General features: G+C 32.9%; 1 protein-coding gene across 1 annotated transcript; it reads left to right on the top strand.

The window, feature by feature from the left end:
• Positions 1–15,518: 15,518 nt before the first annotated feature.
• On the top strand, positions 15,519–99,408 carry LOC124362372 (cell division cycle and apoptosis regulator protein 1-like). The gene is given in 24 exon segments (XM_046816810.1): positions 15,519–15,762; positions 29,528–29,584; positions 30,935–31,071; positions 34,451–34,555; positions 37,327–37,535; positions 40,677–40,873; positions 45,117–45,255; positions 49,528–49,686; positions 50,082–50,307; positions 53,953–54,245; positions 54,825–54,915; positions 54,917–55,036; positions 55,346–55,417; positions 58,774–58,980; positions 64,160–64,243; positions 64,246–64,338; positions 65,215–65,343; positions 65,980–66,156; positions 67,124–67,312; positions 91,275–91,410; positions 92,206–92,307; positions 92,627–92,746; positions 95,089–95,204; positions 98,465–99,408. Coding segments are annotated over 23 exon segments (3,927 nt in total). The 5' UTR covers positions 15,519–15,762; positions 29,528–29,532; the 3' UTR covers positions 99,239–99,408.
• The last annotated feature ends 7,264 nt before the right edge of the window (positions 99,409–106,672 follow it).

Below are 106,672 nucleotides of genomic sequence, written 5' to 3' on the forward strand. Positions count from 1 at the left end.
TCCTCTCTAATGGTCCAGTTTACGCAAACACATGAGGCAAACTTACTGCTGAAAGAGTATTGTAATCCGTGACCATAGAATGACATAGATAGGGCGAGTGCGCCAATGATTGAAGCCGCCGTATGCGGCAGACCGAACAAAGATGGCGGCGGCAGAACGTGACTAATGTCAGTCCCTCACGCCGCACCCGGTGGCTTACACCCAGTGTTGCGAGGTAATTAATCCATTTTGGGTAAAATCAGGCAGAATGAAATATAAGATATCAACTCTTCTACATCAGGATGTAGAATATTAAACCAAGAAGAGCTAGCAATTTTAATAGCTAATAAAGATGACGAAGAAGCAGACTTTTTTATATTTTAGGGTAAACATCTAATATTAACTGTGATGTAATTTAGTACGTAACAGGTTACATAGAACTCTGAAATTCTGTATGAACAGATAGGATAACACTGCAAAATAGCGTCAACAATAATATGTAATAGTTAATTACATTAGGAGAGTGAAAATGACCTAATTGATTTAAATATAAAAACAAAGTCGGACTAATTAAAAAGGACTAAAGTTTCAGTTAATGCTCAAATAAACTAAAGCTTAAACATATGGCCTCATCTGAGCTTAAACTAGTTTTATCATAGCACTCAACAAAGTCCCTGATACTGTGATACCGGTGCACCACACAGGTAGGCCGCTGTATCAAATGCCGTGTGACCTACCTCTCAAAGAAAGGACTTGTTTTTATTTTCATAGGGTCTGGGAGAGCATTGTAGAGTTTAATGCGGCTAAGTAATAAATGTCTTTATAAAAGAAATTGTTCTATGGGTAGAAATGGTAATTATATTGGAGTGGCGTAAATGTAGGCGATGTTGGGGATTATGTGATTTGAAAAGTTTGAAATCTCTGTGAACATATGTGACGCTGTTTAAAATATAAATCGATGGTAATGTGTCTTTAGCCTCTCTAAAAAGCAGTCTACATGAAGTTCTATGAGGTTTCCCGAAAACCGCTCTCTTTTCTGAAGTTGAAAACGAATTTTGTGCGTACACTTTCACATCCCCAAACAATTACCTCTTTGGATGGCAGTTTGAATCCAACGTATTTTTGCTAGTGCTAATAATTAAGCTGATTTTCTTAGTTTCATTGGTGTTCAAGTGCTCTAATGTTGGAATCTATCTCTTCATTTTAATCGAGTGAGTGCAACAATATTATAATTTTTTAAATATGCTTTGCTAAATATTTCACTATTGATTAAATTAAAACAACCTATCTCACTAACATTGAATGTGCAGGATAGCAGACGATTACAAATTGTTTGCTTAAATTGTCTTCTTCTTTTATAGTCATAGACTGTGAAATATAGAGTGTATATTAGCCCAGCACGCCTTTTATGCATGATTGCCTACAGTTTGCAATTCGTATGAACTGTGCATGTAAGCTATTTAATCACCGTGTTGCCTGCATGTTGTCTTACATACTTTCTAGATTGTCAGGTGCGTGTGATCATTTGTAGATTAACTAAATATCAGCGTCTGCACGTGTCTGGCGGTGGATTGAGTAGCTGTCATTACACGTGTGGTCTGCTCTAGTGCAACCTGTATTTCTCAAATTTTTCTTCTGCATTGTTGTATACATTATCATACAATCTCTCATAATGGCTGCTTCGTGTCCAATCTGTGTGAGGGCCGTTCTTTGATGCTGAGGAGGGTATCGGCTGCAATGCTGATTGCCAGCGGTGGTTTCATAGGGATTGCGTAAGGATGACTAAACAGGAATATCAACGCATAAGCGGTAATTCTAATATAAAATGGTTTTTGCACAAGGACGGACTGTAAGGACCCACAAGACAGTTCGGCCACTCTTAACGGTAGCCTTCTGAATTCACTTGTCACTCAACTGACCACTCTTACCAAAAGTGTAACGGAGCTATCATTGAAAATTGATAAACTTATTGATGTTCCACAAAAGATAGATGGAGTTGAACTCTAAAATCACTCTGTTTGAAGACCAAGTTTTCGTGCCTAGAAAGCGGGTGTCAGCTATTGAGCAGTCACCTGCTACTAACATAACATCACCGGAGATGATAATCTCTGAGATGAATGACCGGACTCAACGTGCTCGCAATCTTTATGATTTTCAAGCTTCCTGAATCTAAGAGTCATGATACGGGTACCAAAAAGGACCATGATAAGAAACTTGTATCTCTTCTCTTTAATCACCTGTGTCCAGGGGCTTATCACATATAATTTTACTTACTTCAGAGTTGGCAAAGTGGTTTCCTGGGAAGAGTAGACCTATTAAGGTTATCCTTAATAATGTATCTGAAGTCAGTCAAATTACGGGGAGCTTCTCTACCGTTGACAGATCTGGCCTTGATGATGCACTTGCTGGTATTTTCCATTGCTAGGGATCGTACTCCTGGGGAGGCTAAGTATTTGAATGACCTACGGGATGACCTGAAGAGGAGGGCTGATGCTGGGGCCAAGAACCTGACAATCAAGTACCGAAATGGCGTCCCAACTATTGTCCAAAAAAACTAGCCTGTATCAACGGTAAACCAACTCTTTAATGTATATTTCCAAAATGTCAATGGACTTAGATCTAAGTTCTCTCTTTTAAAACAAGCCACGGCTACGTGTGTTCATGATGTACTAATTTTGGTCGAGACCAAACCTTACAATTGGAATTCATGACTCAGAATTGGGACTCCACAACTTTTCCACATTCAGGTGTGATAGATCCATAAGTAATAGCGATAAGGACAGTGGTGGTGGTGTCCTCATTGCTGTTGGTTCTTCTCTTCTTTGCGCCCAACTAACTACTTCTGTGACTGATGTTGAGTGCGTCTTCGTGAAGGTTCTTACTAAGGCATTCCCTCTCATTCTGTGTGCAGCCTATATTCCCCCTAACATGCCTATTTCCAAATATGAACGCTTTTTGTGATGCCGTAATAGATGTGGCCTCATCCAATCCTGCAATCGATAACTTTGTTATTCTTGGTGATTTCAATCAACCTGACACAAACTGGAAAGATACGTCTTCCTGTTCGCTCAGCAGCGCCTCTCAAAGTCTTGTTGGCTTGGCAGAACTGCTTCAGCTTTATCAGCACAACAGGATTGTAAATCTCCGAGGTGTTATTCTTGACCTAATTTTTACTCCTTTTACTGACACGATAGTAAGCCCAGCTGATGATGTGATAATCCCCGAGGAATTAAATCAACCCACCATTAAATTTTTCAATCAACCTCAATTGTGCGAAGACCAATTCGAACCCTTGCTCTCAAGTCACAACTTCAGACGATGCAACTTGGATGCCGTCTTTGCCTGGATCCAGGGATTGTCTTACCCAACGGTTGATTCCACTAAAGCTGAAGAAACACTTCACTATATTCTGTAGGAACCTTGCCGATGTTATCAAGCTTAACTCTCCCATTAGGAACTCCAAAAGATCAACCTTTCCCAAGTGGTTTACTGCTGAGCTCAGGCGCCTGGTGATCGAGAAGAAAACTGTCCATAGGCGTTTCAAAGAGACTGGTGATCTCTCCTTATGCGATTATTTTAGAAAACTAGAAATCGGTGCAGGCAGTTGGCTGGTGAGTGCTATCGTGACTATACAAACTATGTGTGGAGTCCGCCATTCCTAATAACATTAAGGTTTTTTGGGCACATATCAACAATCTGAAGAAAGCAAACAATCACATCGAACCTGGTGTATATTGATGTTGAAAGTGGATGAACCCTAGCGGCCAATGCGAGCTATTTGCTGATTACTTTTCGTCAGTCTATACCAACATGTCACTCCTCCCATCATCTGACTTTGACTTTAGAACTTCTGTCAACCTACATAGCCTCGTTTTAACTGCTCAACAAGTGGAATCAAAACTTAAAGCCCTTGATCCCTATAAGGGAATGGGTCCGGACTCTCTACCTCCTGCGGTGATCAAGTACTGCAGTCCAGTTTTGGCCCCACATCTCTCAATTTTTTTCAATACACTGCTCGCCAGTGGCACCTTCCCTGCAAATCTGAAGATTAGTTTCATCACCCCTATTTTCAAATCTGGTGAGCGATCCAATGTAACCAATTAATAGGCCGATAGCCATTCAGTCGGTGCTTGCAAAGGTTTTTGAGAGCCTTGTGGTGGATAAACTTGCATTTGATCTCAAGCATGTAATCGCCGAGGAACAGCATGGCTTTAGAAGTGGTCGATCGACCTCTACCAATCTCCTGGTGCTACATAACTATGTCACATCTGCATTTTCCAGGCGGAGGCAGGTCGATTGCATACTGCTCGACTTCTCAAAGGCGTTTGATAGAGTCAACCACAATCTTCTCATTTCTAAACTGAGAGGCTATGGTATAACGGGATTCTCTACTGGAGTGGCTGTCAAGTTACCTGACTATTCGGGAATGATTGTGAAGTTTGCCGGCTCTTACTCTGAAATGTTCCCAGCCCCGTCTGGTGTTCCGCAGGGCTCGCATTTGGCTCCTCTCCTTTTCAGTCTTTTCATTAATGATATTTGCGAAGTTATCTCTACGGGTTGTCTCATGTTCGCTGATGACATCAAGATATTTGTCGAAGTGAACTCTCCTGAGGACTGTCAGCGACTACAGGATACTTTAGATCATAATCGTAGCCTGGTGTCAGCGGAATGGGATGGACCTGAATGCTGATAAAAGTGCTGTACTCACGTACTCCCGGCTGGACTCACCCACTGTATTCAACTACACTCTCTTCGGCTCCTCACTAAATAAAAGTCTGCAGTTTTAAGGACCTTGGGGGTCGTTTATGTCTCATGATCTCAGTCCGTGGAATCATATCTCATGCATATGCAGCAAGGCCAATTCACTAATGGGATTCCTATGCAGAACATCGAAAGACTTTCAATCCCCAACTACATTGACAAACACTGTTTCAAAACCTTAGTGCGTCCGATCCTAGAATTTTCATCTGTTGTTTTGGTGTCCCTACCTGACAGGGCACATTGATACTCTTTGAGCGGGTGCAGATTCAGATTCTTGAGGCTCATCGGACTGCGTCTTGGCTATCAGTTCCTGGAGACGCCTGTTGACTGTTTGAGGATCTCCCTTGGCCTTCCACATTTGGCGACTAGAGAAGGATGGCGGACATCTTGATTCTTCATAAGATTGTTAACGGTGCTCTAGACTGCCCTCGTCTTCTCTCTCTTCTCGAGTTTCGAATTCCGACATCCACTCGTTCCGGGGACATCTTTTTCAAGAGGCACTTCCTTCTCTTTAACAGCTACCACAGCTGTATTCCCAGACTTATGAGAGAAGGTAATGAGGTTTCAGGTGGTGTGGAATTTTTTGGATCCTCTTATCAGTCATTTCGATCGTGCTTGGGGAAGCTACTATGACGGGGCAAACTAGTTCTTAATTTGTTGTTGTTTAGCTGTTTACTGTTATTATTATTGTGTTCATATTATATACGTGTTATTATTGTTGTCCAGATTTCCTATATATATGTATATATATATATATATATATATATATATATATATATATATTGACCCTAAAGTAACCCACCATTATTATTTTTATTATATAATTTTTGTTGTTTAGCTGTTTCTGTTGTTATTATTATTGGTGTGTCAGATTTATACATGTTATTACTGTTTGTTCAGATTATATAAATATCATCTCACTATAGACCATAATGTAACTCGCCATTATATTATATAACTTTTGTTGTTAGCTGTTTCCGTTGTTATTATTATTGTGTTCAGATTCTATACGTGTATTATTGTTATATAATTTTTGTTATTTAGCTGCTACTTTTATTATTATCTCGCCCAGACTCTTTACGTATATTATATTATTATTGTTGTTAACTTGCCAATAATTATTGTTGTTCAGATTCCATGGATATCATTACACCTCATCATAAACCTTATTTAAATCACCATAATCCTTTATGTTATTATTGTTTATTTTTCTCTGATTGGTGTTTTTGATTTTGTTGTTTTGATTAATGTTAAGTAAAAATGCTTGGTTATGGATAGCTGCCAACTTTGTTATAAGTTATGTTGTACAAAATGGTTTACCGTTGAAATAAATAAATAAATAAATTACCGCATATTTGAGAAAGGGGTAGATCAGCCCATAGTACGCAGCCAAGGTCACTCTGGTATCAGCAAACTTTGATGGGTTTCTTATAACGAAAATCCCCGAGCTTAGTTTCTTACAGTCAAGATCAATATAATCGTGGAAGCTTAAATTATTGTCAATCTGAATGTGAGAATGAAAGAAACTTTAGCGAGTTACCAGACGAAATCTCTTCGTTCCACAAACGGATGTAATATGCTCCAAATCATGAGATCTCCCAATAGAAAAATTGATCATTTGAGTTTTCTCATTATTTATTACAAGCTGGTTATGCTGAAACCACTGAGATATTTTGTGTGTTTTTCAGAAGTTAAAGTCATGAGATCCAAGCGATTTGGGGCTTTCGTTTTTGTAATGGACGTGTCGTCTACAAAAAGACAAACTCTGACATTGGCACAAGTAATTCAGTTTGGAAGGTCATTTACAAACAAGAGATACAGGATTGGTTCTAGTACAGAACCCTGCGGGACTCCTCTTATTACCTCACTTGATTTTGATAAGGCTGATCTTTGACAGCCAAGGTTGTCCAAAAACAGTAGCTAAACTAATTGCGTCTTCTCACGCAGGTAAGAAGAAATCCAACAGTACTTACACCTTTAATGCCATGAAGATATAATTTTTTAACAAAATATTGTAGAGTCAAGCCAGAGTTAACACGTTCGACTTCTTAAAGGATTCCTTTTAAGACTCTCTGTGTTTCAATTGTGCGATTATTTGAATTCCTTGTTTTTTTAAGTTTAAATGCTCTCATAAATTGATTGTTTACACAAGCTCCCCACAACACTAACCCGTATGTGAGGTGGGGGTAAACCAAGCCATAATGTACTGTCATCAGAACCAGAATAGGGCAGTATTTAGTTAAAGATCGCAAAATACATACGCCTGAGCACGGTTTGGAGCAAACAGATCATTTGGTCATTCCAGTTTAATCCTCAATCAATGTATATTCCCAGGAACTCCGAACAGTATATTTCTTATAGTATGGTATCTTCTACCATCACATTTGGACCGTTATTCCTGTTTACTGATCTCAAAGCAAAATTCAAAAATTGGATTTAGAATAATTTGTTTTAAGGTTGAGGCAGTTAAAATGCTGGATGCAGTTGTTGGCCTCAATAAAAGTCTGATGTTCCGTAATTGATTTCGGTTTGTTAGCGAAACAGAGGGTCGTGTCAGTGCTGCATATGCCTTCTGTTTTGAAGTGATGGTCCTATGTCATTTACATGTACAAGAAAAAGAACTGGACTTAGGATATCACCTCGGGTCTCCTTAGCTCAACTGAATTGGTTCACAGCATTTGTTTTAAGAACTTGTGTTCTGTGGTTTCGAAATGTTTTGAGCCACTGGGGAGGCACGCCTTGGATGCCACGGTATTCCAGTTTATCAAGCATTTCTGTTTTATCCCCAGGAAATACTCTGAAATTTACAATTTCAATATCATTCTCCCGAATAAGTGCATTAAACGTTTGATAATGTTGTGTATTTTCAAGTGTCTCAATGCAGATATAATTTGTTTTTATACATCCAAATAAGGTCAGTTTTCTTTGAATTACTTGGACATTGGATTTTCTTTGATAATGTGTCAGCCTCGATGCTTTCTCAATTAATATGTTTGGTGACTATAATAGTGTTTGAATAATGAGTTCTAGCCGTAATTCTCGACCCGCTTAGTGCAGCGTGTAAAACCTGACGTTATCACAGATTTGACTCATGGCATCTGGTGTCAACGTCCGCCTGAAAAGGTCCAAATAGTCGGTGACGAGGAACGTTTCGATATGAAAGACACCTAGAATACAACATCAAGTGTAATCTAAATGGATATTTATTCTCATCTCATCTCACAATTGAGCGCATTACGATTTTAGACACGATCCCAAATGACGGTGGAGTAACCGAGTTTTCTACATTTAGCCTCGTAGCTATGATGTGTAGGGTTGATTCAATGCAAATGATGATTTCAGCTCCAATTTACCTTCCGTCAATTTTATGTTTCCAAAGAGGTTTAAAATTAAGATTTGCTACAATGAAGTTTAGTATAAGTCAATAACTGGTACATCATTAACTACGTCGCAATCAAACAAATCCAATACAGTATACTCGATGGGACGAGATTTAAGGAAATTAATAAATTCCGGAACTGCTCCAAGGCTGTCACGAACTCGTACCTATAACCGTGCCTATAACGGTTTAGTACACTTCCAACCTATTCTCTTGAATAATTCAAGGAAAATTCCATTCCTACTCCCAGTTTAGTTAACTCGTTTGTTTAGTAGGCATGGATATGACTAAACTGGGTATATATTATTTATAATTATGTTTGGTTAGAGTAAGCTTTAATTTCATTATTTAGAATAGTTTGTTTTGGCATTTATACTTTCGGTGCACGATAACTCTGGTCTGATTAACTTTAATTCATGACATCCGATGAGGAGATCGTTCTCCTAATTGTTCGGTTGATATAGAGTAATATATGTTCGTCTCATATGGCCTAGCTTAAGAGGTCTCATTTTCTCTTCAATCAAGGTAAGGGTTATCTCATAACTCCCTTGCCCACTTGACTAACCTAATGACGTAACTCGTAAACAGTGTCGCATTAGTACTCCTCTCGGTATGAACTAGAGCATGTGCAGTCACTCATCAGAGTAAGGGCATTATTTCGATCACCCCTTTGTCCCCCTTAGTAGTGTGCGTAGACATTGTAATTCGTTAGTGTGTGATATACAGATGGAATCCCTTGAGCTCCGTGTCCAACCCCCGATGCCAGTGACTGTTTCAGTGGAGAGATAAAGGTGTTGCCAACGCGTGGGCATAGGTCGACCACCTGAAAGCCCTGAGGATGCAAGCTACATATGCCGCCTACTGTGCCTGGCACATCACCGAGAACAACTTCGGTTAGTTGATATCATTCCTTGTAAAAACCTTTTTATTGTTATTATTAAACCCATCTAATTGTTATTATTATGGGTAGAAACTCGTGTTTTAATTTGTTCTATATCAATTAACCATTCCTTATCCTACACCGGATGTAGATCTCTTTACTTTATTGTTAACTCGTTAATACCCCAATCATTCGCCGGGAATAAATCTTCAGTAATATTTGCAATAGATTCCGTTGAAGCTAGATAATGGTTACTAGAACTATTGGTGATGTGATAACCGACTAACCAGTCAGTTATTTCTGTCGTGAATCGGTTATTTTAGTCGAATTGATAACCGATTAATTTTTAAATTCAATCAAGTCATCAATTATTGTTTTGACATTTATTTCATGTACTTCTAACATTTTCAAACCATATCACAATAAATTCAGAGTACATTAGAAGAAAACAAAATGAGTAAGTTATAACTAAAATATTAATAAAATCTTAATATAATATACAAGTTTTAATATAATACAAATAAAATTAGTAATTCATAAATTAATATAAAACACTCATTATTTATATTAAATATACCAAAAGAGGTTGCCATAATTTTAGAAATAAAATTACTTTGAAATTCAAGGACAAACAATGGTTGAATTAGAAAATATATATGTATACGCACAAATTGACATTTAAATAATACTGGTATGTTCAAACACAGTTCAATAGGTTTTACTTCTTGTTACATTTTCTAAGGAACTTTAAAAACAAACACTTAACGAAGAAATAAAAAATGAACACACTATATTTACATTTAATTAAAACATATAAAACACACAAACATAATAAATTATACTACCGTGCATAAAGAATTTACAAATGGATTTAAATGCATGCTAAAAAATTTATAATTTGCGTTAAAATACCATTTTATCAGCTACTTTATCACCCACTTCAATGTCAATAACGCTATGAACAATAAGCTTAAATGCCATAATCACAATTTAGGTACCGTGTCCGTCCGCGTCCTGATAAATTGATATAGATGGAGAGTCAGTGGGATGGGTTGTAGAAAGGAACTTCCTGTTGTAAAAGGAACACAGCGCGGGCAATTTAGCGATTAGGAAATTCAAACTAACCCCGAACCGACTAAACCGATCAACTACAAATCACCAAAGTTAACCGAAATGTAATCGCTTGAGAACGAGACTGGCGTAACTAAAACAACTGGTTAGAATAAACGACTAATCTAAGTATAGACTACGTCTGCACAATTAGTTAACGTGTAGAAAAAATAGTCTTTAATATTTTAAATTTAACTGGTTACAGCAAAGATAGCCGTCTAATCCGTTAAATTAAAATAACCAAGCTAACCAGTTATTTTCATTCAGTTTATTTGGGGAAATTTAGAAAATTAGTTTTTTTATGGGAAATTAGCTATGTATAAGTTATTAGGCATCGTAGAGCAAATACAAAAATAGAATTCTCAGGTCTTTTGCAGCAATGTATACCTAAGACAGTAAGTGTACACAAGTAAATAAATTTTAGTCTTCAAAACTAAGAACCATTCACTGTAACACCCTGATGCTATTAGATGAAGGTGCATTGTACCTAGGAACAGTTTGTAGTTATTTTAAAGAACTTTATCATATATTTAAACTTAAATTGAATGTATATTCACAAAAGGATTCTTTACACACAATTTTACAAAATATAAAGTCTTCATCTTTGCAGGAAAGGGTGTAAAAATATAATTCAAAAGTTTTTTAATTGTGTCCCTTGGTACATCAGCCTGATGTATCTGGAGACAACTTTAGATGTACTTAGGGACAGTTTATAAATTGGTAAATAAACTACTTCTTAAGACAAAATGAATCTTTATTTCTACAAAATTTCAACTTAAATGTTAGACACAACTTTTAATTAATGTTGAACCCTAAAAAAAACACACCATTTTACTTGTTTCTGCAATCTTTCTGTGCCTTCATAAGAAAGAGGTTCTGGTTTAACTTTTATATCATTAACACTTAAATCAAATATTTCAGTGCTCTTTGCTCTAAACCTCTCACTGCCCATCCATTTTACAAGATATGACACGGAAAATGTTTCTTTAACTTGCCTTCTTGCCTATCAAGAATTTTGCAACAAAATGTTTTTTGATTTTTTTCTTGACATTGAACTAAAACAAAATCTTCAGTCTTCAACTCTTCAGGAATAAGATCTTTTTCCATATCCTTTGCCTCAGGATAACCATCATCAGTTATCTCATAAAAATCATCAGTCTGATCATTCATCAATTGTCAACTCTTCATTGTCACTTAAATACTAACCTTTCATGAACAAATGTTTGTAATTCAACCTTACTTTGTTCATTTTTCTCTTTTTATTCCCAAGGCAGTATTTTTTATCATGATTGGTTACCTTTCTCAGTTTTTCCTCCATCTATTTCTGCCTCGATGTCTCAATTTTATTTTTTTCTGGGGTATCAGTCATGATCTTTGATTTGCCTTTACGTTAGTTTTTCATGATTGTTGAGTTTGAAGGGCTCCTGCTTTAAGAAAATGACTTAACATATCTGGGGTAATAATAGTTGAAACTGGATTAATTTGGGGTGATGACTCAGGAGTTGGTGGATCAAGACAGATTCTGTAAACTTGGATGTCGATGGATTGTTAACTGGAGGCTGCGATGACAGTGATGGATGGAAATTCTGGGGTGTGGATGTATGTACATTTGGCTGCCAATGAGACGAGGTTATTGGTTGCTGCAACTCTGGCGGTACCTGACAGTCTTGATCCACAAGACAAGGATTACTGACGGGAGCAGAACGATTTGTGCATTAACAGGAAGAAATTCGTAATCCTTAAAAATGTTTTGATCAAGTGGGAGAATTCTTGCGATTCTGAATCCTTCAATTATGATAGCTGATGTAAACGCTTTGTTGTAGACCTTTCCTGCAATTTCAGCCACATCATAAATCGTGAGTGATTTTCCTTGATTGCCAGTTGATAACATCCTGTCAGACAGTCTTATGAAAGTAAGTGTTAAAAGTACCAAACACTGTGCGGTCTATAGAATGCATTTTGTGAGAGGTATGGGGGATAGAATGTGACCATATGCACGACCACTATTTTGGCAAAAGTAATTACTTTTACAGAAACGTGGCTCTCGTGGTTGTCCAGTAACAAAATAATTGGGCTCTCAATGGTAGGTTTTTTCCTGTTTCACAAAATGTTCAAAATATTAGTAAAAAATATCTTCATTTGACCAACCCGACAGTACCGATGCTCCTATTGAACCTTGTGGTTTAAACATATGATCCTTAAAATGAACAGGGAAAACTCAAAAGAGGGAGGAACAGTGTCCCCCATAGCATTTACTGCTACTATCATGATTACGTTTGCCCCCCGCTCAGCTGATGTCATGACTCGAATAGCTTTAACACCTTTAGGCGCAAATATTTTGGGTAGATTTTGAACTGTTGACAGTCCTGTTTCATCTAAATTAAATATTTTCTCTGGGCGAAATTCGCTGCGGCCAAGGACTTCAATATAATTTGAGAAAATAGACAAACTTTGTGTTTATTAAAAGATGTAGCCCTCGATAGACTAGTTGGCTCAGGTTTACGTAATGCTAGTTCGGATAAATGCTGTGTCCTCTTGCTAATTTATCATCTTCCAATTTTATAGGATATTTAACATGGTGTTCTTTCGCAAACTCATAAGAAGGTTTGCGTAGATCAAGTATACTGAGTCCGTAATGCATGTAAGCAACTTTTTCCATGTATTCCACACGTAGAACTTCATGAGCTTACCTTATTATTATTTCTAAATACCTTATTTGTATAATAATTTGGAGAGTTTTCATAGGACACTGCTCCTGATGCCTTGAATGAAGACACATGTCGAGCGAGCGCTGAATTGGAACTTTAGTAATTTTCAGCAGCCCTACAAATAGAATAATGGTTCTTCACATCTTTTACTGCAGAAGTGAAGGTTGCATTACTTGGCTGATCTATTTTCTTATTTTTTCACTCCGTGCCATATTTCAAGGTTTCTGAAAGAAAGAAAAAAATTGGATGTACGTGGGGACACCCCTTACACGTGTTCCTAGGTACAACATTTATTCTGTCCCTAGGTACATCAGGTCACATTTCTTTGTTTATGAAAAGGGACCTTTTTTAGTTAGGATTTAGTATGTAAAAGGTGCTTATAAAGTATATTATAAAGCGTGTATTTACTTTGATTGAATAACTGATGTAAATATTAGTATACTAAACCACAAACTAGTAACAAATATTTATTTTTGAGGTAGAAAAAGAAAGTTCAGGTATAATTTCACAACACAGTGTATTAGTCCAACCTGGAATGGACAATTAAGAGCAGAACTAAAAAGCCAGAGTGCCGCTGTAACACCGAAATGTACCTCTTATAAAAAAAATAGCTTCTTTCTCTAGGTACATCTGTCCTTACGTACAGCATCTACCCTATAAACTGACTGTCACCTGTCTGTGATGAATTTTAACATGAAATTCTTTAACAAGGATGTTAACTTTAAATGTTGACTTTGATCCTGCCTAAAATAACCCCAAATTAATTAGCTTTAAAGCGAACTTTAAAACAAAAAGGTAAGAACTAATTATTAATTTCTTTTATTCTTTACAGTTTAATACGTTAATATTAATATTTACAAGAAAATATTGGCTTAATAACTATATATTTGTTATATGCAAAGTTAATACTTTCGGACACAGCTAGCGGAAATTTGGTTTCGTGTCTGAGACAGCTAAGCCAATTTGTCTAATTATCACTACACATGCCGGAAGTGGGCGTTTAACTTAGCCTCGTAAAAAAGCGTTCTATTATGTTTCGTACTATCAATAATATCATAACTATTTCAAGTGCTAAAAATGTTTGTTTTGGATTTTTTTTTTTATATCTTGAAAAGTTTCAAGATATAATACATTTCGTAGGGCACTAATAAACCCCTATAAATAAATCCCGATATTCGTGTGTTTTTTATTTAAGAAATAATTTGGAACGCAATAATTGCCGTAATTTATACGCGAGTCAAATTAAATTTGGTAAAACATCGTAATTAAATAGTGGGAATAAATTTGTCAGACAATTTCAACTAGTAAAGAAATTTCAAAATGGCGCCTGTCAGCATTTGAGCAAATTGTAAATTTGTTTCAAAAACAAAAGGTACACTTTTTTTAGAAAGTTAAAGAAATATCAAGCAACTTTTATACAAACTTTATTTTTCATTATCTCAAGGTTTCAAGAAGGCTACCATTCCAAGTTGAGAAAAGCAATGGTTATATATAAGTTACTATGTAGAGCATTTCACAAATTTTAACGATTCAAGAAAATGGCCGTAAAATTGCATGTCGTTATATACAGATGCTTACATACATACTTTCTGATTGATTGCAGCTGAACCTAGTCCACGTGTTTAGAAATACATATATTTGCTTACAACGATTTCGTTTTGAAAGGTTTCCCTTTATCCGCAACTATAAAGCAGCTCTGTTTATTAGTATAAATCACCAACTCAGGAATGCACTATGTGAATTTGAGTAAAAGTTATTTTTATAATAGTTTCTTTAACAACTAAACAATTCTGTAACACCTTTCCAAATTGTTATACTAGGTTTATGGCATAATATAATCTTGGCCACGTAAATTAGTCGCAACCCCCACAGTGCGTCGCACAGTTTGCTCAGTTGCAGGAATCATCTACAAAGAATGGTTGCGTTTTGAAACTGATTTGCAAAAGGTTTAAGTAAAACTGAGAGTACTGTGTACCTCTGAGGTTTCATAATCAAGGGTAGTTAAGGGTAGCAACGTTTGTTAAATCCGGTTAAAGTAGTGGGTAAATTAGTTGCTAGTACCACTAAAACAAAGCCTAAATAATGACAGTACGGTACTAAATAAAAGTAAATAAATATTTTTTTGTTTTAGGTTCTGTAGTTAGGATTATTCTGCGAGTGTGTTCTCTAAAATATCCCAAATATTCAACTCATTGCTCAATAATACCTATGTCACTTGAACATCTTTTTTACATTAATTAGTATACATAATATTATATATATATATATATATGTAATATCATTGTTATCATGTTCTAAAATTGAAATTATGGGTTTATAATAACAGAAATAAGAAATATAAATTCTGGAATAAAATCTTGCTAACTATTTGTTGTACTTAATATGTTGTTCTTGTTCGAAATTGTTAAATTTAATTGATCTTTTATAAAGCCAATTAATGGTTTTGGTTTTCTTCAGCTGTTTATGTTCTTGGAGGTGACATGACCCTTAATATCAGTTCATATCATCTCGATAGGAATAGAGTTCGGGGTGATGGAGGTAGTCTTAAAATAGTCTAGCCATCGTTTTGTATAGTATAATCCAATAAATAGCGTATGAACCATTGAGCTTGCAACTGCAACTAACAATATCGGACAACGGTTGTGAGATCTGTCCAAAACAACAGTTCCGCGGCATTTCAACCATCCCTGTTTGGTGGTCGGTCTGTCCTGTCGAGTCGAGTTGTCTTTCGGCTTACGACGCCATCTTTTAATAATTTTCGGATGGTATAGTGGTCGTATTTATTGGGCGTGTTTCACATAGTTAAATTACTTTTCTGAAACTGATATTGAAAGTGTAATAATTAATGTAGGTGGAAGATTGACAAGGAAGAGGGAAGATTCTTACATCTTTTACCACTTGGGTATAATTTGTGCACTCATTCAGTAAGCCTACCTAGGCTACATGTAAGTAACCTTTTTTTTTTACATATTAAGTTTTTATAAGGTGGTAAAGTATAGTCTGAAATACCTGATTGTGTTTATTCAAATGAGGTTATTGGTAAAATCTAAACCAAATCTGAACATTATTATTTACTATTGTTTGCACAACAAACAAGGCTATTTCACACCATTACTTACATTATTAGGCTACATTCTGAGCAGTTCACAGTATCCTAATTCATTTAACAATGGTGAGACTTTAATAAGCGGCTTATACTTGTTATGTGATTGTCATTATTGAACGATTTTGTATATTACCTAACTTTGATAGCCTATTATATAATAATCATACAACAAGAATTATAGGTATTTATTTACAATACCGTGACCATGAAAAATGGACTTTTTTTCATGGGTTGGGCATTTATAGCCAAGTATTATTATCACAGGTGCATATAAACTGGGGGGAAAGTATATCATTGTATTATATTGATGCCTTTCGGCCATTATTGCATTAAGGATGGAAAATAACCGACAAAATTTTGTCGAACAACACTTGGAGGGTTAAGGATCAGGGGCATCACGTGATCTGGGATTCGACTTTTGCAAGCTCGAGTTAATTTTTTTTCTAAAAGAGCAAGCAGTGCGCAGCACTGCGCAGCGGGCAGGCATCGTTGACAGGATTAACGTCATCATTTCAGTAAAATTGCCAGAGGTACTGTCAAAAACAGAGTTTTCAGAGGATTTCAAAAAATCGTAACTCCTTTGATTTTCGTTGCCGACGAATTTTTTCTTCACTATTGTTTTCAGGAAAAATTGTAGTTTTCAGGAAAAAAAAATTAACATACCTTTCCATGGTCACGATTTTGTAAATTGATACCGAATTATACATTAAAAACATGAATAACACATTGTAACTAAAAAAATAACAACCAACTTTAATATGAACCACATATTAGAGATACTTACAGCTTACCGAATAGCTGTGAGCAACCGCTTTTTGTGAAATGGAGGAGAGGATTCTTACCCGACAGGCGCATTTTTCTGCGGTACAATTACAAAGATAGTTTGCTAGACAGTCTGCCGGTTACTGTGTAACCAGTAACAGCTGAGGCCATTTTGTGCAAACAATGAGTCTAGGAATTGAAATATTACACTTTTCAATGTTATTATGTGATATAAGTAGGTTTTTATTAGGTTATTGTATATGTTACTAGTACCGTAGCACTAAAGTAAACATAACCTTTACAAGTGCTCATGTAATCTGAACTTGAATATTGGTACTCATATCACATACAAATACAAAAGTAGACAACAAAAGGCAGGATTATTATATACATAGGCTAGTAAGAACAAATTTAAAAATGATAGATATTTTAATTTAATAGCAATATTCAGCACCTACCATCTCGACTAGATCAATTACAAATCAATTTAGTGGAAATTAAACCTGACATATTGGCATTAATAGAACATAATATGACGAAAACAGACTTATTATATCTCAACATAAAATATTACACAGTGAGGTTGTTTTCCCCGTAAAGGTGCTCTTAGTGGTGGGGTTATAATTTTGGCTCAAAAAAATATTACTAGCAAGATTGTCTTGATCCCTGAGATGCAGGAAACAGTAACAGAAAAAGAATTTAAATGTAAGAGTAATAGAATTTAATTTTGGGAATTATTTTTTTTTCTGTATATTTTGGTCTCCTGACTAAATTGTTATCTAAACTCTTTTCTGAACAAATTGGAAACCCTCGTTGATTCTTTGCAATAAATACATGAATGTCATCATTACAAGATATCTAACATAAATGTGTTAAAAAAAATAATATTTACAAAAGTTCTATTCTAAAATAATTCTAATCAATATTCTAAAAATGTACAGTATGGATTATAATAATATATAATATTAAATAGATTTTCTCAAAGCTGAAGAGTTGTTGGAAGTTTATCAGGCCCCTGTTGAAAACAAATATAGTTATTAGTCCTCAGTAAAGAGCAAAAAACCCAAACTGGCATGAATTTCCATTAACAAAATTTGGAGCTCTAGGGGAGACCGGGGCACTATTGGACTGGGGCACTATTGGACAATGCCTTTTATAGCTAGAGGGAAATTTTTGTCTCCCTTCAATTTCCCATTTTGGTATGCCTGAGACGGTCACATTTTCACTGTGGAAAGTAGCAGTGTGAAACTGGCCATAGATTCCATCCATAAAAAGAACTAATCCGCTGACTTGAATCCTAACCTGGTTCATGAACTACTCCTGACCTAGTTCCTGAACTACAACTAACCTAGTTCCTGAACCAGTTCAATCACTTCAGGATTAAATTATATTATTAAAATTAAATTTTATAATTTAAAAAAAGAACAAATACAAAAATATCTATAGATTATACTTAATACATTACTTTGAATACATGGTCTACTGTATTATATTACTACCCTCATTTTAGACCTCTTCTATTTTTGGACAAATACCAATCTATGGACGGCCATATCTCAAAAACTTACGAGCCAATTTTGATAAAACTTTCTGTACACATTCACTACATGGTCTAGTATTACTGAAATACAAGCCTCATTCTTAGGCCACGCCTATTTCCGGAGCTACATCGATTTTACAGACAAAGTGCTGACAAAAACCAATCTATGGACAGCCATATCTCAAAAACGTACGAGCCAATTTTGATACAACTTTCTGTACACATTCACTACATAGTCTAGTATACTAAAATATAAGCCTCATTCTTAGGCCACGCCTATTTCGGAGCCACATCGATTTTACAGGCCAAGTGCTGACAAAAACCAATCTATGGACGGCCATATCTCAAAAATGTACGAGCCAATTTTGATAAAACTTTCTGTACACATTCACTACATGGTCTAGTATACTAAAAATATAAGCCTCATTCTTAGGCCACGCCTATTTCCGGAGCTACATCGATTTTACAGGCCAAGTGCTGACAAAAACCAATCTATGGACGGCCATATCTCAAAAATGTACGAGCCAATTTTGATAAAACTTTCTGTACACATTCACTACATGGTCTAGTATACTAAAATATAAGCCTCATTCTTAGGCCACGCCTATTTCCGGAGCCACATCGATTTTTACAGGCCAAGTGCTGACAAAAACCAATCTATGGACGGCCATATCTCAAAAATGTACGAGCCAAATTTGATAAAACTTTCTGTACACATTCACTACATGGTCTAGTATACTAAAATATAAGCCTCATTCTTAGGCCACGCCTATTTCCGGAGCTACATCGATTTTACAGGCCAAGTGCTGACAAAAACCAATCTATGGACGGCCATAATCTCAAAAATGTACGCGCCAATTTTTGATAAAACTTTCTGTACACATTCACTACATGGTCTAGTATACTAAAATATAAAGCCTCATTCTTAGGCCACGCCTATTTCCGGAGCCACATCGATTTTACAGGCCAAGTGCTGACAAAAACCAATCTATGGACGGCCATATCTCAAAAATGTACGAGCCAATTTTGATAAAACTTTCTGTACACATTCACTACATGGTCTAGTATACTAAAATATAAGCCTCATTCTTAGGCCACGCCTATTTCCGGAGCCACATCGCTTTTAACAGGCCAAGTGCTGACAAAAACCAATCTATGGACGGCCATATCTCAAAAATGTACGAGCCAAATTTGATAAAACTTTCTGTACACATTCACTACATGGTCTAGTATACTAAAATATAAGCCTCATTCTTAGGCCACGCCTATTTCCGGAGCCACATCGATTTTACGGGCCAAGTGCTGACAAAAACCAATCTATGGACAGCCATATCTCAAAAAACGTACGAGCCAATTTTGATACAACTTTCTGTACACATTCACTACATGGTCTAGTATACTAAATACAAGCCTCATTCTTAGGCCACGCCTATTTCCGGAGCCACAATAACTTTATAGGCCAAGTGCTGACAAAAACCAAATCTATGGACAGCCATATCTCAAAAATTGTACGAGCCAATTTTGATAAAACTTTCTGTACACATTCACTACATGGTCTAGTATACTAAAATACAAGCCTCATTCTTAGGCCACGCTATTTCCGAGCTACATCGATTTTACAGGCCAAGTGCTGACAAAAACCAATCTATGGACAGCCATATCTCAAAAATGTACGAGCCAATTTTGATAAAACTTTCTGTACACATTCACTACATGGTCTAGTATACTAAAATATAAGCCTCATTCTTAGGCCACGCCTATTTCCGGAAGCCACATCGATTTTACAGGCCAAGTGCTGACAAAAAACCAATCTATGGACGGCCATATCTCAAAAATGTACGAGCCAATTTTGATAAAACTTTCAGTATACATTCACTACATGGTCTAGTATACTAAAATATAAGCCTCATTCTTAGGCCACGCCTATTTCCGGAGCTACATCGATTTTTTACAGGCCAAGTGCTGACAAAAACCAATCTATGGACGGCCATATCTCAAAAATGTACGAGCCAATTTTTGATAAAACTTTCAGTATACATTCACTACATGGTCTAGTATACTAAAATATAAGCCTCATTCTTAGGCCACGCCTATTTCCGAGCTACATCGATTTTACAGGCCAAGTGCTGACAAAAACCAATCTATGGACGGCCATATCTCAAAAATGTACGAGCCAATTTTGATAAAACTTTCTGTACACATTCACTACATGGTCTAGTATACTAAAATATAAGCCTCATTCTTAGGCCACGCCTATTTCCGGAGCCACATCGATTTTACAGGCCAAGTGCTGACAAAAACCAATCTATGGACGGCCATATCTCAAAAATGTACGAGCCAATTTTGATAAAACTTTCTGTACACATTTACTACATGGTCTAGTATACTAAAATACAAGCCTCATTCTTAGGCCACGCCTATTTCCGGAGCCACAATAACTTTATAGGCCAAATGCTGACAAAAACCAATATATCTAGGTTATGTGCTAAAAAAATGTAATCTATTAAATCAACTCACCTGGAAAATCGTAGAGCATATTTAGGTTATCATCCTCGCATACATATTGTAGCCACTTTATACATCTTACATTCATACTTTACATTCATTTGAAGTAACTGTAAGATAAACTTACTTTTAGGTAAACACTTTTTAACACTACTTTAACACACTAACTTTTACTTTTACTTTAACACACTACTTTTACACTTTTTTTTAAACACTACACTAAACAACTAATAACAACTATTCCATACGGTTTCTTCTGCCAGTTTTTCATTATAATATATTGAATGTGCAGAATAAATTGCATTTAACCTACGCCAGGGACGGTTCACTGCTAAATGCCGGAGCTACCGAACCACTGTCCACTAACGGTGAGACGGTATTTCAGTAATCAGTACTTTGTAACGGTTACTTTTCTACAGTATCTGTAAACGTATACTGAGAACTAAAAATACAGACAACAGGTACTTTGTATCTAGTACTCTGTTACAAGGTACAAATATTTTCTCGTTCGGTTTACTTTACTAGTCCTGAAGTATAAAATAGAATTTATTTTTGAAAATATTACAATAACACATTATATGCATTGGTATACACAATGTACAAACCTAATGAGCAAACTTAAATAAAAATGTAACATTCTTGTAAAATAAAATTAAAACAAAAAACACTCGTAAATTAAAAGAAATATTTTTCAAAAATAACTAAGGCCTCTAGATGGCAAGTGCCTGTGGAGGAGAGGTTCCTTTTATTACAAAAATATTTTTAGCTCAAAGAAAATTTCAATAAAACTTTAATTTTTTATAAGCTCCTAAAAAAAATTGATTAAAAGTGTGCTGCTGCAGTTACAAAGCAAATGAAAATCCACTTAAATAAATTCAAACTAAAATTTACTGTTACTTTCTTTAATTAACTAGGAATCTATGCAGAGAAGAAAATCTAATTTATCAAAAACCCAATAACCACTTCTTTAATGTTTTTGAAAATAACTTTATATTCTCACAACTAATAATTGAAGAAATTATACTAAACATTTTTTAGGTCCCAAAAAACAATAAAAACTATTTGAAAAAAAAATGCTAAGTTAGGCTTTGGAACTGGTATTGGTTTCTTGCTTTCTTAATTTGTTTTTGTAATTATTTTTTAATTCTGGTAAATTGCCACTTATGACATAAAATATTTTTTAAACTTTATAAAACAAACATATATTTAAGGGGAATAATATTTAAATCAAACAAAAAGAGGAAAAGATTTTCTCCATTCTTCGTTTTCGTTTAATCAACCTTATGAATTTCTTTTGTTGAGTTAGAAGTGGCTTTAGATTTGTTTCATAGGCTCCACCCCAACAAAATATTCCCATTTATTCCCATATCATCCCAATTATTTTTCACATACGATAAAGCTGTATCGTCTGCAAAAGATGTAATATTTCCATTTAAATTTGAATCACAAAGATCATTTATGTAGATTATAAAAAGTACTGGGCCTAAAACTGACCCTTGAGGTACGCCACATTGTATAAACCCGAAGTCACTAAAAGAATTATTAATTTTGACACATTGTTTTCTCTTTGTTAAATAGCTAACAAACCAATAATAAATATTCCCCCGAATACCACATCCGTATAACTTTTGTAAAAGAATTGTGTGATCTACAGTATCAAACGCTTTTTTTAATATCTAAAAATAAACCACTAACTTTCTGCCCTGAATTTATTCCTGTATACACATTATCTATGAAGCTTTTTAATGCTGCTTCAGTATTTAAACCTTTCCTAAAACCAAATTGATTGTTGCTGAAAAAATTAGTTTTTTTCTAGAAAATTTAATTAGCTTTTTCTTCATTAACTTTTCAAACACTTTAGCAAAGGTAGAAAGTAAAGAGATTGGTCTGTAGTTATTACAGTCGGTAATTAGGCCACTCTTATGTAAAGGAATCACTACAGCTGTTTACAGAAGTACTATAAACTGTGTTTAATTAAATAAACAGTGTTTTATTAGGGAATATACTACTCAGTATTTTCAGCGTTAAAAATACTGATTTAAAGTCTTCTAGTATTTAAAACGTTACAAATATGAAATACTGATTTAGAGTTCTAGTATTTAAAACGTGAACAGTAAGGAAATAATGCTGGTTTCAAGTATCCAGTGTTTGTACTCAGTATCGCCGAGTAAACTTGATTTGTTATGTAATACATCAAATGATAAATTCAAGAATATTGTCATAGCCGGAGATGTTAACATCAATGTTTTGAACAAAGACAGTACATATAGGAATTGTTTTAAGTATTTTAAATTCTTATAACTTAGTTTTATAAAGTAAATTTTTCCTACTAGAGTTACCTCCGAGTCAGAAACCAGCATAGATAACTTCCTTACTAATATTACAACTGAGAAATTAAAAACATCTGGCCTTATAACATGTATATCATTATGGCATTTGGCCTATAAAGTTATTGTGGCTCCGGAAATAGGCGTGGCCTAAGAATGAGGCTTGTATTTTAGTATAGTAGACATGTAGTGAATGTGTACAGAAAGTTTTATCAAAATTGGCTCGTACGTTTTTGAGATATGGCTGTCCATAGATTGGTTTTTTGTCAGCACTTGGCCTGTAAAATCGACGTGGCTCCGGAAATAGGCGCGTGGCCTAAGAATGAGGCTTATATTTTAGTATACTAGACCATGTAGTGAATGTGTACAGAAAAGTTTTATCAAAATTGGCTCGTACGTTTTTGAGATATGGCCGTCCATAGATTGGTTTTTGTCAGCACTTGGCCTGTAAAATCGATGTGGCTCCGGAAAATAGGCGTGGCCTAAGAATGAGGCTTATATTTTAGTATACTATACCATGTAGTGAATGTGTACAGAAAGTTTTATCAAAATTGGCTCGTACATTTTTGAGATATGGCCGTCCATAGATTGGTTTTTGTCAGCACTTGGCCTGTAAAATCGATGTGGCTCCGGAAATAGGCGTGGCCTAAGAAATGAGGCTTGTATTTTAGTATACTAGACCATGTATTGAATGTGTACAGAAAGTTTTTATCAAAATTGGCTCGTACATTTTTGAGATATGGCCGTCCATAGATTGGTTTTTGTCAGCACTTGGCCTGTAAAATCGATGTGGCTCCGGAAATAGGCGTGGCCTAAGAATGAGGCTTGTATTTTTAGTATACTAGACCATGTAGTGAATGTGTACAGAAAGTTTTATCAAAATTGGCTCGTACATTTTTGAGATATGGCCGTCCATAGATTGGTTTTTGTCAGCACTTGGCCTGTAAAATCGATGTAGCTCCGGAAATAGGCGTGGCCTAAGAATGATGCTTGTTTTTTAGTATAGTAGACCATGTAGTAGTGAGTGTGTGTAGAAAGTTTTATCAAAATTGGTTTGTACGTTTTTAAGGTATGGGCCCTTTTATAGGGTTTCTCAAAAACTTGCCTTTTAATTGAGTATAGTCTTGAAAATTGCGGCTATAAAAGGGGATTATTATCATAAAAGTACTGTTTGTTCATTTAAAATCTTTATTTGTAGTACTTATTCATCACGTTATTAAATAAATTTATATTTTTGTATGGTTTGAGTGATGAACTAGGTGATGAACTAAGTTAGGATTCATTTAGGAACTAGTTTCCCGGTACTCGTTCTTTTTATGGATGGAATCTATGGCCAGTTTCACGTCGGTGTGGAAAGTTTGGTTATTGTGGCACATCTTCTCTAGAAATTGAGTTCATATTTTATGTTTTTTACCCAAAATGAAGTGATTTTGCATATTCACAAACTTATCTCTTTCACAGTAAGTATTATCCTGAAACAATTGTGTCTATTATTTTGAAATTGTTAGTTTTAACTGACTATGCAATGAATTCATTCATTTTGAGGTTATGTCACTTCCTTTCTGTAATCTTCAATTTTTATATCTTAACCTACCTCGGGCAGTTTTGGACAAAAGTATGGGGCAACAATTGGACAAAACATTATTTTATGTTTTGTCATTGCTACATACTGTTTTTTTGTTTTTTCCAGGTTAAAGATGGTTAGGAGTATATAAAGAAAACAGACAGGGCTAATATTTCTGAAGAATCTATAGTAGCGGCATTAAATGACTATAGAAATGGTAACTACCGATCCATTAGAGAAGCTGCCGAAGCCCATGGGCTTTAAAAAGTCGACCCTACATTTCAGACTCAACAAAGTAAAGCAAAAGGGAAGTCAACAATGAAGAATATAGCTAATGAGCCTACAATGGTAATGGAGTTGATGAGCTTCACATTAGGACAATGAGGATAATGTCAATGAGCCTGTGGGCAATGAAAATGTAACTTTATTTCAAGAGGTTGAAGATGAGCACCAGCCAGTAAAAGAGGTTACTATAGAAGATATGGCCCCTGTTTATAACACTAAATACTCTCAAAGACAAGTATTTACACCTGAACAAGAACAAAAAATTGCAGACTATTGCATTGAAAGGTCCAGAATGAACTATGGCCTAACTTACATGATGGCCAGGGAATTAGCCTTCAAATATGCCTTGGCTTTGAATCTCGATCAACGCATACCTGCTAAATGGCGTACTACAGGCTTATCAGGAGAAGAATGGCTAAACCATTTTATGAAGAGACATCAAGGACTTTCACTTCGCCAAGCAGAAAAGACTAGTCTGTCCAGGAACACTAGCTTTAATAAACACAACGTGGGAACGTATTTTGACAACCTAGAAGCTTTGTTCGCAAAAGTAGAAGTTTCCTCCGTCAAGAATTTTAAATTTAGACGAGAGTGGAATAAGTACTGACTGATGCTGGAGGCGCCAAAAGTGATTGCAGCAAGGGGAACAAAACAGGTGGGCCAAGTCGTATCAGGAGAGAGGGGGGGGGGGAGCAAATAACTTTCTTGCCGTCATATGCGCCGATGGGACTTACTTGCCACCAATTTACATTTTCCCCAGAAAACGCACCAAACTTTGCCTACATGATTGGGGCACCTGAAGGAAGCAAAGCTCTTTATTGAACATTTGGTTGGATGACATCAGCTCTCTTTTTAGAGACGCTTTAAACATATCCAAAAGGCCACAAAATGTTCTAAAGAAAAACCCCGTGGTTTTAACCCTGGATAATCATGAGTCCCACATTGGCTTGGATGTGTGATGTACAGCAGAGATCATGGCATACATATGATCACTAGCCATCCACACACAACGCACAAAAGTCAGCCGCTGGATGTAGCAGTTTTTAGTCCGTTTAAAAGGCGCTTACGTTCTGAATTCAATCTCTGGCTATCTCTCAACATCCTGGTCATACGATTACAATTCGAGAAATTGCTCAGCTTACTGCTAAACCAATTTTGTTGAATCTTTCACTGCATCTAACATCAAAAGTGGATTCTCGTAAAGCTGGAATCTATCCACTCAGCCGCAGTGTGTTCACTGACAATGATTTCAAGGGTTGCCAGTGTGACTGACCGGTTATGTCATCGCAAGTAGAAGAAAAACCAACAACCATAATCCAGTGCCTGGTACGTCATGTGACTTTCCGTTTGATGGAAAAATAGCCAAAGCTCTGACGACCCACAAGGCTCACAATCATCAAAACAAGCCAACTATTGACCCGAATGTACCTGGCCCATCAACGCCACAACCAGTAAATGTTAAAAAGACCTACTACATTGACGCTTACTCCAGAGGATGTCATGCCTTACCCCAAATACGTTCCTAAGGGAAAGGAAAGGCGAGGCCGAAAAAAAGGTCGTTCGCGAATTCTGACTGATACTCCAGAGAAAGATGCTCTTGTAGCAGAGTTAAAAGAAAAAGAACATAAGAAAATGTTGGTGGAAAAAAGAAAACAAGAGAGGGCAGTAAAAAAGGAAAGTTAGAAGAAGAAAAAACTGAGGGGGCCTGTAGAAAGCTGTATCAAGATGACTCATCTAGCAACGAAGATGAGATACAAAATAAAACTAGACGATGGAGGCCTTAGTCCTGAAGACTTTTCTGAGGATGAAGAAGAACTGTTTGATTACCTTTATGATAAAAACTATGCCACAAATGACTTCATTACTGACAAAGTTTGCTTCTTAAGAAGGCCTTCTACCACTTTATTGGCCAAATAGAGTAGAGAGCATGTACTGATGTGACTGATGGTTTCAGTGTGAAATTTCTCAAAAAGAACCAAAACTCTTACAAGTTTTACTTCCCAGAAAAATGTTTGAAGTCAGCTTTGTCGAAAACCAAAGACATCGAGTTCAAGCTGCGACAACCAGATATATAATTGGTGGGACATCCAGAGCAGCAAAAAACTGCTTTGTTTTCAAGGAAAATTTGACTACTTTTAATTTTAAATAGGTTTTTTAGTTCTCTGTTTTTTTTAGTGTAATGTTCTGTATTTTTTCAGTTATAAAGTTTGTATATAGAATGATGTTTGAAACCTATAAATGAGTTATATTTTTATGTCAATTAAACCAATTTTTAGCACTGTCCAATTGTGCCCCAATAAAATCATTTTGTCCAAAAACTGCCCCGACGGGGCAAAATTTGGACAAAATGTAGAGGTTTATAAAAAAAAAATAATCCACACATAAAAGGTGCTCAAATTATCTAGAAAATTTGTTGTGGGGTTCTAGAAGACCAACTAAACACAAGGCAAAAAACTAAAATTTTTTAACTAACAGTTTTTCATAATTAGAAAAATGCATAAAGTGAAACATGAAATTACGTCCAATAGTGCCCCGGTCTCCCCTACTGTTAAAACATAATTTATGGAGTCGGCAGTTAACGTGTTTATTCTTGAATTTGTATGTTGATTGGAATTCATCACTATGCCTGCAATAGAAATTCCTTAATTTTGTTGTTTTTTATTTTTAATAATATGATGTTAGGTCCCCAAATATTTTTGTTTTGTAAATATATATTATCAGATTCTGTTGTGTCACTGTCAATTTTGTATCACTGCAGCTGTTTTACTATGGCTTTTCTGAAGCATCTTTTTCACTACTTTAGCAAATGTTTGGGTGTACTTATAAGTCCCAATTGGAGATTCAATTTACAAGCTGGATAACAAGTAAGTTTTCCTTTTATTTACGTTCTCAAACGTAAATAAGTTCTTGCTTTCTTTAGAATTTTGTCTTTCAAATCTTTATTAATAGTCATTACATGTAACCTTTCATTTCTCTTTACATATTTACCTTTTCAGGTTGGTCTCTTTTTTTCTGTTATGCTCTTCAGTTTTTTTTCTCTGTTCCTCATTCTGTCTAAGTTTGCTCATTATCCATAAAACCATAAAAGAAAACAAGGATATATTCTTATTTTATTGTAAAAGTATTTTTAGGCTAGTTGAAGCCCTGGAGTTGTAGAACTCCTTCATCCAAACTAAAACAGAAAATATATGTAGGTACATAATCTAGATTTTACTGACCACACAAGTCACAAACTTAAATTTTATAAATTTATTATTACATTCTTTAAAAATTTACCCAAATAAACACTGAATGATTACATGACTGATTTCAGAAAAATAAAAAAAAGAAAGTGCTTTACAGTTTACAAAATAATGGAGCAGTGATAAGATTATTAACATTTAAAGATATGAAAACTATTAAATATTTTGAAACGGCTAAAAATTGTTAATAGGTTGGATGGAATTAGCTATAAATACATTCTACTTAACAGCTTACCTTTATAAACACTGAAAATTATTTTACAGACGTTATTAATCAAACATAACACATGTAAAAGTATCTGGTACACATATAACACTAATTTAAGACAAAAAAAAAAAAAACTATTTAAAGCTCTTTTAGTTATAGCTCTGTACAATTATGATATTAGCACATTTAAATCCTGGCTTTTACCAATGGGTTTGGTTATATAAAATTTGGTTAGGTTACAACAATAACTTTTAAATCTTTTTTGTTATTGAGTGTTACAAGCTGCATGTGTCCAGTAAAAATTACAAATGAAAACCAATTCAAAGTTAGTACTATGTGTGAATTATACAGAGTCTGTGAGAGAGCCATTCATTCTATGTATTTTCTTCCAAACTACAGAATGATTAGTTGTTTATAAACTAGTTAAAATATATATGTTGTTGGAAATGGGAAAGAATTCTCTTACTTTTCATTACAGAATAATTCTTTGAAAACATTAAGATTTCCTGATCAAATTTGGTTTAACCCAACAAAAAAAATGTACTTTTAATGTACAAGATTAATGTTGTAAAATAAATATTTTAAAATAATTATGCTAATGCCAATTTTGGATGGAATGGCCCCAAAGTAAAATTATGAGGTTCATCGAAAATTTCAGTACTTTTATGGAATAGTTTAGTTCTTTGTGAACACTTAGATTTGATTTTTGTCTGGGTTAAAGTCCCTGTGATAGTTAAATATGTCATAGAAGCGGAGATAACATAGCAACTCAACATGAGTCGCTTGCCTTTACAGAGTGAACCTAGAGCAACTCAAAATGAGTCCATCAGGATGGTGAAATTATACTTCAAATCTGTTAACGGTTAAAAAAAAATTTCAAATAAATTATTATATTTGATAATGGATATTCTTTCACAGCATTTAATTTACTACTAGGCAAATAAAAACTAGTTTATTTATCTGTATAAGCAATTGAACATTGAATTTCCAAACACGAACCTCCAATATTGGCTAATTTCATCTTGGCAATTTTATGTAGGCCGCGGCATGATGTGGCTGGTGCTGAAAGGGTTAACTTTTTCTTATTTGTTTGTCTCAAGTTACGATTGAAACACTGTTTTTTCCATGTTTCAAGCCTACTAAATTTTGGCTGTTTATTTTCTTTTTTCAGAATAAATGTCACAATTTGGAGGAGGAGGATCTAAAAACCCACCATGGGTTCGTCAAGGTGAGTGTTATTAGATTAGGATACTTAGCCTAGGTGTTGAGTATATTAATTAATTACAAGGCTCAGTCCAATTTATGTGGTATCCGTAAGTGGCCCATATCTATCTTGCCAAATAAAACTAAGATACTCTTTTACATAACTTTCAAGACACCAAATCTGAAATTTTACTTTTTTAAGGTAAATTCCAAAATAAAAGGATATTTTTTTGAAGTAACACAGCTGCTCTCCAATTCCCGCTTTTTCCCAAATATAAAGTAAAAACAACAGAAAATAATTTGTTATAATAACCAAGTTGGTATATAGATAGGAGGCTAAGTGTATAATATTACAGTATGTATTTTTAGCCACTAATTTCAAAATATGTAACTATTTTTCATTCTACAGATTGTGTTATCTAATCACCTCCTAAAAGCAAACTAAATTTAAATTTACCAGGCATGTTTGCTTTACCAAAGGGCCTTGGAAATAAAATGTTTAGAGTCTACATAACAATGTTAGCTAAGATTTTAAAAATTAAATAAAACTGATACTATTTAGTAAAATTATGATCAATTACAAAATAGAAAGATAAAATGTTTATGTAACTCTATTTGTTTATAACATTTTTGACATTAATCTATTGTACACCTATTGATTTCATTCTGAGTTACATATAACCTGCTCAGTGAGTAACATGTAACTTGCTGAGTAAAATAAAGTTTTACAGGCGATTCTTTAAAAATGTACTGTATAGTTGTTTATAGAGATTTAAATACAATATTTTGATTTTATCGGCATGTTGAGTAGTTAAAAAGTTAAGGATAATGAGACTAGATGATCAATTAGAAATACACAATTCTAAAAACAAAAATTAATTATAGATATTTAAAAGTTTATTATAAGTTGTTTTGTTTTGTATTTATGTTTAAAATGAATTTAAAGATATTAAAATTATTTTTGGTGGTATTATATATATATAGTGATGAACATATGCGTTTTATGTGTCACAAGCTGTCAGATAGGTTTATTCTTCAAAATAGTAGGAAGTAAGTAAGATTTATACTGTTTGGTTTGTTACATGTAATAAATACACATAGAGTTTTTAATCCATCATTAAATTATAACTTTTTTATTTATGAAAACATAGCTAACTATACTATAATTTGAAATGCCTTTGAACATTATATGGACTGTCAAAGCTATGACGTAATTCGGTTCGACATTTTGGTTGTTTATTATTTGGTAGTTTAGATAATCAGAAATATCGATGGTTTGATTGTCGTGGTAGTCGCATATTGTATTGTAGCGAACACTTATTTTTTGTGCTGCAAGTGTGTTTGTCCTTGTTTAACAACTAAACTGTATGTGCAGGTCAGTCAATGGGTATGCAGCAGAACCAGATGCAGCCACAGATGATGACACAGATTGGAAACACTGCGGCGGCAGCCATGCTGCAGTACCCGCAGGCTCAGATGTTCCAACAGACCCAGATGGGGCAGTTGCAGCAGGTAGACCTTGCCTTGAGTTTGGGGATACTTTAAAAACTTAAAACTCGTAACAAATACTGTAATCACTGTATCTTTTGGTAGAGTTAAATCCTACAATACAGTTTAGTACCAAGTGTTTTATACAAACACATAAAATAAAAAATTATTTTTCATATGCAGCTGTGAATAAATATTTTATCTTCTGTAACTTAAGATTGATTGTTGGTAGGTTTTTTGTTGCCAACATAATAAAATAAAATAATTTTCTATCACTACCATTCCTGAAGTGTGTTGGATGTCCAAAAAGTAAATTATGTTTTGATGTAGGTGATTGTAATGTAGTGACAGGAGCTGTTTTGGCACCACTGTAGGTTAGTCTTGTCTCGATCTGCAGTGATGGGGAGGGTTGTAAATTTCTTTTGTTTACAGTAAGCTAGCATGAAAATGAGAAGTACAATTAAAATCCCCTCAATGTGTATAAGTTTGTTCATTATCATGGTTATTACTGGAAAATATCTCAAACTGCTGATATACATCTGGAACTTTGTGATTTATTCAAATGTGATTACTGAATGTAACCACTTTCTGCTCTTGGAGAGCACAAAATCTTGCTTTTAGAGCTCGGTAAGACGTTTTTCTTACAGTCCAGACTTAGCACTAACTGATAGTCATCTGTTGTGTATGAAAAAGTAGTTTTTACTACTTTCATTTCATCAAAGACCTTAATACTGTTATCTCTGGTGGCAGAATTCGGTATCACAATAATTTATAAAATAATTCAGAGAGGTGGTAAATGTTAAATTCAGTCAGAGCATGTAAAATAATAGTAGGAAAATGTAGTTTAGAGATAGTAATATAACTTATATATTTTAGTAAATGTTGTATTCTTAGATAAAAAATATAAACTTAGATAAACTGGATTATTCCATGTTAACACGTTCGCTGCTAAAAATTAAGTAATGTATGGTTGCTAGACGCTAATTTTTTTTTATTAGTATTCACTTACCAATTTAGTTGTTGTGACACAGGTTGGTACAGAAAGGTCATCAAACACCAAAGAGCCGAATTTCGCCATTTTGAAAACGTGCAGTAGATCTACCGCACACGCTCCTGGGGCCAGTCTCCTCTTCGAAGCGCGCACCGTTTTCCTTATTGTTTTTGAAAAACAGACCACTAACGATTGTTTATAATAATACTGGGAACAAATCACTTAGTATAACTAAAAATATAATTGATAAAAAACACTAAAAAACTACTATTTACAACCCAACCATCCTCCCCAAGGTACGCTTCATTAGTCATGGAATTGGTCAAAACAATGTGGGACACACAACCCAGGCTGTCCATCACATTCTAAACACTGCCACATCACGTATTTCTTTCTGCCATTTGCATAGCAAACTCTGCACCTCTTTTGTTTACTTCTCTTTCCACGAGCCACTTTTTCTGTAATCCGTGAGGGTACATGGGGGACGCGGGCGGCGCTTCAGAGGTCGAGGAGGCTCGGGAACGTCCGGGAGTAGCTTTGTCAATAACCTCCAGACGGAAGTCGTACAATGGCATTTTGTTTTCTCCACTTGATGTGCGAACTTCGTTATAGAGATAGTGTGCATTCACTAACATCATCTGAATTACGTGGACAAAAAATCTTTTTATACCACCACAGTGTTTTCCTTTCGCAAGGATAATATGACATCATTTGGTCACTGCGGTCCACGCCTTTCATAAAATGGTTGTATTGAACAATTGGTAGTGGTTTTAGTCTCTCCAAACCACCTCGATTAATTGAATTCACCATGTCATTTTTCAAATTCAGTGGATATGTAAGAGACAACGCGTTTGTCTTTTCCATTTGGCGACAACAACACACTTTCGGCGTAGCGGGCGATGGTTTCAACCCTTTTTCAGGGTTGCCGATTTGACTTCAGGAGATACGTATTTTCTGTCCAGCCGAAGAGTTCCAGTGCAAATATGTATTCCTACGGAGCAGGCTTGAGGCAAGAGTAAAACTATTATAATAAATTATCCATAAATAAACTGTGGCCACAATTGAGTTTCCCTTGCATCAGCTTCAATACAACATTGGCTGCATGCCCCTTACCACCGTAATCATCTAAAACTCCGCAATACCATAAAAAAAACGAAGTATTAGGCCATGGGGGTCACACAAACTGTACAGTTTTGATGCCGTACTTATGGCGTTTCCCTTTTATATATTGCCTAAAGTACAACCGTCCCCTCCATAAAACCATTCCCTCGTCAATGCACAACTTTTTTTTGAGGATAATAAATTGAGTCCATTTTATTGTTGAAGTAGTCAATTAGAAACTGTACTTTAGAAGCTCTGTTGTTTGGGTTAGGGTACCTTTCAAAATTAATGCATCGCAAAATAAGCATGAATTTGTCCCTGGCCATGAATTTGGGAAGCACGTTGAAAACAGCTTACAAGTTTTCCAATAGTCTTGTATTCGGGGTAATTGTAATATTCCCATGTGCAGCAATAGGCCAATAAAAACATTTGAGATCCTCCACGGTAATGTCTTTCCATTTATGGATTCGTGAGCCTGGGGTTGTAGTAGGTCCACAGAATAACTCCAACGCGTATCTATTCGTAGTAGCCACAATGCCCTCCAAAAAAATCACATCCACCAGCAACAAGAAAAAATTGATTGGGGTAATCTCATTAGGCAAAGGGACTAAAAACTTTTCCTCTTTTGTAAACGGTACATCTTTCATTACCTATAGTTTGAGGACTCCATTGTGGTGGTCTTACGTCATAGTCCTGGGTCTTCGACCTCTGACTCATCAGTCTCGTATTGTTCATCGTCGAGGTCCCGGAGCATAACCAGGGACACCAGGGTCGTCTTCATAATCAGAATCACTATTAGCCACAAACTGACGTCTATTCTGGATTCCACTAGTTCCAGGAGGCAAATCCATGTCTATTGTATTATAAGAATAACACTAAACACACAACAAAAACGGTAAAATTTGAAGTAGTCTAAAAACTAACCACAAAACCTAACTGAGAACGGTGACCACAAAAACGCGGGAAAAGTATATCCCCACGAGCGGCAAAACGGACAAACATACACGACGAGTGCTGAGAGCACACTGACTGGGTTTCTAAACAATGGCGCTGTGCAGTAGATCTACGTCATGCGCGCCTGGCGCGAGGCAGCCGTGCAGTAGATCTACCGCAACCGCATTGAACGTGTTAATGATTTATAGTGTAACAGAGGTTACATTCTGGACTGATCTCATGCATTTGTATGTATTGATATGTTTAAGTAAGTGCTCTGTGTTCTTTAACCTTTGCAAAGTTTTATGTAAAATATAAAAAAAATGTTGTGTGGATTATGTTTAAGCTCAGACTTTATTAGATATGAAAAATTTTCAGAGTGGAGTAGCAATGCAATCGATGGGTGGAATTGGATCCAATCAAATGGGAGGTGGTTTGGGTGCATCTATTCAACCTTCACCGAGTGCTATTCAACAACAGCAGGTATTTGGTTATAATTTCAGTTATATTGAGATAGGAAGAGTTTTGAGAATTTACGTTTCCAAAAGTAATGAAACATTACCGGTACGGTTAAAAAAATTATTTTTAATATGCAGCTCATACTTGCTATGTACATGTTCTTAAATAAAAATATGTTCCCAAAATGAAAATGATTCCAAATAGAATGAAAAAACCAATAGTTGATTAGAAGAGCCTTATATTAGACCTAGCACTATTTAGACCTTAGTGCATTAAATGTATTTGGATTAAATTCGTATTAAACGTAGTTCAATCAGTCATTACTAGTGGCAGGAATAATTTTAGTTTTGATACTGTCTGATCAATGCTTTCTCATGTTTAAGGTCTAGTCTTTTCCTTGAAAAAAAAAAAAAAAAAGTGCATTAAATGTATTTGGATTAAATTCGTATTAAACGTAGTTCAATCAGTCATTACTAGTGGCAGGAATAATTTTAGTTTTGATACTGTCTGATCAATGCTTTCTCATGTTTAAGGTCTAGTCTTTTCCTTGAAAAAAAAAAAAAAAAAAAAAAAAAAAAAAAAAAAAAAAAAAAAAAAAAAAAAAACTGAATATACATTATAAATAGAGGAGAAATATACTTTTATTTTCATGAAAGGAATGTTCCACAACCCTTTAACGCTCACTGGTCGATATTTCAACCACCTCATTATTTGCTCTGTGCACGCTTTATTTTTACTTGTAATCCCTAGACGCACGGTGGTTGAAATTTCAACCACACCAAAATTCTTTCTGTGCACACCCCTAAAATTTGCAAATTTAACATGTTTTATTGATTTAACTTAATACTGGGGTTGTATCTAGACTTGGAAAAAATAATTTTAAAAATCCTTTCTTTTATTTGATATATTTTAGGCTATGGTTGATATTTCGACCAGTGACCTTTCAGGTATATGCATAATACCTCATGCTCACTGGTTAAAATTTCAACCACTTATAGATAGGGTTAAAAACGTACAAATAATAATGAATAAACATTATTTATTTAAACCCAAAAAGTTAATCACATTAAACAGAAACTTAGTTTCATTTTAAACATAATTGTTATAAAAAAAAACATCAATTATTAAAGCAAAACAGTAATCCAAACCAATATAAACCAAGATTATCATAAAACCTTAATTATTTAAAGCAAAAAAAGTAATAACCACCCCCCTGTTTTATATATATATATATATAAAACAGCTTAATTCAAACTAACTATTATAACGAAAAGTATTTAATTCAATGGTAAAAATTATAAATTTTAAATGTAAACAATGTTACATTTAAACAATTTTTGCTAAGAGAAAATTACAAGTTAATAATAATATAAACTATCATAGAAAAAATTTAATCTACAACTCCAAATAATTATACTATACATATTAAATCAAAACATATTTTGATTTAGCAATATTCAGAAGAAAAACATATTTATAGGCCTAATCAATACGTAGTCATTTGGAAATGAAAAACACATTTAATCTAACCTAATTAAAAACTTAAATATCTTAATTAAAAAAGAAGTAATGCATATAAATTATAGTCCAGGGCTTGTGGAATGGGGCGAAGCAGGATAGACACAGGGCTGCATCACATTTCTCACAGGCAATACTTGTGCGCTTACATTTTTCCTTCGTATTACATCTTGCACATCTACGAGAAGAAGTGGGAATTGGAAAATGTTCTCTAACATTATTAAGGTCTAAATTCGTTACCTTTCTACCAGTTACTTTGTTTGCAGTTATTGAGGTATTAGCTTTTGGTGTTCTACTACGGAAATTCCCAATGAGTTCTGCTGCCAGCTTTTCACAAAAAAAAAGTAGTTGTGTCATTGGTTTTTTTTCTATTTTCAGTTGAAATATACTTATACAAAATAAATGAGTTGACTATGACAGATTCTAAAAGAAAATAAAAGATTTTTAACAACTATTTTCTTGATTTCTGGGCTATTCCATAACATGATTTGTTTATACTACAAAATTATCTCTAAAATGTCATGTAAACTTTCAAGCAAAGTCATTATTTTTTGTTTATAACTTGCATGCCCAAAGATATTCGTCTTATCTGATAATTTTGTCTTCTAGAGGAGAATATCCACATTAAAAGTGTATAACACCAATTCAAAATCTATAAAGATAAACTTTTTATAATTATTATAAAATTACCATAATTTAGGACAAAATTCTTTTAGTGTGATATTTAATTTGTTTTAAGAGCCTATATGGCTAATATAATTTAAAAACGAAGCATAATGTAAAGTCTCAAATATCACAACCAATGCTAAATAATTTAAATGTATTAAAATCTCACCTTTACTCAGCTGCAGTTAAAAACGTAATGACAAACAGGATTTTCTCTGATGTCACTATTCCTAGACGCACGCTGGTCGCAGAATGAGCCACTTTTTTTTGTTTATCTCGATAGAGTGCAGTACAAGTTCCGTTCACGTCTATTTCATATCCCAACATGTCAGGTGGAATTCCAAGAATGGCTAGTGCTGACAAGGACTATATTCGCCCATCCGTATGAGCCAAACTTACCTTAATTGAAAGTGGTTGAAATATCAACCACCGTGCGTAAACGAAACTGAATGCATTTTTGGGTGTGCACAAGGAAGTTTTCCAAGTGGTTGATATTTCGACCAGTGAGCGTTAAGGGAATTAAACATATTTTAGGCAACCTATAAAGGGTTAGAGTGTACCAAGAGTTATTGTTAAGTTGGATATTACACTGATTACTGTTTGTTGCACAGATGTATTCCCAGGTGGGTGCTGTCAGTTATCCGACCCGCAGCATCATCGCCTCACCGTTCTCCAATAGCTCAGCTGGCCAATCCTCTGCTGGTTCCACTGGCTCCCCCAACACTGCTGGCACACCAAAGCAGCGAGTCTTCACTGGCACCGTCACTAAAGTCCAGGACAATTTTGGCTTTGTGGATGAGGAAGTGTTCTTCCAATCTAGGTGAGAGATTGTGCGAAAACTGATCCACTATTCAAGGAACCTAGGATCATGGTTACGCCATAGTGGAAAGAGATAATTTTCCGTATTTTTAGCTTTTAAAATGAATTTCAATTTCTTTTTGCTGTCAGGGGAAAAGTATTTTATGCATTAAGCTTTTGTGTAGACACAAATGAACTTTTGAGTTTAATTTTGGGAATTTAAAGTAGTAAATTTAATCATGAATAATTGTTGTTTCCAGAAGTTTTAAGTTTCTATAGGACATGGAGCAAGTATTACTTTTCACTATATTCATCAACTCTCAATTATTCGGAGACAGTAATCTCGGATAATTCAATATCATAGTTAACTTCAGGTCATGTAGTTAATATTACAGAACCTATTGCTGTTAATACCAACGTAGATTAAATGCAAATATTTATTTTGGATCAAAGTACTAAATTGTTGATACTTTATTTTATTGAATTATGCTATATAAATTAATTAGTTGAGAACCTAAGTATATATTATAATTAATGTGTTGAGGGAAATAAAGCAGATTTAAGCTGCGATCACATTTTGTGAAATGATCCAAGAAAATGGGACGCTCTTAAGTAAAGTTCTTGCAAAATTGTAACGAAATATACCAAATACCAAATATACCAAATATAAATGCACAGCGTTAAAAATACTATTTTTCAATTATACTATAAGATAAAATATCAGACACCATGTCGTGCCAATAGCCGAAGAACAGTCTGGTTGGAAAGCGTCTGCCTACTCTCGGATTGATAAGTATAGAATCCTAAGTTTGAGCAATAACTGCAAATTAACTAATGTAGCTAAAATTACGGGAGTTCCAGTAAAATTTAGCTCGTTTGTTTTTGTGTGTAGATATATAAAGCAAATTCTTCACAAACAATAACTAAGTTTTTTGTCTGTAAGAATTAAAAGTACCGGTTTTTGGCACTTTAGTACTAAACTGTAATTTAAAATTTAATTAATCATTGTTAACCCTGACGTCCAAAGTACATGGATATTATAAAAATGGTGTCAACTTCCGACATCCATTTAGTGCTGACATACACTGTTTTTATTATTTTACTGTTCACTTTTTTTTTTTTTTAAATAAAGGAGAAGCCGACCCCCTTTTAAGCCTTATTCTGCCCGTTCTCATGGGCCACTGGTCTGTGCGAGGATCTTATCAAACAGAATAATGGAGAGAGAGTTGATACAGTACAAGGTCGATGGTACTGATAAAAAGCGCAACGGTCACGGACAGGATTCGAACTTGCGCGATCTCTAACTCAGACTCAAAGTCCAACGTATTAGACCGCTCGGCCATCGGCACTCCCAAATGCTTTGAAATTCCACAGACTTATGTACAAGGATTTATTGGATCAAAATATATTAGTTCGTAAAGCTTTGACTTTGTATTTTATAGAATTTGTAAGCATCTATCTAATAGACATGCAAGAGGTCGCACTCCTTGCAGTTTGCAGCAATTTTTGTAAATCTGTGGTATTATGATTATCAATATCAGCAGCTTGGGAACTCATTTTTACTTCTTATATACATCTTCACAGAACCTTGACATCTGTTAGACTTTTACTACCTTTATTCAAATTGATTTAAAATTTTTTTGTCTTCTGCACCCAATTTGGCAATATTCTCTGATGCAAACATTTAAATTTATGAGTGTAATCATTCATTTATTATTAAGTTTGCACGTTCTTATTTTATTAGATAAATTTTCTTTTGAAGTACAAACAAATTTTGTATTTACACGCTTATGCTCCAATTTTTTCATGTGAAACTTCTATTATAGTCTAAATTTTACAGCAAATTGTACAGTACTGGAAATATGTTTTTGATTGCACACCTTATTTGCAGATAATTGAAAGAAAGTACATTCTCAATATTTGAAATATGTTTTTGATTGACACACTTTTATTTGCAGATAATTCAAAGAAGTACATTCTGAGACACAGTTAATGAATCTAAAAAGAGGCTATTTTTGAGAAGATTCCTTTAGAAGGGAAATAATACATAATATAATAGGAAGTGTGAGAAAATTTCCTTAATGCAACTTTTCAAGTTAATATTATTGCAAAAACTATCAAAAAATGAATTGAAATACAAAATAAACACTAAATAACAATAATGTACTATGTAATATTGTACGCATACAAGTAAAAAAATATGAGCTATGTGTAAATACAAGGTTACTTATATAGAAGAAAAAAATATTTTGAATGTATTCTAAAAATATTAATACTAAGAAGCCTATATTTTCAAAATGCATACATAGGTAATATTTTGATATCATAACATAGCACATTTTCTTCAAATTACAAAAGTCTTCTTAATTTAAAATTTATCTTCTGTTTGTATTAAGTCATTTTGGAGATGAAAAGCCTACCTAAGTATTGAGTACACATATATAAACGTTACTCAGACTATGTGGTTAGTGGTGGTAGTAAGTGGTTTAGTAAGCCACTTGGAATCTTGCTATAATAAGAGACCACTTTTTCTATTACATATTACTGTTTTCTTTACATTGGGAAGGATTTTTTGGGGTGAAAAGTTAACCCTTGTGTTTGTAATGGACGGTTTTCAGATATACCCACAAAATTAGAACAAAACCATACCAATTGGTCTTTTATGTAAAAAAATTTTAAACCATATTTATCAGGACAGGTAAGTTATGAAAATATAAGTAACAACTCTCAAAAAAATAATTACATGATTTTTTGGAGAAAATTTGTTTTTTTGTCCTGGAAACATTGTTGATTATATCAGCTTGTCTTTTTTTACCTTAAAACTATAAATTAATGATTTGGTACGGATTAAATATCACACAACAAGTTTACATCAAAGTATCAGAAAAATGTCTGTTTATGAAACAAGTTTTTTGTCCTGAGTCTAAAACATTGTATTTTGCTGACTTTTGGTTGTTTATGAAGGTTTAAAACACTAAATATTTACAGTAGAAATGTATATGTATGGTATTGAAAAATAACAGCTTTATCTTATGACAAGATATCTCAGTTGAGCATTATATTTAGTTTAATCACATAAGGGACAAAAAAATAAACCATTCCTAAATCGTTCATATTTAGAAATAATACATGTAAAGTGCAGAGAAACAATGTTTGTGAACAGTTGCTGTGTAAAGGGGTCCAATCCTTCAGTGGGGGACAGAGTTCTAGTGGAGGCTATGTATAATGCAAGCATGCCATTCAAGTGGAACGCCACCAGGATACAAGTTCTGCCGATGGAAAGGGGTTCGGAATCTATGCACTCTGGTGGAGGTAGAGTGGGACGGTTCAGCTCATCGTACAACAGTGTTCCTCCTCCATGTAAGTTTCATTAATATTACATGTAGAGAAATATATTCAACCAATTGTTAATGGAGCAAGTTACAATTCCTGTGAAACCAATAAACTTAAATGTTTTTTCCTGAAATGTAAAAGCAAAATTGTAATGTTTTACTGCAATAAAATTGTTTGATATAAAAGACTGCATCAATAGCATGTAAATTGAACTTAATTACCTTATCTCAGATGTACAATAGTATTCATTAGTCAATAGTTAAGCATATAGAATTTTTTTATAGAAATCTTGCTACAAGAAACCAATTAGAATCTTAAGCCCTGTATATTTGCTATTGTTGGCTGCTGGTATGAGTGCTGAGCGGTTCTGCTAAAAAAGCATTTTCTTTTGTTTCAATATTGGGATATATCAATATCAATCAGCTTTCCTTAGGCTAAAAAATGAATAATGTATTTTATCTTTATATTAGAATTTTTAGATTAAAGTTGCAATATTCTTTTTGTGTTCTTTACCTTTTACATGTTTATTTCTACAATATTCATTCTTTCTAGTATTCATATGTATTCTGTTATTTATATACAACATTAATGCAATATGAACATGACAATAAAAATGGCTGAAGTAAAACTTTTTTATTACAACCTGTTAAAATTGTTTTAATATTGGTTTTTGCAGAAATTAATTTGTACGTGAAATATCAAGGGATTTGTTAATATCTAGAGGAGGTTATTTTTCAATAAAAAATAGTTTTTTAAAAAATATTAGAAAAATAGATTGAATTATTTAATTATTTTCACTTAATATTAGCTATTTTATGTGTAGGAAAGATTTTTATAAAATCATTTCTTATAAGTATAGCCATTCTTATTTACAAAAATTACAATTTTGTTTTCTTCATACAATTTGCTTCAAAAACCTGGTTAAAACAAATATTTTGATGTGCAAAAGTGGTGTTTAAAAAATATAATTTGTTTTACAAATATAGAAACAAATTTCATTTCTTAGATTTGAAATATATTTTGGACTAACCATGTTTTACTTTATAAAACATAAGAGTAATCAACATTATATCTCTAAAGAAGAACAATTGTCCATTTCACATAAAATTATAGACATTTATGATAGTAGGAAATTTGGGCAATTATGTAATCAGACCCAAATAAGAACGCCTGAAGATAAAAATTGTGAAACTTACTGTATGTACATGATTTATCGCTTCAGAGAGTGGTATGTTCTTAATAAAAAAATGTAATTTGCAAAAAAGTCATATTACAATTTTAAAAAATTATGTTGAATGTAAACAATATAATTTCCTTAAGCTATAAATTTAAGCAATAAACTTGTCACCCATTGAAGCAATAATACATGTACGAGGCCTGTTAAAAAAGTCACGATTTTTTTAAATTTCCACGTGTGATGTATAGTCTGTTTTTAATTTTATTGTGGCGTTACATGTGTACACATGTCTCTGACATATGCACAACAAGTTCGGCTATATTGAATGTTCATTTAATTGTTGACAGCTGATTTGCCTGCACGTGTCATAACTCGTCTTCGATTTGTGCCTACTCGAAAAAATGGATCAAATAATTTGTATACAATTTTTTAAAACTAAATTCTGAATGTTGACTGTGGTTTATAGAGAAGCTACCTTGGACCGAAGCATTGTTTAACGGTGGTGCAAAACATTCTCAGAGAGCTGAGAAGATGTGAACGACGAAGAGAGCGTGCCGGATGCCTGTGCACGTCTAGCACAGATGTAAACATTGATTAAGTGGAGAAAATAGAATTGGCCAATCGTCTAATCACTATTAGAGAAGTTGCAGAGGACCTAAACATATCAATTGGTTTTTGCCATTCGATTTTTACCAATGATTTGGGCATGTGGGGTTGCCGTGCCAAATTGATCAATTTCTACTAAAAAGAGCAGCGCTTTACCATTGCTAATGAGTTGTTGGATTCTGTCCGTGATGACCCCAATTTTGTCCGTAGGGTCTTAACCAGTGATGAATTATGGGTTTATGGTTACGATATAGAAAGCTCAATCATTCCAATGGAAGCTGCCAGACAAGCCAAGACCGAAAAAAGCGGGCCAAGTTCGATCAAATGTGAAAGTTATGCTTATAGTTTTTTTTCGATTGGATGGGTGTGGTGCTTCATGAGTTCTTGCCACAGGGTAAAATTGTAATAAGGAATATTATCTGCAAGTTATGCACAAAGCAATTCACCAGAAACGCACGGATTTGTGGAAGAACAAACATTGGGTTTCGCACTACGGTTATACCCCTGCTCACACATTGTTACTTGTGCATGATTTTTTTGGCTAAAACATAATGATGCCGCAGCCAACCGTATTTCCCAGATCTGGCCCCTTGTGACTTTTTCTTGTTCCTGAACTGAACTGAAGAGGATGTTACGCTATGCTTATTAGCCATAGCATCAAAGATAATGGAAGCTTTCGAGGCTGGCGAATCAATGGCTCTTGCGCTCTGTGATCTGAGCTGAGCATTCGATTGTGTGCCCCATAAGATACTACTTAGCAAGCTAAATTCCTATGGGATCGAAGGAACAGTTCACAAAACTATTTCCAGCTATCTCGAAAATAGACAACAGAGGGTATCGCTTGGTGGGGCTACTTCAGGAAGTAGAGAAGTCATGCATGGAGTACCACAAGGTTCCATCCTGGGACCTTTGCTCTTCTTAATTCTTGTGAATGATTTAAGACTGGGAGGCAGGGCAGTGCTGTTTGCAGATGACACTACGCTCCTGTCCAGAGGAAAGCTGATACATTCCGTGCTTCAGGAAGCCGAGGACTTGTTAGCAGATGCCAAGAGGTGGTTCACCACAAACAAACTAGAATTAAATGAAGAAAAAACACAACTGATATTCTGTACTCTAAAAAATGGAGATGTCATAGAGGACTGTGATGAGGCCGTTAAATTACTCGGTTTCTGGCTGGACCCGAAGTTAAATTGGAATTGTCACATAGACAAAGTGTGCACAAAACTCTCCAGGGTTATCTTCTTGCTGAGAAAACTGAGAAACGTGGTACCAGAGCGGTGCCTGGTAACGGTGTACCACGCACTTTTTCACAGCCACCTAGCCTATGGTATTCTGCTCTGGGGCCATGCATCAGCATGCAGCAGAATACTTGTTCTCCAAAAAAAGGCGCTACGCATCATTACATCTTCAGACCATCTGGAGCATTGTAGGCCTATTTTCAAACGCCTCAGAGTATTAACGGTTCAAGGCCAATATGTAATGAACTCACTTATATACGTAAAGGAGAATGAATCTCTGTTTGGGAGAAGACAAGATGTCCATGGCTACAACACCTGCCATGCAAAAGACCTAAACACCCTAAAATGTAGACTTTCAAAATCGTTGAACAGTTTTCCAATAGCAGCGGTCAAACTATACACCAGCCTACCGGAAAGCATCAGAAATATGAACACTATTAAGTTCAAGGAAGCCATATGGTCCAGACTTACAAGTAGGCCTATCTATGCACTCAAGGAACTTGAAGATGACCCACTGTTCTAGTCCTGCCACCATAAACCTTTGTAAATAGTGTATATAGTTTTAAATACTTGACAAAATTGTTGTGAACAAATTGCAAACAGTTTTTAAAACAAAATTGACACAGTCTATCTGGTTTTATCAGTCAAAGACGAAGACATCAAGTATCAAGTATCAAGTAAGTAAGTAAGCTACGATTGAAGAGTTAAAAAGACGGCATCGAAGGAGGAGCTGAACAAGATCACAAAAATCTTCTTTTTAAAGTGCTTTGATGATTGGAAGAAACGTTGGCACAAGTGTATAATATCTAATGGGGATTACTTTGAAGGGAAGAAAATTGAGATCGATGAATAAATAAATTATTAAAAAATAACAAAGGTTGCGATATTTTTTTGAACAGATATAGTGTACAAAATACACATTTTACCTTCAGCCATTTTTGTGTGGACCTGATTACAACATTGCCTAAATTATCTACGTCAGCATGTAATTTCATGTAGACTGAAATCATACTCAATTTTTTTCTGTATTCAGGGAAATTATCTTAGAGAGATTTGAATTTAATCTAAAGAAATATTTTCCAAACCCAAAATCAAGTGCACTATCTTAAATTTGCACTTATCTGGGGTTAAAAGTTATACATGATTCGGTTCCATTATTCATCGGCTGAAGGATCCGTTGTTTGTATTTTGAAAATAAATTAAATAATTACAATTTAATACAATACTGAGAGATTTTATTATTTTTTAGCTGATGATGTGATGAGTGGAGGAGGTGATTTTAGTAGAAGAAACAGAGGACAAGGATCTATGAAGAGAAACCGAAGAGATGATGATGACTTTGACAGGAAACGGCGAAGGGATGACCGAAGAAGTATTGATCGCCCTAGGTAATTCCTGATGTTTTAAATATTTAGAAACATTTTTTATTGAGATGTGGAAAATGTTTTTCTTTATAATACTTAATCCGTATTATTTCACTATGATATATTAAACTATCTGTACATGGTTCAGTTTTTAACTTTTTTTAATTCTGTGAAAACATAGGAAAGTTTTTTTCTATTTAGCTGGCCATGTTTAAGTATATAGTATATAAGACTTTCGTGAAGACAGGAAGATACAAACATGAGCTGCCTTTTTCTACTGGATTGAGATAGAAAGCTTTAGTTTCAACTGTTCTCCTTCTTTTATCAAGTCCTTTCAAATGAGGTGAATCTTAATGGGCCTTTACATTTAAAAATTTTGGAACAACCCCCCAAATCCCATTTTGGGGAAATGGGCATAGTTATAACATGGTACTAAAAAGTTCACTTCTATTTTCTAGAAAGGTGTCCCAAGTTCTATCACTCCATTTTTATCCATCAAAAACTAATAAGAGTTTATACTTTTAACTCACACTGTATATCAATATTTCATCATTGCATATAGTTTAAACCTATGAAACTAATTGACAACTACACAATTAACAATACAATTAATAATATTAAACAATGTTACAATCATATTAAAAAACACACAAAAATGCACAATGTCAATTTGTTGGATTGCCAGTTGATGTTTTGGTGTGCAATTTTCAGTAGTGATTTTCTGTCAGGTGTTTGGGTTTCTAGATAATTGAGTTTTAAGGGGGCCATACTGCATTCTAGAGTTGTATTTTGTGTCTTTCTTTGGATTGAGGTTGCTGGTCTAAAAAATTATGTTGTGGGATTTGGGTTGGGTGTGCACTGTTTTGATTTTCTTTTTGTTTGTAGCCATAGTGTTTTGTCATGTGCTCCAGGTAAAACGCAATGTGTTTCAGGAAGAAGTCCTCATAGTCTTCACCGTTTCTCCTCAGCTTTGAGTTTAGTGGTGGGGCGTTGCTTAGCTTCATTTTAGTCTCTAAGTTTGCAGGTTTTTGGGGTCCAAGGGCATTTGATCTTTTAGCAACGTTTGCTACTTGTAGAGAGAGACATTACTGTAAACATATAGCGATTGGCGGCTTTGGTGTGCGGTACTTAGGGCAATTGCATGCAAGTTGAATGAATGCGAGTGTGTGTCTTGCGATATTATTGTAAATTTGTATATAGTTACACTAATTATTGATGATTGTTTTAATATAGTTTGATTGTTTTAAGATTCATTTAATATATAGTGTAAATAAATAGACTAAGTTTTAGTTATAAATGTATTCATATATATGTTGGTTTAATTTTTATGAGGTTAAGTGGTAGAGAGGACTTTATAGTCCTAACTTCGCCTCTAATAAAGTCATTTTTCATTTCATTTCATTTCATATTTATCTTCCTTCTTCTGGTTGATTGAGGAGTGCATACTCTTTTCTAAGTAGTTGGGCTGCGTTCTTGTTTAGAGCACTTGGCATTCTGTATTGTTGGACGACCGGGAAAAGTTTTGTTGGCAGGTTTGGCTAGTTCTTGCAGACAGGTATGGGCTTTGTTCTTTCAAAATGTTATTTTCTTTTTTGATACAGGTTTAGTGATCATCTCCTGAAATCAGAATATTAATGGCCATCTCCATTTGGTCAAGTTTTGTTTTTATATGTGACATATCAAGTAGGAGAGATGTAGGGCTGTCTCTAATTACTTCAGTGCAAGGGGAAGTTTGTGTCATTTAGTTATTAAAAGATTTAGTTTTAGTTTCTTGGGTTTTCACTTTCTTTTGCAGAGCAGTGATAATTTTTTCAAGCTCTGTTATTCTTTTACGTGACCATCAATTAGTTGACTCAGTTTCAGGTCATGTTCTTCGTATATGGTTTGTGTTTCTTCTCTTTATTTAGTTGAGCTTCAACATTTGTATTTAGTTGCAATAGGTTTTCTATTTTCTCTAAATGTTTTTTTTTCTTTACCTTCCATTTCTTCAAGTTTTTCTTCCATACTTCACACAGTATTTGAATAAACATACAAACATAAACATGATTTATTAAATGGCCGTAAGCAAAAAAATATTATATTTCAGAATTTTACATAATCTTTTAAGACTACCTAGTTATAACAAACACCCTGTTTATACACACAAAAGTCAACTGTTTTGTAATAGTTACCGTGAATAAGAAAATTTAGTTAAACAATAATTATATATTTAAATAGGCACTATGTTAAACATACGATAGTTATCAATAAATTTTGATAATTTATAATTTATGAGTACTGATTACATTATATACTAGTTTAACCCTTTGAGTGCCACAGCGTTGCTAATTTTGACGGTATGAAAAGTGCATAAAGTGCCAGCGTCGCCAATTTAGACGTTTCATATTTTGATAATATTTTATATAGTACAAGATTATTTTGGCCAAATAACCAGACAGCTGTATTCAGTAGCTTCCAAACTATATAATAAATACGAATTTTATGTTGGTTCTCTACTATTTTATCTGTGAAACTTATGTTGTTTGGGTACTTATCAAGAGACCATTATTTTTGGATGAGTTTTCCTTATCGGGGACAAAATAAAATTACAGAATTTAAAAGAACAGACTTTCTTTAACCTATTTTGGAATTTACAAGTTATTATGACAATCAATGAAAACAAAAACTAAAAGAACAACATTTCATTATTCGAAAATGTCAGGTAATTTGTGTGTCTATTTTTATTTTGATCTCTGATAAGGAAAACTCGTCCAAAAATAGTGGGCTGCGATAATACCGAAATACTTGTACCTATGCGATGATTTTGTCTTCCAGTTACGCGATGTAGCGGACGAGTACTGTATTGCGTAATGGCCTTTCTTGTTGTTTATGTGCCGATAACCAAGCATTTGAGTAAATACAAAATAAAATAGTAACTTATACAGTATTTTACCGTATTTCTTTACAAAAGTAATGTAGTGATTTGAGTTGTGTCCACGTGAAAAACGTGAATTTTCAGTGAAAATGTATTAGGATTGTTATTTAGTAAATGTAAACTTTTATGTAGATATGTTAGCAAGTATTTGCCTCTACATTTACTAATCATATTTATTTTTGTTCTATTGATGTTTTTATTAGAATTATTGTGAAAACTACACCATTACTATGTAATTTCTATACTCTGACAAATGAAGTACACCGGGCAGCATTTTGTTTATACATATAATGCCATGTTTTTTAAATTCTAAAATATTATTTTACACATGGGTTTTATTTAGAATTTATGGCTATCATCATGGTATAAAGAAAAAAACCTTAAAAATAATGTATACACTCAAATTAAGTCGAAACTTAACTTTTTCCAAAAAAGTAAAAAACTTTTTTTATAAATAGTGAAATTTTTATATTTTGATAAATAAAATTTTGTTTGTAACGATATGTATCATTCTACGTTTAATGAGAAAAAGAACAACAACAAAATTATGACAATCTGTTTGGTAGTTATTTTACAACTCAGCTTTTTTCCCAAAAGCTTACAAATATGCAAAAAAAACAGCGTGGCACTTTATGCATATGCCTTGGGAAAATGTGGCACTCAAAGCGTTAACTATACTGTTAAAAATGGCTAAAATATCAATCTTTAGCAGGCACTACTGTAGAGGGGTGGGGAAGTATAACATCTTATTTTTGGAATGGATAGTTTGAGTAATTCGCTCGAAATTACACCACTCCTCTACTCCCATGTGAACTCCTTACAGTAGTAGAAACTGCAGTGCTTGGAAATCAAAGTGATAATGAGTTTTAAAACTGAAATTGAGAACAAATTAACTCAACCCAAAAACCACCATCTCAAACTTAAGGGCAATAATTTAGTCAATTATGGCTTAGCAGAGTGTTGACGGCTTAGAAGCCCAAGATGTCAGATTTGGGTTCTGAGTTTGAGATCGTGCAGGTTCAAATCCTGTCTTTGACCATAGCACTTGTTGCTAGTACCATCCTTGTTTACTGTAGTGACACTCCTCCTTATTCTGTTTGATAAGATCCTTGCACAGGCCAATGTCCCATGGGGATGAACAGAATTAGACTTAAAAGGGCATTAGCCTGTCCTTAAAAAAAAAATAAACTATTATCAATCAAGGAAGGTTCTGCTTTGTAATTCACTATGCATATGTAATTTACTTTGTATATAAGTAGAGTGCAATGTGACAAAAATTAAATGTAGAACCACAATAAGAAAATTTAAATATTTACATATATAGAGAGGATTATTAATTTTAATTAAATGATTTGGAATGTAATACCTAGGGATTTCTGCAGGGAAGACAAAGAAAAGGAAAAGGAAAAAGAGAAGGAGAAAGAGAAGGAACGAATGAAAAGCCCTCCACTCCGCAAACGTAGTAAGACACCAACAAGAAGGAGGAAGACTAGAGTTGTCCCTCGCTACATGGTCCAGATACCTAAAATTGATCTTGATATGTGAGTAGTGTACATTTTAGTTTGATTCTTTTTAACTGTACATGAATAATAATAGTTTTTCAATTAATAGGCTAACAAACCAGTTTAGTTTTAGTACAGTATCTGCTTATTGTCATAAAATATTCTACTCTTAAACAAAATTTATTTAATATATCGATTTGAATGGCTAAACAGAAAAGTTTGTTTGATTTAAAATAGTTTAATCTTAATTTTTTATTATATCTACCTTTGAATAAAGCATTTTTTATTCAAAAAATACAGATGGGCTTTAAATAAAAGTAAAATATATTAGTCTACTTAAATTTATTTAAACAAATATGTTACTTCCTGGTTTATTCTTGGTCATTAACATGTGAAAATTTAGTAATAAAACTAACCTAAACCTAAATTTCCAGGCCAGAGGCTGATGTTATAGAGATAAAAAAGCGTTACACCAACATGTACATGCCGTCAGACTTTTTCTTGAGCACTTTCAAGTGGGTAGAGGTGTTCCCACCTCATAGACCTTTGATTCTGGATCATCCGTGCGCATTCCATGTGATGCACAAAGATGTTGACCCACTAATAGAGAATGATGCTGTTCTAGACCCTCCTGATGCTGATTATCTATTTTCTGCTAAGGTATGTTCAGTTGCTAATTATTATACTGAGTTTAATTAAGTTGCGATACAGGGTACAAGACCAAGGGGTGGGTGAAATGACAAATTGGGTGTGAGGGCAATGAGTGTGAGTGTTTTCAAGAGGGAAGATGTGTGGAAGAGACAAGGGAACAATATTTGGTGGAAAGGATATAGCCACCCAACAGATCAGGTAGAACACTGCTCACACATCAGATTAGGTGGAACTTGGTTGAGAAGGTACATTTTGATAAAATGTTTAAAGGATTTAAAATTTGAAACACAGCACAGAAAAAAATGACCCAATTTAAAAATGTTTGGTTCAGTATTTTATTACAATATTGTTATCTGTATTCTGATGTTTATGAAATTAAAATGTTCAAGTTGTTTATTATGCAATAGTAGCCTTTTAAAGATATTCAATAATAGAAACATTTACATTGAGAATGTTGAGTTTAGCCCCAGTTCACCTTTCACTTAGTGCAGTATTGCAATGCCTAAATAAAATCTTACGCAGTCACAGACTTAACTCCTGCAATCTGAAGTCATGTCCGTCTGAAGGGATACAAAAAAGTTGGTAACGGAGAAGCTCATAATGAACTTTTGACATCGTTTTGACATCAGAGACTCCTAGACTACAGAATACAAAATATAGTATAATCTAGGTGAAAAGGTATTCTCATTGTCTCATCAGGTGCACAATTGAGTGCACTACGATGTTTTAGACACGATCTCTAAGCATAGTGGAGTAACCAAGTTTTCTACACATAACGTAACTATGTTGGGAAGAGTTGATCAATGTGAATGATGAATTTAGTAGCTTCAGTTCACCTTCCGCTTAGTGCAGCGTCTGAAATCTTGAAATCTGAATTCAGATACCTGAAGCATGTGACAGAGTCACTATAGAGTGAATGAGTTTTTTGATTAATGTGTAAACTTGCTTATTGACTTACATTATATTTTATGTACTCAAATTAAAAAGTGAACAAGGTATTGTGTTTTATTTAATGATAGATCAGTAAAGGGTGGAAGGTGGAGAAATCTTATTTTTGAGAAACATGTAAATGAATACCAGGTGTATACCCTGGACTTAACCCTTTCCGGGCCAGGCGGCAATATATTGCCGCCACAGATCGCGTCTGAAAAGTGCCAGGCGGCAATACATTGCCGCCAGTGACATACGCCGTTTTCTTAACCCATTGCACGCCATAAGCGAGTTATTTCGCATGCATAAAAGTCCGTACAGCGGCCCATAGCGAGTTATATCGCGAACTACATTTTACAACATTAGATAGTTTAATAGTTGTCGAATTTGCCGCTAGATGGCAGAGAAAGTCACTTTGCTGCCTAGTGCATTAGCTAACGTGCCAACTGAACTGAACGTTTGAGGATTATCGATCGGTAACAGCTGTTTCTTTCTATTCATGTTTGCTTCCCGTACTTCTCGAAACGCCCAAAGCGATTATACTCGCCGCCATTTCGTGAAGTTCTATGTGTAGTGTTCCTGCTCACTGACAGTTTATGTTTTTACAGTTTTATTAGTTTATATTACGTTTAGTGCTTGTGAACTTTAAAATTATTACTATAGTAATAACTAATTATTTATTATTATTTTGACGTAACTTGTGAATATATTGCCAAAATTATAGCTAACGCAGACGATCCGGACTTTGACGATTTCGTTCTTTGGGGTTACATACTCTGGACGATTATTCGTAAAAAAAAACAGAAAACAGTTTTCTAAATGTGTATTTATTTACTTATCACACATCATATCTACTTCATGTACGGTATAGTTTGTAAAAATTAAACAGTTTTATCAAAATAACGTTTTTCGTTCATTTCATACCTACTGGTCCTTAAAATAGAAAAATATCTATATATTTCGTTTTAAAAAATTGCCCATAAAAAAGCATTTTATGGTTTTTATTCTTTAAATCAATTACTTAAACAAATAAAAAAAATGGCTTTAAAAGTTTTCAAAAAAATTAAATATTCAGTAATTTGGCGTTAGGGCAAAAACATATACGTAATTACTTGGTGTGCAAAGGGTTAAATAAATACGACGTCAAATGATTAAAGTATTTTATGTTTTTTTTATATTCCCTGGTATATTTGTAGATAATTTAATATGAATATAATTTTTATTTTGGAGGTCTATGCGTTTTTATTATCGTAATTGTCACGTGACATTATCAGCTGACTCGAACTATTGTTGTTAATTTCTTTATGCTTTTAGTGTAATTGTACTATTGTATGCTGGATTCTTCTTCATTATTTTTATTTGTGGTTGTAAATATTAGTAGTGTTAGTAGTTACCTGCTTTAGCTATTGTGTGTAGTAGTTTACAATGACTGACAATTTGCGATCTCACGGGAGTGAAATTGTAAGTAGCATATTTGTAAATAGAAAAAAGTGCAAATAAATTTCAAATAAAATTGTGTAAATATTTCTTGGTAAATAGTGTTTTTTACTATATTGAAAACTGTTTATAGATCCTACAATCATCTGTTTACCAGTTCATCCATAATGTGAATATTTATTTTAAGTTTCTTGCAGTGTAAGGAGTCAGTTGCTTTATCATTTATAAAATGTTGCGAAGTACAATTATGCGTATTTATACAAAATGTGTCATAATAAATTTATTTATGAGAGAAATAACACAAAATTTTGTATGGTTGTTCCTTTCTAAATGTATAATATAATAACATAGCTTCCCACAGTAAAAATTATTTTTCTTTTTTAGTTATTTACAAAAAAAAATAAAAAAAATAAAAAAGTTTTTATGTAATCCATTAAAACATCATTTATTCTAAATTTTAAAATTACTTAAAAACTACATCTATATATTTTTTTATTGATAGTATACATCTATACAAGTAATTTGGTGCAACTTTTAGGTCATTCTCTAATTTTTATGAAAAGGTATAAATTTTAATCTAAGAGACTGCAAAATCGCCAATTTTAGCCTGGCACTTTTGACTAGTCACAAGGGGATATGATATGTGAAAAAATTTTGCAACACCTCACATTTGGTCCTGGCCCTGAAAGGGTTAAAAGAATACCATATGGAAAAAGAAAATGTTGTATATATATTTGTTTTGTTCTTAAAAGTAAATGTAATGTAAATAAAACTGTAATAGACTATCCAGTTATACTTCTATCAACCCAAACTATAAAAACGACAATGTACCGTATACACTTCTATACCATTTATTTCATAATTTTATTCAGAGTGCTTTAGTATTCTAAATTTAAATCAATGGATTATAAATGGGTAATGAAACCATTGGTTCATTCTATCCAAGTTTCACATGAATAAGGCAGAACTATTATTTAACAAAAAATACTGGTTCTTCTGTGACTCGGACCTAGATTTTTAATTTTGTGGGAAGCTGTGTTACTCATAAACTATTACATAACAAAACTTGAAATTTTTATCTGATTTAATAATGGGGGTTTTCTGTTTTAATGCGCACTTAAAAGAAAATTACATCTTTTGAAAGAAGTATGATCAAAAGAAACCTATATCCATTGATTTATTCAGTGATGCCTCTTTAGGCAAAATAATTCTCATGAATTTGTGTGTGAAAAATAAACGAAAAATCTATACATTTCCTAGATTAATTATTACATTGAATAATTTCAGGTTATGTTGCTGAGTATGCCTGAATTGGATGAGATCTACCAGAAGTGTTGTCTACTAGCCGATGAGAAGGAAGGAAGTTATGATGACCGTGACAGAGGTTTTGTACATCCCACTCGTCTTGTCAACTTCCTCGTGGGTCTGAGAGGAAAGAATGAGACCATGGCCATCGGTGGTCCCTGGAGTCCTTCCCTGGATGGGCCAAATCCAGAGAAAGATCCTACAGTTCTTATCAAAACGGCAATTCGTAATTGCAAAGCTCTAACCGGAATTGATTTAACCAACTGTTCTCAGTGGTATGTGAATTCTTTTAAATATAACATAGTTGTAATTATTTTGATACTCAAGGAAATAAAAAAATAATAGTTTGTCAAATAAAAAAAAAAACAAAACAAAACATAAAAATGTTTAAGAAACTTAAATGGTTCAGGATGAAATCATGAAAAATATGACATGAAACATAAGTTCAAATTATTCTGTTTGTTGCAACAATTTAATTTTAATTTTATATTCTTGATTTTCATGAAGAAAATGGAATTTTACTATTGAAATTTTTTCTCTGAATAAGTTTACAACCTCTCGGGACAACACAACTAGTGGTGGAAGTCAGTTGTGCAGGTTCCTCAAGAAATTTGGAGACGTCTTCGGTAAGCCGAGATGTAATCAGGAATGTTGGAGAGGTCTTTGTCTGTTGACTGCAGCAATCGGGAAGTTGGTTAGTTGTTGACTTTGGTCCATTTAAGTAAAAAAAAAAGAATTTTGTGAGGGCTAGAACACTTTGTCACGAGAGCTGACACAGGTGGACTTCACCCTTCTTCAACCATTGCCACTGTACATTGAACTACTGAGGGTTTCCTACTGATTTCTATTTTCAGGTACCGCTTTGTGGAGATTTACTACCATCGGGCTGAGACCATTCATAAGGGGAAGACGGTGCCTGCTCGTGTTGAAACCGTGGTACTTTATCTTGCCAGATGTGTGGAACTGCCTGCCGACTCGTCTGGAGTGGGATGGTCTCCTCCTCGACTATAAGAAACAGCTGGAGCGTCTCCTCAACCCGGACGACGAGGCAGAGGGAGATGATAAGGCACTGCACTGCAATCTGCAGCTTATTTGTAATTTTAGATGTTAGATTAGGGGTGTAGCTGTAATGTGTCCGTGGTTGATCCGGATATCTTCACCGAAGAGCTTCAATCATAGTTCAGATCTACAATTTTACAACTTTAGCAATTTTTGACAGACTTTCAAAGGACTTCAAATATTTTTCTGTGGTTATTCAGTGATGCATTCACGTTTTTGGGTGTCTTAATTTAACAGTGTTGATTGTACGATATATTGAGCTGCTTACCTTATAACAGTGTATATTAATTGTGTTTTGTGCTTGATTTCGTTGTAGGACACCAGTGTTGGAGAGATTCAAAAGAGAGAACCGAGTCACTATTCTCAATTAGATCCCAAGATTATGAAGGTAAGATTGGAGGAATTACTTCAATTTTGTAATTACCTGAGCTACTTTGATTTTTCTTATATATATATATATCTGGGTAGGTACAAAAGATTATAAAGGTGGTTAATCTGAGATTAGAAACCAGTTATCTGGCATATCCCTCCAGGGCAAAAGAGGGTTCTCTTGGGAAGTACTTGAATTTTGATCATCTATACAAAAAAAATGCCAGAATTTTTGAATGGCAGTTATTTAACAAATATTAAAAATAAGTAAATGATTTAATTTGAAGTTGAAGTATCTATGTTTTGTTTTTCATATAGCATGCAAGGAAACGTTGACCTTGCGGTAGCAGTCTGCTATTGCGACTGACATGCCTGGTGCCAGTTGGGAGTACAATGTTTACGGCATTTCACACAAGTGGTGTTGTTAATTGTCACAGTTGTTGGGATATGGGGTTAACAATGTAGATTTTGTCATCACTTTCTTTTGGCCGCCCAGTCGAATATCCTTTCAGCACACTTTCTATTTCACGAAACTTGTTAAACCAGCGACTAATTGTTTGATCATCTGGCGAATTTGGACCTAACTAGAAACTGGCACTGCACACTAACAAGCTATAATTTCAATTGTATGTACCACAGAACAAACTTTGTCATCTGATGCATTGTAAACATCATACTGATGGCTGGCTCATCAGTCGCAGTAGTAGACTGTCACCGCGCAGCTGTTCTGTCAGCATGCCAAGGTCAATGTTCCTCCCATGCTGCATAGAAAACAAAAGTTAGTTATTTCAACTTCAATTTGATGTTTAAATGGTTTAGTTATCTTAAGGAAATTTATAATTTAGTGTTTTGTTATATATAAACAATTTTAAGATTTAGTTTTACATTTGAGAAATAAGAAAGCTTTGGGAAAAATATAGTTTAGGGGGATGGGCCAATATTAAAAAAGTTTGAATTTGATATCAAAGATACCAAAATTGTAGTGTTGATTCTCAATTCTGAATTCATTACGGATTCCTATGTTATTTGTAACTAAAAATATAGACTGGTTCTAAAAATGTTATCACTATTTGAAATATGAGTTACTCCAAACAATAGCTATGCATTGAGAAAATGAATAACTGGAAATTACTACTGTGTTAAACATATTGTCACCTGTAAAGCTCATCAATGGGTTTTCTGGCATAAGCTTCTTTATTTACCTCTTCCTGTCTTTCGTAAAAAAAACCTTTTTCAACTCCAACACTTGTCAGTCCAACAAGGAATCTTCCTTAAAGCTGCTTTGATCATTGGAACAGTTTCTGCCACGATTTTTCAGTTAATGCAAAATTTAATTGCCATCCAAAGGTTCTATTGAGTTCTGCATTTTTACTGGTACAAGGACACTAAACAGCTTCCAAAGAAACCTCTGTCCTGACTCTCAGGCTGGCAGGAGAAGGTTGATTGAGCCAGCATTTGTTGGCTGACTTCTTCCTATACCATTTACAACCAATCTAAGTATGCTGTTACATACAACTTAAAAGGAAAATATCACTGACATTATTTTCTAGACAAACTCTGTATTGTTAAAACCAAGAATTTTGTAGCACTGCTTGTGACAGGGCTAATTACAGTGAGCAGCACTGTTTTCATAAAAGGCATATTCCATTCAAATGGATATAAATTTGTCAATTTTCCGTCTCACATAATTTGTCACCACCGCAAAATTCACAATAAACTATATATTTCTCAATGCATAGCTATTGTGGACCTACTCATATTTGAAATAGTGATAACACTTTTAGAATCACCCTATATTTTTAGTTACAAATAACATCGGAATTCGTAATGAATTCAGAATCGAGAATCAAAGCTACAATTTTGGTTTAAAATTTAAACTTTTTGATGTATATATGTAACACATATTCCTGTGTCCCTGAAATAAATGCAGTTAAAATAACTATTCCTATCAACTTTATTCTAGTGTAAAAATAGAATTAGAATTGACATTAAAGTTGCTTATAATAAAATATCGTATAAATAAATTAAAAGTCGTATTTTCAACATTTAAGATAGAAGAAAAGCCTACAAATTAAGAGGCTCCCTAGATGTACATCAGATGCTTTGCCTTTAACATGGAGCTAAAGTTTAAAGCAGTGTTTGAAATAGAAACTTGTCTTAAATCCATAAATTTCACTTTAGAAATGAAAATTGTTTTAATTAACTAGCTGTTTCCCGCGGCTTCGCACGCTTTTCGTAAGTGTTACCCATGTATGTGCTCTTCTGGCTCGAGTAAATTACATTTCCAACGCCGATGTAGAGTTTGCTTTGTTGCCATTGTACACGTACATGTGTTTTATTATAAAGTGGTCTAACACTCAAGCTTTAAGTTCAACCAGAAATTTATCTTCAAGACAAAATATACATCATAACTTAGCGCCTTCAAATAGTGTTTGGCTATTAAATATTCGTAACTGTCTCGTAATTGCAGTTTATAATGTGCAGACGCTTTGAAAACTATTATCTTTGGCAATGCCACCTGGAGGCGAGTTACATCAATAGACAGCATAGAAACCTTCTTCGTGGGAAAATACATATACATACAAATTTTCGTAATCATCGGTCAAATAGTTTACGATTCCATAAAGGACAAACACACAAACATTCATTTTTATATATATAGATGATAGATGGTTTGAAAGGATAATAGGATTTCAGATATTTGTTATCAATGTATATTACAAAATTTGTATAAAACTACAGTCCGAGGATTGAAAACTACCCTCTTCCTCAGGTATAAAACAACCCTTAAAGCGTTAGTCTATATTGTGACTAAATGCTTAAGTTATAAAAATCTTTTTTTTTATTTTATCAATGTTTATTTATATTTTGGAATCTTCAGGTATAGTACTACAAGAAAACAAGTTTAACACATTCACTGCTGATGACAAAATTACCGGCGAAAATTATAACCCATTATTAACAGATAATTGTACTTTTTATAATTTGTTATAATTTGTGAAATATTAGAATCTAAGTTCCTGAAGAGAAATGTTTATGGATTTGAGACGAGTTTCTATTTATAACCATATTAAAAGTAGAGCCTCAGATGCATGGCAGGCAGCTAACTAGAGTGCTCTCTTAAACAAGTAGAAACAATGATATTAATTAAAAAAGTTTTTTTGTCTAAGTAAATAGCAAAAAAAGAGATCGTACAATCAGTAATTACAATCAATAACCACGTTATTCAATAATACATGTGCAGTTTCAGACATATCTTATTGTATCCAATTTAATGTTCTTAGTATAAACTGTGTGGTAGAATAAATCTATCAAAATTACTTAAGTTTTACACCAAAACAGCAAGTTAGTCATTTTGGTGAACTTATTCTTTAGGTGCATGATCTTCGTGAAGAGTTGGAGGCTCGTTCACTGTCGACTAAAGGATTGAAATCTCAACTATCTGCTCGGTTGGCAAAGGCTTTGAAGACTGAACAAGAAAAAGAAGAAGAGGCTAATGGTACAAAGAGTGACGGTAAATCAGACAAATCTGATAGTAAAAATGGAAAAGATGAAAAGGATGAAGAGAAGAACAAAAAAGAGGTTTGTGTCCACATTACAAATTAATACTTTATTAATGTCGAATTAAGTATGTGATCATTCTCTTTGAAAGTCGTGTTTGAATATGATAAATACATTATTATCAAACTATCATGTAACAGGGTTACAGATATTTGCCACCATTACAAATTTAAAGTCAAAGTCAAAGTCAAAGTGTTTATTTGTCAATTAACAATTAACATTGCATGGCAATGGTCAATAATTTACAATAATAATAAAAACAAAAGATAAAATAACTAAAACATCTTATTTGTACATTAGATAATCTCTTACAGAGTAAAACTCTCCCATCAATCAAAAAACACTTAAGTCTTTTTCTAAATTTGCTAACAACAGTTTCTGCTTTTATTTCCAGTGGGAGACTATTAAATAATTTGATTGCTGAAAAATATAACTGGTTTTCAAAAAATGAGGTACGGTGTTTTGGTACAGGTATACAGATGGAGTTTCTTAAGTTGTAATGAGTAGGAGAATCAGAGGTAAAAATGTGCATATTTTTCTTAAAGAAGGTTAAGGTTTCGAGTATGTATAGGCTTGGGAATGTAAGAATTTTGTTTGATCGGAAAAAAACCCCTGCATGATTGACTTCTTGCCAGCCCTAATACAATCCTTAGAGATTTCTTCTGCAAACGAAAGATGTATAGGGTCTTTGTGTTTTCAGAGCCCCATATTGGAAGTCCATAAGCAAGATGTGGGTAAATGCACCCATAATAGCCAGCCAGAAGAATTTCAGTACTAGAAAAAACTGGAGAGTCTACGTAATAAAAATATGCCGCTGCATAATTTCCCACACACCTTGTCCATGTGAAGGTGAAAGTTCAGGCTTGAGTCCAGAATCACACCCAAGAAGTTTGTAAATTGTGACGAGTTAATAACGGAATCGCCTAAAATAATGGATGAACTTCCACTATCACCATTCATGGGTGCTCTAATATTAAAATCCAGGAATGTCGTCTTTGCAGTGTTCACAGTAAGGTGATTTTCTTCCATCCATTGAAGAAGACAGCTGCCTTGTACAAAAATATCATATTCCAGGTTTTCCCTATTTTTATGTGACATATTGAAAGATGTGTCGTCAGCAAATAAGGACAGATTTCCTCCGCCCACACTAGATGAGATGTCATTAACAAATAATAGGAATAAGACTGGGCCAAGGACAGAGCCTTGGGGTACCCCTGACTTCACTGTTTTCACAGAGGATACTCGATGACTCAAGCAACCAGAGTGGTCAACAAAGGGAATTTCAACTACCTGGCTACGCCCCATCAAATATGAAGACACCCAGTCAAATGCGGCACCCCTAATTCCAAGGTTTTGTAGTTTGCATAACAAGAGCCCATGATTGACAACATCGAACGCTTTTCGGAGATCCAAGAAAACACCAAACGAATGCTGACGTTCATCCAAGGCAATAGAAAACATGATTGATGAAGTCAAAAACGGCATCAAGTGTCGAGAAGCCACGTCTGAAGCCAAATTGCTTTTCAAAAATGACATTATTATGCGATAAAAACGACAGTAAACGAACAAGATACAGCTTTTTCCAAGACTTTTGAAAACGTTGATAGGATAGATATGGGCCTATAGTTTTCGATGTCATATGGGCTTCCCTTTTTCAGTAGTGGTTTAACTATTGCTTGCTTTAGAATACATGGAAATACACCACTTTCGGAGGTAGCATTCGCAATGTGGGCCAAAGGCCAAGCCAGCTGCTCAGCAACATCCTTCAGAAGGCTAGAAGACATCCCATCAGCCCCTGAGGTGTGGCCGGGCTTTAAGGATTTTACTACTGCGATTACTTCCCGAACATCTGTTGGCCACAGGAAAAGTGAAGGTACAACTGTCCGCATCGCATGACACACTCGTTGTGGGTCGTCAACATTCCAAGAACCGCCTCCAAGACGTTCGCCCATCTGGGTGAAGAAAGAATTAAACTGACATGAGATAACAGTCGGATCGACCACTAAGGAACCACTTTCATTCTTAATGGAGTAACAGGTAAAATCCTTAGACTTTTTGTTGGGCTGAATGTCCTTAATGATGTTCCAAACGGCCCTGTTTTTGTTCTTGGCCTTTGTGATGTGTTTATAAAACCAACCCAGCCTTAGCAGAGCGAACTCTAGTCCGAAACTGTTTCTTAAGATCACGGTAAGATTTTCGCAAGGGATGTCCAGAACCAAGGTGTTTCGTCAGAGAATACATAGTGATCACCTTCTCTTGGAGCTGAAGCAAATCTTTATTGAAAACCACCTTCGTAAAAGATTTGGTTTTCTGGTATTTTACCTTCTTTATAGGAGCAATTAAATTAAAATAATATGAAAAAGTAGATAGGAAAAGTGAGAACTTGGAGTTCACATCTTGTGCACTAAGAACATTAGCCCACATTTCATTTGCCAACAAGTGTCTTAAAACATGGATGCTGTTATCTGAAATTTGACGTTTGAGTTTGAACTTAGGAGTATTTATCATAGGAGACACATTAACCTTGAGATCACCAACCTGAGCATGGTGGTCCGATACTGCCGTTATGACAACTTGAGTGACCAGCTCACTTGGATTGATGTTCATAAAGATGTTGTCAATTAGTGACGTAGACCCATTAAACTCTTACATTAAACTCTTACCTCATTAAATGCTTACATGTATAAAAAGATTCATTCAATAGCATTTAGAGGAAAAACTGAAATATTGTAATTATAAAACAATAACAGTAACAAATATTTTATTGATATTTACCAACATTAAGTTGTGTTATTAATGTCAATTGAATACAACCATTTTTTAACTAATGTTTTTTCCTACTCATATATTACTATTACAAAATAAATAAATAAAATTTAAATGAGTGTAATCTTGAAGATATCAAAATAATTAAAGATAAACATGTTCAGAATTTTAAAATATTACTCTTAAATTTTGAATTTAGTTATTTATATATAATGTTATGTTCCATAAATTTATCCACTGTGTGGAATGTCCTAGAAAATAAAAAGTTTGTTAGGATATATTTTAATTATTTGTCATTGGTTTCTAATTTAATATATTCCAGCAATTTGTTATAAAATCTGACTCCTGTGTGAGACAGAAGGTTTCTAAATAGATTTGTATTATAAAATTGTTATAACATACAAAAGGTAAAATTGCACATAAAAACACACTCAAACTATGTTGTTCGTAGTAAACATTTGGAAAATTAGACTAATTATGGTTTATTACTTTTAGTAAAACGGATCCATCATTAATCCACACTTTCACTTGGATTATGAAGAATTATATTTTCACCCTCTTCATTGTCCACAGCATCAAAATCAATCGCACTTGACAATGAAATGTTCATAATATTACTTACAAATTGATCAATAGTTGGATTGTCTGGATTAGCCATTATAACAAAACAACCATATTACAGCTTCATAAAAACAAACTAAAACACCATTAAATAACAACAGTTTACGTCAGAAGCAACAAATATTTGTTTACCAAAACACACATGATCTTGCCGTTGAATAAAACAAACTAATCTATATTTGCGTACTGCGTCTTTCCAACCGACTGTTGACCATTATACGTATCAAAACAGTGCTTTATCTGGTTCTGGCAGTCGAAAGGAACAACCAGCTCTCTTAACAGATGTTTTTAGAACTAATTCTTCGACATTTCAATAATGATTATTGCGTTTATAGATGCTACTGCGTTTAAATTATCGTCAGTTCTGTGTTTGTAGGCACTAGCCGTGCTAGAAGGATTAAAGTAAACATTAATGAGAAGTAGAACAACTTTTCAATCTGTTAAAATTAAGCCTATTCTTCATATCCTATCAAAACCCTTAGGTTAAAACCTGGCTATTTGCCTTCATTAATCCTGAAACCCTTTACAATAAAAATGTTATGTCACAAACATGTACTTGAAATTCACCAGTGGTAGGATAGAATCACAAGAAATACCACTTTTACACAGCTTCAACTCATATTGCAAGCGCTCCAGCAGTAAAATAGAACACATTTGTATCTTACCTCTCTCATTCATCTTTAGATCCACTTCTCCCTAGTCTGTGAAAGTAGGTTTCAACCTATTTCCACTCATGCCTTCTCACAAATTATATTCCGGCTGTTTCTCTCCAGGATAAAATAGGATTTTTCTTATATGGTGTAATGAAATTTGGTGTCCAATATGTTATTATTAATGAACTAGAAACTCAATACAAAATTCCAATTCTTTTAAGGTTTCTTGGATCAAGTTTTCTCAGTATCACAACGTTACAACCCTATAGTTATGCCGTGAACACCTTCACTGTCGCTCTATCCTGAGTTGTCGTACATAATCTAATAAGACAGCACTAGGGTGTCTGTCGCAGTCAACGTGTTAAGTAATTATTTTTGTGCTTCCATCCTCATTTGACAGAACAGTGTATCAGAGTGGTACAGCTACACTTGTGAAGCATGTTTCATTTGAACCAGTTTGTTGTCGGATCTGCCAACAACCTGCTTGATGCTTTTCTGTGCGATATTACAGCATACTGCGTCAGCTCTGGATAGCTATAGAGCAGTGTAGTTCCTATGTGGATGTCACATCCAAAAAAAATCACACAGTGGTGAAGTTACAGGCTTATAAAATAAAATAGTAGAGTATATTATTTTTACTTTTACCCCATGATCTGATGCCACAGTAAAAATTTGAAATTGTCACCCTATTTTCAGCACTTTTTGCAATCCTTTTTTTTAATTGCCAAAAATGTATGCTTTGCCCAAATAATATAGGTGCTTTCCGATATATAGTTCTTTGTCAAAAATTATAAATTATAGCAGTAAAGTGAGAAATAGTAAATGATAATCGTAAGAAAATTTGTTGAAATGAATAAATAAATTGCATACTAAATTTCCTAACTTACCATTTTAAGGAATAGTAAGATCCATCCACCTCAAATACTATTAAATATCAAATGCCTTTGACAAATCACTCACTATTATAAAGATCATTTCATGAATAGCATTGAAAAAGGCGCCTCTTCTCTTTCTAAACACAAGTTGCAAAGGATGCAAACATGAATTTTCTTTAACTGTTACATTTGTTGAGAAGTACAGCTTCCAACACTTTAGATACTGCAATATTGCGCTGACTTATTAGTTTTTATCCACTAGAATATCCACTGATTATTTTGCAGGAGGAAGAGAAAAAGAAGCTTGATGAGAAAGAGAAACAGTTGTTAGAGAAGCGATACACTTTGCCAGAGAAGAGCCACATCCTGGCACACACCCCTCTCGGATAGCTAAGTCTGGAAAATTCGACTGTACTGTCATGTCTCTGTCCTTGCTTCTAGACTACAGACCTGAGGATTCCAAGGTAATAATTCCTTTATTTTCTATGTTTTAAACAACCTGCAAATGTTTTATGTTTTAGCTTTTACACAGTTAGAGAAAGTCCTGTTGATTTATACGGAAAGCAACCATAGCCATCTCTAAATGAGCAGAAAAATGCATTGAGGTCAGCAGAGACACTTTTGAAAATTTACTGTAATTTGGTTGAATAGGTTTAGTTAGATTAATGTTTTCCGATTAATTAATTTTACCTTGTACTGTTATGAATAAGAATTCATTTAATAAAATATCTATTAGCTTTTTGTGAATTTTATTTACACATTTTTGTTCAGAATAAAATTTTATACAAGTTTATTCAAAGTTTTGATATGTTTCTTGGTGACATAACAAAGTTATTGCTGCCCATAGATAAAAAAATGTGTCTTTCACTCCATTTTTTTCATTTATTCAATTTATCAGGTCAAAAATCATAAGAAGTGATTGAATTCGTTCTTTAATCTACCTTACCAAAATTTCAGGAAGACCTCATTTTACATGGTGAGCTAAAATCTTTTGCTAGCCATAATTCGCTAATGAAGCATTCCCGACCCATGTTTATGCAAACCTTTTACATTATTTTTACATGTAGAATGAGCTCCCACAGTTTCACTGTATCTTCGTGAATAATCCTGTAATACAGTAGTGTCCTTTGTCCCATGTTTAGCTCTTGTTATATGCAACATCTGTATTCAAACTGTGTTGTACCATGTTTTAAATAATGTTAAAGTGGTATGCATATGTAGTTCTCTGAAGTACAAGATTAATTTAAAAGATATTTTAGGGTGTCCCTTGGGCTATATTAATTGTTTTTATAATTATGCAAACTGTGATTTAATATTGTATTTCTGTATATTTTTTTCAGGAACATTCCTTTGAAGTGTCGTTATTTGCAGAACTTTTCAATGAAATGCTCATGAGAGATTTTGGTTTTCAAATTTACAAGGCCCTAGTAGAAGTTCCTGAAAAGCCAAAGGAAGAAAAGGAAGACAAAGTAAGTCTATCAGTTTATTTTGTGATGGAGCATAAAATATATTTGTCTGTTGTAGTGGCTCAGTGGTAAACCCTTAGTGTTGTAGTCACCTGGGTTCTGTTCTAATAAACCTGTGATTAGAATAGTGAATGAATGTACTAATAAAGTTGTAATAAATGAATATTTTGTATTTAAGCAAATTGTAGTGAATCATTTAACATAAGGACTAAACTGGCTACATAAAGCAATCGTGTATTACAGTAGAACCCCTCATATCCGGCCTCGGTTTTACCGCACCTCGGTTTATCCGGCCACTTCCCGGAAGCCAATATCGAAATTTATTTACCACGGCTTGCAGACGCGCAGTTGCACGCACTAGTCTCCCACGACTCTTGCGTTATTTTGGTGTATCTATTTGTTTACATTTTCCTGTGTTGTCCTCAGTTGAGCTAATAGGTTTAACCTGTAAACAGTTCGTTGATTATTTCCAGTCCGGTTAGTACAGTACAGTACAATTGTTTTGTTTTGTCAAGTGCTGTGTACTGTAGGTTGGTTTATCCGGCCGAATCGTTATCCGGCCAGGGGCTCGGTCCCGTGGTGGCCGGATATGAGGGGTTCTACTGTAGTATATATTTATGAATATAAAATGTGTTATAGGACAAGAACAAGGACAAGGACAAGGAAAAAGAAAAAGACAAAGATAAAGAAAGAGAAAAAGAAAAAGATAAGAAATCAGACAGAGACAAGAGTGCTCACAGCGAGAAAAAGGAGGACAGAAAAGATGATAAGAGGGATGATAAAAACAGTATCGAGGATGATGATGGCAGTGGTGATGTAAGGAAACAAACAGATTTCTTATATTATATTAGTTTTTTTTAATGAACATGAGGAAATCTAAGTGTTACTGTCACATTCTTTTGGTTGAATATACCTAAACACTTTATATGTTTGGTTAGAATGTCAGATTGTTTATTTGTTTGGCGTGGCAGTATCTTTATGAATAATTATGTAAACGTTTTTATCATTGGCATAAATGTAACGTATTGTACATAATTTTTCCAGAACAACTTGTAGAGAAACTAAAACTTATCAATTTTGCAATCATTATTTGCAAATTTGTTATTTTTCAAAAACTTTGTGTCTAAATTTTATCCCATAAGTAAATTTAAGAGTTTATAGTAAAATATTTACTTTCTTAAAAATATTTTTTCAGAAATATTCATACTAGTTTGTAGCACTTTATTTTCAAAAAATAATACGTTTATTTATATATTATGTGCAGTTATTTTTTCCTACTTTTAAGGAACAAACAAACAATAAAAAAATTTAATTCTCTCAAAGCAAGAATCTATAACAAATTGTCTATCATTCTGTTTAAAAGTTAAATACATAATAATGTATTATAAACAAATTTATATAACTTGTATTTACAATATTTTGAAATACAGCAGGTATGAAGTGTGTTAATAACAACTACATAATTTAAAAATAATCAGAGAATGTTTATTCTTTCAAAAGTTGTATATACAACCACATACATGCATGCCGGATATCCAGCAATGCAACTTAAATGACTACCGTTTGCGATAGAAATCCTGAGCACGCCACTTCTAAGGTTAAATGATTTGACATAACCTCTTTAAGTACAATACCTCATAATGTAAAGAATCTTTCAAGTAAACGGAACTGGATTATCAAAAAACTCTTGTATTTTTTATTTTTGTTTAGATTCTGATATCTATCGTAATGAAGTAGGGTAAAATACATTTTACATATGTAATGTATTGTAATTGATTCACAGGAAGAAGATAGTAAAAAGGATAGGAGAGATTCAGATAGAAAGAAGAAGGAGAGGGTGAAGGTTGTAACAGTGGACCCTTACTTGCTTTTGTCTTTTGTCTACTTTGACCAGACACATTGTGGTTACATATTCGACAAGGACATCGAAGAGCTGCTTTTCACTCTTGGACTCAGTTTGTCTCGTGCTCAGGTCAGTAAACATACTTACTTACTTACTGCCGTGGCTCTTGGTACCCAAGGTGGTACTTTGCCTCGCCAACACATTGCCTCCAGATCTCTCTATCCATTGCCTCTTCTTCCCTTCTTCCCAGTTTTCTTATGTCTCTTCTGATCTGGTCTCGCCATCTCAACTTGGGCCTTCCTGGTGGTCTTCTGCCCTCCGGATTGTTTACAAGGACGTTCTTGACTAAGGAGTTGTCCTCCTTCCTTAGTAAATGGCCAGTAAACATACAATGATATTAACACATTAACTGTCACCGCATTACAATGCAAATATTATTAAAAAGTCATTAATTGAAAAATACTGAATAGTAAAGTATGGTGTTCCACTTGACTCCATTTTGCTCTTTTTCAAATTAAATGAGTTGCTATAAGTTGAGGCCTGTAAACTTCAGTAGTCTTTTTGTTAATGATGTAATTGTCCAGTATTCAGTAAAGAAGAAATCAAATATAACTTTTTTTATATTGAGTACATGTATGAAACAGTGCTTCATGGGAAATTATTGGTAAAAAACTACCTACTCTTCATTCAATTTCATTGATGTAATAAACTTGTTTTCTCTGTACCAGGTTGGAAAGGAAATGATCATGTGGAAATTAAATACTTTAATCAAATCTCTGTTTTTAGCATAAAAATGCTTGGACCCTTTCAGTGACACAGCATTGCTAATTTTGACAGTAGCAAAAGTGCGTAGTGCCGGTGTTGCTAATTTTGACGTTTTGTATTTCGATGATATTTTATGTAATACAAAGTTATTTTCGGCCAGATAACCGGATAACTGCATTCAATAGTTTCCAAACTATCAATAAATACGAATTTTACATTGTTTCCCTTATTCTTTGATCTGTGAAACATATGTAGTTTGGGTACTTTGATATTTTCCAGAGGCTACTAATTTTTGAAAAGTTTTCCTTATTGAAGACCAGAATAAATTACAGTATTAAAAAGAAAAGAATTTATTTAACGTTTATTGAGATTTACAAGTCATAACAAACATCACAAACCAACACTGAAAACAACAATGAATTATTGTTCATATAGAAATTTTTTTTTATATACAATAGTGTCCAATAAGTATCGGGACTGGTTTGCTCGCTGTATTCTCAATGGAACAGTGGAGGGGGATTGGACCAGTCGGCCTAGGTAGAGGGGTCTCCCCACCGCTCAGACGCACTTTAATTTAGTTGCCTGCGGGCATGCCTTGAGAGAGGAGGTGAATTTTTGTATGGTGTCATGACGCCAGCATAGAGGGGTCCGTTGAGCAACGCTACTCTGTGAAGTTTTGCTTTAAAGTCAGGAAATCTGTGTCCGACACCGTTAACAGGCTTATGGGGATGATTCCTTTAGCCCAGTGGTTCCCAACCTTTTGTGTTTGGCGACCCACTTCCGAATGTTTTTTCACATTCGCGACCCATCCCTCACCCGTGATTTTATATATACATATGTAAGTAGATAGTAATATGGGGTTCCTGGCGCACTTTCGGAGCCAACCGAAAAGCAATGTAAAATACTGTTCAATGTACCATAAAGGAAGCTGAGAAATAACACAGCAAATCTCAATGAAAAATTAACCGAATCTACAGTCGTTCGTCTCCCAAAGCGATCGGTACATTTACTATCTACTCTGTGGAATGAAAAATTAACCAAATCTGAGCTTCTACTTTCTTAAGCTGTGCTTTGTAAAATGTTGTCAAATCTGCTACGAATAAAGGAAAAATCTTAATAAAATTTAATCAATTTTAAAACATTTTTACTAAAAACATACTGTACTTTAATAAAAAACTTTTCTACTAAATAAACAACATGAACTCACCAAAGTCTCTACAATTTCTAGCATTAAAACAGTGCAAACAAAGATGAATTCAACGAATTACCAAAAACATTTTAAAGAACAGTTGATACTTTCCTTAAATGATACAGAATTCAAAGAAACTTGTAAAGTCTTTTGCAGAAAAAACGTCTAATGGAGTGTTTTACTATCGGCAAAAAACTAAAAAAGTAAGGGATTACATATTTAATATAATTACGAAAGATATTGAAAAGAAAGTAAAAAAATAAACAAACAGAGAGTTTTCATCGTTTTTTTATGACATTTTTCCCATATTATACGTTCTTTCAAGATAATCAAGACTTAATTGATGAATTTCTTAGGAATTTTTGTGAGTATCAAGATTTATCAACACAATTCATTAAAGAGCATTATAGAATTTTTCTTATAGAATATAGCCACATTTTGTGTGAAACAAAAGGTATTACTGTAGATAATATTCCATGTGATTCCTATGAAGAAAGACACCAACTATGGTTATCAAAAACAGTACTATGACGTGGGGAGGAGGACTGCAAGTTTTAGAGTTAAGACTATTCTACAAAGTTAATTGTTATAATTTCTTTATCTTTTATAGTCTTCTTTCCAGTAACAATCAAGTGTAATTTTTCATTTTTTGTTTAATTCTTTAATCTTTTTTTTTCATCCAAAACAGTCAAAAATCTGTTCGGCAAGTGTACTTTACAATCTTCCCAACTCGGCAATTATTGTAAACCCGAATTTATCTTTCATTTTCTCCAAATTCAAGATTCTATGTTTCTTCCTTTCTTCCAATTCATTTAACTTCTTATACTCTTTAAACTTACATTCTCCAATATCATTTAACTCTTTCAAGAACTCCATTTAAATAGAAAAAAATTCAAAGTCAAAAAGTGCAAAACCATTTCTCGGTCGACCTTTTCTCCTCCCTCTGTCTCTTTCTCTCTCCCCTCTCTTTTTATGCCTATGACACGATCACTTCTGCCATTTATAGGCTAGGATCTATATTCAGGCTAGAGAGAGAGAGAAGAGCGAGATGCGGATAGAGAAATGGTTCCGGAATACGATCTGAATACTTCTGAACTTGGTGTTTCTCCGCTATGGCCACTCGCATTGAAAACAGTTTCAGAAGTAAACTTCCTAACCGACCAAACCGAATTCGCGGACATATATACTCAGCAACACAATACAACAGCCCATCGAGAAGTAAAAATTTAAGAAATTAATTTAAAATATAATTTGAAAATTACAAGTAACAAAATGTACGCATATTTAAAATAGGTAAAATTATCTAACATTTTGAAAAAGAAAATGTTTATAATAGTAAACGGGAACACAATTTTTATTCTTAAAAGCAAATCTGCATTACCGACATTTTAGTTCCGAAAGATTGCGCTGTGTGTATCAATGACAGTCGAGGTGTGCTACTACAGACCGACCATCACGATAATCGCTTCGCCTGCGTCATATCCGTAGTGATATCACGCCCGTGAGAGGCGCAATCGTTGGTTTACAAGCACCATTTAGTTAAATATAATTTTTCTATCTAAATGGAGCGCGATAAAATATCATGTCCGTTCTGCAAAATAGAAATTTTAAGAAAAAAAACTATGATCGCCATTATAATTCTAAAAGTCATGAAAAAAACAAGCAAATTTACGATAATGAACTAAATTATTTAAGACAGTGGGCTAGAGAAAATAAAATTGCCGATCACGAAAACATGTTTAATATTGAGAAATTACGTGAATTAAAGAGAAAATTTCAAAGTTTGAAAAGAAAAATCTCGACCTATTTAATGATGAAAAACTTCATTCAATAGCTGAAAAGTTGGCTATCGTTACTAACGATAAAAACCAAGTCTGAAATGATCGAAGAAATTGATAAAACTCTTAAAGTAAAATCCGAAAATATCATTGATGTAGAAGTTTTATCCTCAATACACGGTCTTTTCAAGCAATACATTTTAACAAACTTGAACGACAATTCCATGTCAATTTACAAATATCTTTCAATTATGCGGTCAGAAATTAAAAGTTTAATCGAGAAATTTCAAGAAAATGTTAAAAATATGAAGGGCTATCTCTCTTTGGAATGTGAATACGAACGAACTTTAGTGAATGGTGAACCGCAAACATGTCTAATGTATTTTACTATCAAAGCAGACGAAATCTTTGACGTAAACGACTTTATTACTAAGCAAATTTAATAAATTAACACATCGAGAACAAACGAATAATCCAAATAAAGGTTCCGGATGGACATTTAAAAGTTGTAAACAACTAGTTTTGAGCCTTAACAAACACGAAATGATGAATGCAGGATCATACATCGATTTACCAAAGAATATCAAAGATAAAAAAAGCTTGTATAATATAAAAAATAGAGATGATTTTTGCTTTATTTACTCAATAAGATGTGCTATTGAAAAAACCAGAAAGAGACTGTGAACGTGTAAAGCAATACGAAAAAATTTGTGAATGACGAAATATTTTCAGGTATTTGAGTATCCAATGTCTCTGAAAGATATACAAATATTTGAAAAACGAAGCTACAATTCCAAGTATAAGTATCCAACAATGTCTATCAATGTCTACAGTTTTGATGAAAATTATTAACATTGTTCCGTTACAAATTTCTGAAAAATATGACGCTGAAACAAACATTGATTTATTGTATGTTAAACAAGATGATAAATCTCATTATGTTTTGATAACCGATTTAAATAAGCTTGTTTCTTCGCAGTTGTCTAAACATAAAGAAAGAAAATTTTTTGTGTAGAAGATGTTTAAGCCATTTTTACAAATCTGGAGATTTAACAGATCACTTAGAAATTTGTAAAAATCATGAAGTTTGTAAGCCAATTATGCCATTTTCCAGGTCAAACAACTAAATTTACTAATTATCAAAAGAAATTTAACCATCCGTACGTAATTTATATGGACTTTGAGAGCATATTAGAAAAAATTCCGACATGCAAGAACAATCCACAAAGATCGACTACAACCAAGATTCAGAGGCACATTCCTTATGGTTTTTACTCTATATTTAGTGTCGAATGTGACACAATCGCATGTACAAACCGATATGTTATCGTGCCAAAAATGAAGAAGATTTGAAAAACGTCCCGACAAAATTGTTTGAAGAACTCAATAAATTATCGAAATACATAGCGAAAAAAATATAATTCTAAGAACATGAAACCTATGAAAATTGACAGAAGAAGAAGAAATTTCGTATCAAAATTCAAACGTTTGTCATATCTGTGAATGGTCTGCTTATGATGTGTTGGGTCAATTCAGTATGGTTTTACTCCTGATAGTTGGAAAGATAAGAGTTATAATAAAGTGAGAGATCATTGTCATTTAACCGGCAAGTTTCGAGGCGCAGCTCATGCATGTTGCAATCTAAATTTGAAATTTCCTCAGAATATTCCGTTTTCTGCTGCCACAATATGTCAAATTACGATACTCATTTGTACATAAAAGAATTGGCTAAACAATATGGAAATGTTTGATTTGATTGCAAACACCGATGAAAAATATATAAATTATTCAGTAAATTCTGGATATGGCTATGAGTTTGACAATGATAAACCTAGAAAATTTATAAAGTTCTCTTTCGTAGACACATTTAGATTCATGGCCTCGTCTATTGAAAATTAGCTAAAAATCTAAAGAAAGAAGACTTCAAACATACAAATCATTTTATACAAGATAGTCTGAACGCAATTCTAGAAAGACAGCCAAATGACGACGACGAGATTTTTAAAATATTGTCTGGGAAAAGGAATATTTCCCTATGAATTTATCGACAGTATTGAAAAACTTGATTACAAAGAAGAGCTGAAAATTCAAGATTTCTATTCACTTTTGACAGTGACGAGAGCATATCTGAGAAAGATTTTCAACACTACTTAAATGTTTGGAACAAATTAAAAGAGAAAAATCTTGGAAATTACTCTGATTTGTACAATATCCAAGATGTTTTATTGCTTGCTGATATATTCGAAAATTTCAGAAATATTTGCTTAAATTGCTATAAACTTGATCCGGCACATTATCTAACAGCTCCAAGTCTCGCATGGGACGCAATGTCAAAATTAACGAAAATTGAGCTTCAGCTAATTAACGATTATAATATGTATTTGATGATTGAAAAAGGCAATTCGCGGGGGGCATTTCTCAGTGTATTAAACGTTATGTGAAAGCAAATAACAAATATTTAAAAGATTTTGATAAGACAAAGCCCGAAAACTATTTACTCTATCTCGATGCTAATAACCTTTATGGGTATGGCCTCATGCAAAGTTTACCATACGGCGATATCAAGTGGATGGATCCTAAAACGTATACAAAAGAAGAGTGGCAAGAAACAATTTTAGAACTCACTGTCGACGAAGATTATGGCTATATTCTCGAAGTCGATCTTGGATATCCAACAAATTTACACGAACATCACAAGGATTTACCTCTTGCTCCAGAACATTTTAAAAACAAACTTTGCACAACTCTACTGGATAAAACTGAATACGTTGTTCATTCGAGAAATTTGAAATTCTATCTGGAACAAGGAATGGTGTTAAACATGTGAATAGAGTTATCGCATTCGATCAGAAGCCTTTTATGAAAGAATACATTGATTTTAACACAAACATGAGAACCAAAGCTACACAGCGACTTTGAAAAGGACTTTTATAAGCTGATGAACAACTCAGTTTTTGGAAAATCTATGGAAAATGTGAGAAACAGATGTGATATTAAGCTTGGAAATGAAGAATTTTCAATGAAACAAGCTAAGAAAACAAATTTCAAATGCTTTAACATCTTTGACGACAAACTGTATAGCGAGTCACATGTACAAACAAAAGGTTAAATTTAACAAACCGATTTACATAGGATTTTTCAGTTCTCGACCTCTCAAAATTGCTAATGTACGAGTTTTATTACAACAAATTAAAGAATTTGATCCAGATTTGAATCTGTGTTACATGGATACAGACAGTTATTTTCTAGAATTGAAACGAGATCCTTTTAAAATTATTAAAGAAAATATAGATGACTTTTGATACAAGTGATTATCCAAAAGATCATGAATGTTTCACTACTAAAAAATAAGAAGGTAATAGGGAAATTCAAAGATGAGTTAAATAGCGAAGTTTTAGAAGAATTTTGTGGTTTAAGGTCTAAGATGTACTCGTAACAAATATCTAGATAAAAACCCAGTTAGGTGTAAAGGAATTAAGAGAAGCGTTGTAAATAAAACAATAAATATCGAAAACTTGAAGAGATGTTTGTTCGAAGATAAAGAAGAATTTAGGGAGATGACAGTCATCAAAAAGTTTATAAACATGAGTTGTACACTGTTACCATAAACAAGCTGGCACTGAACGCTAAAGATGATAAGAGAATTGTCCTAGAAAATAAGATCGATACAGTACCGTATGGCTATAAAAATGAAGCAAAATCTGATATATTAGACGAATTAAATAAACTTGGAAACTTTGATATATAAATGGAAGATGATTTAATTCACTGTCACAAGTGTAAAAAGAAAACGAAAAATATAGATTCTAAAATTGTTCAAACTCAAAACGGATTGTATAGAATTGCAGCAAAATGTTCAAAATGTAAGACAAATAAGAGTAAATTTATAAAGAATCCTTATGAAAAACAAGTAAAGAAAGAATCTAAGAATAAGGAAGAAATCGAGATTGAAGCTAGAGAAATTCATGCACCGGTACGAAAGAAGTTTTAAAAAGAGAAAAATTATAACATTAGGAATTGACGATTTATGGGCAGCAGATTTAGTTATAATGTCTAACTATTCAGATCAAAATGATGGATTTAAAGTATATGTTAAATGTTATTGATACTTTCTCAAAATATGCTTGGTCAAGAGCTATCAAAAGAAAAAACAGCAAGGATATTTCAAAAGCTTTCGAAGATATAGTAAAAGACGCGATAAAGATCAATCACAAACCGCCAAATCTACTTCATACAGATAAGGGTTTAGAGTTTAAAAATAAAGAATTTAACGAAGTTTTGAGGAAATACAACATTAAGATTTTATCATACTGAAAACGAAGAGAAATCAAGTATTGTAGAGAGATATAACAGAACTCAAAATGAGAGAATGAAAGTAATTTTTTGAGATTAATAAAAACTTTAAATGGATCGATATTCTTCAAAAAATCGTAAAAACAATTATAACGATACAGTTCACAGCACAATCAAAATGAAACCGAAAGACGTAGATAAGGATGCAGAAAAAGGGAGTTATTAGAGACCGTTTTCAAGTATGTTCCACCTGAAATTCACACACGAAAACTAAATTTAAAGTCAATGATCATGTAAGAAATTGTTAGTAAAAAACAAACATTTTCGAACAAATATAAGAACAATTGGTCAAGAGAAATCTTTGTGATTTATCAAATTAATAACATAGATCCTGTAACTTATAGTATAAAAGATTTAAATAATGAAGAAATAACCGGAAAGTTTTATGAATATGAATTGAAGAAGTCAAAAACTGTAATATAAATTTTCTATATATAAATGGCGCATCAAAAGAAATGTACAAAGTGCAAAGAATTTAAAGATTTAAATGAATTTTATAAAGATAAAAATAGGAAAGATGGAATGCATTATAATTGCAAAGATTGTGAAAGGGAATATCATAAAGAATTATATGATAAAATAGAAAAATTAACTTTGGAAGATAAAGAATGTCTTAAATGTAAAGAAACTAAAAAAAATTTCAGAGTTTAATAGTGATCACTATAGTAGAAATAAGAAAGACTCATATTGTAAAGATTGTGTAAAGAAGAATCACCATAGATTATATTATGAAGAGACTCAATGTGAATGTGGAAGAACTATAAAATGGTTTTAAATAATTATCAAAAACATTTTACAAACAAAAAATATCATAATTCAAGAGTTTAACATTTTCATCGTGTAATAATTTTTTCTATATAAATGGAGTCTCAAAAGAAATGTACAAAGTGTCAAGAAGAGAATAGAAAAGACTGTTATTGTAAGGAATTATATGATAAAATGAACAAATTAACTTTAGAAGAGAAAAAGTGTTACTTTTGTAAAGAAATTAAAAATATTTCTGAATTTAATAACTGGCAGTATAGTAAAGATAGAAAAGATGCTTTTTGCAAAGATTGTGCTAAAAAAATTTTCAGCGAAAGTTATAAAAACGAAATGCCTTGTGAATATGAAAAAAGAATTCTACAATGGTTACCTAGTTATGCTAAACATTTACAAACAAAATATAATAAATCGAGAGTTTTTAGTAAAATTTAGAAACATTTTCATCGTGTAATTTAGATATTCTATAAATCAGTCGAGATTCTGCCATATTTTGTAGTAAAATGATTTCCGTTGTATAAAATATTCAAAGATTCTTTCATTTGGTTATACAGATTGATAGAATTTGGTTCGTCATCAATGAACAAAATCTCTAATTCAGGATAATTTATTTTTAGATGTTTTAATCGGTTTGGTATTTCTCGTTTCTGAGCTCTGATAAACGTAATAAGGCCATTCCCACATGTGATTCTTCTTAATTAATTACAAAAACATGGTGTTTTTTCTTATCAAAATCTTTACATACCATATCTCTCATCATTAATTCCATTCGCAATTCTTGATTCTCTATTTTCAAGGATTTCATTTGAACCTGAAATTTGTAAACTGTTTATTTCATCTTTTAACTGCTTATTTTCGTTTTTGAGTTTGTACTCACCATATTTTCTAATGGAAGGTAATACTTCTTTCGTAACCCAATTTTTAAACAATTTCGCTTCTGGTTTATGCGATCTCAAAAATTAAAGAATAAAGTCCAGATTCATTAACGAAAACAGTGTTATTTTGGAAGTTTGAAGGTAAGCTATTTATAGCCCCCCTTATATTTAGATTAAAATAGAAGTTTTTTATCATCTTCGTCAACGTTTATTCTGATCGTTTGCATAGTATTTTCATATTCTAGAATTTTTGCTACGTCTTTAGCCTTAAACCAGATCACATTGTTTTCGTCAACAATCGTAAAGATATGTTTGTTATTGAATTTTAGTTGATTATTGAGTAGGTCTACAACTGACTCCATTTAGATAGAAAAAGAAATTTAACTAGTAATTTTTTATTTTTGAGAATAAAGGCCAGATTCATTAACGAAAAAACAGTGTTTTTTTTGAAAAGTTTGAAGGCGGGGGCGAATCACCCCTACCTTCAGAATGTATGTTTTCGAAGCTTTTTTTATATTTTTCTTTGACATGTTCTTTAATTGCTTTCTTCGTATCTTTATATTCTAACACCTCTGCAACATCTTTCGCCTTAAACCAAAATTCATTATTTTCGTCAACAAATGTTTAAAATTTCTTTATTATTGAATTTGAGTTAGATTCACAACTGACTCCATTTAGATAGAAAAAGAAATTTTAACATTTGTTGACGAAAATAAAGGCCAGATTCATTAACGAAAATAGTGTCAGGATGAAGATTTTGAAAGGGTCTATGGCATAGACTCTTGTAATTTATACATTCAAAAGTTGTTTTCCTTTCTTGAAAATTTGAAGGTAAGAACGATTCGTTCCCCCCTTGATTCATCATTCTTTCGACAATCTTAAATATATTGTTTGTTTTACTCTCATTATTTAATAAATTTCCCTCAGAGTCTTGAACAGTTAAGACGATTTTTTGAATTCTTTTCATATTTTTTCTAATTGGAATATAATCGATTTCATTCGGTTTTTCACTGATTTTTGATCCATAAGCAACATTTGGGAAAAATGTGTACAAAATTTCAGATTCTTTGTGTAAGTGTTCGGTATGATTTTCAAAACTAGGTTCAACGAGATTGCAGTGCACTTCAATTACATCAAACGGTCTAAATTTTGGCGTTTTATTTCCTAAATATACCTGATTTGGCTCAATAGTTTCTTGAACAAACCCTAACAAATCTACAATAATTGCTGAAAAACATTATTCTTACTGGTGATTTTATTTGAATTTTATTAGAGAGATAATGTTTTTTGCATTTCAAACTTTGTTTTCCGTCAAAGTTTTAAAGATTTATCTGATTGTTTTGAATGTTTTCAGATAATTTTTAAGGGAATTTTTTATTTGATCGAAAGTATAATATATCCTTTGTTTAAACCATAATATTTTGTTATGTTCTTCTCACTAAATCCTATACAATAAGGAGAACTTTCACTAATATTTATTACAAAATTGTCAGAAATAAAAACCGCTTAAAACCGATAAAATAATTTGATTCTTCCTCTAAGTGTATAGGATGTTCCAAGTTTAAAACTAATTTAGAGCTTTCTGAAGTCAACTTGAACAGCTTCATTTTCGCAAGCGTTGCTTCAAGATGAAAATCTTCTATTTAAATGGAGAAATTTTTAAAGCAAAAAGATCAGATAAAAAACTTCAAACGTTTGAAGAAAATAAGAAAGATTCAACCAATCAGATTGTTAATTGTTGGTTCAAGTGGATGTGGAAAAACAACTTTATTATTGAATTTTATCTACAATAGGTTGATTTCCTTATTCCAATTTGTATGTTTTTAGTAAATCTTTAGAACAAGACGCCTATAAAAAAATTACAAGAAAGATTTGAAAATATTGAGAAAAACTTAAACAAAAAAATATCACATTTTTATAATGCTTCCGAGGACATAGTTCCATTAAGCGAATGTAAACCGAATTCTTTAATCGTTTTTGATGATTGTATTTTTGGAAAATCAAGACGTTATTAAGGAATATTTCGTAATGTCCCGTCACAAAAATATCTCTTGTATCTATCTTTCTCAATGCTTTTCAAAGGTTGATAAACAAAGTTATAAGAAATAATCTGAATATTTTGTGTGTTTTTAAGCAAGATGATCACTATTCGAGAAAGATTTATAACAATTATGTGGGATCTGATATGAGTTTTAACCACTTTAATGAATTATGTGATAAAATTTGGAAGGAAGACTACGGATTTTTAACTATTAATCTAACTTTGAAGCCTAAAAATGGCAAATATTTGAATAAATTTTCCAATATAAACGTGTGATAACCTAGTTGTTTTCATGTTTTTACGTTCACGTTTACGTTTCGTGTTCTCGTTTTTACGTTCCACGTTCACGTTTTAAGTTTCACGTTCACGTTTTACGTTCCACGTTTCGTGTTCACGGTTCCACGTTCACGTTTTACGGTCCGTGTTCACGTTTCGTGTTCTCGTTTTCACGTTTCGTGTTCACGTTTCCACGTTCCACGTTTACGTTTCAAAATTTTCCTAAATAAATGGCGAACGTAACTTCAGAAGAAGCAAAAAAAAACTTGATCAAATAGAAAAGAAATTAATCAAAGAATTTAAAGAACAGATTCGAATTGATGAAAAAGAACAAGAATTTATTCAAAAAAATTAATCAACCTGTAAACTTCTGCAATAAAAAACGTTGAGGGCAAAATTGAAAAATGTTTTAAGTGATAATCAAAATTTGATGAATTTGGTTCCAGTTGTACGACAATTTGCTGATATTTCAATACCAGAATCTGAGTTTGAATTGCCAAAAATTACCATCTTCAACAACATTTAGACCTCGAATCATTGAAGACTCTACCATAGTTGAACCAATAAGTCCTGGAAAACAACGGATATAATAATTGGTGAAATTGGTAAAAAATTTCTTCCTAGAGCAAAGGATGATAAATTTGGTTTGTATTGGGACAGAAAAAAGAAAAGTTTTATGATTGGAAATTTGCCCGTGAATTTTGAGCATAATGATATCATTATTAATGAAAAAACATATGAAGGAACTCAAGGTTTATGGAGATTATTAACAGGCACTGATGTTCCAAAAGACGGTTTATATTCTGAAGAAGACTTGAAAAAGTATACTGAAATTTTATGGAAATCTGATTCAATTTACAAAATAATGATCCATCTACTAAGAAACCAAAGTCAAGTAAAGGTAAAAAAATATCTCAATTTGATTAAACCAATTTGGGAAAAACGAATCGAAGGATCAGGTGTGAGAAAATACAGTGATAATAAGATTGAATACAGATATATCGACGATTTGACAAAACTCGATGGAATTATTAATTATATTTATGCTCAAGAAAAGGCTGGAAAAACAACAATTTTTTGAACGAAAAGAAAGCAATTAAAGATTTTATTTCGAACAAAACTTGACGAAATGATTGAAAAACCTGATGGAATTAAATATTTAAAACGAGTTTTTGCCGGCAATAAGTTCATCTATGATTGAGGGTAGTGGACTTTTGAATGATTTTATCAACAATTTACCTTTTGAATTACACGTACCAACTTATCAGTATCTGGGGGCCCGGCACAAAACTCGAAAAAAAGACTAAAAAGAGGAGATCCTGGTATAAATAAATTAGATCAAGCTGCTATGGAACACGATATTTTTTATGCAAAACATAGAGACACAAATTCCAGACATATCGCAGATAAAGTTTTGCAAGATAAGGCAATGGATAGATTTTTATCAAAAGATGCTAGTTTAGGTGAAAGATTTGTTGCGCTTCCAACAGCTGGAGCAATGTTTTTGAAGAGAAAACTAGGAATGGGAATCGAAGAGAACTTGAAATTTTAACTATATAAATGGAGGTGAACGTAAACTTCAGCAAAAATCAGAAAGAAAAATAAAAATCCGCTTTTAAGAAGAAAATACCCGTTAGTATTCAAATTTAAAATAGATCAACTAAAAAAATGGCGAAGATAAGATATTTTTAACAAATAGACAATACAATAAACTCGAAAAACATAAGAAAAACAATAAAGGAACCAGAATAGAATTTTCTTATAATCAGTTGAAAGAACTCAAAAATGGTGGACTTTTGAAAGATTTATTAGATTTTGGAGAAAATATTCCAGTTGTTAAAAATGTTGTTCCTTATGTTCGTAAAGCTGCTCCAATCGTTAAAAAAGGATGTGATTCCTATTGTTCGAAACATTTTAAATTGGTTAGATAAAGAGTTGGAAGATGTTACAGGATCTGGATTAGATGAAAAAAACTTTGAATTACGTGAAATCAAACATTGAAAAAAAAATTTAAACCTTTAACATTCGGGGAATTGGAAGAAATCTGCAAAAAAATATTAAACATTTTAGAGGAATCTTCATGAGAGATACATTACCTGAAAAAAGTTAAGAAATTTGAATGTGGAATTGTGAATTTAGACTCGATTATGGGAAGTGGAACGCATTGGATTTGTTATTATAAAAATGATAAGAATGCATGTTATTTTGATTCGTATGGGAAGAATTGAGGACAAACCACGAGAGAATTGATTAAAATATTTGAAAAAATCAAGCGTCTACTACAATGATTCTCAGATTCAAGACTACAAAAGATCCCCCAATTTGTGGTCATTTATGTGTTTTTTTGTTTTGAATGAACTGAGTACTGGTAAAGATTTTAAAGAAGTTGTTAACAAATTATTACTTAATAAATATGGATTCACAAAAATATTTTTGACGTATTTGGAACACAAAATTATTCAAAATGTAGATAATAGTTTGAATTTTGATAGTTTGAGAAATGAGTTTGATAACAAGTTAGAAAATTTATTACAAAACCTTCCAGATTCAGATATGTTTGCTGTCGAGATTGAAGATTTTAAAGCAGAATATGATAACAAACTTGCAAATTTCATGAGTTCAAATGAAGTTGCTGATAAAATAAAAACATTGGAAAAAGAAGTTGATGATGGTGTAAAAAAAAATTATTTACCAATTTAATGTCTCATATCGAAAAAGCTGATAAAATTACTGAAGCGATCAAAGTTGAAAAGAATTATGTTAGTTTAGCTAATAAAAAAAGAATTGTCGGTGTTCGACCTGGTATTGACAAACATGATGTTGTTGTTAAAGAACAAATTTTAAAACCTCTAAAATTATCAGAAAACATCGATATTGTTGATTTACATGATCCGAATGTTAAAAATGCCTTAGATTTTAAAGGAAAAAGAATTAGCGGTGTTAGTAAAGGAATTAATCCATTTGATGTTGTTGTAATGATTCAATTAGAAAGATCCTATTAAAATGTTTAATGAACTAAAACAAAATTATGAGAATCATAAACAGCATGTTAAAGATTTTTACAACAGAAGTCTATGAAAAACTTGAAGCGAGAAGTAAAAGATCTATAGAAAATTGTGATGAAAAATTTACAAATTTTGAGGAAAATTTCAATCTATATAAAGGCGATCTTTATGGAAAAATAACAAACTTTTTGGAACATTTCGCTAAATTTCAAGAGGGTTTTAATGAAACCGATAGAAAAAAAATGGTGAAGAGTTTTTAAAAGAGTAGTTACTAATCAATCTTTACTTCATGATAAATTAATTAAACTAGAAGAAAACTTTGGCGAAATTAATGAAAAAGTTATAAAAAATAAGCAGTCTTTTTTGATACGTTTAGTTTAGATGCCACAAAAAACTTTTTGAGAATATTGATCATAAACTCGTTGAATACAACGGATTTATATCTCGATAAAGTAAATAAACTAGAAGAAAACTTTAATAAATTTAAAGAAGATGTTAATAAATCTTTTGAAAACATTGATAACAGATTTAATGGATTAGGCGGCTATGATGACTAATTTTCCTTATATAAATGGCGCTCATATATTGTGTGAGATGTAAAGAAAAAACTGCAACAAATGATATAAAAATACTATGCAAACCATCAATGGAGTTAAGAGAATTTCTGGAAAATGTGCTGAATGTAACGCAAAAAAGAGCCAATTTATAAAAACTTGATTTTGAAATTTTTTCCTAATAAATAGAGATGGCGGGACATTACAGTGCTTTCGATCTTTTTATCATGCAACACGAAAGAGATTTGAAAAAAGAACATTGGATGACATTTCTCAAAAATATGAATTATCCGAAGATATGATGAGATTATACGTAAACAAATTGAATTGGTATAACATTGCTAAATATCAAACTTTATCATCAGAGTTCATTCAAGAAAATATACATTATCAATTAAAAGATCATATGTCTGTTCTTTGTCTCTATCAACACTTGAGTATAAAGTTTTTGGATGAAAAATAAAGATACAGTTGATTGGAACAATATTATAGATAGCGGTTTACTATCCTGTGCAGATTTTATTGAAATATGTGACCGAGATCGCAAAATTTAAGGAAGAGAATCCTGAATATGAACGAAGTAGATCATTAAAAATGACTCTAATCTTTTTAATTATTTTACTAAAATTTATATCTTTTCTTATAAAAACGTACATTAGATCGATGAAAAAATGATACACGATGTTTAAAATTTCTAAATTTTCTCTTATTAAATGGCGGACTACAGAAAATATGCTAGTGATATTGAAAGGGCGGAGTTTAAAATTTCTATCCCAATTAGTAAACAACATTTGAATGAACCGAATAAAAGAACTGAGTTTAATATTGATTTTGGAGATAACTTTTGCTCGTCTAACTTCCAGTTTTATATTTCTGGAACTTTAACAAAACAAGATGGTCAAGCATATCTTGGAACTGATAATGTTAGATTAATCGATAATTTTATACCATTTTTATTTTTCTAAGATTGAAGTAAGAAAACACAATTAAATTGATAGAAGAAGTCGAAAAACTGTGGCCAATTAAGCACAATTAAAGGAACTATTTCGTATTCAAAAAGTGATGTTATTTCTCAAAACTTCTAATGGCTTTGAATCAGATTTTTAAATTTGGTGTTTTTGAAGCAGCTGGAAATTTATCTCATTTTGGATTAGGATTTTTTGAAAAATGTTACTATTCCGATCTATAAAGGAGGAATTTTATCTAAGTTTTATAAGAGCAGAAGACGATGATGTGATTCTGAAGACTGCAACTGGAAATGTTTATGCCTGTTGATGGAAAAATAACAATTACAGATTTTTTTATTAGAGTTCCAATGATTGATTATAAAACCACGAGTAAAATTAGGTTGATTGATGAAATTACAAAAAGTCAAAACATTATGTTTAATTTTCTAGATTGGCAATGTATTGAACAAAAAGGTATTTCCGGAACAACTTATTCGTTCGATATCACAAATATTTATAGAAATATCTTCAATCCCAAGTTCGTTATCATCGGTTTTCAAAACAGATAGACAGAATAATCAAGAAAAAAATCCTTCAAAGTTTGATAGTTTGGATGTAAAAAAATATCAGAGTAAAATTGAAACGGTTCTTATTATCCAGATGAATTACAAAATTTAAACATTTCCGGAGGTCTTTTCAGAATCATGTATCAGATGTATCAAGATTTTAAGAAAGTTTACTGTAATAATAAGGAAATGTATTACAATCCTAAAGAATTTTTAGCGAATAGACCTATTTATGTCATTGATACAACAAAGAGTTTGACAAATATTTCTGGTTCAAAGAACGATATAATTATCAATATGGATTTTCAAAAAAGCTGTTACAAACGCGATTTGTTATGTGGTTGTGGTTTCTGAGAAATTTTTGGCCTATGATGTGATTAAGAACGATATTAGAGAAATTCAGTAGTTAATGATGTTCATATTATTCTCTTTCATTCCCTCTAAAACTTCAAAAATATACTCTTTCGCTGATGAAAAAATCTCGATTTCTTCCGGAATAATCTTTGTAATCATAGACAAAATATCCTAAATAGTTTGAATAATAAAATAAAGTCATTTCTTTTTATCTCGGTAGTTGAAATATAAACATAAACATTTGCGCTGAAAAATTTATATCTCGGCAGAGTTAGTTCCATAATCTCCATTTATAAAAAAATCTTTTTTGTTTAAATGGAAGAGTATAATGCCAACTGTTACAAGTGTTCTAATAGAGGAGAAATTATCGATAAAAATATTTAGTTTGTAGAGATTGTAATTTAATTTATGTACGAAAGACCTAAACCTAAGAAATTTCGAAATAAACTAACACATTTGAATAATCTGCTTATGAAATTGCAATATGGAGACAAGAAGCAAACAAAATTTGTTACAGAATTTAGAAAACAGAATAAAAATTTTTACTTATCTCTTGGAACCATTGACAAAATTATTTTCCTTTTCAAAGAATACATTAGGTTTGTAGGTATCGATACACACGTTTATTATGAAAAGATATTACCTGTATTTTTTTCATTATCTGGATGTTGAATTTGTCTACGATTTTAAGCCTGAAATCTTTGATGATTTTATAGTACATTTGGAGAAATTAAACGAAGAACCTCGTGAAAAGAATGCGGTTTTTTACTCACATTCTCCCCGACTTCTCGAGTGATTGTTAGCAAATTTCATTTTTTTTTCCGTCTTTGAATTTTTTCTATTTAAATGGAGTTCTTGAAAGAGTTAAATGATATTGGAGAATGTAAGTTTTAAAGAGTATAAGAAGTTAAATGAATTGGAAGAAAGGAAGAAACATAGAATCTTGAATTTGGAGAAAATGAAAGATAAATTCGGGTTTACAATTAATTGCCGAGTTGGAAGATTGTAAAGTACACTTGCCGAACAGATTTTTGACTGTTTTTGGATGAGAAAAAAGATTAAAGAATTAAACAAAAATGAAAAATTACACTTGATTGTTACTGGAAAGAAGACTATAAAAGATAAAGAAATTATAACAATTAACTTTGTAGAATAGTCTTAACTCTAAAACTTGCAGTCCCTCCCCACGTCATAGTACTGTTTTGATAACCATAGTTGGTGTCTTTCTTCATAGGAATCACATGGAATATTATCTACAGTAATACCTTTTGTTTCACACAAAATGTGGCTATATTCTATAAGAAAAATTCTATAATGCTCTTTAATGAATTGTGTTGATAAATCTTGATACTCACAAAAATTCCTTAAGAAATTCATCAATTAAGTCTTGATTATCTTGAAAGAACGTATAATATGGGAAAAAATGTCATAAAAAAAACGATGAAAACTCTCTGTTTGTTTATTTTTTACTTTCTTTTCAATATCTTTCGTAATTATATTAAATATGTAATCCCTTACTTTTTTAGTTTTTTGCCGATAGTAAAAACACTCCATTAGACGTTTTTTTCTGCAAAAGACTTTACAAGTTCTTTGAATTCTGTATCATTTAAGGAAAGTATCAACTGTTCTTTAAAATGTTTTGGTAATTCGTTGAACTCGTTAAAATTGTCTTTCTTTGTAAGTTTTTGAAATGCTAGAAACTGAAGAGAGCTTGGTGAGTTCATGTTGTTTATTTAGTAGAAAAGTTTTTTATTAAAGTACAGTATGTTTTTAGTAAAAATGTTTTAAATTGATTAAATTTTATTAAGATAAATCCTTTATTGTAGCAGATTTGACAATATTTTACAAAGCACAGCTTAAGAAAGTAGAAGCAAACAGCTGTAGATTTGGTTAATTTTTCATTCCACAGAGTAGATAGTAATGTACCGATCGCTATTGGAGACGAACGACTGTAGATTCGGTTAATTTTTCATTGAGATTTTGCTGTGTTATTTCTCAGCTTCCTTTATGGTACATTGAACAGTATTTTACATTGCTTTTCGGTTGGCTCCGAAAGTGCGCCAGGAACCCCATATTACTATCTACTTATGTATATTATGTATATATAACATTAATATAAAATACACATGATTTATATTTATATACGTGTATAGAAAAAAAATGTAAAATGAAAATAAATATGTACACAGCTTAGTATTGAAAACATAGAAATTTTCTATAATACTAGTGTGACTTCTGGCATTGTTTTGACTGAACAAGTAATTCAATGTCAGGATTAAAATTAGATATTTTGAGGTGTAAATCACTTTCAACGTCCACCAGTCTGTTTCTATACTTATTCTTGATGTGAACCAAAGTTGAAAAGGCACGCTCACAAAGATATGTTGTCGAAAAAACCATTAGGAATCTCATTGCCTTTTCATACAAAACTGGATAGCTTTGCTTAGCATTCAGCCAAAATGAGGTCAAACCTTTCTTCTTGAACATGGTTTTCATGGTGGAATCACAGGACAACTCAATTAAAGCATCTTCCTGAAAGAAGAAAAAATATATTTTTTAATAGAAGGTAATTTTGCAACACTTAAAAACTGAAGCTTGTAGGTCAACCAATTGTCACCTATTTCTGAAAGAGTAAATTTTTTCCCACAAGAACAAAAATAGCCACCATTGAAAATTCAGAAAAATATTGATATAGTGTGATACTTAATGACAATTAAAAAAATTATAATCGGCATTTAAAAATTCTGAATAAAAATAAAATTTAAGCAAAAAGTTTATGTAAAAATGTGTACATACCTCAAATGCTGCTAAGTTGACGTTCTTTAAATTATCCTTGTCGAATGGATTTTGTATCCACTTATTAGTAGCTGCTATTGGTGGAAAGTATTGCCTCAGTTCGGATGACAAGCCTTGTAAGTGTTCAATTATAATTTCTGAGGTTACTGAATCGACTGTCAGCTCATGGAAATCCACAAATTCGTTCATCAATGGGAATGCATCAAATTTATTTGCTTGTACCTTTTTATGCCATCTATCAATTTTCTTAATAGTAGCATCCACTTTATCTTGAACAAAGAATCGATGTACATCTTCTCCTTGTAATGTAAGATTAAGGATGTTTAGAGAGCTAAAAATGTCAGCTAGGTATGACAGTTTTATCAGCCAAGTCTCATCATTGAGGCAATCGCAAAGAAAACGTTTGGCCTTTTCTTTGCCATCGTGTTCAATTTGAACCAAAAACAATCTAACTTCGTCTCGAAGTTTGAACAATCTGGAAAGCACCTTTCCCCGTGACAACCAACGCACTTCACAATGTAGAAGTAACTGCTTATGGTCGCTTCCCATTTCATCACACATTACAGCGAACATCCGAGAGTTTTTTGATTGTGCTTTTATTAAGTTCACAATTTTTACGGCGTCATCAAGAGTGCTTTTGAGGTCTGGATTCATTCCCTTAACCGCCAAAGCGGAGCTATGGATGCTGCAGTGGGTCCATTCAACTAACGGAGCTACTTCCTTGACTTTACATACTAGGCCCGTATATTTTCCCGACATAGCACAAGCTCCATCGGTTGTAAGCCCGACACATTTCGACCAATTAATTCCATGTTCGCGAATAAAACTATCCAAGGAGTTGAAAATGTCTTGGCCAGTTGTACTGGTCTTTAGTGAGTGGCAAAATAAAAATGTCTTCTTCAACTGATCCATTGAGATTAAACCTTACAAAACATAACAAATTAGCATTGTCAGCAATATCTGTACTTTCGTCTAATTGTAAAGAATAAAAGTCACTTTCTTTCACAGCAGATATTAAAATCTCCTTTACGTTAGCAGACATTTCCTCAATTCTACGTTTCACTGTAGTGTTGGATAGGGGTATTTGACCTATCTGTTGACCTGATTTTTCATCAAGCAGAAGTGACGAAATTATTTTTGCTCCAGGCAAAATAAGGTTCTTGCCTGCTGTGTGCGGAGCGCCATTTTTTGCTATTAGCAAAGACAGCTGGTAAGAGGCCATAGTAATTTTTTTATTGCCTTGCCCAGATGACACATTCTCTATATTTGACCGAGTCGAAATAAGTTCTTTTTTCTTACTTTGAAAAAACATCAAAGGTTTATTCAAGCATTCTGGATGTTTTGTTGAAATGTGCCTCTGAAGTTTTGAAGGCTTCATACTTTCGTTAGCCAAGGTTTCGAAACAAAGTACGCATTGGGGTAAAGGTTCTTCTTCCGTACCTATGAACGTAAATCCATAATGAAGGTATTCAGGACAATATTTTCGAAACATTTTTTTCCCTTTCTTAACATTTGAAAATACTTGAGGCACTATAACGTCATTGCTAGTAGACGGACGATTAAGCTCACCTTCATCAGTAGATTCCAGTTTTCTCTTAACACAAAATTCAGTTTTCAGCCAATTCTCCATCGTAAATAGATGTAACAGTCACTACTTTAAAAAAAAAAAAACAAAGCTAGAACGAGTATCACGCCACTGACGTCTGTTCTTACTCTGGCAAATACCAGAGCCAGACTGACTAATGGAGCGAGACTGTGCGAGTGAGAGAGCGTGCGAGTGAAGTCTGGTGGAAGAAAAACGGTCGGACTGGCGGCACAGCCGCGGCGCGCCGTTGCCAGATTGTGCACGGTCACTACGCTACTCAGCTACTGTAAGAGTGACAGTCACGCCGCGACCCACCTTAAATCCGCCCGCGACCCACCGTTTGGGAAACTCTGCTTTAGCCCCATAAGAGTTTTTGAGTGGCATAAAATGTTTAAGGAAAGCCAGAGCTCGTCAAAAACAATCACTGCATTATACTGATGCTTAGGTGGCCAAATTGAAAACAGTTTTGGACTCTGACAGTGTTTTAACCATCCTCATTATTATTGAGGAGACCGGCCTTTCAGTCGGAACCGTCCATACCATTGTAACAGGGGATCATGCAATGAGAAAAGTTTGCGTGAAGCTGGTGCCGAATGTCTTAAGCAAAGAACAAAAACTATCACAGGGGGAAATATCTCCAGAAATTTTTGACTGCATCCAGGAAGTTAAAAATTTTCTTGACAATGGTATTAACGGTGATGAATCTTGGGTGTTCCAGTAAGATCCAGAAACAAAACGTCAAAATTCAGAATGGCACACAGGGGTCTGCGCATTCAAAAAAAGCTTGGATATCAAAACCATGCTGATTGTTTTTTCGACCGATGTAGCATTGTTTACAAGGAGTTTGTGCCTGCTGAAACGACCGTAAATACTGCATTTTACAACAAGTATTGGACAGGCCTGTAAAATCACGTAACATGTGCGACCAGCCATTGCAAAGAATTGGGAACTTCTCTTTGACAATGCGCTCAAAGGACATTGCTTCGACTCCATCGATGTGTTTCAAGAGGTTCTCAACGCGGAAACTAACATCCAGCAGGCATTTGACGAGTAGCAGATGTGCCGAACTTAGTTTATCGATGTAGGAGGAATGTATTTGAAGATTATTAAGTAATTGTAATGATACCTGCAATCAATTTTGAGTTTTGGAAACAGTCCGGAAATATATATATATATATATATATATATATATATGATTCAATGTTTATTGCAAGTACTTTTTGTGATTAAATGTTTATTGAAATTATATATATATATATATATATATATATATATATATATATATATATAGATGAAAATCCATGAAAATCTCTCTCTTGCTTTTTTTCATTTTATTCCTAACAAATTTATTTAAAATGTGTAATATATGAAATTTTTATGGCATTATTTCACATGGAATTACAACAAATCTTTAAAAAATACTGTATATACTAAAGTTAGGTTCAAACTTAATTTTTATAAAAAAAATTTAAAAAATCTAAACAATTAATGGTTCATATTTTGTGCTGCAGTTAAGGTGTAAACAACATAATAGCCTGAGAGGTATCATAGTTTAACACATTGACTGTGACATGTTTAACTAGCCACAATCCTGAGGTAAAGTTCTACATGTCTTGTACCATAGTAAATGTACCAAGATAAATAAATCAAAGTGGTTTAATAAATTTAATTTAGGAAATGCAAATTTTGAAAATGTTTTGAGAATCAAAATTTTGAAAGTGGAAATACAAACATTGATACATTTTATTTATAAAACGTTTTCATTTAGTGCTGCATCATTTTGTATAATAGTTAATTTATGTGCTAGAATATGTTTAAAATAAACAGTTGTTAATGATTCTTTGTTGTAAATGTATTTTTATATTTTTTTTTGTATAACAGAATCATTATACATGTACTGTAATAATAACATGATTATAGATAATGGCACAATCTGGTTAGATAATGTGTTTAAAGTTAGTTATATCATTAAAGGAAGAAACACAGGAATGCTAACATCTGCCATTTTTAAGAGTAACAAAAATAGTTACTCAAATGGTTAAACAATAGTTTTTGAAGGAAAAAAGTGTTTTAAGTTATTTTTGTTACAATTAAAGAATATAAAAATCCTGTTATCCTTTCAAATGACATAAAGAAATAAATGTAAACAAAGAAGCATAATAATATTACTTTTAAGATTTTCTTGGTATCCAGAATTGTTTGATCTTTATACAATAGTATTTTTATATCTTTTTAATATCTTCAGATCAAGAAACTAGTCCAGAAAGTCATATCCAGGGACTCGTTACACTACAGGAAACTTACAGATAAGCCTAAGGATGATCCTACTGCAAAACAAAATGGAGCCCAGACAACTGAGGATCTCATGACTTTAGCTCTTGGTAAGTCAATAACGTGATCATATATGGAAAATAGAACTACTTTACTTATAATATTTTAGAGTTTTTATGAAATAAGAAGAGCAGGCTTACCTTTACACCAGATTTGAAGGATAATCCTCTTCACTATTTAATTCTCTTTAACATGGGACATTTACTGCTTACGGACGTTTGTCGACCACATAGAGATTCAATTTGAAGTAGTCAGTGTTAAAGTGTTTTATATTTTGTAACTGTAAAGTTTTAAATTTAATTTGTCTTTAAAAATACAAATATTTTTTTGAACTGTAGGAGTATTGGTCTAAAAATATTAACAAATGAGTTTTTTACGAGTGGACATTCTGATCTTAATGTGGCTTTCGCAAAGGGTTAATAAAGGTTAAATGGATGGAGTTAGATCAAATACTGTAGTCAAAATTAAATTTCTCCTATCAATAAAAAAGCACTTTTCTCTTAATTTGGAGTGTTTTTAGCATTAATACAAATAATGTAATAATTTCTTTTAAGTTTACATTCTGTTTTTATTTTGAAACACAGAGTAAACTAGGCATTTAAATTGTTTTGAGAGGAATTCTTAAACATACGTTTTACACTGGTTTTTAGTGAGTTTAAATAATATTATATTATGAGCTTATAAGAAAATCAAAGAACAAAGTTGGGCTGATGTTAATTACAACCAAGCCTGCTATCTCTTATCAACTCTGTAATCTTATGTATTCTCTAATATAGAACTTTGTACTGTAAATAAGTTAAAACATATGTTCTCTTAGGTACTGAATATTCCTGTAAATGTTCCAGGCAACAAGCGTCTGTTCCCCATCTTTGAAGAAGCTGCTACTCCCAGCAAACGTAGCAAGAAAGGCTCTGACAAGAAAGCTGAAACCCCAGATCTTCCAAGTGGTTAGTTTATTTATATTCTGTCTTGCCAAAAATTCTCTATTATCAGTCAAATATTACAAGTCAAAATCTAACTGAAAAGCTGTTAAAAAAATTTAAGCTAATGTCAGTCAGTAATTTTCACAAATAATAGTGAAATAATCGGTTAACCTACGTTACTCTTTTTGTAACATTGTGCCAGTAGAGTAGCTGATGTTTAAAAATTATAAATTAATTGTTTGAACTTCCATAAATCATGTTAGCATACTCCAAAAGCAATTAATTGCAACAATCGAAGAAGAGTTTTAATTAGTGCTTAGTTAATTTATTTGTAATTTTGTAGGTTTTGTGATGTTCAATGGATCATTGCTGGATATTAATAAGCTACAATCACAGTTTAAACGCAGTGAGGAGACTCGTGTTAAGACTGAAAAATTGCTGGAGAAGCTTCGATCTGACAATGGTAAGTCTAAACATGTAAAACATTGTCGTAATAGTTAAACAGAAAAGCAAGAATGTACTGCATGAGGCAAGGGATGTCAGTTAAATATAATTATGAGAGAGAGCAAGTTTTTGGTGAAAATAGTGATGCGTCAAAGCTGAATTCGATTGTCCTTCTAAAAGATTCAGAAAATCAAAACTTTTGAAATTTGCTGTATCATTAATTGGACAGAAGTCATTTACATAGGTGATAATATTTTTGTCACTTCTATTGTAAGTTAACCAAGTCAGTTAAATTTTTGTTTGCATTATTTATTAACTAAAGATGTCTCTCCTCTTTGAGGCCGAAATATTTCAAGAATTTAACTGTGCAAATAATGTTTTGTCACGATGTGAATTGGAAAATTTAGATGATAGTTAAATCTGCTACTGTTTAAATAGTTTTTAATCATAAATCAGATATTAATTACAGTTTATTTTGTAAAAGGGGTTTATTCATTAGTGTTATTTTACACGTGTTTGTATGTAGTTTATGTAGACTTTTTGTTGTAAAAGCTCAATATAATGCTTTTATTTGGGAGGTTACAAACAAAATTATGGTAGATAAACTGTAATGTTTATAGTTTTATTGCTGAGGATAGTGCAATATAGAAATCAATTGTGAACTTTAACCATTTGCTCTCGGATGATAAACAGGACTGGCCGCATGAGTTTTGTTGTGTGCTTGGCCCTTATCCTGGCACATCAGTTCCACCAGCTTGGAATTAATGTCACTACACTGTGCATTATAATCATAGGGGATTTATTGCAAAAATAATATCAACAAAGAGATTTAGCTAAATTTAGTTGAGTTGGTTGATTTACTATGAAAGAGACAAACATAACAGTTACTATCCCACAATATATGTTTATTAGTTAGCTATCCAATTTGACTATTCTGTAAACATGTCCATATTTGTTATCGAGCGATTGAAAGTTTTATGCAACAATTTATCTTGAAACACACAAGATATTTTTAATAATTACCTTTCCGTAGGTTATTTCACTACCTAAAACAGTTTCCAAATTTACTCAGTATAACACTGTGATAAAGGTCTAAAATTAGCTACTTAATATAAAACTAGGAGAGGTATTCCTTGAAAACTATGAAAACGTGAAAAGTGAAACGAAAGACTTGGATAAGTTGTAATTAACAATTTAATTAGTTTCTCAGCCAAAATATAAATTACAGATTAATTGGTTCAGATACAGTTTAACAAAGAATTGAATTTGCTATAATAAAGCAATGTAAATTAAATTAATTATAAATATTATCCTCTTCTTAATAGTTTTGTTTCTTCTACTATATAACAAACTTAAGTACAGCTCATGTTTAGTTGAAGAATAATAGTAGAAAATTCACAATATATGGTATATAAGATATTAACAATTTATAATTGTTTTTCGTACTGAATTAATACTAACAAGAAACATACCTTAAAATTTACACCAGACAACAATTACTATTTAATTTGGCAACAATATTAAAATGTAGTGTTTATTTGAGTTTTATGTTATATTGAGTAACCTTAAAGAAGCAAATGTTTAGAAAAGGTTCAATAATTATGTAGAATAAATAAGAAAGAAAGGATGGACAATATTATACAATATTGTTTTAAATCACAAATTTCTGCTGTTATATTAATATGATCATTAATGTATTAAAGATTATGTATGCAATTTAAATTTGTTAAGTTTAATTTTGTGAAGAAAATGAAATTTATATCTACTTGCTAAACTCATCATTTTAAATATACTTAGTAAAAATTCACTAATTACATAATTATGACTAAATAGAGCTTACATAGTATTGATGATAATTATAAATATACAAATTTTTGCACTCTTGAATCACATCGCACTAAACTGTTTGAGCCAACAACACAACTGTTTAAGCCCCTTTACTTCTGACATGTACTATTTGAAGAAATTCCAGTAGTATGACCTTTTCCACATCATCCAGTATCATCATGTAGACTCCTTGACCACCAGAACCAACATAATATGATTGGTGATTGTAATAAAAGATGGAGAAATTCCAATAATAATGGTTTGTAAAATCATGCACATGGTGGTTAATGTGCAAGAAAATAAAGAGTGTGCAAAACTTGACATTCTAGGGTTGAAGATTATTTGAGGACTATCGGAAGTGTATGATCAGAAGATTAGTTAGCATAATATGAGATAGCGGATGTTTGTTTATAGTCAGTGGGAATGGTTTGTTCATGAAGAGATGGTGATATGAATTAAAGGAATGTGTAACAGTCAAGAATGTCTTTGTTGGTTTCCATAGGTTGTTATTCTAACCAAAACACTTGTTTTCAGCAAATCTGAAGGAGACAACCAACCGAAATGTGGCCACAATCAAGAAACTTAGTTCTGAACTGAAGGATTTCAAAGAAAGACTCACAAATACGAACTCTGAATTGTGCACTATGGATGTAAGTTCAAAATTCTGTATAAGTTTTGTTCTTTGTACTGAAAGTAAACTTTGTACTGAGCATTGTGAGCATTAAAGATATATTTAAAACCACAACTTAATATAAAAGTAATATCTCTCTGTCTAAATTTGTAACTGTTTCAATTAACTTGGAATTATTAAAACAGTCAAATATCAAATTAGACAAGTTTTCTTATGTGTATTTATATACTGTACAACATCATCAAGCGATCACATGAATAAACAATGTGAGATAAAAGTATGGATACACTCTGTTTAGTTTTTGATGGATAAAGATGCAGGGATGGATCTCGGGACACCTTTCTAGGAAATAGAAGTGAACTTTGTAGTCACTGTTACAACTTTGCCCATTTCCCTAAAATGGGAACTTTTTGCGACTACAAATTTTTAAATTTCAGAACACAAAGTGTATAACAACGTCATCAGTTAAAGGATAAAAATAATCCACATTAGCCTATAATTATTAAGTACAAATACATTTTCGTACATTCAAGAGTAAAGTTTTTGTCATTTTACAAGACATTGTCAAAACAGTGAATATTTTTGTTTAACACATTCGAGTCTACGCTCGAGCCAGACGCGAGCGCCATTGTTTAAACCCCCGGCCGGCGCTCGAGCGTGACTCGAGCACAGCTTTGCCGATTGATATACGGAGTTGCTCGAGTGATATTCGAGTGCCGTCTGCTGCATTAGAAAGCCAGCTTTGATGGTTAGTTCAGGAAAATTCCGCTAGGCGCTACTACGTCATACCCGCTTGAGGCTTTTGTTTATCCACTGACGTGGCCTGGCGCGTCGTCAGTCTGTCTACGACAACAATAATTTTTTTAGCATTTGAAATTTTTTTTGGCAATTAAAATAATTATTTGTAAATATGTATATAGTAAATGCCTTTAAAAAAATTGAAATTACTTGTTTTATTTATTCAAAAGTTAGTTTTCAAGTAACACAAGACATGCGGGAGTTTTTATTTTTCTTCAAAAAATGTAAGTTTTGAAATTTTTTTAAAAATTAATTACATTTTATAGGAATACAGTTTTACATACCATTTTAAAGAGGAAAGATAGAACTTTTAAGAAAATATAATATCTTATACATAATATTTAACATTTTTCTAAAAACAAAATGTGAAAACCAATTAATTTATGCAGACCAGGTTATAAAAACAGCAAATAGCGAGCCAGACTCCAATGTGTTAATAGGCCTAGGCCTAATTTCAAATTACAGTTTAGTGGTCCAGGTGTAAAGTTAACTAAAAATTTATAAAATACAGTGATGTATTTATAAATATACCTATATCAATTGAAAGGTCTTGATAAAGGAATAATGGTATAAACTAGATCTTTCTATCTCAACCCAGTGTAAAACGGAAGCTCATTGAAATTAATTAAGTTAAAAGCGTGGACAAAGATAGAAAAATGAAACTCGGGACACCCCTCTAAGAAACAAAAATGAACTGTTTTCCCAAAATTGGCTTTTTGGGGGAGAATTAAAAATTTTTAAATGTAAAGTTACAGTAGTACTAGTAATTACAATTACGTTAAACAATAAAACGGCTGAAACTTACTAAATTGTGTTTTTTATACTAGAAGTTCAAACTGCTGCCCCAGGACAGTTTGACAATGTCCAAGTAACTTGAAGTGTATTTATGGATTTACGTGGGATCTTTTGAATTTTTGATGCTATTCTGTCCCTGAGTTAGACATTGTTTTTAATGTGACCCCACACAAAGAAGTTAAGTGGAGATAGATCTGGCAATCTTAGTGGCCACTCTATATTTTCTCTTCTGCCTATTCAGTGATTTGGAAAAATATTGTTTAAATACTCGCGGACACGCAGGCCATAGTGTGGAGGTGCTCCATCCTGCTGGAACCAAACTTCATTACAGTTGTTGGTTGCTACTTGGATAGGTGGATAAACCTGATTTTGTAACATTTCCTGGTATACCTCAGAATTAAGGTTTCCATCAATAAAAAAGAGCCCAACAAATTGCTCCATCACAATGTTAAGCCAAACATTTAATTTTACAGGGTGCTGGATATTTTGCTCTCTCATTCAGTGAGGGTTAATATCAGCCCAATAACGAGCATTGTGTCTGTTAACTTTACCATTTAACATGAAAGTTGCTTTATCTGAGAAAGCAATTTTGTTTTCTGTAATTGTACTACTATCAATGTTCTGCATTATTATTCACAACAATCACTGACGATCAAAATCGCCCTCGCTTAGCTCATGAACTAAACGAATTTTGTATGCTTTATAACCACTGTCATGTAAAACTTTACAAACTGATGTTTGAGACATACCTAATATTTGAGAAACATTTCTTGTGGAGGCATGAAGATATTCTACAACAGACTGTAAAACATCAAGTGACAATCTTTCATTTTATCTGATTTTGGTCGGCTAGGTTTGGAACAGTCTTTAACGCTGCATGTTTCCTGGAAATGTTGGATTGTGTTTTGAACTCCTGATATAGATACAGGGTTTTGATTGGGATAAGTGTCATTTAGTAAATTCCTTACTTAATCATAAGATCTCACTCGGTTTCCGTAGCCTCGCATCATCATTATCATTAAACATTCCATTTCAATGTAAAATATCACAAAAACACGTCTTAACTTTGTTCCCATCATAAACTGAACATGACACTGGACTTCCTCAAAACTGATAAGAGAATGGAGACCTTCCTTGCAGTAGGAAATAACTGTAAAACAGGTTTGATTTTATAAGGAAAGTGGTAATCTATTGAAGTTATTTACCTACTTAATGTGGATGTTCATGTTTTGCCTCAATTAATTTCAATGAGTTGCAATTTTTACTGTGTTGAGACAGAAAGCTCTGTATTCTTAATTTGTATTTATATTTATAAAACTGATACTGTTTGGTCATATTTTCAGTACATAATAACAAAAAGAGATGAAAAACCCTTAATATCAGGGCTGCTATTTAAATTGTAACAAAAACACCCTGATATAGGTTTCAGTTGCAATTTCAAGAACAATAATTTTATAGTTGTAAAACAAACAGTTTTAAACTTTTATTTTTGTGATATTTTATTCTTAGTAGATAACGTTTTTCATTAACCATATACAAACTGTAGTAACACATGTAAATGTGGTTGGTTCAAATTTAGTTGTTTTACTTTCAACAAGAGCATGGAATTTATTAATTTTATAAGGAAGTTTAGTTATAAATATTTTAAAAGACATATAATATTATAGTGTTGAATTTCTTTTACAGAGTAAAACCAAGTTATACTTCGCAGCAATGAGTGAAATTTATGAAAAGCTGGGTCCGATTCTTGCTCAAAAACCAGTCGTTAAAGAGGAAATCATTGAAGATGTCGAAATGGAGGATGCTATGGAAAATGCAAATGCTGAAAATAAGCAAGCAGCAAAATTGGAAATGAAAAAGGAGGTTTTTGAAAAAAGTACCCGTAAGGTAGAAAAGGATGTAGAAACTAAATTATTACCTCAAGAAAACACAAACAATTCAAATGTTGAGGCACAGAAACTAGAAAGTAAAACTGAAGTAAATCATAAGAAAGAAAATGTGGTTACAGAGAAAACTGAAACTGATTTAGTTAAAGAAAATACAAATGTAAAAGAATCTAACCAGGAAGACAAGAACAAAAAACCTGTAGATGGGGAAACTGAAGAAAAACCAAATCAACCTGAGTCAAAAGCTGAAGTTGCTGTAGAAAACCCACCTTCTACTCCAGAACCGAAAATAGAGACAAAAGTAACAGCACAGCCTAGTAGATCTTCTCCTAGACAATTAGGTATGAAAGCAGAGAGCCAGACAACAGTTGCATCTCCAAATGAATCATCTCAGACGGGCAAAGAGTTTTCATCTGATTCCAAAGAACAACCTGCAGAAACCAAAGTAGATGAAAAATGTTCATCAGGAACAACAGTAGAACCTAAACTAGAAGAAAAGCCATCTCCATCGGTACGGAATACAAGGTCTCGAGAAATTAAGGTGGAAGATAAGAAAACGCCAGTTAAAAAGTAATGCTGTGTTTAGAAAATGTTATCATAAATATGTGTACTAATTTAATTTTAATAGGACATGTTAGAAAGATTGGACATTTATTTCTATGATTAAGGAATGACGAGTTATATTTAGTAAACTTATGTGTTATAAGTTATTTTGTATTAAATGCTGGTAAAAAAACCTAAAAACTTATGTTCTTCCTTGTGATCAACCTATTGTAAAAGTGGAAAACTCAATACATTTTTATTTTCAACTTCTAAAACTAAACATCAATTTGTTTGTGCAAAAGTAACTTTTACATTTTGAAATTTTACCTTCATTTCTTCAAAAATTATTTAAAAATTCAGGTACTATAACAACTAGACGCTTTATAATAGTGCAGACAAGAGACTCATATTTTAGTAACGTTTTCTTAAGGGGGAATCTGTATTGTGTAGTATTTGCTTTTTAAGTAAGCATAAAAGTATTCAAATATTTTAATTATATTTGATTCTAATATCTAGTCTTATCGTCAGGTAGTCTCTTTGCATATATGGACAGGTTATAGAATGTTATAGTCGGTCATTAAATTACATTCAAAACACATAAACCAATACTTAAAACTTTTATTTTTGTGAGGCCTTTCGATAGCAAGGCTATCCGTCAGACACATCACAAAAGTGTTTTTTATACTTTTGTGACGTGTTTGATGAAGATAGCCTTGCTATCGAAAGGTCTTACAAAAATACAAGTTTTAAGTATTGGTTTATGTGTTTTAAATGTAATTAAGTTAACAGTAGCCAATACAAGCTCCACCTTCAACATTAATTACTATTGAATAACAAAATGTGTTTAATAAATCTTTATTGGAATTGATTTATTGGTAAATTCATTTGTCAACAAAACTTCTATCATACAGGGGTCAATCCATTTCATTACCCAGTCAGTATTGCTCTACATTTTAAATTTTCCTGATTCCTTAATCAAGGATTCTCTATGAGTAGATGTTAACAAAACTCCAATTGGAAAAAACGTAAAAGCCATATTTTTATTAGGCAGCTACTTTAACATTTTAATATGACAGATTTAATAAAAAATGGGGTTTGCAGAAAATGTATTGCTGTCATTTATAAAGAGATCAGAATAATTTAAAAACTAGTGTATTCAGCAGGAAATGACTAATGCAAGAAAATCAGTCAAACTCTTTCTCTAATAACTACAGAAGGAAAAGTGACTCACTAATAACATTTTATTTCTGTGTTAAGTAGTCATAATACTACCAGCAGCATAAGTTTTTAGTCTTGAGAATAAACTAATTTTTATGCTACAACCTTTCAAAATTGGCCAAAAACACGTTGTTGTCAATTTTCATGGGTCAGTATCTGAAAAGGGACTGAGTGGAAACATGTGAACATTTTATAAAATTTTCTTTATATTAATAAAAATGTCTCAGAAAAAAATTATGACTGAGACTCATTTTACACTTATTAAGTTATAGAGCTGTGAGTTTCAGTAAAAACACTACCTTAAAACGATCTTAACTGACAAAGTTAAATTATATTTAAATCACTAAATTAACAATACACTTTATTACAAGAATGGACAGTAATAATAGTACAGCAGGTAAAATACTTTTAACGTAACTTACCCTTTTGTTTTATATACTGCATTGGCGTAAAGTATACTCACATTAATGTTTTTCTTAATAGTTTTATGTCAAACTTTACTTGTAACTACTTACCAGTTGTTATTTAAATTTTTTTAAAGGATTTGAACTAACATGATATTTCATTGTACAGTTTTATCAGCTATGTTGTGTGTTCTTCCAGACACTTGCCAGTAATTTACCTGAAGAAGAGATCAGATTGCAAATCTCGAAACTTGTGTTACTGATTTTTTGTTTGTTTCACTGAAGGATGACAAATTTTTTGAAAAATCCTGTTTCCTTCACAATCCTTCCTTTGTCAAAAACAAACTTCAATTAGCTGCCAAAAGTATGTTTACGTGGTATCATAAGATAAATAAAAAATAAAAAACAAAGAATTTAGACACTGTTGTGAATTCCAATTTCCAATATTATTTTCTTTGCAAGTATCCAAGCAATATCTTTTTTTGACAGATGAAAGGCAACTTTTGGTCCAGAAGGATGAAAGAAATTTACCAAAAAATCATTGTTATCATCACTTCAACTTTTTGAAGCCACCACTTCTCATTGTATACAGGGTGTATTATGAAAGTATGCACATCTTTTAAGAAAAATATATTTAGACAGTTCTGCCATGTCTGGAAAGCACCTTGGAACTCCTCAACTGGAATGCCTCTCAGGAACCTTGTAACATGACCTTGGATGTTCTCCACTGACTCCCAGTGCGTTTCCTTAATCTCTCTCTGCAATCTGGGGAACAAAAAAATTCATATGGACCCAAGTCAGGACTGTAAAGAGGCTGGGGCACACAAGGGTCTTGTTGTGGGCCAGGTAGTGGATAATGATGAAGGCCATGTGGCTGCATTATTGTGTTGGAGCTTAAAGACGTTTTTAATTTCAAGACGGACATGCACGACCCAGCGTTTCGATATCTTGAGCACCTCCAGGTAAAAGGCTGCATTGCCAGTTTGTCGTTATGGTACAAACTCAAAATTGATGATTTCTCGGTCGTAAAAGAAGACAATCAGCTTGGTTTTGATGCAAGATTTGCTCATGCACGCCTTTTTTGGGTTTGGGAGAAGATTTTGTGTGCCACCTTCCGTATTGAGATCTTAAAATACATTCCTCCTCAAAGGTCTTTTGAAGCATTTGATAAGTTTCTGTTGCATTCTTCTCAAACCGCACATAAAACATGACCGCGTACCGTAGTTACAGCAAGCGCTTTATCGTGGCGTGACAAAATAAAAAAACAGACTTCATACAAAGACACATCCTACCACTCTTACTGCCTTTTTTTTCCTTCCCGAGGGAAAAGGACAGTTTGTCCCCGCGCTTAGTCCTAAAAGGACCTTTGCACCTCCCTTACTTTAATTTTGTGCCTTCAAAGTCCGAGGCTTTTGCAAAAACCAATCAGATTTGTGGGCTCCTGTTCTCTGATATCCTTGGGGCTGAGGAGATATGCTCCCAGGTATCTTTTCCGAGTTTCTACGATGGCAGGACAATCTAACCAAATGTGCTCTGCTGACTCCTCCTCCTCTCCACAGAGTCTACACTCGTTAGTCTGGCTGAGGCCTACCTTCATAAGATGCTTCCTTAAGGTTGGGACACACATAACCGCACCGTGCCCGACACGTGAGTCGGCCGATTGTCGGTGCGGGCTCAGCTCGGTTACCGTGAGGCCACACATGTCCGTATGCAGTCCGAGCGCAACAATCTCACTGTTTGTACTAGAGCATGTTTTCTTTTTGAATTCGAAGTGACAGATACTTAAAAAATATTCGGAAGATTAAGTATTGCTTGAGATAATTGTTAATTTCATTGTTGTTATTTTTATTAATCGCTGTGCTGAATGAAACATTGTAATGCTACAGTAAAGCTTTGTACAATCAGCTAGTATGTAAAATTTGTAAATATCATTATCTTGGTTATATATTTTTTATCCCTATAATTCTTGTTCATTGTGTTTCATTGCAGTGAATTTCGGTCAAATACACTATAAACAGTATATTTAGTGTTTTTTGTATTAAACCCAAGAGCTATAGTGTGATGCCAGAGAGTTTACCATGTTGCAAGCCCTTTTATAATAATTTGTAAAACATAGTAAATATTTTGTAAAATATATACTGGAGAACTTAAAAAAAAAAAAAAAAACAGATTTTACAAAAATGTTTTCTTTTATAGCTCCGAGGACAAATAATTTATTTCCAGAATTAGTCAAAAATAGTAGAAACATAAATATATTTTCTAAAAAAAATTAGAGTATGGTTGATCGGTCAAAATGATATTGAGTATATGTTTAAGATAATACATTAGTGTATGGTTTAGTCCCCTTGTCTGCTAAGTTATAATAATATTTAATAGACACGTTATAGCATTATAAAATAATTATTTATAATATAATATATTTACTGTTACATGTGTAAAGCCTAATATTTAAATTGTAAATCATGTATAAATCATTTTTGTTTAATACAGCACACTAGTTATACTAAATTTAAACTTTTAAACGCAATAGTACATTATTTACTACATAAGCTACAATAACTCATTTTTATCATTTCATTCTTGCTTGATTCCGCTATTTTTATTTTTTACCCTTTTTTGTATATAGCACCCCCAACACAGGCACAGCAGCCTCTTATGAGGTATCTAAATTTCCCTTATTTTGTAAATCTATTGGCCTAATTATTAGTTAAAAAAAAAGAAAGAAAAATCTAGAAGGATGTAACCTACATTTATATTTTGTTACTCTAAGTACATAAATTAGAAATGAAGTAAGTAGAAAACATATTTTTGTTGCATTTGTTTATTTACTGCTATTGTAAATACGTTTATGTCATAGTATTATTTATTATTAAGCACTGGCAATAATATTTATTTGTAATATTCAGTTTGTTATTATGGGGAAATAAATGATTTATTATTATTATTATTTATTTTTAACATGGGTTTTTCTTGCTTGAAAATCTTATTTGTAAATAAAATATTTTTATTTTTACTTTATTGAAGTAAAAAGAATAAAAAAATAAAAAATGTCATAGAAAAATTCTAAAATATGACCCTTACAAAATACCGGAATAAATTTATCAAGTAACTTCAATATATCAAAGAAAAATAGATTTTTGCGCAAATAATTACATGCTTGTTATTTCTTAATTAATAAAAAATGTTTATAGATTTTTCATAATTCGAATTTTAGTTGTTTTAAAATCACTTGATGTACAACATGGTTTTCAAATTTGTTGTAATAAGATAATATTACTAGTTTTACTCTAAGGTAAGGAAAATGTAATACTTTTATCAATAAATATGATTTTGTACGCGAACACAGGATGTAGAGTTAGTAGGCTATACTAAATAATTCAATAAAATAGAAACGTGTAGACTACTTAAATAGTTTTAAAAAGAAGAACGCAACAGTAAAACAACATACGATGCCCCTCGTAGACCGCACCGTGCCCCGTCAAAATTCAAACTAAACATATCGGTGACGGTGCGGGCACGGTGCGGCGGCCACGACGGTCCTGGTGTCGGTGCGGACATGTGTGGACTTGCAGGTTGAAAAACAAAATATGGTATATATATTGTTTGTTGTAACAATATATATATATATTGTTCCAGTGATGTCCCGACAGTATTTAAATATGTTTTGTGGAGTCTTTTTGAAAATGTGGTAAGGTACCTTGATCCTTTACTAGCTGCCTAGTTAACTTTAAACTATGTATTCTGATGCACCAAAGTCCTCAACTATTTTTTCCTTGACAATGAATGAGCTTGGCAATAGCGTTGGTTTCCAGTTACATTCGAGGTTAAAATTCGCCAGATGATAAAGTATTTGTCGCTGGTTTCATGACAGGAAGTGTGATGAAGGGACATAAAACTGGCCGGTCAAAAAAAAGGGGTGGGAAAATCAAAGAAACCTGACAATCTTGCATCAGAAGCCCGAAAACATCTATTGTCTAACAAAGTCTTCAGTTAAACATACCTAAATCCACGATGTTATTCATAAAACATTTGAGTCTTTATGTCTACAAAATTCAGTTAAGACCAGATTAAACCCATCTATTGCCCTAAGTGTACAGACTTCACCAGTTTTATGCTCAATAAAATTGATGACAATCACAATTTTATGAAAGAGAGCTGTTCTCAGACAAAGCTGTTATTTCACACAAGTGCTGTTGTTAATCTCAATTGTCAGATATGGGATTCACAACATCCTAACATTGTGCAGGAACATTTGCGCGAACATGAGCAACAAATGGAGCTTACATCAATACGTATTAAGGTTAAATCTTTAATAACTATTAAAATTATCTTTAGCAGTTGTAATGGCAGTTCAAAATCCTCGCATTCTTTTTTGGAGACCCTGTAAAATATCTGAAAATTTGGTTTACCTAATTGAAACAGTCATAAAACTATCGTCACTACAAACAATTTTTTAGAAATTATTTTCTAACAAGCCATTTTAAAAACTTATTTATACTATTGAGTTTGTTATTTAATTATAACGTAACTTTCTAATTTATATAAATGTTATAGTTTCCCTTCACTCAGATATGAGTGGTGTCGACAGACTTGATATGGTTAGAAATATTTATATATAATGGATTGAGCCTCCTGAGCTGGTTGATAAAGTAAAAACGGTTTACTCAGCAATCTGTCTTCAACTCTTTTAATGCCAATGTATCACCGGTTTTGATCAGTGTTATACAAGGTTACTCAGTCATCATGATGTCAAAAGTAATTAAAAAACCTATAGGATTTCGACGATGGAGCGACCAACAAAACACTAAAGTTTAAGTTTATTAACCACCAAAATGTTCTTGTGGTTGGTTTTAAGTGGGCTTATTGTGTGTTTTATTATATCCCATTATGTTTTGGGTTCTATTAATCACTTTGACGACATTATGAAACATTTTCAGCCGGTAATGAAGGTCACACTTTGACTGAAACTGCTAATGCATCTGCATTAACAGAACTGCATGTGAGAAACTGTTCATCTTCTCTGATGATGCTATCTGTTACAGTCTTTATAATGTAGAATCTTGGAGCATTAGAAAAAAGGTTTATCGTACTATCACTAGTATAAACAAATTCAACATTTTCCAATATATAATTTTTATTTTGTGCAAGGCCTTTCTGAGTCAAAGATTCCATCATCAGGCACTTCACAAATTATCAAATGTTTACATTTTTAAATAATAATTAATTTTATAATAACATATGGTTAACAATTTGGATGTATGGTTAGCCAGTATAAAATATTTAATCAGAATTACATTTTTAATTTCTTTATAAATTGAGATGAGAGTAAAACCAATTCAAAATTCAGTTTTACTCTCATCTCAATTTATAAAGAAATTAAAAATGTAATTCTGATTAAATATTTTATACTGGCTAACCATACATCCAAATTGTTAACCATATGTTATTATAAAATTAATTATTATTTAAAAATGTAAACATTTGATAATTTGTGAAGTGCCTGATGATGGAATCTTTGATTCAGAAAGGCCTTGCACAAAATAAAAATTATATATTGGAAAATGTTGAATTTGTTTATACACTAGTGATAGTACGATAAAGTCTTTATAATGTCTAGATGTTGACGTTGCCAATCAATACCAGTTGTTTGTTGTGTGCTCCAGAAAATGTGATGATTTGTTTATACTTGATCATACATTTTAACTTGGTGATCTATATATTCCAAAAATATTTACAATATTATCCAGCAAGTTCTCTATTACAAGAAAGCTCTCGACTGAGGTGGAATATGTAATTTGTTTTAAAGTTAGGCACTAGTTCATAGTTTACATATACGCCATTCT

Source organism: Homalodisca vitripennis, chromosome 5, assembly GCF_021130785.1.
Source record: "Homalodisca vitripennis isolate AUS2020 chromosome 5, UT_GWSS_2.1, whole genome shotgun sequence".
Classification (NCBI taxonomy): Eukaryota; Metazoa; Arthropoda; class Insecta; order Hemiptera; family Cicadellidae; genus Homalodisca; species Homalodisca vitripennis.